This window comes from Gymnodraco acuticeps, unplaced genomic scaffold (genome assembly GCF_902827175.1).
Source record: "Gymnodraco acuticeps unplaced genomic scaffold, fGymAcu1.1, whole genome shotgun sequence".
In the NCBI taxonomy this organism is placed as follows: domain Eukaryota; kingdom Metazoa; phylum Chordata; class Actinopteri; order Perciformes; family Bathydraconidae; genus Gymnodraco; species Gymnodraco acuticeps.
Genome location: NW_022990919.1, coordinates 702,264 through 846,442, shown reverse-complemented (window position 1 = coordinate 846,442; position 144,179 = coordinate 702,264). Strand labels below are relative to the sequence as shown.

Here is a 144,179-nt window from a genome sequence, read left to right as displayed (position 1 = left end):
AAGTGAATGAGGCTGCTTTGTCGTGGTGCACACACGCATTTCTACAACTTCCAGCAGTGAGCTTTTATTCTATAAAACGTTTTTAAAATCTACTTTATAGCTTCTAGTAACTCACGGGAGGCTTCTTTTATTTTATTTGTATTCATAATAAATTGTATTTTTTGTCAGAATGTATTATGGTGCATTAGTTACGGATTTTTGTTCTCAAAAAACAGTGCATTGTGTGTAATACAACTGTGATTTTTATTAAATTAGTTAATAAGGCCAGAGCTTCAGCTGTGTCAAATAGATTGTTCCCTTTAGTTAACGTGTTTTAAAAGAACATGATATTCCGATTTGATCATGTCCCCTTTATTGTATTACGGAGAGCAATGTGAGCGTCCATTCCCATTGGATATCGCAGGATTTTACACCCGGAAGTAAGTATTCTCTTTACTGTTGATTGATTTTACAGTGATATCTGCACTACTCATCAACTCAAAAACACCAGATTATCCTTGTTGATTACACAACATTGATTGGTTTAAATTGTGTACAATGCTTTTGTAATTTTTCCCTTCGATTCGGAGAAACAAATATTTGTTCAGTTTAGGATGGCAGAATCCTCAGCTATCGTTTGGGACTACACCATGTGCTTTGCTTGACAAACCCCGTGATTTGTCCTCAAGTTCTGTGATTGGATGTTGGAGTGGCAGTGCGCGAAGTTTACGCCGAGCATCAAACAGCATTTTGAAATGGAATGAAATGATAGGAATGAAACCCATCGACGGCACACTATTCAAAACAGGAATCGAACGTCTCCTACCCCCCCCCCCCCCCAGTGCAAGTCAATACTTAAACAGAAAAATAGTAAAATAGTATAAAGTGAAATAGTGCAATAAGAGCCTACAAGTGATTGGAATATGATATATTAGATACATCATTTCTAAGTAGCAGCCAGATGAATGTTATGGATGTTGTTTCAAAGTTCAGGTGTTTAAAACCTCTTAAGCCCCACGGAAATCACGTCATTTGCAGGAAACAACTTCTAAGGAACCTTAATATTGAATAAACTATGAATATTTGATATCCATATAACGGGAAAAAACTCATTTAACTGATCTTTTTTATTCTTTTTTTTTATTTTTTTAAAACACACAATGCTAACAGTGAGCCTCTGAATTAGCCCCGAGCGAAAAATTCTAACCTAACCGTTATCAACAAAAACGTACATCAAAACATGTGGCGCTAGGTAGCCTACAACGCTAACGGCCCGTCCACACAGCGGCGTGCGTTGACGCTTGGAGGTGGGCGTATCTGAAGCTTTTTTGCGAGCAACGCGACCAACAACCAATCACATGAATCTCCCGCCCCCGACATACAAAGCAATAGCAATGTTAAAACGAAGTAAACTGGATATAAAATCCCCAAACAGGCGAAAACCTACCAGTTTCATCCACTGTCTCTGCCACCTCCCTCCATGCCTCGCTCCTCCGGTTTGTATCCCGGTAGATGAACAGAGACTGATCATACAGCACCGGGTGATTCACTACCGCTATAATGAATTTTCTCTCAATTTTTTGGAATATGAGGAAATGAACTGCGTAGTCTCTCCCAGCATACACGCGGTTTGATTGGCTAGCGCTTGTACTGGCAGATTTGCATAAACAGGATTTCATTGGCTGACGCCTCCGTCGAGGCGTCAAAAGTTGAACATTGCTCAACTTTTGAAGCCAGCAACGCCAGCAACGCTCCACGTCGCTTCCCAAACTGCAGTTTGGCTAAAAGTGACGTCACCCCATTCAAAGTGAATGGGCAGAAGCGTTGGAAGCTTCAACGCACGCCGCTGTGTGGACGGGCCGTAACATGGCTTACCTTGGTTTTGTCTGGTCAAAACTGGTCTTCAATGGCATTAAAACGATAACAACGATGCTGTAGTTAATCCATAGGTTACGATTTGTCCATAGGTTACGATTTGACGATTTCCCTTCGATTCTATTGGCTCTAACGGTCAGAAAGAGATGTCACATGTCAAAATCGAAGAAGGGGGGCCAGAGATAAGGAAAATCCACCCAAATGGCCCCAGAAGAGGTTTTCTTTGCTAAATCTGTCTAAAAAGGTCAAATACCACTTGTTTTGCATCAATCTTGCAGGGTACTTATTATATGTTGTACTTTGGATTCCTAAAGCTTCTAGCCTACTAACCCATCATCCAAGGTTAGTTTTCACTATAAGTACAAAATATTTTTTGGACGGACACTAAAATGTACATGTTTTTACTATGTTTGTAAAGTCAAACAGAGCCTAAACCCCTGATCCCACCGGAAGCGTCTGCGCTGCGTCTGCGCTGCGTCGTCTGCGCTGCGTCGTCTGCGCTGCGTCGTCTGCGCTGCGGCTGCGCCGCTCTGCGACCTCCTCCTGCGTCATAACCCACCAGGCGCGTTTCGAAACGTTGCGGAAGCGGAGCGTCGTGTGTGCAGCCTCACAGTTGTTGGATGAACGTTCCACTTCCTGCCTGCGCTGCGCTGCGCCGCGTCAAAAATAGGATTCATCCTATATTTTAGAAATTCCTTGCGGCGAGGAGCTTCTGGGACGCTTCGAGCCGCGGCCCAGCGCGGCGCAGCGGGTCTGGTGGAATAGCACCCATTGACTAGAGTGGCCGCGATCGTTAAAAACGCCGCAGCCGCAGCACAACGCAGCGCAGCGCAACGCAGCGCAGCGCAGCGCAGCGCAACGCAGCGCAGCGCAACGCAGCGCAGCGTAACGCAGCTGGTGGGATTAGGGGGTAAAGCTTTAATAAATACAAGAGTAAAAACAGACTACAAGTAGTCAGAAAACAAGTCACCAATTAGTAGGGATAGTCAACAGGTGTAAACGATCGCAGGCAGTCCTGCCTCCTCTAGCAAGCTGGGTGCAATCACCCTAATCAGAGAGCCCCAGCTGCAGTAGGAAGAAGGTATTTAAATAGTTGCTGTGTGCGATCCAGGGAGACGGAAGCATGCAGACGGGAGGCATTTTTCTACTAAGTCAGGACAGGCTGCCGGTAAGAGCAGATCAAAAATGTTGTGTAAGAGCTCCGCAGAGCCGCTGATGTTATGTTCTGTTTGGATTGTTTGCGTGTGTGTCACGTGTAGGGTTGGGAACCGAAACTCGGTTCCAGATGAGAACCGATAAGAAAATGCCGGGTACCGGGTACCCATACAAAATACACAATTTCGGTTCTGCTTAACGGTTCCTAAACGCGGTAGACCCTGTATTCCAGCGGGTCCGTCTGCACCGCGGTGCTGCGGTGACCCGGTGCAATACAGGGCGGACCTGGAGAATCACAGAACGGCCGGTCGTCAGCGGGCCGTTGACGGCTGGCTCGGTACGCTGACGGCCGGCACCGCCCTTCATTTTTTTAAACGGCATCATATAAATTGCGCTGACAGGCGACAGAGGTCCACAGTTGCCCCGCAGCGATGCTCCCCCGCCCTCCCGTAGACATTTCACGAGCTCAGTCACTTCATAACACCAAAGATAGGTCGCGGTAAACACTCTGAAGTGAGGCTCCACTACACTAAAAAAGAAAAAGAAAAGGCAAAGTGTAATGCCTGTTAATAGCTTGCCACAGGCATAGCTCAGTTAAAATAAAGCACAGCTATTGTGCAATACATTTGTATTGCATGTATATTTTTTAGTAACAATTTCAGTTAAAGCTTTTAAGAATAAATATATTTTTGTTATCTAAACGTTTGACCTCTTTATTTTACAATTTTGGAATCGAAACGGGGAATCGATAAGAACCGGAATCGATAAGCAGAACCGGAATCGAAATCGGAATCGATAAATTTCAAACGATACCCATCCCTAGTCACGTGTCTTGTCAAAACTCTGCGCAGCATTGCTCAGAGAGTAGGTGTCAGTGTGGTGCGCTGGTTGTGGGGGACATTCTGTGCTTGGACGCTCTGTTGGTTATCTTCGGAGGGATAGGTGGGAGAGAGGGATTTATATTTGGAAAGTTTAATTTTTGATTGACTTAGAATCCTGTTGTTTTGACCCACTGAAGAGTCCTGCTAAAAAGGGGAGAAAGTTATTCATTCATGTTCATTTTGTTTGTTAGAAGCATTTGATAGTGAGGTTTATTTACATGTTTTGTTTGTTTTGATCACTAAAATGCACCTTTCTTGTTTAAAGGTTTTTCACCTGATTAAAGCTGCTGCATTAAGCTGCATAATCTACTAAATAAAAAGTCTAAAAGAAAAGCTGTGGAGTGGAATCCTGTTAAATTAACGTCCAGTAGATGCCTCGAGTCCCTTTCAAGTGGGGAGTCTGCAAAAAACCAGCGGAACTTGACAATGTTCAATCTGAATTTTCTTTAAAATAAAAAACATCTATATTGATTCTGACTTTTCTACATCCAACTCACAGGTTTATCATTACTTTGAGAAAAAAGATTATTAATTTAACCCTTTTATAAGGGAAGATATGGTCATTTGTTCTGGGAATGTCATTTTCGAGTCTTATGACCTGTGGGCTGAAACTGTCCCTGAGTCTGGTGGTTTTAGTCTGGATGCTGCGATAAGATAAGATGGTACTTTATTGATCCCAATTTGGGAAATTGTTTTTGTTGCAGCAGCATAAAAGACAAGGCATTTTACAATAAAACACAATTACAAATAAACAAGAATAGAGAGAAAAGAAAATAGAAAATATACGTTTTGAAATAGAAAATATACATAGATATTATATATGCAAATATATATATTCAAAAATATATGGAATATTAAATATTGAACAGATTATATATGTGTAAAATGTACAGCGAGGTTTTATTCCAAGAGAAACTATGGAGCAGAGAGTTCTCTTCCAGCCAGAGGTGAATTATTGTTCAGTGTTATTGCAGTGGGCAGGAATGTGTTCCTGTATCGGTCCTTGTGACAGCGGAGCTGCAGCAGTCTGTTGGAGAAGGACCTCCGTTGACTGTCCAGCTGCAGGTGGAGAGGATGGGTGGGGTTATCCATGATGGACAACAGCCTGTTCAGTGTCTTCCCCTCCACCACAGCTTCAAAGGGGTCCAGCTTGATGCCGATGACAGACCCAGCTGTCCTGATCAGTTTATTGATCCTGCTGGTGTCACCGGCTCTGATGCTGCCCCCCCCCCCCCCCCAGCAGACCGCAGCAAAGAAGAGTGAACTAGCCACAACAGACTGGTAGAAGATCTCCAGCATCTTGCTGCACAATTCTTTCGTGTAACGTTAGAGGTCAAACTTGGTGTCGTGTAGCCATGCCCGCATCTCTGGTCCTAGGTCGAAGAGGCTGGCTTCCGAGGCAGTAGCATGGCGTGGGGAAAAGATTAGGGGAAGCCAATAATACGTCCTTTCTTTTGGGTCGGGGGTGTGGTGGTCAATGTAATAACGTAACCAGATGAGTGATTACAGCACCCGGTAATGCTAATCCGTGCATCGGCGAAAACACGTGGGTTTGCTGTCCTGGCTCCAAGATGGTGGAATGAGCTCCCCATTGACCTCAGGACGGCAGATAGCTTGCACATCTTCCGGCGCAAACTGAAAACTCATCTCTTTCGACTCCACTTCGAGCGTTAGAACTATTAACGAAGCACTTTTATACTAATAAAGGACTGGCTTACCTAAAGCCAGTTGAGTAGCACTTGAAATGTTTGGCTCTATGAAACCTGATGTACTTATATGATTCTGTTTTCTTCAAGGTTGTGTCTTCCTGGTCGAATGTACTTATTGTAAGTCGCTTTGGATAAAAGCGTCAGCTAAATGCAATGTAATGTAATAGCAACAGCACAGACATAGGCCTATTATAAAGAGAAAATCTGTTGCACATTTACATGAAAACGTCCCGATGGATCATGTTCATGTCAACAGATTTCCCGAGCATGTATGGGCTACGCAAACTTCAATCAACTTGATAATAAATAATCCACGGACCACCAATGTAACGTTTGACTGTTTAATTAAATCAATTTAAAATGACTCAAAAACAAGCTACATTGTTTCACATGGGCTATAGCCTATTATGGCTGTAACCTGCACAGAGCCGAACACACGCGATAAGAGCAGCCAGCGGCACCAACCATGAACAATATTAATATTAATAATACAGCTATAGCACAACACAACCCTCTCACTGCCTGGAGAGACGCGACGCCACACACACACACAACACAACGATGCACATAGCCCTTCTCTCATAAGTAGCCAGCCGGCGGCCGCGGGACCACCGCAGCGACTTCGCCCCCCCCCCCATCTCGAGCAGCAGGCAGGGAGGAAGAGGAAGAACAGGTGGGGTGGTCATCAGTAGCATCATCATCTTCTTCCACATCTCCTTCGACCTCTACTATGGTAGTTGTAGTCTTCAAGTTAGCTTCTCTTGGCTCGTCTTCTTGTGTCTCTTCAGCCCCCAAGTTAACGTTAGCTGTCAAGTTAGCACTAGCACTGACGTTAGCTCCCTCCTCTCTCGGTTCTGTTGTAGCAGCAGTCACAACGTACGATGTGCTACCACCAGCTACATTCGGTTGGTCTTCTTGATCAGGTTGTTTGGCCGTCTTTTTAAAGAAATTGCCCAAGGTAAGTTGTTTATTTCTTTTCGACATGTCAGCAGCAGCAACAATGCCTGGTAAACATGCAGTGCTAACTAAACGAGCTTGTGAGTAGTGGGTGGAGCTGCGGGCAGTGTGCAAGCAGGCGACACTTTTTTCATGAATCATAAACTCTAAATATAATTTTATTTCACTTATTTTACACCTTTGAAAAAAAAACATGCCCAAAATGGAATTGATTTGGTCATCATATCAGTATTTTAGAGAGCTCCCCCCAAATTTCACAAACCATGTTCCCAGGGGAGCTCATGTCACCACTAGGGGAGCTATAGCTCCCCCTGCTCCCCTCCAGTTCGCACCCTGGAGGGGACGTTTTGTTCAGTCGGATAATATCCACATGTCTAAGACATGTGGATATTATCCGACTGAACAAAACGTGCATTTATCGAACAGGTTCGTTTTCCACTGACCTTATTTCGAGCTATTTCCCAAAATCCTATGGAGAAATCCCATTGCTTTCTGTCGAGGGAATCCGAGCGCAGCTTACTTCCGGGTTTTAGGAGGCGTCACTGCAACACTAAGTTGATGTGATTTGATTGGATTGTGAGGCAAGGGAAGCCAGCCGCCTCTGGCTTCCCTTGGCATGGCCCTGACCAATCACAGGTTGGCAGGGGCATGACGTGAGCCTCATCTGATTGGTCAATCCCTCAATTTTTTTTCACCAAGAGAAGCCAATTTCGGCTGGCCTCCTCTCGCAACAGAAAGTGCAATCTACTGTTTCACCATAACATGTAGAGGGGCGCTGTTTCACTCTTTGTAAAATACTCAATGAGAATGGGGGAGAGACGGGCCGGCAGCAACACACAACAAAGAATTTCCGAAACTAAACGAAGTGTTTTTATTTATTTATTAAAATGATAACTACAATCCAGGAGAAAACACCACTGTTCCGAGGGTGGTCTATATAAGTAGGCTAGTGACAATGGCCCCAACATTTTGAGATACCCCTCCCGGAGTTAGGACAAAACACAACTTACTTTTTCCTCATCTCTAAGGCCTCCCATACATGAAATGGATTGTTGTATACAAATATTTTACTGCAAAAGTTGTGAAATTGATATATAAACTTAGACACCCCACACTAAAAATAAAGGTTGGCCGTCTGGGGGTTGAGGCATAACAACTCATGTAGATTCACAATGGAAGGTCTGATAGGTTTAAAACTTGGCATACCTGAGGTCAGGACATCCCTCTGCATTATAGAAAAGAGTGAATGTCAATATCTTAATGTAAATTGGAGACAGTCATTTGAACACATACCTACAATAGGCGGAAATAGTGCTGCGTACCTGGACTTACATTCAGGTTCAGGTCCGGACTCAAGTCCAGAGGTTCAGGTTCAGGTCCGGACTTATAAGTCCGGACCTGAACCCATGGCTTGTGTGGAGTTGTGTGAAAATTAACTCATAATCAACTCAAATTCAAACTCGTCAGGTGTATTGTGCTCCCTTCCAACTTGTGTCTAGATTTCTCTACAAAGTACAAATGTAAAAAAAACACTTTTTGCCACTTAGTCTACAAATGACTTATGACAGCAACTACAGTGAACTACTACACAGTTCAAACATTTATTTCATTTACCAAACTAAAGTAACCAAACAGTCCCTGAGTCCACTACACTGTAGTGACTGTACAGTCAGAGTGTACTGTACTGTCTGTACACCATGTATTTTCTACAACTCTACATGTGTACATTATACAGTACATACTACATTCATAGTGATATACATACATACTGTTAGAAATTAAAATCAATGTTGATATGGCGTAACTGTGTACAGTAAGGATGGGACGTTGTTGACCTCAACTGATGGAGTGTTAGGGCGTTGGAAGGAACACTTTGAGGAACTCCTGAACCCGACAACTCCGCCCTCTATGTTAGAGGCAGAGCTGGAGTATGACGGGGGATCAACACCAATCTCCCGGGGGGAGGTCACTGAGGTCGTCAAACAACTCCACAGTGGCAAAGCCCCGGGGGTGGATGAGATCCGCCCGGAAATGCTGAAGGCTCTGGGTGTTGAGGGACTGTCATGGTTGACACGTCTCATCAACGTTGCGTGGAAGTCGGAAACGGTACCGAAGGAGTGGCAGACCGGGGTGGTGGTTCCCCTTTTTAAAAAGGGGGATCAGAGGGTGTGTGCCAATTACAGAGGCATCACACTACTCAGCCTCCCCGGGAAAGTTTACTCTAAGGTACTCGAAAGGAGGGTCAGGCCGATTGTCGAACCTCAGATTGAGGAGGAACAATGCGGATTCCGTCCTGGTCGTGGAACGACGGATCAGCTTTTTACTCTCGCAAGGATCCTGGAGGGGGCCTGGGAGTACGCTTATCCAGTCTACATGTGTTTTGTAGACTTGGAGAAGGCGTATGACCGAGTTCCCAGGGAGTTACTGTGGGAGGTGCTGCGGGAGTATGGGGTGAGGGGGTCTCTACTCAGGGCCATCCAATCTCTGTACTCCCAAAGCGAGAGCTGTGTCCGGGTCCTCGGCAGTAAGTCGGACCCATTTCCGGTGAGGGTTGGCCTCCGCCAGGGCTGTGCTTTGTCACCAATCCTGTTTGTAATATACATGGATCGGATTTCGAGGCGTAGTCATGGGGGAGGGGGTCTGCAGTTCGGTGGACTAAGGATTGCACCACTGCTTTTTGCAGATGATGTGGTTCTAATGGCTTCATCGGTCTGCGACCTTCAGCACTCACTGGATCGGTTCGCAACCGAGTGTGAAGCGGCTGGGATGAGGATCAGCACCTCCAAATCTGAGGCCATGGTTCTCAGCAGGAAACCGATGGACTGTCCACTTCAAGTAGGGAATGAGTCCTTACTCCAAGTGAAGGAGTTCAAGTATCTCGGGGTCTTGTTCTCGAGTGAGGGAACAATGGAGCGTGAGATGGGCCGGAGAATCGGAGCAGCGGGAGCGGTACTGCAGTCGCTTTACCGCACCGTTGTGACGAAAAGGGAGCTGAGCCAGAAGGCAAAGCTCTCTGTCTACCGGGCCATTTTCGTTCCTACCCTCACCTATGGTCATGAAGGATGGGTCATGACCGAAAGAACGAGATTGCGGATACAAGCGGCCGAGATGGGTTTTCTCCGCAGGGTGGCTGGTGTCTCCCTTAGGGATAAGGTGAGAAGTTCGGTCATCAGGGAGGGACTCGGAGTTGAGCCGCTCCTCCTTCGCGTTGAAAGGAGCCAGTTGAGGTGGTTCGGGCACCTAGTTAGGATGCCACCTGGGCGCCTCCCTAGGGAGGTGTTCCAGGCACGTCCAGCTGGGAAGAGACCAAGGGGTAGACCTAGGACCAGGTGGAGGGATTATATCTCTTTGCTGGCCTGGGAGCGCCTTGGGATCCCCCAGTCAGAGCTGGTTGATGTCGCCAGGGAAAAGAAAGTTTGGGGCTCTCTGCTGGAACTGCTACCCCCGCGACCCGACCACGGATAAGCGGGAGAAGATGGATGGATGAATATGGCGTAATTTTGAATTAAATACACTATTTAATTTAAATCAAATTTAAGACATACCTCAAATGCTGACCCATAGGCCGCAACCTGTACACACAGGGTTAAACATGACACTGACCTACTCGCCCTGCACGTGCAGGGTTTAAACATAATGCGGACCCACTGGCCGCAACCTGCGCGGCAGGATTCAATACGAGCAAACCTGAAGGTCACGACGATATGAAGTGTTTAAACATGAACACGGTGACACGTACATGTGCTGACTTGCTAAGACCACCACCAGTTGTATGTATAAATACCGTTTAGTGTTCGGACCTTGGATGGCCAGCACGCACGGATGTCCGGGCGAATGTGGGATATGAAGGCGGAGGAGGACCACCGTCCGAGTTGGCAGGGAGGAGGGAGATATGCCTTGAATGGCTGCACCTGTCTGAACGAAAGCCCTGATATGCTATTAGACGCCACCACCAGTTATATGCATATTTACCATAGGTAAACTGAAGAGATCTTGATTGGCGGCACGAGCCGATGTCCGGTGAAGAGGGAGATGTAGACGATATAATGCCCGAGAGCTGTTAGCTTGAGTACGGTGATGCATGAATATCGTAACCTGGTTTACCACGAGCCAAGTGAGCATGAACCCGAGAATATGAATGAAGTGCCGGATGCACGCAGAAAAGACGTACACTTAGTTAAATACTGAGACATGACCCATGATATAGTATATCTTAGTCTAAAATGCGAGTATATACATAGATGGGGGGGGGGGGGGAAGTTGTCCATTGAACGACAGGTTGAGATTTGTACCATTACCGGGGCCAGTTTTGCAATGCTCTCCCCCGAAGGTGCTCTTTAAGAGAGGTTTTGAAGGTAAGTATAGTTTTACTTTCCTTTACAGTTGTGGGAAGAGCGTTCCACCTTGATGTAGCATAATTGCGAAACGTGTATTCCCCCTTTTTTGTGCCAAATCTGGGTTTCACATGATTTGTGGAGCTCCCTCTGGTGTTATGATCATGGTATTCCTTGACCTTTGGGAAGAATTTTGACATGTACCTGGGTACCATAGAGGTGTAGTGGATCTTGTAGACCAGGCCCATTGCAAGTAGCTGTACTCTGTCGTCTACTCTAAGCCATCCTAGGTTGTCAAAGTGGGCAGAGGTGAGGTGGGTTCTAGATGAAAGGTCAAGCAGTAGTCTGACCAGTTTATTTTGCGATGTTTGAAATTTTATTTGTAGCGCCTTGGAGGTGCTATGGTACCATGACGTGCAAGCATAGTCATAGTACCCTTGAATGAGTGCTCCTGCCAGAGTTTTCAGGGTGTTTTTGTTTACCAGAGAGGAGATCCGGTATAGGAATCTAGTTCTTTGATTGACTTTTTTTATTACATTGGATGCCATTTTATCACAGGAGAGGTTTGCCTCAAGAATAGATCCTAGGTATGTAATTTCCTTCTTACTTGTGACAATAATGTCACCCACTGCAACTGAGAAGTCGTCGGATTTGCTGAGATTATGTTTCGAACCGAAGAGAATGGACTCTGTTTTACCCAGGTGTAATGATAATTTATTATCGGCGAGCCAGGTGCAGATTCTGCCGAGCTCGGAGCTGAGGGTTTTTTCAACCTGCAATCTGCTCCTGTCAGAGACCAGCAGGGCTGAGTCGTCCGCGAACAGGAACAAGTTGCAGTCACATGCTGATGCTGATGTCATTTACATAAATTAGGAACAGTAACGGACCTAATATGCTTCCTTGTGGAACACCACAGCTCACTGGGAGGGGGGGGGACAGAGTACCGTTTACCTCCACCATCTGTTCTCTCCCCTCCAGATAGGATTGCATCCAGCTCACCGATAGTTTATCAAAACCAGTTGCTTTTAGCTTGTCAATCAGAATGGGGTGATTGACAGTGTCGAAAGCCTTTTGTAGGTCCAGCATCACCATGCCGCAGTACTTGCCCTCGTCCACCTCTTGTTTGATGTGGTCGCTCAAATAAAGAAGGCATGTGTCAGTGGAGTGGGATGTTCTAAAGCCAGATTGAAATTCATAGATTAGTTTATTTTCCGCGAGGTACTTTTCGACCTGTTCATATACTATTTTTTCCATGACTTTCGAGATGGAGGTAAGTATAGAAACAGGGCGGTAGTTGCCTGGGTCCAATTTGCTGCCCTTTTTGTGCAGGGGGGTTACTCTTGCAATTTTGAAGTCTTTGGGTACTTTTCCCTGTTTTATGGAGAGGTTAATTATGTGAGCTATGACTGGTGAGATGGCGGTTGCTGTGTCTCTGAGGAATTTGGAGGGGATATTGTTGTGGCCAGTGGCCTTGTTAGGTTGGAGGGCGCTCAGTTTAATGAGTACCTCTGCTGTTGTTATCCTTGCTAGACTGAAATCATCTTTGCGTACCCTTAGGTTTTTGTAGTAGGTCATGATGTGATCTACTCCAAAAAGCCCTGAGTGGGAGGGTAATTTATTTACAAGAGTTGTGGCTATGTTTGTGAAAAAAATGTTCAAGTACTTGGCCACATCCAGTTTGTCTGTGATGAGCCTGTTATCTGTCTTTATGTTTAAGTTAGAAAATCTCGTTTTGAGTTTTTTACTGCAGCCAAGCTGGTTATTGAGTAATTTCCAAAGTTCACGGGGTTTATTTTTGTTTTCCTCAGTTTTGACATTGATGAAATTCTTTTTGGCAGTTTTGATCATGGAGCTTACGTCATTTCTTAGTCTGTTTCTTTCCATTTTTAGTTCAGTCACGTGGACCTGGAGTTCACTGCTCGTGCTTTTGGAAGCTACGTTTTCAAACCGTGAATCGAAGGTGAAATGACATGTGATGTTGTACACTGAGCACACTGGGATTAGCACTCATTTATTGACGCTGAATAACGTTTATCAGGGAATGTTTAAATAACCACAGACACCAGAATATACGTAAGTGCTAGTTTTTTTGCGAGTCCAAGTACCGGTTCCCGACGTTCCGGTTTTAACCGGACTTGAACCGAAACTTTTTACAAGTCCAGTACCGGTTCGGCGTACCGGTACGCAGCACTAGGCGGAAATGTATCTATGTAGAATGATCTCTTTACTTTGTAGTGACCCTGGCATGGATTGCCATAGCAACACACACAAGGGCTTGTTGAAAAGGTGTGGTTCTACTGAATCCAGCAATACCAATTGTAAAGGTAGCTTACATACTCATCGAGTTATGTCACTAATCGTTTATGGTGTCTTTATACACTGTTATGCCCAACTGCAGCCAAAATGTGCCAGGGACTAGGTGAGACACAGAGACAAGGAAACAGGTTTTTGGATTAACAAACTTTAGTATTCAAATTAAATGTTCTTATCTAAACTTAAGTAAACCTAAGCTAGTGGGAGCCGGGGGATACATGCATATAAACACATCTCTATCACTCATCCACATTGTCATCAAAAACAACATGGCTCACATTTGGACAGTCAGAGCAAGAGCAAAACTCTGTGCAGGTCAAGCCTACTGAAAGACATTGGCATTTGCTGCTATCATTGCACTTTCCATCCTTACAGTATAGGTGGGTGATGTCTCTGACTTCTTTAGGTGCAGGTTCTTTGACGAACATCACTGGTTCAATCGACCCATCTTCTCTGAGCCTCCACCCTCTACCAACTGGGTTCCAGAGATGAGGCTTGGCCACATGGCTGTGACACCACACTGCGGTCTGGTACATGGCTCTTAATACATGTTGCTAGAAGGCATCTTCTGTTGGGGGTAGATTTGCAGCTGATGAATCTGTTGTAGATGCTAGTGTGTACCTCAGCTCATCCAAGGTGGTGCAAGGACGGACATCCTCCCTTTTCTTTTGGCCATACAGAAGGAGGGCATCATTTCTTGCCACAGGAATAGCCTCCTCCAGACTTCCAGAAAGTCCAAAACTGGCCATCTCATTTGAGTCACTCAGATGGGTCTTAAGTCTTGAAAACACAGTAGCCTTCCCAATTCTGTACAAGCTGCTTGTGGTATCACAACCTGTGAGGGCGTGGCATGCAGGTAGACATGCACAAAATGCTGCACCAAGCTTCTTTGCGATGGGACAGACTGGGACAAACCTCTCCCTTGGGCCATGTCCAGAGTGCATGAACACCGTTGAGGATCCAAACATTCCTTTGCTGGAATAATACACAAGCAAAACCAGTACGTCGGTATCATCACATCTGATGACGACCCGAGAATGAGACTCTGCTAGATGTTTTGCATGTAATACCAATCTGGTGTCAGCCTCCTCCTGGTCACTATACAGATCTGTCAAGTTGTCAACACCTGACTTGCTGAGCCCTGTATTGGCTATGTAGTTGCTTACAAAGCTGAATAAAGCAGCCTTGTTACCACTGACCTTGAGGTATTTCCTGTAGTTAGGAACTTTGGCTTTGCCTGTGATGACATGTGTAGATCTGCTTGCTTGGATGGTGCCTCTTCTTTGCCTTTCCAGGTCTTTGATTGAGTGTGGATGATCATACCTATCAAACACTAGAGCAACACAGTTGTTGTTTTCCTTTTCCATTAGTGTTGTGATCTTCTTCCAGACACACTCACCCAGGTCATTGAATGTCTGAAAGCCTGAGTCAGGGAGATTCTGTAGAAGAGCCATGCCATCGATGATGTATGCAGATGGTTCAGCAACATTAGGCAACTGCTGTGTCTCTTCAACTACTGACTCCAATTTTTTAGCAAGGTCGGCTTTTGTTGTCTTTCTCATGCTTCCATCATCATAAAACAAAGAGGGGGGGGACAGCAGCAAGTTCATGAGACATTACAGTCTCCATGGATACCTCTCTTTGCTTGGATACAGCAAGTAATCTTCGAAAGAGCACATCTGAGTCCATGTGAACCTTTCTAGTACTGACTCCACCTGATGTTTTCATGTCTTTGAAGGTTGCACACTGTTTTCTTTTCTCAGGATCACTGAAGCGCTTAGTTTTTTTGGATTTTGCCAGGCGTTGTTCAATAAAGATGGCATTCTGCTCAGCACCATCTTCTTGCATGAATGTGTATGCTTCTGGTTGTTCATGTTCAAGAGCTTTCATTTCTGCAACGTAGACCGGCATGTACTTGGCATAATTGGTTCTTCCAGCAGCTCTGAACCAAGGAATGACTTCACACATGCTATTATATAAAGGGGCAGATGGTGATTATATGGACAGCGGTCTGCTCAGGGTCACCGCACTCACATGCCGCACTGTCCGCCAAGCCCCACGTCTTCATTGATGTTTTAAAGCGACCGACCCCAGTTCGTAGACGGTTCAGAGTGGTCCACTGCCGACGCGGTAGGTCGTCTCCTCCAATGGCGCCATCTCCTGGGTCCCAGATGTAACGGTGGATTCGGGAGGGCCCGGCTGACTCCCACTCCTGCTTCCAAGCTGCTGCCAACACGTGGAAGGATCTCAGCTTCCTCAGAAAATAGAGTCTGCTCATCCCCTTCTTGTACACAGCGTCAGTGTTGATCTTCCAGTTCAGCCCATTGTCTAAGTGCACTCCCAGGTACTTGTAGTCCTCCACAGCAGCCACATCCTCTCCTAGAATGTGGCTGTTGTGCCAGACGGCAGCAGACAGAACAGTTTGTGGCTGGGGTGATGGGGGTCTTTTATAATCCTGAGGGCTTTCTTTAAGGTTAACCTGGTATTTTTACTCCACTACATTTATTTTAGTTACTTTGCAGATTCTGATTAATGATGTGAAATATAAACAACCCTTAAATCAGACTTTAGTTACACCTGAGTAAAATTCAGGGAAGGTAATTGTCAAGTGCCAACAATCAGGAGAGATATTTGATAGTTGGTGCTTGAGAAGACTAAACATTTATCTGCAATTGACATGAATGGAAACGAGTAATAAAGTATTCATTACTCGTTATTCTCTACTAATAGTTAATTAAAGACTGTATAATGGCTATTTTGCACATCCCTTTCAAGATTTCAAGATGTTCTAAGGTTTATTGACACATCATATACACAACTACGGTGTAGTTATGCAAATAATGAAAAACTTGGGTCACAGGTTCCTCAACAGTGCATTACAAGACATCTATCGATATGTCCACCATTAAACATATTCTGCACATTTCTTATTCTATCTACATACATCTTATAAGAGTATAATTAATATGTATAATATCAGTTAAAATAAGTGCTTCAACATAGTTAACATTGCAGGAAAGTTGATTGTCAAATTCCAAAACAAACCATGCAATATATTAGATGTTAAGTACTTTGTCAGGCTTAATATTTATCTGTAGATAGATACCCCCAAAGCTTTGTTATTTAAAAGAAGACCTTAACCTAAAGTATTCTTTAATGTTTAAATAAAGCCTTATTAGTTTGTCTGTTTTGCACATCCTCCTATCAGGCACTAAACTGTTTTATTGTAGAGATCACTTACGCAGCGACGTGCAGTCAGGGGAGGCAGAGCCTCATCTGTCATACTCCAATGTAACGGAAAAACAACTAAAGGAAAACTAAATAGTAATAATAATAAAATGTCTCCACTGATCTGTGTTGTAAATATGATTTATGTATGATTCCAATTGCTTTTTACAGTCAAAATCAGCATATTTGCCGAGCTCCGCTACAACTACGGGGCGCGATGAGAAGAGAGGCAGGGACGAGCTCTGCCTCTCGTAACTGGCTGGAGCGCGGGCACTAATTTAACGCGGGCACTTCTTTTGTGAGCGCGCTCAAGCCAGTTACTGTGGGGTGAGGTGAGGCACAGATGAGCTCTGCCTCACCTCAGAATGCGTCACCCCACAGAAACTGGCTGGAAAGCGGGCCCTAAGCGCATGCCTGCACCATCTCACTGTATGTCACCAATGTAATGTTTGTAGATCCCTTTATTACATTTATCCTCGCCATCCATAGTCTCTAAATAACTTATTTCACGTATATATGATATTTAGGCTCGCTGGTCTCATCATACAACGGCAATGAAAAAAGCACCAGGGGAGGCAGCCATAACCTCTGCCGCACTGAAGGGGGCCCACGTGAGCCCACATGTTCTTGTTGCTCCTGTTATTCTACGCAGAGACGGTAGACGCAAACAACAAACTAGACTTTTGAAACTAGAGGAAGATGAGGAGGACTTTTACAAAAAAGTAATAGAGATTGTTGTCCAGAAGGATAGCATGGACTTCATCTTCAAGTCAAGGTAAGACCCCAATTGTAATTAAAATGGGATCTTACTAAGAAAGAACAATCCAATATTTAGATTTTGGGTATCCTTTTGTTGAACGGTCTCTTTAAAATTAATCGAAGCATCAGACTAAAAAAGCTTTTGAAAATAACCGAATATTTCGATTAAGGTCAAAATATAATATTTGTAAATCTGACTGAAAGAGTCAGTGCCTCACCAGCCATGAACCTCACCACACATCACTGACTTACAGTATATTCTTGATATTTTCTATTCTATATTTATATCATTGACCTTCTACTTTCCCACTATTTTGTATGTACTCTTAATATTTAAATGTTTTCATCAAATATAACACATTCAAAAGTGCTTTACAAAAATGAAAGACATTAAGAAAAAGGCATTTTAAAACAGTCATTAAAAAGCAACACAATCTACCTGCATTGCAATTACTCTAAACGTGTAATAACGTGCTTTAACCAGTAGGAGGTGCGGGTTAAAAAGCTGTCGAGTTTACAGTGTTAACAAAATAAAATATACTGCTGTTTCTGGTTTAGTTTACGACGGATATATTCTGTTATTGTTTTGATATTTGTAACACAAAAGCGATGGAAAAAACCCACAGCAACACAGAAAAGAAGGTCTTAACATGACCCAGTGGTCTAGTAGTTAATAAAAAACAATAATATCAAAACAAAATATTACTACTAACTTTATTGTGAAATTAAAACAGAACGGTAAAATAATAGTTTTCGGTCTATTCTGAGGCCAGAGCTCTGTAGATAAATAAAGAACTACGACAGATGTGTAATATTTAATGCAGCCAAACCATTTATTACAATGCATTCATGTGATGACTTTCAAAGAGCAAAGCAAGCACTGCTGAATAAAGTATGATTTTATCTTTTACGAAACGTTTATTTCATATGGAATGCAGTTGGAGGTCAACCAATCACAGAGCGTGAGGCAAAGCGGAACAATAGCTGAGGATTCTGGGTAGTGTAGTGTCTTCGGCCATCCTAAACAGAACAAATATTTGTTTCTCAGAATCGAAGGGGGAAATTACAAAAGCATTGTACACTTTAAACCAATCAATGTTGTGTAATTAACAAGGATAATCTGGTGTTTTTGAGTTGATGAGTAGTGCAGATATCACTGTAAAATCAATCGACAGTAAAGAGAATACTTACTTCCGGGTGTAAAATCCTGCGTTATCCAATGGGAATGGACGCTCACATTGCTCTCCGTAATACAATAAAGGGGACATGATCAAATCGGAATATCATTTTCTTTTAAAAAACGTTAACTAAAGGGAACCATCCAACTAATTTAATAAAAATCACAGTTGTATTACACAATGCACTGTTTTTTGAGAACAAAAATTCGTAACTAATAATAATAATACATTCTGACGAAAAATACAAATTATTATGAATACAAATAAAATAAAAGAAGCCTCCCGTGAGCTATAAAGTAGATTTTAAAAACGTTTTATAGAATAAAAGCTCACTGCTGGACATTGTAGAAATGTGTGTGTGCACCACGACAAAGCAGCCTCATTCACTTTACATTGGCGTTGTTTGCGTGATGCAGACACGTAAATATAGCAAAGTTCGTGACTCCACCACGCAATGCAGTGTTAAGGAGTCGTGGTGGAGTCACGCATTCTGGTGAGACCAGGTTGAATGTGTGTGTGTGAGACTGCCGCATAGCCAATACCGGAAGCTGCGATAACTCTGGTGGCTACCATTAGCAGCTAACTTTTACTCTCCGATTTTTACATAAAAATGGAATTATGGATTATAAATAAAAAAATTATTATATTGGATTAACCGATTCAGCCGCGTTTTTTCTCGTTTTAATGCCATTGAACCAGTCTTTTGATCAGATTGACAGCTACGGTGAGACGATCTCCCGTAAAAGCTCCGTAAAGGTACGTGTTGTGATGTCTGTGTTTGCTTCCCCTGTCAATAGTTCGGATCACTCAGTGATGATATATATACCTATATAATCTGTGGAACCTCAGCTTTAATCGGATATCTTGTATGTGCAGCTACGATAAGTAATAAGGGTATCTTTTATCTTGAGTTCTGTGCCAAAATGCTTTAGCATTTTTCGCTCAGGGGTCATTTAGATCGTCAGTTAGCTGAGATTATTCCCGTTAATCTGGTATACCACATTAATAGGTTCTTAAATATTAAGATCCCCTGAGACCAAGCCCGCCTTAACCTGCCATCAGGCCCTGGGGCTTTGTAGGCCCCCTATTTAAACAACAAATCAATGTCATTTATAGCCTCTGCAGGCTCTGTGATCGCACACACACACTACAAATTCAGCACCATAAACAGCAACATATGGCCTCAATGCCAGGTATCAGTAGATGAGAATGATCATTATTTCCGGTGGATTAACACAAACCTAGTTAAGTAAAACGATGCACAAGTGTGATAGTGTGCTCTATCCAAGCTGCGGCCCCGACTTCTCCACGGTCACAACCGGATGAGAGGAAGTTGGGGTGCGGTGGCTGTTAACCAAAGGCCGGTCAGGGGCAGTGTGATGGGTCGATGTTGTTGGACGACAGGGCGTTTATACATCGGGGCTCCACCCACTGTACCATAGAGTCCAGTAGAGGGCGGAGCCTGTGTGATATATAACGGGGGTTATAAGCACAGGCAGAGCCCTTTACCTGGGGGCCCTGTCTTTCCTATGCCGCCCGCTGAAGAGGGTGTAGGATGACAGTCGGGAGGCGTAGCCGCCTTATATACTGTGGGCCTGCGCGCGCATTCAGGTAGGCCCACCCCGATTGGCCGGCTACGTTTATGCAACTCAGTAGGTGAATGCTCGCATAGCATGGTAGAGAGTAGTACCCATAGAGTCCAGTAGAGTGCTCCGTCTGTGCTTATATAACTAGGGTTACAATACGTAACCCCCTGTTTCATGTTATCATATTAAAGATGCCTGTTAGGAAAGCAGAATGCAAACTTCTATCAACAAACTGAATTGCTGTATCATGTTTTCAGTGTTGGCAGTAGGTACCCTGAGCTACAGGGCCTCTACTCAAAAGGGTCAACAGAGGCCTGCAAAATAACAGGTATGCATTAGGTGAGGTATACTGGTCTAAGATAAACTGGCATTAGTTTCCAAATGATCTGTGTATGTCTGGTTTACTGTAGGTTGACTGGAAGTATAGCAGCATCATGTTTTGTTGATATACTATACACCAGGGCTTCTCAAACTCCGGACCGAACTTCAAATCAATCCGGACCGAACCCTGTGCCCCATTATAAAAAATTTTTTTTTAAAACATAAAAAGAAAATGTTTCTGATTCTTATGTAAATTAAAGTGGACCTATTATGCTATATTGGAAAAATATATTGTAGGGCCATACCTATACAAAACATGTCTGTGAAGTTTTTTGCTTAAAATACCAAACAGTTCACCCATTGTAGCCATGTAGCTCATACCCCTTTTTTGCAGCCCTGTTAGAGAAACGCGGATTTTGGGTCCTTAACTTTAATACAAATAAAAAAAAGAGGAGAGGGAGCTAATGCCTGATCAGAATTCTACCGGAGATAAAGTTAAATTCTGCTGTGATAAAACGCCATCCTGTTCTAAACCACATCAAAGATTATCTATGAAACAGTATGGAGCTCAAATGCTTTTTCTCTTGCGGGTTTATCACAAGGTGAGTTCCTTTTTTTATTTCCTGCTTTTTAAACACATGTGCTTACAGTACAGGTTAGCTCTGAGTGTTAGCGAGGCTTGCTAATGTAAACAAAGACGAGATTACGTCCAAAACACGTTAGGCATTGTTTCTGATAGCAATTTTCTGTGGGTCCGCTGCCGATTTGACGTTAGATCGGCAGCAAATCTGTATCCGCTCGTTGTACCCCTGTTTTAAAAAGATTTGGGTACGAAGGAAAAGAGAGAGGGTTTTATTTTCTGATGCTGCGTGAGTTCCCCGACGCACCGGGGACACATATTTATGTATAAAAGACATCACAAAGTGCATTTGGCATGATAGGTCCCCTTCAATATATATTTTCTTGTGTCTGACGCGTTGTGAGAATTAACGTGCATATTTACTTGTGTGCGCGAGCGTGACACGCATTGCAGTTAACCGCAAGTTTACCTTGACTTTCTAATGCTTCTAATGCCATTTTTGCCGAGGTTCAAGGCATTGGCTACAGACAAACAGTGACATTTCTCCCACTAGTTCAAGCCATCATACTGTATGTATGTATGTATGTATTGAATGTGTGTGTGTGTGTGTATACAGGGGCGCCGTTTACCGACAGGCAAGTGCTTGCAGAAGGGGGCCCCCAAATAAGGTAGATTAATCCAATCCAATCCAACTTTATTTATATAGCACTTTAAAACTTCCAGACCAAAGTGCTGTACAGAGAGATACATAAAATATAAAATCACACAGCTCAGCTCACAAAACATTAAATTAATTAATTAATTTTAAATAAAAGATACAAACACAAAACAAACCAGAATAAACGTAACAATTTCAAAAAATAAATAAATAAAAACATTAAAAAAGATTAAGAAGGTCCACAGCAACGACAACATGAAACACCCTTTAATTTACTGCAACGACTAGTCGGGAAACCACCTCAAGGGGGCCCCATGCATAGCGCTCCGCAACTATGGGGGGGGGGGGACGACTTTGCTGGCATTGATCCGGACCATTGACCTTGTATAAAATTCACAAGTGGACCTTTAACAAAAAAGTTTGAGTACCCCTGGAAAACCTGATGTGAGCACTTGCAGAAAAAAAATCTGAGCTTGTGTGCATACATTTACTCTTGTATAAAATATCCATGTATCTGTGAACCAAATTCGAAGTCACATAAGTAGTGTTAATTTCGTCAGCTATTTTTTTATTTAGTTTTAGTCTTAGTCCTGTGTTAAATTTCCTTTTTAGTTTTAGTCATATTTAGTCACCTTCATCCTGTTTTTATTTAGTCAAGTTTTAGTCGACTAAAAGTCTGAGCATTTTAGTCTTATTTTAGTCAAAGAAAACTAATTATTTTAGTCTACTTTTTGTCAATGAAAACTGTTGAGTCTTTTTTAGTCATCAGATTATATAGAACATTTCAGTCAAACTGGTCTAGCCAAAACCAATAATTTGTCATTTTAGTCAAACGTATTTCACAATAAGGTTATATCTTGTCCTTATTTGATGAAAAACACAGGTTGAATGATTAAGAATGCAGCTTTGCAGAGAGTATCTGGTCAGGATTGTGGTGTTTTTACCTGTGTTATGGCCACATTGCTTCCCTTCTGATGAAACAATGCATTCGCTTTTTTTCTCCGCCTCATTGTAGCGAAAATGGGCCCAAATATCACATTGTTTCTTTCTCCCAAGCAGTGGTGGCTTTAGACTTTTTCGTTGTCAGTCATTTTGACGGACAGGATTGTAACATTTCCGTCATAATCCATTATTATCCGTCGAGTACACAATTTATCACTCACTCGCGCTGACGGGGGGGTATTCAGTTAACGCGAGTTCGACCAGTACTCCCAAGCCCTGTTGTTGCCATTTTATTTTCTGTTAAATAAGGTTAGACCATGAGTTAGACCCGAGTCTTCCTGACAGTTCACAGTGCCCGGTGTAATTCAAATGTACCGCCGCGCGCAGCACAGACACACAGCTGCTGCCCTGCCGCAGCACCGGAAATGGAACTGCTGGGAGAAAAACTGACTATCAGAGATGTAACGTTATCTTTGATAATATTTCGTCTCCTCATTTTTCGTCAACGAAAGTAAAGAGAGATTTTGGCATAGTTTTTATTTAGTAAACTACATTTTCATCTTGTCACTTTTCGTCGCGATATTGCATGATGATTTCGTTAGTTATTGTTTACTGCCGTCGGTGCCGTCTCGTCATCGTCTCGTTTTCGTCATGGAAAAAAAGGTCGTTGACGAACATATTTCGTCATAGTTTTAGTCAACGAAATTAACACTAGACATAAGGAAAAAAAAGTTGTGTAGCTTGTAGAATTTTTTTTTTACTTAGTGATGAAATGTTTACTTGCAGAAAAATATATATCTTTTAAATAGATTTTCCATTACAACGGCAACTTGGTTATTACAACCTCTCAAATCAGTCATTACAACTTCACGAATCTGCTCTGTGGCAGTATAAATCGACTAATCTGCGGCCTTGACTTGTGCTACACTTCTTGCGATGAATGTGTCGCAAAAGTAATTTTCACCTGTAGGTGTGGGGGGAGGTTGGAGCGAAGGGGCGGAGCTATCAGAACGACGAGGCTCGGGTAAGTCACACACAGTCACAGCCACAGTCAGGTCGAACCGGATGACTGCGGGGCTAACGGTTCGTGTCGATACCAGTCCGCTGACATGGCGCGTCAATCAATGGTAAGTTTTACCCATTACTTCCCCAGTATTACTTTGAATATTATTATTGTGATTGAGGATTAAATCCGCTATGAAGACCACCGTTTTATATCGTGCAGTTTAGCGGCAAAATAACATCAGTTAGCCAGCTAACGCTAGCTTTGTTGAGTTTAGGCTAGCTAAACAAGTAGTGGTTGCAGTCTTTTCAGCAGTAATTAATATTAGCCTACTGCTTTGGCACTAACGGTTGATAACCGTTTATGAAAATAAAACCAATTGAACTGTACTGAAATAATGACAAGTTTTATAATTGTCTAGGGCTCCTGCTGTTTTTTTAAAGCCTTTGTAAATTATCAATGCTATTTTCTATTTAGAACGAAGCCAGCATAATAACCAGACTGTACCATTACAAGTACCAGTTCTAGATCCTTGACTTTAGACAAACAATTCAAAGACACAATGTATTTAAAGACCAATCTTTATTTGAAGGTGCCTCTTAACCTGAGATATTAGTTATACAGTAATAGTATTGACAATCTAAAAAAACTGAGCAACTGAACGGTTCACTTTTATATTTCTTATTGTCTAAAGCATTTATTATTTTCATTTTTCCCCTCTCATATTCAGTGTGGACGGATTGAGACAGCGTGGTGTCCAGAGAGCTGCAGACTTCAGGGAGAAACCTCTGTGTGATGGATGGATTGAGACAGCGTGGTGTCCAGAGAGCTGCAGAGTCTTCAGGGAGAAACCTCCGTGTGATGTCCCTAGTTTTGCTGCTATAGGCTTAGTTTGTCGGGGGACACCTTACTTCTTCCTTCTCTCTGTCTGTACCTGTGTACTCTCATGTTCCGAATAAACCAGCTTCCCCAAATTTTCTTTTTGGTGTCTATCTACGGCGGGATCCTGAGTTGTGGCTAATCCTGTTGCTGTGGTCCTGAGTCCTGGATCGCAAGCCCTGGATCTTGAGTCGTGGCTGCCTGTTGCTGTGGTCCTGGATCATAAGTCCTGGATGGATATCCTCGTGGATTCATCTTCTTATTACAGACACATGCATTTCCAAACATTCGGTCTACCTACGCTGTAAAATGTATTATCTCTTCGATTTACACACGGCATCTATTGCACGTCTGTCTGTCCTGGGAGAGGGATCCCTCCTCTGTTGCTCTCCCTGAGGTTTCTCCCATGTTCCCCTTTAAACTGTGGGGTTTTCTCTGGAAGTTTTTCCTTTTACGATGTGAGGGTCTAAGGACAGAGGGTGTCGTATTGTCATACTGCTATTCTGTACAAACTGTGAAGTCCACTGAGACAAATGTAACATTTGTGATATTGGGCTATATAAATAAACATTGATTGATTGATATTAACGTTCATGGAGGTTTTAACAAAATTATTAAAAGAAGGAAAGGCTCTGTTCTTCCCAGAGGGTAAATCAAGCAAAGATCACAAATCTGATTTCAATTTGACGTTTGGGACTTCAAGCTAAATCCTTTCCCAGATGATGTTTCTATCGAAATGATATATGACACTGTCAAACTCCCACTTGTACGCTTCTACATAGCAACACAACCAAAATCAGTGCTGCATGAAGAGGCTCATGATGACTGACTGTGATAGTTTTGTGTCCGAGCCTGATTTACTGCCACAATAGAGACAAATAATCAGTTGATGACAGATGAATCTCATGACTACCTTCCAGAGGTGTTCATTATTTCTGAAGAAAGCGTCACAGAAGAAAGCTTCACAGAGTCCTCAGTAAACAGAGAGAACCCTGCAAGTCCATTTGCCAACATTAACAGTGATCCTATCACTTTGTCTGCAGAAACCAACTATACTATTTTAGAAGCAGATACCTCTGACCCTGAAATCACTTTTGGTCCAGCGCAAACAGGGGGTGATGACAGTCTTAGTGACACACTGATATATCAACCTGATGAGCTCCCCCAAAGCCCTCTTCACATTTCGCCAGACAATACTTTGGTTTTACACCATTCAAACAGCTTCAATGAAGTGACAGCAGCATTTTCTGACCCTGACATTATGTACAAAACATTGAAAGTGAAACGTCTACTTCCTGACAACATCCACTACAAACTCCTGGTCCTCACTTACAAAGCCCTTAACCATCTGGCCCCCCCCTACCTCACTGACCTCCTCATCCTCTATCAACCACCCCGGTCCCTCAGATCCACCTCAGCCTGTTTGCTTTCCACCCCCAAGGCCAAACTCTGGAGCTTTGGGGACAGAGCCTTCTCTGTGGCAGCCCCGAAGCTCTGGAACTCCCTCCCCCAAGATCTCTGTGAGTCTGATTCCCTCACCCTGTTCCAGTCCCGCCTCAAGACTCATCTCTTCAACTCTGTATATCCATAAGCCCGCCCCCCCCCTCAATCAACTTCCTCATGACTGCCCTTTCTGTTTATCTTATTTTATTTGTTTTATTATTTTAGTTTGTTTTTGCCTGTCCTTGTTTGTCTACCCTCCCCCCGACTGTAAAGCGTCTTTGAGTTTGAGAAAAGCGCTATATAAATATAATGTATTATTATTATTATTATTAACTCAGTAGAAAAGGGTAGTGGGTCTGGAGTTGTCAGATGTCTACAGTAGCTTCTGGGAAGAGTTTTATGAACGATGCACCCTTGGAACAACTGTAAAAGTGCCTTTCCTCAGGCATGATTTCTCTACTGCTACATGGAAAGCTATTGGGAGAATTTTTATGAAAGGATTTCAAGATTGTCAGTACATGTCAATCAAGCTAGCTCCACCTTTTCTAGAGGAAATGCTGTTTGGGGCAGCGCACAGTAACCTGCAGACAAGATTCCTTGAATTTGTAAGCCGCCAGGAGCAGGATCTCCTCAGGGATGCTTTGGCAGATTTTTCTTCTGTTGATGCTGATGAACTTCTTGACGTGCTTAAGAGCTATGAATGTAGGAAGAGGGTCACTGCTGCTAGTCTCCCAGAAATCTTGGATGAAATATCTCACAAAGAAAAGGTACAAAAACCAATGTTTGTCATCGGCTGCTGGAGGGAGATCACATTGAACTCTTGGGAACTCACCAAAATGTACAGTGACCTCAAACTAACACCAAAGAAGGTGTTAAGTGTATTACACTTTCCTACAGAGATGAAATCAAAGGAAGCCGAGGTCACACTTCACCTGAAGAGGTACATCAGGGAACTTGATGAGGAAAAGCTTGGAAGATTTTTGAGGTTCTGCACTGGCTCTAATTTGTTAACATCTGGTCAAATCGAGGTGGAGTTCATAGCTCAAAGCAGTTTCACAAGAAGGCCAATTGGACGTACATGTGGGATGATATTGCAACTGTCTGACAACTATGATAGTCTTCCTGACTTCCGCAGTGAGTTCAATTCTATTCTAGAGAGCAACATCTGGATTATGGACATTGTGTAGGTAGGAATATTGATATTGAAAGCTGTTGGCCAGACATTCTCATTTTAAGCTTAAGTGTGACAATTATTTGCACAAGCAAACAGATACATTCTTTAAAACATGCTGAAAAATAACATTCACACAAATTCTTGTTGATTACAGAAGAGGGTTCTGAGACACTGTTTAATAGTCTCTTGTTTACAGGAAGAATGACCGTTAGTCCTTGTATATACATGTGCATACTAAAAACGAATTGTACATGTCATATTTTGTTTAGGTCATTTCTTAATGAAAGTATGATGATTTCAAAGGTTTTCAAGGCTCTTTAGGTTTGAAGTAATTGTACTTAATGTACTTGTACTTACTCATTCAGAGGAAAATATTGTTCAACACTCACAAGGTAATTTTTTTCTTATTTGAATACATTTGATGAGTAAAACATTAATGAGATCTTCTTGATACTACATATACAATAATGTCTTTGTTATTTTCAGCACAGGACACATATTATACAATGTATCACTTGCTCTGCAATAAAGAAATATCACTGCTCCAATTAGGTGCATAATGCTTTTGTTTTTCATTGCTCCATCATTTTATGAATTTAAATATGATGTATTTCTTATTATCTCTGCACCTTCCTTAACATAGACTTTCCAAAAGGTCTGTAATGTTAACAAAGTTAGGTTACAATAATAGGTGACAGTGTTTCTGCAAATTTGAAGTGTCTTTTCCGGGGCAATGCAGAAACAAAGTACCCATTATGATGGGCTATTAAAATAGTTTCAAGTATTTCATTTCTTAAGAGTGAATACAGTTCCACTGCACTATATGCATCCACAGGAGAGCTCCAACGATTTACACCCATTAGGAGAACGCACAGTTCAAAAACAGTCTCATCACAGGGGTACTGCCCTTTTGGGGTGCACTCCTCCTTGCACACTGCAACCTCCTCAGGGAGAATAAACTGGAGTCTGTCCTCTGCTGCTCCATAGATGAAACTGATATTGATGAAACTGATTTGCTTGACTGTCTCAAATTGTAATGATTGTATGAATTGCTTGAATTTTACTTAAAGAGCCTGTGACACGAGTTTCCCCCATCATCCAAACCCATCAATTTGAGTAAATATTGTCCCCTTGAAAACCGTTACTGAACTGATTTTGGATATTTGTACTTTGATAACCATTAATTTGTCCTTCAATGTTGACCATTTTCTGGATCTTCTCGGGGTTCTTCAAGTCCCGCCAAATTATGTGACGTCATTGCGGGCACAGCGCTCCAGCTGCACCGTTCAGGATCACAGCATCTGAATGTAAATGCACGATGGCGCACACAGCAGCAAGCTCAGACAGCGATGACAGTTTAATTTTGAACGTGTCTGAGAGCTCATATGAGGCTGAAGGATCGCTTTATGTTGTATCTGTTAGAAGTTTAGGAATTAGGTGCGTCAATATGGGCGATCATACGGTCATGTAGCCAGTGGTGGACTGGGACTAAAAATCATCCCGGGACTCTCGACCGGCCCACTTCGGTACTGCTAGTAAATTGTCAACGGGGGGAGCCTCGCTGCGGGGAAACGGTGGACCTAGTGTCCCGATCGGAGTGGGAATAATAATAATAATCCGTGCATTTTATCCATTAATTTCCCCAACATTGTGGTAAAAAAAACACACGTTTAATCCATGTTGGTGTACTACAACTACAAAAAGCATCGGTTTGTTTTCTCATCAGGAAATGCAGACCGGCTCAAACAAACGATTTTTAAATCATCCTCACGATCATTTAATGTATCATATGTTCGCCGAATTGACATGAAAGCACTAATACATGTAGTTTCATCCACTTGAGTTTACAACTACAAAAATAATCGATTTGTTTTTATATCACATCCGACGGGAGGAAATTCAGCAGCTCTCACTACCGATTTTTAATCCTAATGTAATCATCATCTTCACCACGATCATGTATGTTTATGTTTGCCGAATTGACATGAAAGCACTGACAAATATGAATATACTGTAGTCAACTTCATTAAAACGTTATTAACGAGCCTAAACTCAGTAATTCACAATTTCTACGCATGACAACACACTTTGTCCGTGTTTGGTAGTGCTGTAGCGACGCGTCGACGATGTCGACTTCAAAATATCGTCGACGACATATTTCCGCGTCGACGCGTCGCTACACACACGTGGGTCACCCAAAGCAACAAGCAGTTCGCAATCGCACTTCAAACACAATGGAGACTGAAACGGCTACCACCTCCTCCTCACAGGATTGCGCACGAAGCCCCCAAACGAAAACATCTCGCCCTAGGTCTTCAAAAGCATGGGAATATTTTAAAGTTAGTCCAAAACGCAAAGATATTTATATATTTATATCTCACTGAGACTGCTGCATAGCCTAGCAGAAGCAGCAGCTAGCTGTGGTGGCTACCATTAGCAGCTAGCATTTGCTCTCCGATTTTTTTACATAAAATGGAATTATGGATCATAAATTCAATCATTTTTTTATACATAGACGTTAAGAACCTATGGATTAACCGATTCAGCCGCGTTTTTTCTCATTTTATGGCCATTGAACACGTCTTTTGATCAGATTACGGTGGTGAGACGATCTCCCTAGAAGCTCTGTGAAGGTACGTGTTGTGATGACTGTATTTGCTTCCCCTGTCGCGAGTCCGGATCACTCAGTGATGATACTATATACCTACATAATCTGTGGAGTCTCAGCTTTAATCGGATATATTGTATGTGCAGCTACGATAAGTAATAAGGGTACTTTTATCTTGAGTTCTGTGCCAATGTCCGTTAGCATTTTTCGCTCAGGGGTCATTTAGATGCTTCTTATGAGACTTGTGTTTTGTTTTGGTAAACATGGTTTGTATCGTCAATTAGCTGAGATTATTTCCGTTAATCTGGTATAACACATTAATAGGTTCTTAAATATTAAGATCCCCTGAGACACAGTATCGTGAAAAAAAATTTTTTTACATTACGTTTTTTATGAATTGAACAACAGAAAAATAATCGTTAGATTAGTCGACTAATCGATCAAATAATCGCCCGATTAATCGGTTTTCAAAATAATCGTTTCCCCCCAGCACTAGTGTTTGGCTCTCTCGCCGCACAGTGAAGCGTTCCCGCATTGACGTCACTTCCGGCTTCCCCCAAAACTTCAAAATGAGTCGAAGGAATTTCCCCGCGATGTTCGAAATTATTGATATTTATCGGAACGGTATCGCACCTTCTTTTTTAAACTGACGGTTCGAGATTACTAGTAGCCCAATATTTCATTGCACAACAGTTGTTGGGAGGCTGTCACAGGCTCTTTAACAGACTGTATGTGGTTTGTCTTGTGTGTCATGTTTTGCATTTTGTCTTTTTGTTTATGTATGTCTGTAAGTTGTTGCTATTGTCGGGACCCCCTTGAAAACATGATGGTGCATCTCAAGGGGTTTATCCCAATCAATAAAAATGTCTATATATAGAGCTGTGGCATAGAGAACATGAGAAAGCTTTTTCCATGCCTTCCCAAACCGTTGAGTATTTAACGTCAGGAAATGTTACGTCATGTTAAAGATAACATTAAACAGGATGCTGTCATATTTTGCATTTATATTAAATACATCATTTAGATTTTTAAACATTTGAAAAAAAAGGAAGACATTTAACTGTAAAGTCAAACAGAGCCTAAGGCCCTAATTAATGAATTAAGAGATTAAAATGGACAAATTATAAACATAAATATATATAAAATAAGTATAATAATAATATATTTCTTGGAGAAAACTAAGATTTGAAAATGACTTCAAAGCTACGTAAAACAGTTAGATTGATTGACATTAGAATGTAATACAAATACAGTTCTACTGCTAATAATATTTTTTTTTTAAATAGTCAGAGAAATAAAATACTATTAGTTAATTTTTTTAAATGAAGATAATAAGAATAATTTAACAGTAGAAATTTGGTTATTTCAACATTAACTTCCACTGCCCCCTGGCGGTCAAGATGTATTGAACAATTCATGCACAATTACTTCATACATAAGTTTTACTCGTAGGTAGTCATGACAAGAAATGTGTTGTAATAACATATGGTGTTATACCTTGAAAAATACGAGTGCCAAGTTAAGTCTAAAGAAAATGAAATAAAGCAAAAACACAGCTGGCTTGTCATTAGTTTCTTTAATAATCTTTTTCCAGTACAAGACGCTCTTTCTTTCTTTTTCTTACATTTTATTAGGAATGCGGTAATAAAGATGTGTCCACAGTGAGCGATCGGTGAGTCGGGCTCTTTGTGCTGCCGTCAGGTTTTTTTTGGTCCTTGTGGAGCCCGACGATGCTAAAAACTGGAATGATTTTTAATCCTGCTACAAAAACCAATAAGAGGAATGTCGTATCAGCAGATTATCGTCACTGCGGTGCCTCCTGATCAATACTAGTCAATAAAAAATAACTAAATTATATCATCAGGTTTTTAACAATACAGTAAACTCCCAACGCAGGAAGGAAACACGAGTAAACTGGCAGGAAGTACTCAAACAGGAAGTACTTGTACACACTTGACAAAAGATTGAAATGTACTTTAACTGAACCAGGACCCTGCTTAACAAAAATACAAAATGATTTATAGTCTGCATGTTTCTACAGGGATTTTTCCTGAAAGCATCTTAACTTATCATCTTAAATGTTGACTTTGTAATCATGGACACTGGTGCTGTCGGAGGTAAAACCAGCAGAGGAAATTAGAAAAAGCAACAAAAAAGAAAAAGCCAATATTTCGTTTTTTGTGGTTAAAGTATTTATATAGTCTATTTGCCAGCTCATATAGTTTTATGTTAGAAATGTATAGCATGGGTCTCCAGCACATAGAAACTGTCAGATGCTAACTTTCATATGTTGGGCAATTTGTACAATCGGCATAAGTGCGTTAATTACCATTATAACCTGGGACAATAGTTTAAAAATTGCTTTGCCAATTTGAGACTGGTTTTTGTGGTTACTTGAAGATGCAGAGCCAATTTCTGACATTTTCAGGATCAATATGGCAGTTTTAACCAGAAAATGCCAATACTTGAACTCTCAGTGGACTGATTTTTATAAATTATGGGTCGATCTTTAAGATTAAGGGGACTCTGAATCATTCGGATTGGACAGATTGGCTATTTATGTGAAAAAGAATGTTCCACAGTAGAGATAATAACGTTCATATTGTACTCTATATCCAATGTCCGCAACACTACTCATGGTATTCATAATCAGCCCACTGAGAGTACAAATATGGCCACTTTCTGGTTACAACTGCAATTTCTGATCCTGAAAATATCAGAAAATGGATTTGGTATCCTAAATAACATTTAAAACCACTCCAAAATTGTGCTAACTATTGCCAACAGGTTATAATGCATTTTACAACATATGCAAGTTAGCATCCGGCTGTGGGTCCCGTACTATATATTTCTAACATAAAACGTTGAGTACTCAACATTTCCGGATTCACTAAGCTGCCAACTCGACTAATAATTCATTTAAAAAAAGTGTAAAACTTGCAAAAAAAGGTTTTTATATTTTGGTTGAATGTTTCATTTTCAATACATCATTTATTTTAGTAGGGATGCACGCTATGGATGTTTTTCAGCCAATAGTAACTTTAAAAAAAAGAAGTTGATAACTTGATGAAATATTCAAATAAAGTCAAATGAGCACGTTTTTTTAAATACAATAAAATCAAAAAGATGTTGCACACTGTACGCGTGCTTCTTCTATCGGTTTGAATTAAATATATTTGATTTCCTATAGTAATAATGCTTTATTTGGATTATAATTCATAGTATAGACATCCTTATATTGCATTCGGGATTTTGGGAAACGGTATTTCGATCTCTCTGTCTGTACACACAAACTGAAAGATTGACAATAAAGTTGACTTTGATATTGGGTCCAATAAAAATCGTGCTCCCTACTTTTATTTTATTTAATATGATTTGAGTTTAGTTCCCTATTTACTTTCATAACTATCTACTTTAATTTTGTAAATAAAGAAAAATAAAATGTGATAATTTGATGTGTTTTACTACCCTGTTAGTTGAATTGCCTTCATTATTTAAAGATTAATAAAAAATACAAATGTAGTTCCCATTTATTTTCCTTTCTAGGTTAACGTAAATTAACATTTCATTTTTTTTTTTAAATCTGCAAATGTTCATTTGTACCAGCTGGCGAATAACATTCGTACATTTACGAGCTAAAAAACTTGTAATTTTCTGAGATTTGAATAGTCAATGTAAATGTAATTTTGTGATTTTTTCTCCTTTAATTACGAGAGTCTTTGAAACAAAAAACTACCACTTTAATCTCAGAGAATTTCTCAGGTTTTTTCACTTAAGTCTGTTGATTTATTTCTCGTAATAAAGTATTCTTTCATATATATGTACCACTTTAATGAGTTATTATTTTTTTTTAAATGTAACATCACCTCTCTCCATCATCGTTTGTGTGCAAACAGTAGTGAAGTAAAATTCCTCTGGATTTAATCCAGATAAGAAACATTTTAAATGAGGCTATAAAAGTACAAAACATTTCTGTATTCTGTTACACATTATCATGTACAAGTACTCACTGTGAAGTACTGCGTAAGGAAACACCTGAGCGCTGGTGAAATATAATACTAATATTAATAATACTACTACTAATAATGATAGTATTGAGGATGAGTAAACAGCGTCCTGGTTCAGCTGCTGGTCTCTTTCAGTAAAAAACTAAATTAAGTACTCAAGATTGGTCACTGAAGTATTTGTGCTTGTATCAGAATAAGTAGTGGGACTTCAGTTTAAAGATTATCTACAGTCCCGCCCCACCCACACACAAACACACAGTACATGAACACACACGCAGACACTTGCATAAGAGCAAATCAGTCAGAGCACCCTGCCCACAGATATAATGCAAAAGGTATGAAAATGTAAGAAAAGATTCATAAGGAAAAAACTTTATATATAGTATTTATAAAAAAAGAGGAATAATACTTTGTTTCTCCGAGAGGTTAAAGGGTGTGGAGTTTAGCTGCTGTCGCTGCCCCCGCCACTGCCACTGCTGCTGCCACTGCTGCTGCCGCTGCTGCTGCCGCTGCTGCCGCCGATGCTGCCGCCGTTGGCCGTGTCAGCACGATCCCGCTTGTGGATCTGCTCGTGAGCTTTGAGGTGGCCCGACTGGCTGAAAGTCTTCCCACAGTGGGGGCAGGCGTACGGCCGCTCCCCCGTGTGGATCTGCTGGTGAGCCTTCAGGTGTCCAAGGCGGCCAAAGCTCTTCCCGCACTGCGTGCAGCCGAAAGGCCGCTCGCCCGAATGGATCTTTTCGTGGGTTTTTAGTACGCCCGAGTTGCTGAAAGTCTTGCCGCACTGCGAGCAGGTGTAGGGCTTCTCGCCCGTGTGGATCTGCACGTGGTTGCGGTAGCTGGACTCCTTGGTGAAGCTCTTGCCGCAGTGCTGGCAGCAGTACGGCCGCTCTCCTGTGTGGCTCAGCTGGTGTGCCTTCAGCTCCTTCGACTGGCCGAAGCTCTTCCCGCAGGTGACGCAGATGAACGGCCGCTCGCCTGTGTGCAGCCGCTGGTGCGAGCGCAGGTCGTCGGCCTTGGTGAAGCCTTTGGGGCAGTGTGCGCACACGTAGGGCTTCTGCCCCGTGTGGATCAGCTGGTGGCGCTTCAGGTTCCCCGCCTGGCCGAAGCTCTTGCCGCACTGCGAGCAGGTGTAAGGCCGCTCCCCGGTGTGGATGCGCTGGTGAGTTTTCAGGTTGCCCAACGTGCTGAAGTTCTTCCCGCACTGCGTGCAGGAGAAGGGCTTCTCCCCCTGCATGTTGCGATTTTTTCTCAAGGTGGCGTTCTGGGTTTTGGTCAACCTTCCCTGCCCCGCCGCCTCCCCCGCTGACTTCCCCACCTCTGACGGCTGCAGCTCGTACAACGCCCCCCCTCCGAACTCGGGTTCGAGCTTCATGCCTTCCAAGAGGAGCGCGTCGGGCCGCAGCTTGTTGAGCTCGGTGCGCAGCTCGGCCATGTGGATGGACTCCAGGCCGTTGTGCGGCAGGTGGCCGGACATGTTGTCGGGGTACTCACACTTCAGGCCGCTCAGCTCCGTGGTGTAGTAACACTGCAGGTCCACGTGGTGGTCCGACTTTATGTACTCCAGCGTGTCCGTCACCTGCAGCAGACAGGCAGCAAACCATTAAGTACTCGATAATGACACCAAATCACATCATAAGTTAACAAAGAAAATGTAAATAGAAAATATTGTTTACATTTCGTGATTCGTTTTGTGACCATGTTTCTGGAGATTAAGGCACATTAGATTAAAGACATTTTAAAGCCACTCAGAATACAATTGTCAGTAAATCAACTGTGACATTTTTGCAAGAGGCATTTGGTAAATTATTAAAAAAAAATATGTGCATCATATTTATAAAATCCCACATTTAATCACTGAGAATTTGTAACACTTTTGAAGACATTTTAATACCAATTAAGTTTACTAATTCAATGCCTATAAGACTTAACCAAGTATTACCCTGTGTTAATAAACACGAAGTGATTCCTTCCGTATTTCCTAGTTGTTTGTAATCTTGCGGACCTGCAGAAAATGTTTCTCTGGACACTTTCACACTGCAATAAAAAGATAAACACAGCCAAGTCCTATTTTGGGCTGCATGGAAAATCTAAGTAAAAGTATGTGATTACAAACAGGAAAATGTAGTTTTCAAAGTACTTTATCTATCAAAATTGTTTCTTATATACTTTCTGTCAATTCACCTAATGATTAATTTATAAAGACTAGTTATAAAGCACTCAAATAATAAAAGTTAGGTAAAAGTACAATATCTCCCTGTGAAATGCAGTTAAGTAAAAGTAAAGAGTATCATGAAAAGAAAACATTTAAGTACCTTACATTTGGACTTAAGTAGATATATTAAGTTACATGCCACCACTAAATGTGTATATTGAGAAGTGTGAATAAAATTGATTGAAGTTGAGTAAAACCAGCAGTTATAATCCTGTTAAAGCTAACTGAACAGTAGGGCTGTACCCGAATATTCGGTCGTTGGCCTACTATTTGGTTTTCAATTTCGTTATTCAGATATTCGTTTTTTTTTTGCTTTTTTCCTAAATGTATGCTATCAATAAAGGCGAATTGCCACATTCTTATACTATATTTATACTACTTTAATTGCACTGTTAAAATGCGGGAATATATACAATCTCAGCTTTCAATAGCTAGATCTGATCGATATGGACATAAATGCGAGTGAAGTCAAATCTGACAGGAGAGAGAGATCAGCTGCTGCTGACGAGTCGACACGCAGCTCTGCATAATCACATGCAGCGGTGAGCGGACAAAACACACACTCAGGTTAGAAAATCACACTTAGCTATTTTAATTACCTCTCAAACTACCATACCTAAACTAGTTATAGATACAGGGGTAGACATTAAGGGTAACATTTCAATCATTCACATTGTATTATCAATCGAGATAAGATTTATGATTCGAAAATTATAAAAGGGTTTTAGGACCCGTCACTGCACCAACTCCATCGATCAAGTCTTTGTGGCTGAAACGTTCTCTCCCTCTTATTCTCCTACTCCCTCACTCTCCTTTAACTCCTCCGGTGACTTTCTTTTATTTGAAGATTGTTTTTTGCCCGGCGCTCGGCCGGTTACCGCTGGTATTAAAAACATTTTGGCAAATGGTTAGGTGGCGGGATACTCTGTAGTGAAGGAGCGCGCTCCCGCTCACGGGAGCCTGCTCGTACTGCGATCCGCAGCAAACCGCTGTTTGCTTTTCACCCAACAACGACAACCGCCTCTCGAAACCCTATGTTGTAGCGTTGATAAACGAAACAATTTAACAAAATGGCTTGTCAAAATACCAATACCACAGGACCATTTTTTTTTTATAAAGCAATATTTTTAGTGGCCCCAAGTGGAAAGTACGTTATGCTGACCCGGGGTGTCTAAATAGTGCTTTCGGGCCAGCGGGCCATTTATAATGTCGAGCCCTGAGATATGGTTAGTTTTACTGTCGGGTCACTCATTACTGATCCGCGAGCTGCACGATACTGACGGGCTGTCAGGAGAGGGGGAGAGCGCTCCGTTTATTATAAATTACTGTACACTTTTGAATAATGTAGTTTGTTTAATATTTAAAATCATATACATTTGTTTTAAAGCTCAATAAATAACAAAGAAGACCTTTGACCGGCACTTTTCTTATTTTGTCCGGAAGATTTAAACTTTAACGGACATGTTGACCGGCAAAAACAAAAACTCTGGGCACAACAACTATGAAAAGTCACCTGAATGCTGTAAGTAGTAGCTTAGCTTAGTTGTTGTCCAGTTGCCATGATGAAGGCTTTAACCCGCCGTAAACAGTAACGTTACACATGATAAAAACGTGCACGCGCGCACCGAATATTCGCTGCTGATGACTAACACCAACACCACCAAGATTTTTCTAGTCGACCAATAGTCGTCAATTAAGGCGACTAATCGTCTCACATTTATGATACCTTATGATTATAAATATATATTTTTTTAATTCTTTTTTTTTCTCCCAAAATGGTTTCAGTTTCAAAGGCTGATGAAGAGCGTTATTATAACAGCATGGTACGTTGTGCTTCACATCAAATATAAAATAAAACTAATAATGAACCTTTGAAATATAAATTAAATGTAGAGAGCGCATGAGAGTCACAGCGCACGGACGCAGCGGTATAAACAGCAGAAGCTCCGCTAAGGATTCTTATTGTGTGTGTGAACAAGCAGCGAGGACACACACGGAACATTTAGTTCTAGTTTCTATTATTCATATCTGAATATAACAACCCAATAAATACTACAGAGGAAACGGAAACACTGAAAATATAAGCGTCGGCAAAAATCGCTCATCATGAAATGAAAGCTTTACCGTTTTCTGGGGTCAGAATGATGATATATTATAGGTCTATATTAGGGGTCGACCGATATTCCGCATTTGACCGATTATCGGTATCAGCCTTTTTTTTTTAAATCAAATTGCCGATAAAACTTTGGCTTCCGTTTCTCTGGCTGCAGTCACCACTCTGTGTACACGAGCAATGTCCCGCCCACAGCGCTATCTGATAGGCTATTACTGAAGATGTTCCGGGCGGGAGCCAGCCAGAGAGGCGGGACCTTCTCAGATTACAGGCAGGTGCGAAAGAACGCAGACACAGACTGAAGCAAGCAGCAGCGCTGAGCGGCAGAGCCATACATGTGTTAAACCAAAGTTCAATAAACATCCCTATCCCCTATGCTGAAGTTGCAAAAACACCACGATCTTATGATCCAATTCTATCAGTTTCCCAGTTACACAGGGACGCGGGAAGTCAGTTAGAGTTTGGGGGGGGGGGGGGGGGGGGGGGCTGCGAGTGGAGCCTCGCAGTTTTTCAGGTTGATATGTGAAGCTCATTAGCTAGCCAACATGTATCTAGCAAATGTTTAGCAAAATATTAGAAGTGAAGCAACTAGACTAACTAGGTCTACTGTAATAGCCTCACTTTTAATAGTTTGCAAAACATTAGCTAGCACTAGTGTTTTGCAGTTGCAAGCAGCTTATTGGGATTTTATGCTAGATAGACAGCCATTGTTTTGATATAATAAATTAAGCATTATTGTTAGTTAAGCATGTCAGCCTGCAGCCCCACTTCTTGTCTCTCTCTCTAACTCATTGCAGATGACTGCACTAAAGAAAAGGGCACAGAGAGGAAACCAGTTGTCAGATGTTTAAAAGTTCATTAAACATAATATATGCTTAAATGCATTTCAAAGAAGTTGTGTTGAGTTGTGTTGGAGTTTGTGTTATTCTACATTTTGACACCAAGATTTTCTGATTTTACTGCAAATGTATATCGGTTATCGGTCTCCTTGATTACTAATAATCGGTATCGGCCTTGAAAAAGCCATATCGGTCGATCCCTAGTCTATATATGTTGATACAAAGCTAGGCTACTGCTCCCTGCTGCCGTTTTCCAACACACGTTGAGGATAATTAAGCTCTGTGTTTTGTTATGAAGCCGGCATTCAGGAAGCTGCGCTCTGATGGTGTGGATATGGAGGAGACTTTTTGCCGTCGTAGTTTGCCTTTACTCGCTCAGAAAGTAGATCCACACTTTGGATTTCCTGCCCGACCAAATTCAGTTAATGACCAGGCTCTGCTCTGAATGAAGTCTGAGGGTTTCTGGCTGACGCGTCACATGCAGCGAGTTTTTATTTTATATATATATATTTTTTTTAAACTAATCGACTGATAAAACATTGCCTCGATGATGACTTAATTAGTTGCCTAGTGATTCATCGACTATTTGGGGGAAGCCCTAGAAGACATGAACAAAACATACAAGTATCATAAAAGCTTTTTTTGCCACAGATCTCGTTTTCTACAATAATCAGAGAAAACTCTTGCGAAGCTAACTTCTGGGTTGGTCTTCACATCACTGCACCGCTGTGTATGGCTCCAGTCCCCCTAACCTGCTGTCTGAAGCAATACTTGATGCTGTATTTCTTAGCTTACAATAAAATGTGTCATATAGAGCAGTGCTTCTCAAACTTTTTTCAGTAATGTACCCCCTTTGAAACATTTTCTCAGCCAAGTACCCCCTGACCGACCCTGAACATTTTTGATAGAAAAAGCCTATATAAATAATTACAATATAGTGATGTTCCATCAGTGTGTGATTTATTAACTCCATGCACGAATTACAACAAACTAAGGATATTTTCATCTTTATGCATGAGACATTTTTTAAAAAACAGATTTTTAAGTAATATATGTTTAACAAACCAATTAAAAAAATGATATATTATGCAAAAACTATAAAATACAATACACAAATATTATAATAAAATCCACTGTGGTGCCTGATGTGCAACTATACTAGGGCTGAACGATTAATCGATTTTAAATCGAAATCGCGATTTCAAATGATGCGATTATCAAATGATGCGATTATCAAATCGCAAAGCCTGCGATTTTTTTTAACTTTTTTTTTTTCCAAGTATCGGTACACCGTGCAACACTAATGCATATACAATAAAACAGCATTAAATTAGCAGTCTCTAATGTAGTGACCACAATGCATGAGAGGGTTAAACAAACAACAATGTTGTAACTGAAAAAAATGTGCAATTACAGTGGGGCAAAAAAGTATTTAGTCAGCCACCAATTGTGCAAGTTCTCCCACTTAAAAAGATGAGAGAGGCCTGTAATTTTCATCCTAGGTACACTTCAACTATGAGAGACAGAATGGGGGGAACGAATCCAGGAAATCACATTGTAGGATTTTTTAATGAATGAATTGGTAAATTCCTCGGTAAAATAAGTATTTGGTCACCTTCAAACAAACAAGATTTCTGGCTCTCACAGACCTGTAACTTCTTCTTTAAGAGCCTCCTCTGTCCTCCACTCGTTAACTGTATTAATGGCACCTCTTTGAACTCGTTATCAGTATAAAAGACACCTGTCCACAACCTCAAACAGTCACACTCCAAACTCCACTATGGCCAAGACCAAAGAGCTGTCAAAGGACACCAGAAACAAAATTGTAGACCTGCACCAGGCTGGGAAAACTGAATCTGCAATAGGTAAGCAGTTTGGTGTGAAGAAATCAACTGTGGGAGCAATTATTAGAAAATGGAAGACATACAAGACCACTGATAATCTCCCTCGATCTGGGGCTCCACGCAAGATCTCACCGCAAGAACACCATACCTACTGTGAAACATGGGGGTGGAAACATCATGCTTTGGGGCTGTTTTTCTGCAAAGGGACCAGGACGACTGATCCGTGTAAAGGAAAGAATGAATGGGGCCATGTATCGTGAGATTTTGAGTGACAACCTCCTTCCATCAGCAAGGGCATTGAAGATGAAACGTGGCTGGGTCTTTCAGCATGACAATGATCCCAAACACACCGCCCGGGCAACGAAGGAGTGGCTTCGTAAGAAGCATTTCAAGGTCCTGAAGTGGCCTAGCCAGTCTCCAGATCTCAACCCGATAGAAAATCTTTGGAGGGAGTTGAAAGTCCGTGTTGCCCAGCGACAGCCCCAAAACATCACTGCTCTAGAGGAGATCTGCATGGAGGAATGGGCCAAAATACCAGCAACAGTGTGTGAAAACCTTGTGAAGACTTACAGAAAACGTTTGACCTCTGTCATTGCCAACAAAGGGTATATAACAAAGTATTGAGATGAACTTTTGTTATTGACCAAATACTTATTTTCCACCATCATTTGCAAATAAATTCTTTAAAAATCAGACAGTGATTTTCTAACTCATTTTGTCTCTCATAGTTGAGGTATACCTAGGATGAAAATTACAGGCCTCATCTTTTTAAGTGGGATAACTTGCACAATTGGTGGCTGACTAAATACTTTTTTGCCCCACTGTATAAACAAACTATGTAATAACACTGCAACTTTCCACCGCAGCGGAGCCGGCTCTCAGTACCGAAAGCCGGTTCTTAGCTGGCCCCACTCGGCTGCCCGGCAAGTATCAATACTTCACGCTTACGTCGGAGGAGGGCGAGATTAACCTGAGCAATAACAGTTAATCGCGAGTACGGAAAATACAAGTTGTAACAAGCAGTAGCGCTGAGCAAAGTGACTACACACTTGTAAAAACAGAGAAGAACCAGTTAAGCACTAGAAAAGCACAAGAACGGATGTTGAACCCTTCGTGGAATATTTTATATACAATTGTGTTTTCTATTTAACTTATTGTACTATTATTTTTGTAATCATGCATGGTATTTTTTTAATTAACCTTTTTTTTTTATATCTCACGTACCCCCTGCAGTACCCCAACGTACCCCTAGGGGTCCACATGCCCCCATTTGAGAATCACTGATATAGAGAGTAGCACTTATGAACATTTAACATGCAAGTATCATAATCGTGTTTTTACCACAAATCTAGTTTTCTATAATATTGCAAAATCAGATGGAATAATCCCATTGCTTTTTGTCCAGTGAGCCGTTGTGATGCTTAGTTCAGGCTCGTCCTACAAAAATAAATCATCACTACACCACTAAATTGGATATGGGCAAACAGCATATAATGTGGAAAAAATCTGGCGCCGCCCCTATTTGTATATAGGGAAAACACTGGGGTTGGGTATCGTTTGGATTTGAACGATTCCTGTTCTGCTTTTCGATTCCGGTTATTTTCGGTTCTCGATTCCGGTTCTTTGAGAGGGTAAAAATAAGTCCCATGACAAACTGGGAGAAAAATATATTTATGAAAACATTAAGTCAAATCTGTATTCCTATTTACAAATCACTTCATACTAGGGGTGTAACGGTTCACAAACATTTCGGTTCGGTACGTACCTCGGTTTTTTGGTCACGGTTCGGTTCGGTACGTTTTCGGTACAGCAGAATTTTTTTTCACAAAACAAAACATATATATATATATTTTTATTATTATTATTAAACTGTGAATAATGTATTCACTCAAATAAATACAAAATATAATAAAATAAACATTAAGGTGCAGCATTTCGATGAACTGAAATAATCTGTATTTGAACTTTACTGTACTAGTACTCACAAAACAAACTATTAGTTTTGGGTTTTTAATTATTATTAAACTGTGAATATTCACTCAAATAAATACAAAATATAATAAAATGAACATTAAGGTGCAGCATGTCGATGAACTGAAATAATCTGTATTTGAACTGAACTGTACTAGCACCTAAGCAGCCAGTTTGACATTAGGACTTGCTTGTCATTGTATTTTCATGTTGTTTAAAGAAAGATGAACTTGTCCACATTGCTTGCCGAAAGGGCAGATCTGCTGGCACTAACAATGTCTCCTGCTGTGGAGAACACCCTCTCTAGGGACAGAGGTAGCAGATACAGCCAGGTAGCGCTTTGCTAACATGGCAACATAAGGATATTTGGCGTTTGTAATAGCTTTGGCTCGGTCTGAACTCTCTGCGAGTGGTGGAGGCTTACATGCTAGCGGGAGTTGGGTTTACACTTCAGTCTTTTTTCTTTTGGTACCGGTGATATTCACGTTCGGGTGATGCCTTTTCAAATGAGTGTGCAAGTTTGATGTATTGCCAGCCGCGTAACCAATTTTAGTTGAACAATGCTGACAAACAGCTTTGGTTCGGTCCACCTGTCTTTGTCCGTCATCCTTGTACGTAACTGCGAAACCAAAATGTTCCCAAACCGGAGAATTCAATGATGCTGGAGGATTTTCGAGCTCAACTTTATGTGCGTTCGCCATTTCGACAGTTCCTCAAATTACTGACTACATTTGAACGCATCCCTCTGACCAGCTCTCATAGTATGCCTCTCATCCAATGAAATGACTTGCTCGCTCTATGACGCGTTGAACCCAATGTGAGCAAATTACTCTGAATGCTGAGACGCAGCACCTGAGATTACTTCCAAAAAGTTGTTCACGTTCTCAATTTTTTACGTTTAACGTTATATTCGTTCGGTACACTTCGGTACACACCTGTACCGAACCGAAGGGCCCGTACCGAATAATTTCGGTACGGGTACGTGTACCGTTACACCCCTACTTCATACTGTTGAATTTCTTACGGTTATTGAATACAAATATAAAAATAATCTCTGCATTGTTTAGTTAGTTCTAAGTGGTGCAGTTTGAGAATGTACAATTGGCCCAGTCTCCTGATGTTACACTGCAACCTGCCTGTGAGACAGAGTCCAACCACACATGTCCAACACATAGGCCTAATAATAATAATACATTATATTTATAGCCTATAGGCCTAGCGCTTTTCTACAACTCAAAGATGCTTGCACGCTTACACATGTCCTGCAATACACATGCTGCAGCTGCCCAGCTGCTCACTGTTTGTAAAAGACAATAAATAATATTTTCATTTCAATAATGTACTTTCTATACCCTGCTTCATAAACAATACTGACATCCCTGTGCTCCTCCGAGTCTGGGGGTCCGGGGATGTGAGGACAGCGCGAGGACACAGACAGGGAGGCTGCTTCACTTCATAAAGGAAATGGCGGTCAACATAGGAGCTAAAACACTTAATAACCTTCATTATGTGTTAGAGAAAGAACATAAGAAAGTTTGACAAAGATGAGGCTGTTAAACGGGCAGCGGATCCGCAGTGTGTAGAAAGAGAGAGAGAGACGCTGAGCTGCACCGTGCAGCTGATACGGAGCATAGAGAGAGAGAGCTGCGGTCCGCGGGGCTCCGCCTCCTGTCCTCACAACTCTTATTAATCCCGGGACCGGACAATTGTTATTTGTTCCTACTCGGAAACGAGTTTTGCTTCCCAACCCTGCCACTGTGCTACACGTCCCGCCCCGCCCCCGTCTAACTGTACAGAAAGCAGCGAGATGCATTTCCTTAGGAATCGACAAGCAGAACCGAAACTAACATTTCTAAACTAACAATGGCGGACACGTACAATTTGCGAATGAGTTCTGCCTTTTGTAAACTGAATTTATCAATAATTTGTCAATAAATCGGGGCGAAAAACGTCACTTGTCCGCCGGACAAGTCAATTGAAAGATCTACTTGTCCGATATTGTAAATAACACGTCCTGGACGGTGGGACGTGTACTTTTTCGCACACTGCATTACATTCCTATTTAGAGCCAATACAAGCATGATTTTTGTTTAATACGTCTCACTACGTTTCCTTACATTGCTAACAAAATTAAATAAGAATCATGTTAAGAGATGAATATCCCTTACGTTTTTTTAAATATTATATAATATGGTCACATTACTAAAACAAAAATAACTTGATATTGTCATATTGCACATATTCGCCATGGTAACGGCATAGTGATACTGCTCTCAGTAGACCGCACAGATCTAGACTCACAATTAATCCAATATAAATGTTCTGTGCAATACTGTACGTGTAGTAATTTTATTTTAACTACTCAGTCTACTTTTCTTTAACAACAAAATAAATGTATATTTATAATATTCCTGTACTTTTTACTTATTTATTATATTTTGCTTTTCTGTACTTCTTATCATTGTTGTCCTTTTGCTGCTATGACACTGCACATTTGTATCATTGTGGGACTAATTCAAGATGCCCCTATTATAGTAGGATTATTGGAATTAGAGTAAAAACGTTCTGCCTTTACTGTTACCAGTTACTGTACCTTTAGCTGACTATCATAAAGGCAAAAGTAAACCTACTGTGAGCAGAGGGGTACCTGGGAGATGTAGTCAAACACGGAGCTGGGCTCGTAGTGGGACTTGTAGTCCAGCTCCGTGGCATCGCTGTGGGTGAAGTGGCCCAGGTGCTGGTCCACGTGATGGCCGTGGTGCTCCGACTTGATGTAGTCGAGGCCGCTGATCTCCATCTTGATCTGCTCGTGGCCCAGCTCGGCGGTGGACAGCGGCTGGATCTCTGACAGGTCCACGGTGCAGATGGGCTCCAGGTCTCCGTCCTCCGGCTCACTCTTCACGCACGGTAGCATCACCAGAGGCTCGGCCACCTCCGAGACGTCTAGGGAAGGGGGAGGGGAGCTGCACTCAGGGGGCAGGCCGAGGCTCAAACAATCGGCCTCCAAGTCAGTCATGGTGAGGGGCGGGGCTGATCCTCCTCACCTATCTGTGGTACAACACCTCGGGTAGCGCTTGGGACCAAAACCTTCTCCGCCCTGGTCCTTCCTCCCTCCCCTGTAGAAATGTACCCGTCCTGAGTGGCGGTGGGGGGCGTGTTCCTCAGAGTGTGTCCTCACTGCTGTGGTCACCACCCACACCGGACTGGCACCAGCCTGCAACAACGTGAAAGACACCGTTTAAAGACACTTGTAGATCAATTAAGCAGCCGTAAAGATAGTGCGTTCTATGCACGGTTGTTTTCCTTTTTGGTTTGTTTTGATGCGCGGAAAGTGTGCTCAAATGAGAGTGATGCTGTCGTGTATTTTTCAGGGAGCCCATAGTTTAAAGTATATTAACTTGGAATGCAGCAGTGCGCATTACTTATCATTAGACGAGGATAAACCAATCACAGCCGACAGATATCTTTACTTTCCCTAAGTCTACAGTTTGTACCGACCCCTAAAGACAAATAACTTAATGTAAAACATAATTTAGGCATTTTTTCATACTTATTTAATTGCTTTAGAAGCATGAAGTTATTTTCTATTATACATATATTTTCCACAATTAATTGTATTGTCACTCCTATGTCTCCATAGACTTTGTGGATCAGATTGCAGGTCTTTGTCTTGAGGATGGGAAGGTTATATAGATACAGATAAATCCTAGTTATACTACAGAAAAGTAAAACCAGCAGTTCAAGCTAAAACAAAAGAGCCATGAGAGAGATTTACATATCTTTAGTAATGTTATGCTTGCACTGGATGAGTGTGCTGGAATTTATGTATGTATAACTTGTACTTTCCACACGTTTCCAATGTTCTGACACTGTGTTAAAAACACAGTGTCAGAACATTGCACTACATAGTTTTATATAAAACACTGACAATAAATATTTGTAATGCAAACATATTTGTAACTCTACATACAGTTTACTGAAAAAAATGACTTCACTTTAGGTAGTTCAACTACATTTAACTGTACATAAAAACATTTATGAATTAACTACCTGCACAATCATTTCTTTAACCGTCAGTACTTAATTTACATTTTACTGGTAACTCAATACTTTTACTTACATTTTAAACGCAGGACATGTAGTGCAGTTCTTTTCACAATGCAGTGATAATGCTTTTGCTGAAGAAGAGTTTCAGAACAGTTCTTACTCTTGGTGGCTGCAGAGGCCACCCCGCACACACACACGGTAAAGTTTGCAGGCTGGCATCAGCCGTTAACGTTAAACTCCGACAAGTCTTCACTTTTCTCTAAAAACAGACCGTTACATTCCTGCCGAGCCCCGGCTGCAGCCCCCGGTGTGCCCGCTCAGTCCTCTCTCTTCGGGCTGAATGTGAAGGGGTTACCTGTCTCTGCAAACACTCAGGTAGCCTTTCAACCCGCCACGCAGCCTCTCGCAACAAACACAATCTGGCGGTGATTTACCCCTCAGAGGATGCCTTCACAATAACACCGCTTCCCCTGGTTCATCCGCGGGGAGGTTTAGTTTCGGTGGTTGTTCCAATCGGGGGAGAAAACTCCACATGACAGAGGAGGAACATGTATTTAAACGCGCATTTCTGGCATACAAAGACAGGGCAAGATGCCATGTCTAACAAGCTAGCAGAGCTAACCAGTGGCCATCTTGTTTATCACACAAGCAGTCTGCTAAGCTAACTAGCTGATGTTAGCACGGGGGTGATAAAGTGAGAGTGGAGCGGAGAGGCAGGCGGACGGAGAGGAGTAGCTAGCCTCCGCCGCTGTCCTGGGCACTATCTCTGTTTAGCATGTGGGGTGGGCTCCGCTGGATGCTGCTGACAGCTCAGAAACAAAAGGGTCAATTTATGAAATCTGTGCTGCGACCCGCGAGGATCTGTCAGAGAGCGGTGCAGGCTGTGAGGAGAAGCCGGAAACTGAGCAGAGCGGCGAGGAGAGAAGCAACACACCGGGGCAGAGCTGGAAAGATCGGAGGGGCTTGTGGTACGTTACCTGCGGGTGGTCCGGTGCATTGCTGTCCGCCTCAGTCACTTGTAGCTAACTCCGCCGGACCCGCCACGTCCACCTCGGCATAACAACCCGCCGCCTCGCCTCCTCTCCTCCCCTCTATCGCTGACTAATTCCGCTCCCTCCTTCCTTTCCTCCCTTCCTTGCCTCTCTCCCCCTTCGATCCTTCTTCCTTCCTGCCCAATGGTCGCTCGTGCGCATACCCGTTCTGGCGGGTACACAGGTAACTACGGCAACGGTAGTGGTGAAAGGTGGGCTATTCTCGCGCGCAGTTGCCCGAGCGGGTGCGCGCACGGTAAACATTTGTATTGGTACAGCATCATCTGTGCTCGTGTATTTATGGTATTTATGTTAGCTCCACGCGCCCTGTGTATAATCACAAAGGAATGAATGAGCGTGTAGCACGCGCCCCCGCTGATCCGGGTCAACGCGGACAAGTGGCGGGTGGAGACGTCACTCCGCGGCAATTAACAAGCTCATTAAATAAATGATGTCATATTTAAGAGAGACACGACAGGTGAATAAATATCACATCCGCAGTTGAGTATTTACATTATGTTGTGTATTACAAGTTTTCTGAAATGTTACATTTAATATGCAAAGGACGGAGGCATTCTCTTATTATTTTTAGTAACGACGTGTTCTATTAATTAGGCTCTAAATGATATTTGTAAAACGCTTCAGAATATAGTGAAGAATGAAACTAGAAAGTGTGTATGTAAGTAAAATCAGGTATTGTTAAACTCATACATTTTGTACACACTATAGGTGGAAAAGAGTATACAAATCATATTTTACCATTAGTGTCTCACATAATTGCATGAAATTAACCGGCCCAGGCAATATGATTGGCAGAAAACATTTAGACTAACTTTAGTTTGTTTATTAATACATATATTATCAACTATTTTGTTTATGTTCAATTTAGACTTCAGCTGCAACAACTTTTTTAATTAGCTTTGTCTTTAGTTGTGTTTTGGTATTTTGTTTTTTTCTTGCATTAAAGGTGGTGTAGGTAATTTTGGAGAAACCAGCTCGAGTGCGCTAGAATTTGAAAATACACAACCGGAAAAAATCTGCCACTACCTCACAGAGCCCCTCCTCCAACACACACGAACGCGCACATGACCAATGAGGGCACGAGATATATTTGTGCACAGATGGAAGGCTGACAGGCAGGTAGGCCATCCAGTTATTTTAGCCGGGCCGGCTCAGATGATTGGTCGTGCTTTTTACAGAACTACGGCTTCCACAGATGATATTTTTTTATGGATTTTTTGTCAAAGCACTTAAGATATTCATTGCTATCGGGATGTTAAGAGCATTCCATGGAATATAACAACAAGTGTATCTCGAGCCGGTTTCTCAAACTTACCTACCCCACCTTTAAAATAATCCTTTACCCATAAAATGATCATTTATACAGTTGCTCAACCATGTAACTTTAAATTCGTAGAGATGACATCTTTAAGAGTGTGAAAAAATGAAAGAGAAAAATCCATTTATTAACCATGTGCAGTGGCGACTGGTCATTAGGGGCAGGTGGGGCACAGCCCCACCTAGTGTCAGCAGAAAGTATTAAAAGTAATGATTACAACAAAATGCAAAAAATAAATTAAAAAATATATAAAATATATTTTAAGATCATGTTTAATCATCTGATTCGTCTGTACATTGCTGTTTTAGTCTGTGTTCTTCTAATTAGTGTCTACAGTGTGTGCCTATTGAGCTGTTTTGAGCCATGTGGGACAAAACCCGATCCTGCCCCTCCCTCTCCCTGTTTAAGTCAATGGTGACTGTAAAAACTACACTGCGCATGCTCAGAGTATTGTCCTATTTAATGTGTGTGGCAAAAAAATAATGACCATAGGGGCATAGTGCTGCCATCCCCACCATACGTCATCTCACATAATTCAGAGCTGATTGGCTGTAAGTACGTGTGCCGCGAAAAGTGTGGTGTGTGAAGAGGAGACGAGAGAGTTGCAGTGACGCGTCCTAAAACCCGGAAATAAACTGCGCATGGCTTCCCTCCACAAAAAAGCAATGATATTTCTCCATAGGATTTTAGAAAATAGCTCCAAATAAGATCTGTGGGAAACAAACGTGTTAGATAAATGCACGTTTTGTTCAGCCGGATAATATCCACATGTCCACCCTACTTTTATAATTTTCGAATCATAAATCTATTGATTAGATCAGATTTATTTAGACTTTTGAAACTACAAGAACATAAGGAGGACTTTTACAAAAAAGTAATAGAGATTTTTGTCCAGAAGGATAGGCAAATGGACTTCATCTTCATGTCAAGGTAAGACTGCAATTTTATTGAAAATGGGATCTTACTAAGAGAGAACAATTCAATATTTAAATGATACAATTACATTTTTTGGGTAACCTTTTGTTGAACTGTCTGTTTAAAATTAATTGAAGCATCAGACAAAAAAAGCTTTTGAAAATAATATTATATTTTGATTTAGGTCAAAATATAATATTTGTAAACCTGAAGAGTCAGAGCCTCACCAGCCATGAACCTCACTGCAGAAGCTTATATATAGACATCTAAGTTTTGTGTGCCCCACCACTTTTGTACATATAAAAACGCCACTGACCATGTGACAAATCCCAAATGTTATTTAGTCATGTTGTTTTATACCTCAGTAGCTGTTAAGCAGCGTTGATTCTCTCACAAGAATACAAATGTTTAATAGGAGTCGGATGTGGTTTTCAAAGGAGTTTCTATGGATCTTCTTATCCTCTTAGGAAAAATTCAGCTCATTTTCAGGTTCATAATTGTATTTTACTCTCAATGAATATAAGAAAGCACTGCGTAAAGCGAGAGCAGCCTACTACTCTTCATTAATAGATGAGAATAAGAATAATTCAAGATTTATTTTCAGCACTGTAGCCAGGCTGACAGAGAGCCACAGCTCGATTGAGCCTTCTATTCCCATAGCACTCAGTAGTAATGATTGTATGTGCTTTTTTAACGATAAAATTGTTACTCTTAGAAACAAAATTAATGACCTCTTGCCTTTGACCAGTATAGTGTTATCAACAGCTCCCGGAAACGTAAGTTCTAATATTACACTAGATAGTAAACTAGAATGCTTTTCAGCCATTAACCTTGAACAATTAAATTCAATGATTATCTCTTCTAAACCATCAACGTGCATGTTAGACCCAATTCCAACTAAGCTGTTGAAGGAAGTTTTTCCATTAATTAGCACTTATTTATTAAATATTATGAATATGTCTTTATTATCAGGCTATGTTCCACAATCATTCAAAGTAGCAGTGATAAAACCACTTCTTAAAAAGCACAGACCTATTTCTAATTCTAAAATTCTTGAGAAAGCAGTCGCAAAACAGCTGTGTGATTACTTAAAAAACAATGATTTATTTGAAGATTTTCAGTCTGGCTTTAGAACACATCATAGCACAGAGACAGCTCTGGTTAAAGTCACAAATGATATTCTAATAGCCTCAGACAAGGAACATGTCTCTATTCTTGTTTTGCTCGATCTCAGTGCTGCATTTGATACTATCGACCATAGGCGCATTCACACTGCAGTACTTTTCCCACAAAGGTTCATGAGAACTTAGTTCATGAGAACTCTTTTGTCGCGTTCACACCAAAAAGAGCCGGTACTAAAATTTGTTCATGAGAACCTTTTTACCCCCACGAAAGTCCCTGCTAGAGAGCAGAGAGCTGCTAGAGAGCAGGGACTTTCGAGCGGCTCTCTTGTGAGAAAAGAGCTATATTTCTGATTGGCTGGGCGGATTGCAAACCACGCCCCGTAAAACTCCCAACAAGTTTTGTGAAGCCGCCATTTTATTATCCTCGCATTAGCATTATTGGCATTAGCCCAGCGCAGAAATGCAGAGAGACTAACTTATGGCAACACAAAATAAAACATGGGAGTGGTGGAGATGAGGAGGTGTCGGCGTTCTGGCGATTTACTCGGAAGGCTTCAGTAGAAGCTGCTGGGAGTCCCAGCAGCTTCTACTGAAGCCAGTCCCCAACTCCGGGGACTTCCGGCCGGGGACTTCGGGTGGCAGTATACGCCGTGAAATGGTTTGCGGCCTGCCAGTAAACCCAAAGCAGAAGAAGAAGAAGAAGTGACGCCAGCGGCTTCATTAGCCTAATCCACCCCCAGGGACTTATTCCGGTGTGAACGCGATCTGTACTTAGTTCATGAGAACTAAAGAGTTCTCATGAACTAAGTTCTCATTAACCTTTGTGGGAAAAGTACTGCGGTGTGAATGCGCCTATTGATATCATATTGCAAAGATTAGAGCACTTAGTTGGCATACAGGGAACTGCTTTAGGCTGTTTTAGGTCCTATCTATCTGAACGCTCTCAGTTTGTACGTGTCAACGATGAATCTTCCACGCAAACCAAAGTTAGCCATGGAGTGCCACAGGGCTCAGTGCTCGGACCTATTTTGTTCACATTATATATGCTTCCGTTAGGCAATATTATAAGGAATCATTCTGTACATTTTCATTGTTATGCGGATGATACTCCTACACTATATTTATCAATCAAGCCGGATGAAATTAATCATCTAAATAAAATTCAAGACTGCCTCAAGGACTTAAAAACGTGGATGACCTTAAACTTTTTGATGTTAAACACGACCAAAACTGAAGTTATTGTACTTGGCCCGAAGAATCTACGAAACAAATTATCTAAAGATATACTAACTATGGATGGCATTAATTTGGCCTCCAGTGAGACTGTAAGGAATCTTGGTGTTATATTTGATCAGGATTTATCCTTTAACGCCCACATAAAATCAATTTCAAGGACCGCCTACTTCCATCTACGTAACATTGCAAAAATCAGGCATATCTTGCCTCAAAACGATGCAGAGAAACTAGTCCATGCATTTGTTACTTCAAGGCTGGATTATTGTAACTCCTTATTATCAGGGTGTACCAAGAAGTCAGTCAAGTCGCTTCAGCTGATTCAAAATGCTGCAGCTCGTGTACTAACCAGAGTTAGGAAAAGGGACCACATTACTCTTGTTCTGGCTGCCTTACACTGGCTCCCTATAGAACACAGGATAGAATTTAAAATTCTTCTTCTCGCCTACAAAGCCCTTAATGGGCAGGCGCCATCTTACCTTAAATAACTCATTATACCCTACTGTCCTACGAGGGCATTGCGTTCCAAGAATGCAGGGTTGTTGGTTGTTCCTAGAGTCTCTAAAAGTACAATGGGAGCCAGAGCCTTTTCTTATCAAGCTCCACATTTGTGGAATCAGCTTCCAGTTTGTGTTCGGGCGGCAGACACCCTATCCGTTTTTAAGAGTGCGCTTAAGACCTTCCTTTTTGATAAAGCTTATAGTTAGGGCTGATTAGATTCAGCCCCTAGTTTTGCTGATATAAGCTTAGTTTGTCGGGGGACATCTTACTTCTTCCTTCTCTCTGTCTATACCTGTGTACTCTCATGTTCCGATTAACCCAGCTTCCCCAAAAAAAAATCTTTTTGGTGTCTATATACGCCGGGATCCGGAGTCATGGATGATCCTGCGGTCCTGTGTTCTGGATCGCGAGCCCTGGATCGCGAGTCGTGGCTGTGGTCCTGGATAGATATCCTCGTGGATTCATCTTCCTATTATACACACATGCATTTCCAAACATTTGGACTACCTATGTTGCAAATGTATTATCTTTTCAATTTACACACGGCATCTATTGCACGTCTGTCCGTCCTGGGAGAGGGATCCCTCCTCTGTTGCTCTCCCTGAGATTTCTCAAATGTAACATTTGTGATATTGGGCTATATAAATAAACATTGATTGATTGATATTTTGCACTAGCCAATTGAAGCCCGAGTGTAATGATGTCACTATGTTACAGAAGTAAACAAAGGGTTGCGTTCAAATTGTCAGTTACGCTTAGGAAGGTTCCTAACGGAGTCTATTCCTTGACCTCTGAGTGAAACGTCACAGGGTTAAGGGATAGTGGATAGGAGAATTCAAAGGAGAAGAGACTGCGGTACTTTAGAGAATCCGACTGCACTTTCACTATCCGACGTGTTTATGATGCGCCAGCGAACGTCATGAATGTGCGTCTGCTGCTGTGGGGAAACTATGGAAACTACAGTTTTCTATAGCGGACTACAACATGGATGTATAATAAGAAGGAGGGACCACTGTAAACTCATCTGTAGTCTCTGCATCGTGCTCTGATGCTGTTGCTTTATGAACGTGGACAACAGAGAAACATATTCTTCATGACCAAAGTTGGAATTTAAAGGTCCCATGTCATGGCCATTTCCACTGATCATAATTCCATTGTTGACGTCTACTAGAATAGATTTATACTGTGCAATTTTCCAAACTCACATTGGTTTCGCATACAGCATCTCTGTAAAGTATGTGTATTCAGCAGTATTCACTCTCTCCACTAAAAGGCTCGTTGCAGCTCTTGCCCCCACCCTCCCTGTGAGCCCAGTGTGCTCCGATTGGTCGGGACCAGTTGGGACGTTGTGAATCGCGCTGAGCTCCGTGGAGGTGTGATTTCCTTGTTTAGCGATACACAGCGAAACACAGCCAAACTCATCCTGAGCACACACAAAATCACAGCCGAAGTAAAAACAATAAGTGTGGCTTGATATTGAGTAAGAAAAAGGTTGATAAACGCTGTGAGAATGGGTCTGCAGAGAGAATGGGTCTGCAGAGAGAATGGGTCTGCAGAGAGAATTTCGCCACGATCCCAACTGTCTGTTATCAGCCTGCAGCCAGGGAGGAGAGATCAGCAGAGCTGCCTGCACTGAGTGTGTGAGGAAGTCCGTGGATTGGTCAATTTGGACCAATCAGCGGGGGCTTAACGTAACGGCTCCGCGGACGTAACGTAACGGCTCCACGGATTGGTCCATTTCGTTCCGGGGACGACATGACATCATGATGTACCCGGAAGAATCAAATGGACAGTGACGTATCTCCAACGAGGCGTTTTGGGGAGGTGTTAGAGTTTACTCGCTACATGGTGTACTTTGAGGGTTTTGACTCTGCACACCGTTTACATGCATAAAAACCTTCATAACACACAAGGGGACGGGTAATAACCGGACAAACATGACATGTCACCTTTAAATAAAAAAGGAAGGTGAAACTTATGTTCGTCGTCACCCTCTCCCTCCGGTCCACGTTAATACAAATGATCCCAATACGCATGATTGTATGAACTATGAAAATATCTTAAAATCAATACAAATGTATTTATTATAAACGTAAGTTCTTAACATCTATCACTGTGTAAATCACCATTCACACAGCTCAGTAAACACTGAAATGTTGACTTTATTTGATCATTTCAGTAAAAACTAACGTTCATATTTCTCTTTTTGATTATAATACTGATGAACGTTCAGAACAAAGCACTTTGGCAACTTACCACATACGTTTTAAAATGCTTAATAAGCACCGTAACTTTCATGATATCATTTCTCGGTCATAATCGGTTGTTTCCGTGAACGGCCGACTGTTGTGTGACGGCAAATGCTGCGGCCGCAAGGCATTGTGGGGCAGCATTGTCTCCTCTCCTTTCGGTTAGGGAGGTCCAGTGGTTCCTAAGCTATAGAGGAAGTTTGAAACCTCCTTTCCTATCATCTAGAGAATTCGAACGGCACTTATCATGGCTGCCACTGAGGGACTTCCGGGTCATTTCACTCTGTTAGGAAGGTTCCTTAGCTAAATGGACTATTCGACTTCAGCCTGGACCTTCCTTTACGAAAGGAAAGGAGAAATTGCTGTCCCACAATACCTTGCGGCCGCAACATTTACCGTGACACAACATTCACGGAAACAACCGATCATGACCGAGAAATTACATCATGCAAGTTACTGTGCTTATAGTCCCTGTGCTGTAACCTGCCAAAGTGCTTTGTTTTGACCGTTCAACACCAAAAGGCAAAACATAAACGTTACTTTTTTACTGACATTATCAAATAAAGTCAACATTTCACAGTATTACTGAGCAGTATGGGGTTTCTTAAGGTGTGTGTTGGAGAAAAACTCCCTCTCGAGGGAATTTGGGATTTTAGCCTTTGCAGACCATTTACATGCACAGAAACATAGTACAGAAAACCCCCAAAAAGCATAATTAAAAAGAAAAAGGTTTTTGTTCCCCCATCAGCAGAGAGTAAATCAGACACTTCAGGCCAAGCTGGTCGTTGTGAACATTTATTGGTTTTCCTTGAATTGTAACACTAAAAAGTACCCGGTCTCATCGACTAAAACAGGTAATAGAAATTAAAAAACGCACCATCACCATAGCCTTCATCATAACATTATCATGGCAGACAGTTTGTAATGTGGCGTATTTGACATTCAGACGGTGCTGCTGTGATCAACACGGGCACAAAAACAGCCAAACATACAGAGAATGTACTATAGTCCACTGGTTAATGATGGAGAAAGTTGGCAATAATTAACTCAAAACTGACATAGGTCACAAAAAAGTCAAAGGTCATATCAATTCTGAGTTGATTTTAACATTAAGTTTTCTTTTTCTGACCGAAGCTTCAACTGCCTGCCACTCAACTTCAGCACTTTTTAAATGTCATTTTTAAAATAGGAAACTATTGAAGATTTGGTTTTATTAGACTGGTAAATTACAAAAAAAGGGCACATTTTTTTATCAAAAGTATTGCATCAAATCCAAGAACAATATGAACTTTCTTCGACAGACAAGAGCAAGTCAGTTCATTGAGATTATACAGGGAGTAGAAATAGATATTTAAAAATAAAACTTAAACATTAGTCACATTTGCCTGTGCCAATACAAACACACAGTCTGCTTAAAGTCAAACATTTGAAATTAATAAAACAATCCCTTTCAACCCCTCATTCCCGCGTTGCATCAAATAAAAACAGGACCTTGAATCGTTCCCTGAGGAACCCCGGCATGAAGTTCCATTAACTCCAGCTTTACTTCTACAAACTAACCATGAAGGATATTAAGGAACCCTTTTTATTTACTTTTTTTTAAAGAGAGAGGTGCCCCTCTGCTGAAACGTAACGTTTTTATTCCCTTAGCCCATAGTTTTAACGGAGAGGCTGAAACATCATAATCGCTCCAAATGGAAACCACATAACCACTTTTCAGAAAACTGCCATATAAAATGAAAATCAAAGGAGCCGGGATCTGCTCTGTGATATGAACACATGAAATCCATCTGGTGGAATTTATTATAATCGCAACGACACCCTGAAGAGTTTTTATAAAAGTCTTGAGTATACAACATTAACATTTAATAGTATTCCCTTGTCAATGTTGATTCAGTAATTTACTAAAGGTCTTTGCTGTGACACTGTATGCTGTATAATTCTGGCTTAGTATTACTCATATTAGTATAAGATCCATTTTTAAATAAAATCCAACATACTCACTTTTACAATTTGTGAATGTCAGTTTGAAATACTATATCATTTCCTTTGCATTTGTTTGTAAGCAGGAACAACAGAAACATTAATAGCATGATGTTTTATGAAACGGGTTAGATGATTTAATTTTGCGCAGGTCTGCACTCTTTGAGGTTCCTTTCAGTTTGTTCACAATTTTCCCTTTTACGTATTTTCAACCACAAGCATTTCTCTCTTTTTCTATGGTGTTCTGTAAACAACAACAGGTGAAGCATTGATTGATTAAAAGGTCCCATTGTGTCGGAGAAAAACCTCATATCCTCTCTGCCATTTTCCATGTGTCCAATTTATGTATTATCTTTTCAATGTACACACGGCATCTATTGCACGTCTGTCCGTCCTGGGAGAGGGATCCCTCCTCTGTTGCTCTCCCTGAGGTTTCTCCCATGTTCCCTTTAAACTGTGGGTTTTCTTCGGAAGTTTTTGATTTAAAAAAGAACATCTCAAATAATAGTCTTTTTTACAATATTTAGTTTGGTGCTTTTTCGCACATTTCATATTTGTCATTTGGTTACTTAACTTTATACCATTACAATTTGATGTTCTCATCTCATTGTATCCTACCGTTGTTATTAATTGAATGTTATCCGAAAGTAAATCATTTGTTGTTTTTCCTTTCCATTTTAAGTGCTTCTAAAGCGCTCAAACTTTAAGTGTAACAAATGGAAAGATTCAAAACATAAAAATAAAACTAAAGTCAGACTCCAAGTAAAAAACTATAAGCTATTATGAAATACACCTGATCGTTAAAATGATAGCACAGTAAGTAAACATTTTTATATTTCTAACCATTGTCAAATTGTCCCTGCATTCTTATCCAACATTAGTATTTTTGAAAAAGGCTCTTTAACCATTTATTATAATAAATGGGCTTCCATATTTTGGGGCAAACTCTTATAAACATGTCATAGTTTGTTATTTAAGGCCTTTAAATACGTTTTTTTTAATGATAAAAAACAATCCTTGAAGACTATCTCTTTGCAGTTTTGTGTTTTTCACCCGATTCGTTTTTGAGACAAATAAAAGAAATAATAAACAGAAAAAAAAAATACATATAATACACATAATCGTAGTCAAATGAGGTAATGAGGTCTGTGTGGTGAGGAACATTTAAAACACTTCAGATGTTTTACAAAATAAAATGAGGTATGTGCATAGCCACGGGAAGTCATTTTACTTAGGGGGTGCGGCCAAAAGTGGGGAGAGATTTCAACAGTAACATGAACATAATAGTAACCGGCAAAAAAGCCCTACAATATATACAATGACTATTATATTCTACTGTATACAGTACGGCAAATTTTAGTACTATTTTATGTAGTTTAATCGTTTTTATTTAGGTGGTCGCTCAGCTTTTCAAATGTACACCATTGGCCAACAGGGGGTGCTGCAGCACCTCCAGCACCCCTACTTCCCTCGGCTATGAATATGTGTGAACATGTGGAGGCTGAAAGTACAACAAATTAAAAAAGATAGACGCTTGGCGTTTGGAGAAATGCGGTGCGGTCATTCAGATGTTAGCAGAGCAGATAATTAGCTTTTGTTATTAAAGTAGAGGCAGTTCAATTAATCAGTTATTATTAGGCATCATTAGCATATATCAAATTACAATTATTATATCGGAGAGCACCCGTGGTCATGTTGCAGCAAAATCAAATCACATGTTTTTCGAAAACAGTGATATATTTTTGCGCATCATGACCACTTTCAGCTCTCTCCGACAGTAAATCAAACTCCAGCCGCTCGGCAGAGTTTTGGCTTCATATTGCTTACATGTTTTTATTTTCAAGACAAGTAAAAACAGAATCACCTTGAGGCTAGAAAAACGTTCAGTTTGCACATTTACAAAGCTTAAAGATGATGGATACGTCTCGATTGTTCGTGCTGAAGCATCGCGGAGCAGAAACATGAAAATCATGAGATTTATCACTGATATTTGTTTTTATATCCGTCATCTAATCCTTCTAGTCACCAACATCCCTCCATCTCTTCCTGACGTATGCATGCTACAAGAGATAACGTCACAAACAGATGGAAAGGTAGGAATGATTAAAAAAACAACACAAGTTGTGGCATTTTAGATTAGTTGTTCAGTTTAATTGAGATCTTTTAGTGAAATTAAAGGAACAAATGATTTTATCCACTTAATCTGTTTATTTATTTTTGATAGATTTCACATAGTTGAAAACGTATTATTTCTGTATATGTTTTTCTTCCCCTGGCACCAATGGGCTACCACATTTTAAATGCCCATTAAGTGAAGGAAATAATACATATTTGAAGCCAGTTTGTAGAAAACAGCCATCAAAGAAAACATTTCTGGCAGAAAACATTTCTTTATTTTGTTTTTCTGAGATTTATATTTTATAAATTCAATTCATTTTAGTTTTCTTGGACAGCATTACTATACTAAATATAGATTTACATTTCTGACTCATAGTACATTTTTTTCAAATCCCTAGAAAACGCAAAAACTGATAAAAAGCTTAATAAAGTAAATTGTGGAATTGGCGTTTCATAAGCGTTTTTGAATTTACTTTTTTTTTTAAAATTGATCTGAAATGTCTCAATCTTTATAGGTTTGTATAGTATTGTTTTAATACAACTCAACATTTTGAGGCATCTTAAGTTATCGACTCCTATTTTTTTTTTCTATCATTTATTTTGTCAATTTCCTGGCAGTTAAGGGCTTCCATACAGATTTGATTAATATAAGTAAAGAAAATGTAATAATAATCAGATGACAATATTTGTAGAAGCAAAAAACATGTTCTGTAATAAACTATGTGTGGCCAAGTTGATTTTGTTTGTCATTTATATTGGAAGTTTCTTACTTGTTTTGCCAGGAAAAAAATTCAATGGGTTAGAAAAAAAACATACTGTTAATTAAAATGTAAATTATTTGCCTGGCACAAATGGGAATCAATGCAGATCAGATCCATTAAAGCACATGATTAATTAGTTGAAGCCAGAAAAAAAACAAATAACAACAAAGGTAAACGATCAGAAATCGTATATAAAAAAGATGGTTGTGTTTTTTTCAGGAGGTATCCGTGTGTTAACATGAGGTCGCTTAACTGAAGAATGAGGGATGAAGGAAGGAAGGATGTAAGCAAGGAGAGAAAGATGCAGAGGAGGAAACCGTTGCAGATTTTAAAAACCTTCCTCTATTCTCTTGTTTGACCTGTATGTAAAGTAAAAACTGTGCAACAAAAGATTCACATTCATTGAGTCCAAAACAATCGATGCCACTGACAAAGTTTCTCTTCCTTTTGCTCGCAAAAACTTGACAAAAATGCACCTGACGATAACCAAAAATAAGTCTGTTAAGAGAAACAATAAAAGGGCACTTTGAAACAAAAACGGATAGAAAAATCAATCTTCCTGCAAATTCACGTTTTACAGATCCAACACGAGAAGGAGAAAAACAACGATCATCAACAGGAAGCTCCGACCGTCCGACTGCTGAGGCCACGAGTTTATTGCAACAACAAAAATAAAAAATAAAAAGTCCTGCTGGGACTCAAACTCACCTCATGAGGTGGGGCCCCGTATCGTGTCCAAGAGGGTATTTTACAGGATTTAAAAAGAAGAGGAGTTTGAAACATTACGTTTTTCATCTCCGCTTACTCAGCAATTATTCCCCGTTCAGGTTCTTTATTTCCCGTTTGAAATCCAGAGTTGGGATTAATAAGTGTTTTGTGGAGTTCAGATGTCTACAAATCTTTTTTTATCAAATCTATTCAGCTTTCAACATTTGTTAAGAGTTAAAATAATTTTTAAAAAGCCACTTACATTTGTTTTCTACCTAACATACTTTTCAAATGATTAAATGAAAGTTAAATGAGGGGAAAAACCTTTTTAAAACTATTATTTTCAAATAGTTTAATCTAAAACACTCTTTAATTGCAGCCTGGAGGAAATAAGCAAACTATTTTCCAAATAAAAGCCCCCGTATAACATTAGTTCAACGGGGGAATTAGAAATAGGAACATTTCCCTGTAGTTGCAGAGAATGGGAACAATCTCTACATGTTCTATCTTTTTAAAATAAGAAAGCATGTTTTCTTTAAACCTATTCACTTCAATTTTAACTTCCCCTTTTTTGATAGTAGTACAGTTTTTATCTTTTATAGCAATGCATTTCAATGGTGAAATAAAATAAATATTTTCCCTCTTTGGCAGAGTTGTTTGTTTACTTGTCGGACCCCATCGCTAAAAAACTGAATCCGATGGGGGAGTCGAGTCTATGGGCTTTTTTAGTGTTTTGTCGGCTTGAAAATGTACATTCAAAATGATCAACGTGGAAAGAAGCTGAATATTTTGATACTCAAAAAAAGAAATGGAGCTTGAGTAAGCGATTTGTCAGCACCTGAACTTGATAAATCTGTGTTTGTAATGTCTACCTGGAGCCGGATCCAAGGCAGAACCGAGATTGGACCTGGATTCCTTCTGGTCCTGGGTGATCATCGATCATGTGACTTTCTTCCATACGCTCTAAAATGGTTGTCGGGTACCAAGGACAAGGGATAGACAGATTTTAGACTAGAGTTCTTTTCAATCTTTATCTGTGGTGATTTTTAATCTTTTTAAAAGAATCATTTACGTTTTGAGGGTCTTAATATTAAATATTATTGCGCAACTTTGTTTTAAACCCTCTTTTAGGAAAAAAATCAAAAGAAAGTTTATGTTTTCTCATTATGTTAGTACTGCTACTTGAACAATTTGTAAAATAGTAATACAAAAATAACTTTTGTTTCAGTTGATAGCATCTTCACTTTAGCTTTTTGTAATTTCATACAGTAACTATAACTATACAGGAAATATAAATAAATAGTGGAATAAATAATTTAGTTGCAGCTCTAATAATAAAGTGCTCTACAGAAGGCCTGGAGTTGGCTTCCATATTTCAGAATAGAAGTACTTTAGAGTGTAAAACCGGTCTATCCCTTTGGTCATGTTTGTTTTATTCAAAGCGTTCTGGAGTGGGATCCTGATGAGTTTCCCTTCATGGTTCTGGTTCTGCTCTGTGGATACTGCTGTGGTGTTTGTTTAGCTTCTTGTTGGACTCTGTTGGAGGTCAGGTCCGGGTCCCGGGGTGCTGGGCCCGGATGTGGCTGTGGAGGCGGGTGGCGGAGGAAAACCTCTTACCGCAGGTGGAGCAGTGGAGCGCTGATGCGTTGCTTGTGGGCACGGGGGACACCGTGTCGACAGCGGCCGTGTTTTCCGCTGCGTGCGTCTGCCGGTGAGCCTTGAGGAGAGACATCCGGCTGAACCTCCGGCCGCACTCCTCACACTCCGACCAAACCCGCCGCCGCTTCTTCTGCTCACACAGGACACAGCAACAAATATTATATTATAGATACATGAAAAAGTCAGCTGTTATATTGATCCTTTCTCCAATAACAACTTATAATAACAACTTAAAATTAATAATGACAGAGATAACAAATTGATTAAGACACCAAACATAAAATCCAGTATAGGAGGACATTTTGTTATAATGAACCTACAATAAGCGTATCTTTTATTTGAAAACTAAAAACAAACCTCTTTCCTGGCACACATATCAGTAAGAAAGGGGACGTTTTATCTGTTTTTAGGAGGTTCCTCCTTCCTGCGTCCATGCTTAGTGCATTCATTAATAAAAACACATTTTTAAAACAATATCTGCAGTTGAAAAAAATAAAACTAGTTTAAAACTGCAAGCTTTCATTTCAAAAAGGTGCCGGATTATTTACACAACACTATCATGATTTTATTTTTAATATTAAAAGTTTGTATACTCAAAAACATAACTTACAAAACATATAATCATTATTTCACTTACAATTGATAAAACAAGCAACATTTGATATATTTGAAATACTGAAAGATGCTTGTTTCCTCACTCACCTTCCTCCCTTTGTCCTCCTCCTCCTCCTCCTCCTCTTCTTCCTCCTCCTCCTCCTCTTCGTCCTCCTCTCTGTTGGGTGGGGGCAACAGGCGGTGCTGTTCGATGGCTTCTCGGAGGTCGTGGACTCCCTCGATGGTGAGAGCGACCAGCGTGTCGTTGGCGGCGTCCTCCTCCTCGTCCAGCAGCTGAGACGGCAGCGTGAGGAGGCGATGAAGCATCGAGGCTGAGGAGCGCCGGCCGGAAGAGCCTGCAGAGAAACATTAAGAAGGGAGGAAGGTCATCAGCAGAGGTGGAAGAAGTACTCAGATATTGTACTTGAGTCAAAGTAGAAGACTTTAGTCAAAAGTAAAAGTACTCATGATCATAAGTCTGATTTAAGTGTTGTTTATATTTCACATTAATCAAAATCTGTAAAGTAACTAAATGTATAAATAAATGCAGTGGAGTAAAAGCATACAATGTACCTCTGAATTGTATTGGGGTAGAAGTAGCATAACATTAAAATACTCAAGTAAAGTACAAGTATCTCAAAGTTGTACTTAAGATAAGATGGACCTTTATTAATCCCCGTGGGGGAATTCAGGGCTTTAAAGCGGCAACAGAGTGAGAGTGAAAAACAGGACAGTACAGACGAGGTAAAAAAATATATAATACTAAAATTAAAAAGGCACATTAAGTACAGTACTTAAATGTACTTAGTTACTTCCCACCTTTGGTAATCAGATTACTGCTGAGAGAGTACTATATGCACACTGGGAAAATACTCCAGTACTGGTTAAAATCCTGCTTGTATTGTAGTACAAACTGTGCAGTAAGATTTCCCCGTCAGTGTTTTAATGTTATAAATCATTGTAATATAACTGTCCAGTGGAGGGCAGTACTGAGAGACACCCACACGCGTCAGTAATAGATTTTAGATTTAAAATATACTTAAAGTACCAAAAGTAAAAGTACTTATTTTGCAGTATTATAAATATATTATTTAATTTTGTTATAATGTTGGATCCATTAATGTGTTCATCACTTTCATTTTGCAGTTGGTAATAAAGGAGCTCATGTTAAATACTTTATATAAAGATAAGGTAGTTTAGTCTGTAATATTCATTTATTATATTTCATATTAGTAATCTGAAACGGCAAAGTAACTTAGGTACTCAATAAAAAGTATAATATTTCCTTCTGAGATGGAGTGGAGTAGGAGTAGCAAAACAAAAACAAGAAAGTACTGTGGTTGATTAAATGAGAAAGATTAAATAAAACACCAAGTTTAACAAAGTGTGAGTATTTCTTTCTATCCTGTATTCACATTATTGCAGGAAAATATAAAACACTAATGATGTGCTTTTACCCCAATGAATATCACTGCCCATATTCAGAATGATCTGACTTTTAAAACAATTGCGGTAAGCAAGGTTACTTTAATTAATAACAATGCCCCACAACATAAGTACACGACGCTGACATGTCGCACTTATCATTCATTTCACATCATTTCACATCATAAATTCACTGTGTAGGGTTGGGTACCGAGAACCGGTTCCGGTTCGGAACCGGTTCCAACATTTGGATTCCAACGGCATCATTTAGAAATGTGAATTTCGGTTCCGCTTTTCGATTCCTGAGGAAATGTTTCTCGCCGCTCTCCGTAGCCGACTGTATGACTGCGGCGGGGCGGGAAATGTAGTTTTGTACCTACACTTCCTACAGCGTAACCTGAGACCAGGGTCGCCCCGTCGCACTGGCGTTATAGATGCGCTGACAGCTCTGGGAGAAAAAAACAATGTTTTGACCGTTGGCGCTCATCCTAATTTTCGGCCTTGATGCAACAACATTCATAATTAAGTAAATGTAACACCCTTTTCATCCCGGTTACACGTTTCATTTGCCCTGTACGATGGGCGCTGTAAGTGATGAAAGTGGGGGATGTTGGTTTATCTGGCGCCCGCAGCTCACTTTAGTCTAAGTTATCTCAGTGGGTCTCAAACGTTTTGATCACAATTTATGTAAAAACATATTTCCAAGGCACTCCTTTATAATGATTGGGATAAAACAGGTTTGAAATAATTCCAATGTATACTATAGGACAGTAAACCAGACATATCGTTTTAAACTGGAGAGATAAAAACATATGCATAAATAAAAAAGTAAAATAAGATATGAATGAACAACAAAAATAAAATACGTTACATGTATTTGTTATTGGCTATGGGTTACTGGTTATGTTCACATACTTATTTAATTATTCAAATGTAAACCGATCTTTTTCATATGGGTGTTTAGAGTTGTACCCCCTAGATCTAGTCTCTAGTAATTTTGCTTAAAGTGCATCAGATTGAAGCATTTTACTTCAAAATGTTCAAACATTTCTTCCCGGTATGCCTGAGAGGCAGATGCTTGTTTTTCTCAACAAGAACTGTTTTTAAATGGGGGGGGGGTTCCTTTAAAAGTTGGACTGTTGCACTGTTGTAGCTTCAGTGGTTCTCAGGTTACAGTTACATAGCAGTGAATATATATATTATGACTGATTAATGTGAATATTACTGTAAACTAACCTGTGTAAAAGTTTCTCGATTAAATGTAATTTTTTTGGTGGAAGAAGCATGTATCATTTTTTTACCTTGCCCCTCAAAGAATCGGAATTGAGAACCGTTAAGAACCGGAATCGAAAAGTAGAATCGGAATCAGAATCGTGGAAATTCAAACGATACCCAACCCTACTTATGTGTGTGTCAGCTCCTGAGCTGTATGTGGCTGTGTCTCACAGTGCTGCACACTGGATAATGCAAGTGTTATCTTGCTAAATTAAAATACTTCCATGTGTGATGGAGCAGTGATATTTGGCCAAAAAACAGTTAGTTTAGTCATTCACACAGTCAGAGTTTTTTCTTTTTGACTTTCTTCCTGAACTTTGCAGCTGAAACTATGTTGCTTTTCATCCTGGTTAAGTTTAACTTGTTCAAAATTGTTTAAGATTATAGTTTACTTTTCATTACGCAGCACCCTGGCCTCTGTTTTCTGCTCTCTCAGGTGTGTGATGTTTCCGTTTATGTGTTTGTGTGCAGAGGGTGGGTTTCCTGTCACACAGCCGAAGGAGTTCGGGCTCACCTGTGGGGCTGTGGGGGTGTCCATGTCGGGGGCCCGAGGTGTCCCTCTGACTGCCTGCAGCCTCCTCATCTGGAGAAAACACCTCCATGTCCTCCAGAGGGGTCCAACGGGGGTCCTGCTGGGGGGAGGAGGGGGAGGGCTCCAGGGTCACAGAGCGGTTGGAGAGGGGGGCCGCGTGCTCAACCCGGCCCTCACCCAGACCCCGTCCTGTACCGGCCCCCGCCTCTCCATCCATCTCCTTTATCTGCCACACGTCGCTGCACCACTTCTGACCAAAGACCTTGTCCAGGATGGGAACCCAGTCCTGAGCGACGGAGAGGACAGGGGGGCGCCCCAAGTCTGAGGGGGAAGATAAAAGAGGAAGGAGGAGGAAAAGAGGAGAGAAGGCGGGGAAGGATGAAACTCTGTACTCTCATCATGTAAAAAGAGAGGGCCCATTTGGCGCTTTCACACCAAGTAATTTTCCCAGGAATAGTTCCCGGAACTTTTATTTCCTGGCTGGAACTATCTAGTAAATCACGTTCACACCGGAATAAGTCCCTGAAGGAGCCGCTGACGTCACTTCTTCTTCTTCTTCTGCTTTGGGTTTACTGGCAGGCCGCAAACAACTTCACGGCGTATACGGCCACCCGAAGTCCCCGGAGTTGGGGACTAGATCAGTCAGGCCCTGGTAGTCTGTCTGTGTCAAGGCGCAGCAAACTTCTCAAGGTCTGCTTGGAAAGGCTCGGGTGAATGTGGCAAAGCTCTCCATAGGTCTAGCCCAGTGGTTCTCAAATGGGGGTACGCGGACCCCTAGGGGTACGTTGGAGTACTGCAGGGGGTACGTGAGATTTATTTTATGTTCATGAAAAAAACAACATAAGTAATGCATTTAAACAAACTGCTAATAGTAGATGAACTACTTTATTGAAAGGTTTACAGAAACTCTGGATAATAACATGGGAAAAATAAACGGGGTGCTCTCTTTTCCTCTCCCTCTCCTGACAGCCCATCAGTCTCGTGCAGCTCGCTGAACCTGTAATAAGTGACCCGACAGTAAAGAATAAATATATTTATAACTAGTTTAGCTAGTTCCAGAGTAGATAAACAAGCTAAGTGTGTTAGGTCTAACTCTTAGTGTATTTTGCTCCACTCAACGGTCCGTCACAGTGGCGGAGCTGTGATCATGCAGAGCTGCGTGTTCTCCGTCAGCAGCAGCTGATCTGATCTCTGATCTCTCTCTCGCGTCCGGTTAGACTTCACTCGCGTTTATGTCTAAATCTATCAGATCTAGCTAGTTCTAGCTAATGATATGACTGCCTGCTTATCAAAGGACCTAAACAATAGGCAACAGGGTGTGGCCGCAAAGTATAGCGCAGCATTATGCATATGTTTATATGAGGGGTCAAAATCCCGTCTGGCGGTTATAGGTATAAATGCTCATATTTTTTTTTCTCTACATTCCCCACGCCCCAAAATTAATAAATAAATATACCAATTTTAGGAAAAGTAACGAAGTTTGAGCAGTGTGGGTTTTATATGAACAGTTACACATATTTCAAAACACGAAAGTGTAATAACTGCAGTGGCCTCCCTGTCAGAATGACAAAGATCCTCAGTGAAGCACAAGCCCATGTTTCACTATACATTGTAAGGACAACTTATTAAAAAGATCAGTTCAATGCAACTAATGTCGTCCTATTGTTATTGCATGATGTTAAAATTGGTTTGCCATGAATTTAGTGATGGATTGTAAACATTTTAAATGTAGCATTTAAGTGTTTCTCAGTTACAAGGTTGTTGTTTTAATAAATCAGACACTGATGGTGCAGCGCTGTACTGTACCTCTTTATATAGGCGTTTCTTCCTTAACAAAATGTTTTTACGCTGATCAGGGGGTAATGGCTGAATCTTTTTTTCAAAGGGGGTACATTATTGAACAAAGTTTGAGAACCACTGGGCTAGCCTCCTCATTTTGCTCTTAATGTGAACGAGATTGATGCATTTCCTTCCACGGAACCTGCCTGGAGCACGCGTGTCAAACTAAAGTTCTGAGGCGTGCAATGGAGGTGGACAACAAACCTATATAACACACTATAGGAAAGGGAAAACCCCAAAAAGCATAATGGGGCCTCTTGTTTTTTTGTTTTTTTTACTTTTTATTATTGTTATTAAAGTCCCAAACAGAGTTTCCGTTAATTACCGGACTTTGACCGGTAAAATATGCTGAAGACCGGCAAATCCAAATCTCTCCGGTCAAAATAATTTCCCCTTGGCACAATACCGCATCAGTTGCAACAGACAAGAAGAGTATGTGACAGACAAGAATAGTCAATTCTAATGTCTAACACTTAATGTGGAGAAAGAGATGTCCTGTATGGGTTGATTGTGCGTTGATCTGTTGGTAATGCCTCGGGGTTCCGGTGGGCATGTAAACAAATGCATAATGCTGCGCTATACTTTGTGGCCTCACCCGGTTGCATAGCGACACTTATTGTTTAGGTGTCTTTTAATAAGCAGGTAGTCATATCATTAGCTAGAACTAGCTGGATCTGATCGATATGGACATAAACGCGAGTGAAGTCTAATCTGACGGGAGAGAGAGATCAGCTGCTGCTGACGAGTCGTTAGAATATATGTTTCCTATGTTTACATATCCAATTTCCATTTTCAAGTGTGGCCCTCAGTTAAATTGAATGGGGGGGCTCACCATCTGCCTGTGGCGTCTCCTTGGACACGGGGGCCTCGGCCAGCTCCTCCTGGGTGTCATCAGACCCACTGGGGGACACCGAGTCGTTCTCAGATCCCCTCCTCCGACCCCCAGCTCCTCCTCTCCCCTTGTCCATCCTCTCCTCCAGCAGCTGCTGCTCGCTCTCCATCTTGGTGATCTCCAGCAGCAGGTCGTCAAACGAAGCCTCCACGATCTTCGTCAGCTCGTGCAGCGCGAAGTCCAACACCTGTTCCATCACAGACTTCAGCTGATCTGCAGGGGGGGGGGGGCAAGGGACACCATCATCATCTATAATTTATCATATATTAGAACAGCCTTTATTCTACCAGACAATATTTGATTTTACATTCCGTTTTAAATATATTATTTCTTAATCCTGCATTCAAATTGAATGTATTTTGCCTTATTTTATGCTTTTGCCCTTTTTATTTTAAATGTATTGTATATTGAAGGATTAACGGTTTTATATGCAAACAAGCTGTAATTGTTTTGCATTTTACAAAATAGCCTTGAGTCATAATCAGTAGCCAGGTTTATTGTTCAACAATAAAACACAAAGGTTTACTGAGAAAGTCTTTGTTGAATAAAAAAAAAAATCTTTGCTGTCCTTAGGGGAAAAATGTCCACATAGTAAAACTGCTATGAAGATATTGCATATTAAAAAGACAAAACTTTAGTCCTGGTCATAACTGAAAAAACAACCAATTATCCAAATTATAACCATTTCAATTACATTTTCTCTATACTCAACGCTAGGGGCACTTATTTTACAAATCAGATTAAACATCTCGGAACACTTCTGTTTATTTTTCCTCACTTTCTTTAAAAACGTTTGTTTCATGCACATATTGAAATTATCTTGTAAATCTACTGTAATTTTGTCGATCTTTAAAAAGGAGTAAATCGGGTGTTATATCAGGAGTATGTTAAGTCACAATTAATAGTTGTATTAAATAAAACTATAGAAATCTGTTCATATGTGAAGCAGGGTTTCCGCTAGGATTTTTTCTTGCCGGTCAAATGTTCGGACAGAATTTATTTTACTGGACAAATTTGAAACGTATCGGTCCTGTTTCGAAGAAGAAGAAGAAGAAGAAGAAGAAGAAGAAGAAGAAGAAGAAGAAGAAGAAGAAGAAGAAGAAGAAGAAGAAGAAGAAGAAGAAGAAGAAGAAGAAGAAGAAGAAGAAGAAGAGAAGAAGAAGAAAGAAGAAGATAATAAGAAGAAGAAAGAGAATACAGAATAAGAAGACGATAAGACTAATCAATCCTCCTCCGCAGCCCTCCTCCTCAGCCTCCGACTCCCCTCCTCCTACTCATCCTCCTCTCCTCATCCTAATCCCTCCTCCCTCCTCCTCCTCCTCCTCATCCTCCTCTCCTCCTCCTCTCCGTCCTCCTCCTCCTCATCCTCCTCCTCCTCCTCCTCCTCCTCATCCCCTCCTCCTCCTCCTCCTCCTCCGCCTCATCAGCTGCAGCCGCATCCTCCGCCTCCTCCTCCTCTCCTCCTCCCTCCTCCTCCTCCTCCTCCTACGCATCCTCCTCCTCCTCATCCTCCTCCTCCTCCTCCTCCTCCTCCTTCCTCCTCCTCCTCCTCCTCCTCCTCCTCTCTCCCCTCCTCCTCCTCCTCCTCCTCCTCCTCCTCTCACTCCTCATCCTCCTCTCTCCTCCTCCTCCCTCCTCCCTCAGCCGAGAATGTAATAAATAATAAGTACCTACATATTATTGCTTCAGTTTATAATCGTAACAGGTCGAAAAGTTCAAATTCATTTTTCAATAAATGATGATGCTTCCAAACACTTTGGGCTGCTACAACTGGAGTTTCCCCTTTCTGATTAATAAAGGTTCATTGATATTTACATTAAGGGGGATTACATGCAGTGTTCATATTAAAGAACTTCTGTTTGTTCCAGAAATGATATTTTCTCAGGCTTATAAGTGCGTGAGCTGCGAGCACCGGAGCCTCGCAGCGGCGAAACTGAGGCTCCGTGGTAAACTGTGAATGAACAGCCGTTTAGGAGCCGAAAGAGCCGGCTCTTCTTAGTGAGCAGAGCCAAATGATCCGGCTCACGTAAAGAGATACTAGGCTTGTTTGAGACAAGCGAGACCTGCGCAGTTGCGATCAACGTCTTGCTAGTGCGTTGCATGATGATTAGTCATTTTGTCCGACTTGTTCTGGAGGCCCGCCCACATGAGACGTTGAAATCTCGCGGGACAAAGACGCCCGCAGCCTTGAGAGCTAGGCGCGGCGAGGCGGCGCAGTTCCTCTCCACGGGCTGCGGAAGCGAAATGCTTGATGGGAAACGACTCGCTGGTATCTCGAGCTGAGCGCTCATTGGTGGTTTTTACCACGTGCTGCTGATGAAACTCTCCAATTGGCTCGGCAAAAGTTTGTTGTTGTTTTGTGTCAGTTTTACGTCGCCACATCCATTCCCATTTTTCATAATTGTTCCACAATGTTTATCATCATGAAATTAATATCTTTATATTTTATACTATAGGCTACTTGCACTGCTTACCGTTTTCATACGTTATATATCTTAGCACATTCATACACACTGTTCATACTGCTCACAGGCTGATATCTAGTGTATTCATACCCCTCACTGTTTATTCATCATTTAATTCATTCTATATTTTATTCTGTAGATTGTGTACATTACTTTTCACTTTACTGCTTGTTGCACCTGGTTAGAAGCTAAACTGCATTTCGTTGTCTCAGTACCTGTAATATGTGCAATAACAATAAAGTAGAATCTAATCTTGAGCAGGAACAAATGTATTTACTTAGTAGCCTACATATCTGACATTAACGATTAAACACATGTGTGCATTCTTTATAAATGCAAACCGAGTCAAGCCGACTCCGGAGGTGGCGGTATGCACCTTCAAGTGGTTTGCAATCCGCCAAAAAACGGAGAGAAGAAGAAGAAGAAGACGAAGCCGACTCCGAGCTGTCCGACTTCAGGTGAGCTTTTTGAGACCTCCCCCGGCTGCGATCGGCTATTCTCGTCTACTTTCGAGGCGAGCCGCAACGCGTCTCAAACAAGCCTACTATCTATGAAGGGACAGCTCAATTCAAGTCACACACAACGTGTGTCACAACGTGACGTCACACCCCCTGCTCTCGGGGTGGACGCCCTCTGAGCCCTGGTCTGACGGAAACACTGTGTCTGGGTTTCCCCTCGACCGGAGACGATGAGATGATGTTCTGCATTTTTTGCTTTGTGTGTCTCGGTCATGTCTAATAACGCAGAACAATGGTGTCTTTTGTCCTCCATATTTAAATAAAAATGCCATCATTAAAAATAAATCACAATAGCAAATTCACATGGACAGATAAGGAGATAATGGGACACTGGGCATAGACTTGTTGGAGCCTCCCCCCCCCCCCCCCCCCCCTTCCTAAACAGGCACAAGAAACGTGCCTTTGTGATCTATGTATAGTAGTTTTGCCTGTTTTTGTAGCGGTTTTGCATAAAAAAAATTGTTATATATATTTGAAGTAACTTTGTCATTGTGATAATCTTAATGTCTATTTCAGTAATTGTGTATCTCCCTTTAATTATTTAGTGATTGCTTTGCATTTTTTTCTGGTTTTGCATTTACTTCATCTTTTTTGGGACCTTTTGACCCAATTGTTATTTGTCTCCGTGTAGGCATTGTACATCAAATAGTGGTTGTTAGTCTATTCGTAGCCTTTTTGCATCATTTGTATTGCTTTGCGTCTTCTTTTAGTCTTTGAGGTGATTTTTGCTGTATTTTGGGTTTTTCTCTAGCAACTCAATGCCATTTATAAGCAATATTTGTAGGTTTTGTGACATTTAAAATCGCTTTCCTTGTTTTGTGTCCGTTTCTTTTTTATTTGTGATGTCTTCTGTTTCTTGATTGTTTTGCATGTCTATTTTTTTCCCATTTACATTTTGTAGGTCAGGCCCTCTGACACTCATTTTCTTAAGAGTGCTGTACTTAAAACATCTGCATACATCAGTGAGGCATCTGGAAAACTGGAATTTATATTTTTACTCAATTCATTCAAAAAGCCCCAATGGTTAATCTAGAAATAATTAAACAGTAATCCTGACCTCCAGCTTTAAACTAACACTTCAGGAGCATTTAATGTCAGTTTTCAGCAGCTGAAGATCTCTGCAGGGTTCATTTGATAACTTACACTAACACTCACTTTGTGTGTCCTCAGTGAGCACACATCTCAGTGAAAGTTTCAGACATGTAGACCAGCTCCCTAACAATAAAGCAGCGTGACCTTTGACCCGAGCGTGTCGGGCTGTGGTCTCATTATCTCGCTGTCTCCATTAATCTCAATCTGCAGACGACACTCTGCTGCTGCGCTCAGTTAAAGTATCACTTTCATTAAACATTGAATTACTTGTTCTGCATCACGTGAGCACAAACCGTTAGAGACTGTTTTATCATGGTGAAAATCACAATTATCATGGCTAATATTAAAATCAGTATTTATATTTATATTAATATTTAAAGGTGGGGTAGGTAAGTTTGAGAAACCGGCTCGAGATACACTTTTTGTTATATTCCATGGAATGCTCTTAACATCCCGATAGCAATGAATATCTGAAGTGCTTTGACAAAAAATCCATAAAAAAATGTCATCTGTGGAAGCTGTAATACTGTAAAAAGTCCAATCCGTTCAGCCGGGCCGGCTAAACGGATTGGATTGCCGCCTTGTCTGTCAGCCTTCCATCTCGTGCACGCACAAATGTATCCCGTGCCCTCATTGGGCGTGCCCTCATTGGGCGTGCAGTCATTGGGCGTGCATTGCAGCAGTACTTCAATGACTCGCCAGCAACAGGCGGCCACTCTCACCAGTCTGCTGACGTCATGTGCGCGTTCATGTGTGTTGGAGGAGGTGCTCTGTAAGGAAGTCTGAAGGAAGGGGCGGATTCTTTTCGGCTGTGTACTTTCAAATGTTAGTGCACTCGAGCCGGTTTCTGAAACTTACCTACCCCACCTTTAAGTATTTAACATGACATTGGAAATATGAGTACAGTTAATTATTTTGAACAATTTATCCTTTTAAATTGTCATCATGATTTTTTATGGTTTTTATTCAGATCAAAAATAATTAGATCAAAAATAAATCATGTATATATATTAGGGCTGTCAGTCGATTAAAATATTTAATCGCATGATTGTCCATAGTTAATCGCGATTAATCGCGAATTAAATGTACCTTAGAGGAATATTTTTCAAGTTTTTAATACTCTTATCAACATATGAGTGGACAAATATGCTTTATGCTAATGTTTATTATCATTTGAACAATGACAAATATTCTCATGAATATTAAACACAACAACCTCTGAACATTACAAATATTCGCCTCAATTCAACCTGGAACCTCTCATTCAATAATACAATACAGTGTGTGTGTGTGTGTGTGTGTGTGTGTGTGTGTGTGTGTGTGTGTGTGTGTGTGTGTGTGTGTGTGTGTGTGTGTGTGTGTGTGTGTGTGTGTGTGTGTGTGTGTGTGTGTGTGTGTGTGTGTGTGTGTGTGTGTGTGTGTGTGTGATGGATCGTTGGAGCTATGTGCAACTCAAGGCATATGCTCGAACGGGAGCTGCCTGGACGCTGCAATCATGTTGCGCACTATCCGTGCTGAGTGTGCTGACCTTTCGTACAATGTCCCACTGTCTGGCTTCCTGCATAAAGTCAAGTGCTCGTCGCAGTTGTCGGCGAAATGTCGCTCCTCTGTTTTCATTTAAACAGCTCCTTATATCCGTTAGCGCAGCTAGCTAGCACCAGATGCTAACAACAACAATACACGTAAGGTCTCTCGCTCGCTCGGGCCACACATACACACACCCTCCCGGACCCTGTCCTCCCGATGGCCAGTCGGTGCCTGCCGGTGAGCGTGGAAGTGTGGTCTGCCGCAAGCAGGCAGCAGGAGCGGGGCTGTCAGCATCAGCTTGTAGATGGTATTTTAAACTCGATGCGCTCTGAAACTACGGGGCGGCCGAGGAAAAAAATACACATGCGTTAATCCCATTAAAATAATTAGTGACGTTAAAAAAAATGTGCGTTAACTTGACAGCCCTAATATATATATTAGAGATGTCCCGATCCGATCACGTGATCGGGGATCGGAGCTGATCACGTGATTTTTAAAAGATCGGAATCGGGAGAAAAAGATCGGGGATCGGGAACCCTTAAAAAAAATATTTTATTTAATGTTACAAAACAAAAATGACCATGTTCACGTCTTAAAGTCATCCTGAGGCCTTAGTTTTGGTTTCAAATTACACAACATCATGTATGTGTTGCTTTCTTTGGGTTTGTTTTCAGACCTGGTTGCTTATTTCTCTCAAATCTGGCAACAGAGTGGGCGCAGTGTCTAATAGTAGCAGTAAGCTAACGAGAGGCTACGTTCAGCTGGTGACTCGGGAGTCGGACAGAGCAAATGTCAGGAGTTTGGAAGTATTATAAAATTGAAAGCGAAGGCAGTGTAACAGCCAGATGCAATGTTTGCAAGAAGGAGGTTCCGCGTGGTGGAAAGAACAGAGCTACGTTCAACACGACCAATCTAATACGATTGTTTCTTTTTTCATTTTTTTCCCCCGTTTTTTTTTCAAATTGAATTTATTGAAATCTCCAATATCAACGTAAGAGCTTGTGCCTCTTCGGGGGGTGCTAACACTTAACCATAAACGTTATCGTTTACTTTCTCCATCTTTATATGTAGATATTACTTTTCTCCGTTAATCTCCGTCACGTTGTTTCCAAAGCAACAACAACTTCCTGTCAACCGCGCTACCTCTCCTTCAAAATAAAAGCATGTCCACAAATAGGAAGCCAAGACAAATTACACTTAAGACATACAACTGCAACGAAAGTAACCAACACAATGCGATATCCTTTTCAATTTCAAAGAACACAAATTGGGTTACATTAACAAATAACTATAAAACAACAATACTGTAGAATAACAAAAAGAAGTGGTTCACTGCTGATTACTATTGAATTGTGTTACTCCAGTAAGATGGAAATATAATACTTTGTTTATTCATGTTATGTTAAGCTGCTGTTGTTCATTGCATTAATACTAGACTAGTTAGTCTTAAGGCTAGAATTCTGCACTAAGCCACATTTTTATTTTATTATTTGTGACTGAATGTGAACTTGTGAAGCTAGTCAAGCTACCTCTTTCCAGTAGAGTTATTTTTGTTTTGTTACTGCACTATCTGCACTCAATTTGTTTACATGGTTATTTTGTGGTGGACCACTGATAAGCTTTATTTTGTTTTGATCCAATGCTGCACAACTGAACTGATCCAATGCTGCTGTGAAAAGAAAAGAAGCTATATCCATGTTGGATAGAATGGATAGTTGGGTACTGTCATTTAAATAAAAAAAATAACCTTAAGGGACAACTTGAATGCTTTTTTTTCTCATAATGCATTGCATAAAGATCGGATCGGGAAAAATCGGTATCGGCAGATTGTCAAAATCAAATGATCGGGAGCAAAAAAAGGTGATCGGGACATCCCTAATATATATGTCATAGTATACTTCCACAACCTGCTGAAATATTCCTGCACATCTATTCCAAAATATTTCAATCAGTCCAGTCCAACGGGTGCACTGGATTTATCACACAAGACAAAGCAAGTGCATCATTGTGGAAATCATTTGAAGATGCATAGTTTTCACAAGACAGAGATGTATCACCTGCTTCAAAAACTTGTTTTATCCACCATTTTATCCCCATTTTTGTAAGTCTTGTGTCATTTTGTCATCTTGTGCCTTTTATGGCTAGTTTTTGAAAGGTGTTAAATATTAATAATCTCGCCATATTGTGGACGTCTGTATGTGTATGAGGATGAATAAACTCCAGCTGAGGTCCGGCAGTGATTGGCCGTCACTTCTTCGTGCCGATGATGGCGTGTGAGGTCCGTGGTCTAGTTTTAAAGACGCGGGGGGGTCAGAGGGGGACTTTGCATATCAGCCGTGTTGTTGCGTTCGAGTGCGCAGATGTGTGCATGCATGCGTGAGAGTGAAGCGACCTTGTCAGAGGATGTTTCTGCCTCATGTCTTTCCATGTTTATATGTGTGTGTGCGCGCGCGCGCGTGCGCGTGCGCGCGTGTGTGTGCGTGCGTGCGTGCGTGCGTGTGTGTGCTCGAGCTTAAGGAAGTCCCGCCGTCCCGGGGCCAAAAAAAATAGTGTCGGGGAGGATCAAAAATAATTTTGGGACGAATTTGGGACGAGAGTTAAAATAAGAAATACCCTGCTAACTCTACTACAAACGGCGATGAAAATGAAACCGACTGCACGTTTTGTGTAGTAGCACACAGTTATTAACCTGTTAAGCCCTGAGCCTGTTTTTCAGGTCTCAGGCTCGAAAATGACATTCCCAGAACAAATGACCATATCTTCCCTTCTAAAAGGGTTAAATTAATAATCTTTTTTCTCAAAGTAATGATAAACCTGTGAGTTGGATGTAGAAAAGTCAGAATCAATATAGATGTTTTCTATTTTAAAGAAAATTCAGATTGAACATGGTAAAACACTGTAAATGATAGTGTTGTACTTATAGTGAAAACTAACCTTGGATGATGGGTTAGTAGACTAAAAGCTTTAGGAATCCAAAGTACAACATATAATAAGTACCCTGTATCAAGATTGATGCAAAACAAGTGATATTTGACCTTTTTAGACAGATTTAGCAAAAAGCAGTTTTGCTCCAGAGCGAAGCTGTCTCTAGGTTTGACCTCTCAAAACCGAAAAGCATGTTTATATCTCATGGATTATCAGAAATCATTCAAAGTGACACAGACACATTGGATTAACCTATGGATTAACTTCAGCATCGTTTTTATCGTGTTAATGCCATTGAAGACCACTTTTGACCAGACTACCACACAGGTGAGCCATTTTGCCGTTTTTGGCTAACTAGCTCAATATGTTTTGATATGTGTTCTTGTTATTATCTCCGAGAGTTCGTATCATTGAGTGATAATGAGTACCCATCGATTCTGTGTCTCCTCACGATGTGAAACGATGGGTTGGATGTGCAGCAAAGATAAATAATAAGGTTTTGTGAGTGAATTTCGGTGCAGTCATCTGTTAGCATTTTTCGCTCGTTGCTAATTCAGAGGCTCAGCGTTAGCATTGTGGGGTTTTTTTTGAAAAAAAATTAAAATGATCAGTTAGATGAGTTTCTTCCTATTACATGGATATAAAACATTCATAGTTTATTAAATGAACATGCGCTCAGACACTGTTTGTGGAACCGGGGTCTCTCGGGTTTAACAGATTAAACGTCCTTGAAGTTGTCAACATAAACACACACGCACAAAACATTTAGCAACCCGCGAAATACGCACACACACACACACACAACGTGTCTGTCAGCCAGCCGCACAGCTGGCTGTACCCGCAAATTCCTGGCCCGCAAATTTGCGGGTCTAGCTAGGCTACTGAGTGTGTGTATTTCGCGGGTTGAGTGATGTACAATGACAATGGCATCCCGTGGAGGAATTCTGAAATGTTTTACCGTTACATCACAAAAACGCACACCAGAACCAGACCCTGGAGCGCCGGCCTCTTTATTTACTTACTCCTCTTCATCCCCTATGGGTAATAAGGCTGAGATGAGAACTCTCCATCGTATTTAGTCCTTAGCAATATGCTGCGCCTCTCCATGTAGGGATGGGAACCGAGCCCCGGGCCGGAATTATTAAAGACAGTGGTAACGTTAAGCTCCGACGTTATCGGACTTTTTATCAGTACTGGAGACATCTAAAAAATATATGTCATGTATTATTGCTACATACACATTATATCGCAGTTTTAGTTTCGCCAACTCCGTTTCTAATATGCAATAAGACTAAAACATGCGTCTATTCTTTCACACACACATACGGGTATTGGGCCGAGCGCGACACCGTACTTCCGGTCTGCGTCGTTTTACGCGAGGTGCAAGCAGCCGTACACCGTCTAGGTGTTGCTAAGCTTCCTGTACAGAATATCATAGTCTATTGCCTTAATCAATATCTAGTCAACTCTAAAATACCACATATATGCAATGGCATGATAATATTATTGTGACAAGTGGGGTATTCACCTGGTGTTTCCAGAAATTAGACGTAGATGCAGCCAAAATCGACGAAGGCCACTGTCGTTTTTCCATACATCTGCAGGCAGTCTGTAACAACCCACACAGCTCTAGTTTACGCTGGTAACGACCTAGAGCACACCCCTCAAGTCCAGAGATGTAATCCGAAGACATGCAGCGATTTCTTCGGTCGTTAATTCAGAAAAAAAACCTACTGCGCTCTGCCTGGATAGTTAGCTAGCTGTTTATATGTGCACTTCCAGGATATTAGCACCTCCAGGAAAATGGCGCATTTATATATATTTATATGGCACGTGTTGCATTGTGGGTAGCTCGTGACGTCACTGTGTGAAAGAATGATGTATTTTCGAGTTTTCCAATCCAGACGAGATCTCTCTCTCCCGTCTGTGTGTGAGGGGGCGGGGCAGTTTGTAAAGGTCTCCTGACTGACAGACTGTCATCCTGGTTAGTGGTTACTCTGGGTTCTGTCTTCAGGACAGTGTTGGATTTTTTTGTTAATTGGATGGGACTTGATTGGATTCAAAATTAGAGTAATTTTCTCGTTTGTGTGTTTGTTTAAATATATTTGGCCTTTGTTTATGTGATTTACTCAAATAAAAAGGTTGATGAATTATCATCTAATGATTTGTATGATGTTTTATTTATGTTAAAGGTCACTTTGAATGATTTTAACTAATGATAATGTAGAAAAACTAACATTTTAAATTCAGGACGGTTCCACATTAATTTCAGGACGGCTTAGATTGTATTTCGGGACGGTTCTGGGAGGATGGTGAAAAAAAAAGTTAGTCGAGAGCCCTGGTGTGTGTGTGTGTGTGTGTGTGTGTGTGTGTGTGTGTGTGTGTGTGTGTGTGTGTGTGTGTGTGTGTGTGTGTGTGTGTGTGTGTGTGTGTGTGTGTGTGTGTGTTGCAGACTGAAACACACCCAAACAAACACCAACACGTCTGAATGTGACTGAGATTATTTCGAGGGATGTCACGCTACCAGAGGTTTAGCAGTCGATACCAATTACAGTGAAAATCTAAGATCTTTGAAACAGCAGTAAAATCCAAAACACATGTCATTGTAATCTAAATCCCTCTGTTTTGATTGCACAATATATGCAGAATGCAGAATGTATGCATATGGTGTTGTTTTCTTTGTTATTATTTGTTTTAAAAGAGGCCCTATTTATCTTTTAAAGGTTTTCCATTCCGTCTAGTGTGTTATTTAGTGGGAATGCTGACACAGCATTCCCACTATCTGTTATGCTACGCACAAAATTCTTTATTATTCCGCCGGGTTATTTTGCGCTGCTTCTTCTCCCACATTGAACATCGCAGAAACTCCGTTCAAACATCAAAATGTTCAGCTCGGTCGGGAATCAATGGTTATTACTTTTATCATTCCAGAGATACATCCCATAATACTTCCCATTTTTAACATGGAAGTCAATGGAGAACTCTTCAGACTTTAACAATCTTCATGCAACTTCAACTGATAACTGCTCCTTCTTCAACTGCTAGCTGCTCCTTCATACTTTCACTCAGAAACCTCATTCCAACTTTAAAATGTTACACATCTTTCTGACATTATTCGTCTAACACAACTTTTAAATCTGATTCATACTTTTAAAGATATTAAACATTGTTCAGACCTTGTTAAAGAGGCCTTCTTCAGATTTTAGAGTGTGTGATGTCACAGCTAGTGGAGGACAGATTTAATTTTGCCTTCATATTTTCTTTCAAACCTGCCATAATTCCCAAACCCTACATTCCTGAGACATAATTTTTCATGAGAAACGTAGGAAAACATCTCGTAGCTTGAAAGATAAAAATAAATTAAGCAAAAATAATTAAACAAAATGCCTCTTGAGGGCATGAAGTGACAAAAACGTTCAACATGTCTCCATTAAAACCCATTGTAAATTCAGTCTCAACTTTCCCCACCACAGCAGCCACACACCTTTAGTTAATCTGCCAAAAAGGCCACATTATTAACCCGAAAGTACACAAAAAGTACACTTCAGATGCTCAAGTTCCTTGACATGCTTCACGCTTTGAAATTTCACCGATATCTGTTACGGTTCTTCAACATAACGTTCACATGTAACAGGTTTATCTCTCATTCAGAACAATGAAAATGCTCTCCTCTCACTGATCACCATGGAAACCTTTGATCTCTGGACACATCGTTAGGTCCTGTGTCATGGAACACGATGATGTCATCACTCCAATTGACATAATTAGAGCAGCAGACTAATGACGTGGTCACTGGAGTTTAACAGACTGTCTCAGCCTATTATTTTCCGTCTGATGGAGACTTCATACTGACTTCAACATGTTCCACATATTTTAGACATTATTGGTGATGTACGCCTTTAGTTCTAAAGTTTTCAGTTCAAATATTCTGCTGCTTTTTCATGCATTTAGACTTTTATTTTCTTGTTCTTATTTCACATTCAAGTCCCCTCTATTCATGACCCTTTAAAGTACTCAGCCACACCACTGATACCACGTGCGACTGTTGCTATGTGAGTTAATCTTTCAAATACAAGGTTGCTTGTTTGATTCAAGCTCTTGTAGTCAATATGTCAAGGTATTCATCCCTAACATTTGATCAGCTAACTAATGACACACACTCAGAGGATCTTTATAAACATTTTAAGTATTGCACATCTTTAAACATGACTCTTATAAATCACTTTTAAAACCAGCAATGCACTACAGTGTCAGCTTATCTAAATGATTGTACTTTTCAATGACCTACAAATAATCCTAATAATAATCCCATGTTCAATCTTCCAACTGTTCATATTTTTTGGTCAAAAAACAAACCTGTTACAAATGTGTTGTTCAACAAATTTGAGCCTTTGCCACATTTATTTGATCACCATGGAAACCTTTGATCTCTGGACACGTCGTTAGCTCAAATATAAACACCTGCGTCATGGAACACGATGATGTCATAACTCCAACTGACATGCTCAGAGCAGCAGACTTCAGATAATGGTTAATGGTCCTGCCCTCAACAGCTCTACGTCAATTATGGGGTGTCATCATATGCCGTTTCCCTCGCCATAAAACACGATGTCGCTCTAACTCCAATGGACACGGTCCGATCGCCCCCCAAACTTCGCTTGTATATCACCGGTCCAGCCCTCAACAGCTCTACGTCAATTATATCATCATATGCCGTTTCCATGGAAACGCATCCCTCGCTATAACTCCTATGAAAATGTTCAAAAAGTGCTCAAACTTCACATGTGTGCCAACAGTCTAGCCGTGAAGACATCTACGGGACAGTTTTGAGATTTATTCAAATGCCGTTGCCATGGCAACACAATGCTCACCATGAAACACGGTTTTCTCATAACTTCAGTGAAAATGCTCCAAATGGCCCAAAACTTCACAGGTTTGGTAACGATGCAGCCATCAACGCATCTAAGCATATTATGGGATGTCATCAAATGCCGTTGGCATGGCGACAGATTATTCACCATCAAGTTAGTTCAAAAGTTTGCAGTTCAAATATTCTGCTGCTTTTCCAAGCCTTTTTACTTTCTTTTCTTCTCTCATCATACATTCAAGTCCCTAGTGTTCATGTGTCATTTCAATGTAAATTCTTCACTTTCTTCTTACACATTACATTTCAGCATAAAGCATTCCCACTAGCAATTTCTTCAGGAATTGTATTCTCTAGTTTAGGTTATTGTGCATGTAAATGGTATGCAAAGGCTAAAATCCCTATATTCCCTCCAGAGGGACACACGTGTGACACGCATTGTAAGGTCATGTATAAAAATGAGGGCTGTCAACTAGGGATGGGAACGATTAATTGAATATTCGAAATTATTCAGGTTTTCAAATAATTATTCAGGTATTCGAATATGAGTTATGAATATTTTTATTAATTTTTATTTTTTGGGAGGGATGCCTAAGTTACCCATCTGTTATGGAAAAATAAAGTATTCCAAAAGTATTCTAAAAGTAATCTGAATACTTTTTTAAGACATGTAACTGTAACTGTATTCTGATATACTTTCAGAGCATGTATTCTGTAATCAGTAACTGATTACATTTACAAAGTAACCCTGCCCCCCCGGTCAACAACTTCAAAATTCTGGGCTATATAAAATCGCTGGCCCGCGATAGTGTCTATTGGATACATTTTGGCCGTTGGGCAAATGTAGTTGGTGATCCCTGCTGTAGGCCTATAGCTGTCAAACTGTGATCACCAGTTCAATACGCTTGACAAATTCGACTTGGTTTCTATACTTATTTGAACATGTATTTATTTATTTCCAAAAGTTATTGAAACAGAAGATTTCGAGAAAAAAATGTTACAATTTTTTTTTTTACCCAATTTCTTTTTTTATAGGATACGTGTACATTTCGGTTAACCGTTTTTTGGGGGGTCGAATATTCGAATATACATTTGCTTTCAAATTCCCATCCCTACTGTCAACGTTATTTCTCGCGATCCGTAACGCGTTAAAAAACTAAAATGACGAATATTAATCACAAAGTTGACCCCAACCTCCTCGTGTAATTCCAGAACAGTGAAAAGGCAAAAAGCGAACAGTAGGCACCATCACTACCTCGCTGGTGAAAACAGAGGAAAGACATTTTGTTGAACAATGATCTAGCTAGCTTTTTGAAGTTGCAGATTCCATCCTACATCCATAGGATATGGACATGGTTAAACTGTACACCCCAGCACGTGCACTGCATCGGCCAAACAGCTCGCTGCACCAGCACTGCAAGAGGGACCCAAGTTCCCATCAGCAAAAACACGTGGGTTTGCTATCCTGCAGTGTGCGAAAAAGTACACGTCCCACCGTCCAGGACGTGTTATTTACAATATCGGACAAGTAGATCTTTCAATTGACTTGTCCGGAGGACAAGTGACGTTTTTCGCCCCGATTTATTGACAAATTATTGATAAATTCAGTTTACAAAAGGCAGAACTCATTCGCAAATTGTCCGTGTCCGCCATTGTTCGTTTAGAAATGTTAGTTTCGGTTCTGCTTGTCGATTCCTAAGGAAATGCATCTCGCCGCTTTCTGTACAGTTAGACGGGGGCGGGGCGGGACGTGTAGCACAGTGGCAGGGTTTAATAAGAGTTGTGAGGACAGGAGGTGAGGCCGAGCCCCGCAGCTCTCTCTCTCTCTCTGCACGGTGCAGCTCAGCGTCTCTCTCTCTCTCTTTCTACACACAGCAGATCCGCTGCCCGTTTAACAGCCTTGTCAAACTTTCTTATGTTCTTTCTCTAACACGTAATGAAGGTTATTAAGCGTTTTAGCTCCTATGTTGACCGCCATTTCCTTTATGAAGCAGCCTCCCTGTCTGTGTCCTCGCGCTGTCCTCACATCCCCGGACCCCCAGACTCGGAGGAACACAGGGATGTCAGTATTGTTTATGAAGCAGGGTATAGAAAGTACATTATTGAAATGAAAATATTATTTATTGTCTTTTACAAACAGTGAGCAGCTGGGCAGCTGCAGCATGTGTATTGCAGGACATGTGTAAGCGTGCAAGCATCTTTGAGTTGTAGAAAAGCACTAGGCCTATAGGCTATAAATATAATAATAATAATAATAATAATGATAATAATAACTTTATTTGTATAGCACCTTTCATACAGGGGATTGCAGTTCAAAGTGCTTTACATCAGTAAAAAATAAGACATAAAATCAGTGTAAAACAAGCAGCAAGAGCAAAGCATAAAGTGGGATAAAATAATTAAAAATAAACACATGGGGAATAAAACAGAGAAATAGTGCAATGTCAATCACAGAGAATAGTGCAGTATAATAGTGTAAAATCAGTCAAATGCTTTGGTAAAGGGATAGGTTTTAAGCTGCCTTTTAAAAATGCCTAATGTATTGGCTTCCCTAATATTGTTGGGTAACGTGTTCCACAGTTTTGGGGCGTAGTTTACAAAGGCTGCATCACCGATCTTCTTATGACTCTTTCTGGTGACCTCTAATAGACCTGCATCTGATGATCGCAGTGTTCTGGCAGGTGTGTAGTTCATTAGAGAGTCAGCAATGTAGCTGGGTCCTTGTCCATTTAGAGCTTTGTATATGAGGAGAAGCACCGTAAAATAAATTCTAAAAGTTACAGGAAGCCAGTGTAGAGTAGCTAAGACAGGACTAACGTGTTCCCTCCTTTTGGTATTCGTTAGTAGTCTAGCTGCAGAGTTTTGAATGAGCTGGAGTCTTCCAATAGCTTTCTTGGGGAGACCAGTGAATAGTGCATTGCAGTAGTCTAGTCGGCTAGATATAAAAGCATGAATTAGCTTCTCTGCATCATTGTGATTTATGAATGGTCTTACCTTCGCTATGTTTCTGAGATGAAAGAAAGCGATTTTGGTGACTTTGTTTAAATGGGCGTTGAAGTTCAAATCTGAGTCCAGGATGACACCGAGACTTGTCACCTCCGGTTTAATCCAAGTGGTTAAACTTCCTAGATTATTTGTCTTTTTGAGATAATAATAATGTATTATTATTATTATTATTAGGCCTATGTGTTGGACATGTGTGGTTGGACTCTGTCTCACAGGCAGGTTGCAGTGTAACATCAGGAGACTGGGCCAATTGTACATTCTCAAACTGCACCACTTAGAACTAACTAAACAATGCAGAGATTATTTTTATATAATTTTATTTAATAACCGTAAGAAATTCAACAGTATGAAGTGATTTGTAAATAGGAATACAGATTTGACTTAATGTTTTCATAAATATATTTTTCTCCCAGTTTGTCATGGGACTTATTTTTACCCTCTCAAAGAACCGGAATCAAGAACCGAAAATAACCGGAATCGAAAAGCAGAACCGGAATCGTTCAAATCCAAACGATACCCAACCATATGTGTGATGCAGTAAAATCTTACCGCTCACTTACGTTAGCGGTGTTGTAAAAACCGTGGGAAAGTGTAAAATACGATGACGAAGAAGAAGATTCCAGTGGCCCCAATTTTTGTCCATTCTGGACAAGTGAAAAATGTATTCGGACAAGTAAATTGCCAAACTCACTTGTCCATGGACAAGTACTCTCTAAAAACTTTTTCTCACACTGTCCTGGCTCCAAAATGGTGGAATGAGCTCCCCATTGAAAATCAGGACAGCAGATAGCTTGCACATCTTCTGGCGCGGACTGAAAACACATCTCTTTCGACTCCACTTCGAGCAATAGAATTACTAACAAAGAATTGCTAACAAAGCACTTATATACTAATAAAGGACTGGCTTATCTAAAGCCAGTTGAGTAAAACTTGAAATGTTTTGGCTCTATGAAACGTTGGGTTACGTATTGTAACCCTTGTTATATTAGCACAGGCGGAGCCCTCTACTGGACTCTATGGGTACTACCTTACCCTGCGAGCATTCTCCCACTGAGACTTCTATAGACGTAGCCGGCCTTGGGCGGGCCTACCTGAATTCGCGCGCATCACACCGTAAAAAAGGAGGCCTCGCCTCCTGACAATCATCCTACACCTCTCTTCAGCGAGCAGAATAGGACAGACAGTGCCCTGAGTAGAGGGCTCCGCCTGTGCTAATATAACAAGGGTTACAATACGTAACCCAACGTTATATCTCTCATAGGCTCCGCCCTCTACTGGACTCTATGGGTACAGTGGGTGGAGCCGCGATGTGTACGCGCACTGTCGTCCAACAACATTCCACCCTACTGCCCCTGACCGGCTTTTATGGTCAGCAGCTGCTGCCCCACATTCTCCCTTAACCCGGTTGTAGCAGAGGAGAAATCTGGGCTGTGGCTGACCGAGCAAACCCTGCTGCGCTTACCTCGCAGAAAGTGTGCTCAAAAAACAGCTCGGGTGCACCGACAGAGCAGTTAACTCGGACACTCTTTTGGCTGACGTTAAGGAGAGAAGCAAAGCTGTCTTCCACAACAGTGCTTTTAGGGAGGAGAGCTCCAGAGGCTCAAATGGTTCTAAGACCAGAGCTCCGAGCACTAGGGGCAGGTCCCACTGCGGGGTGGAGGCGTGCACTACTGGGCGCAGCCACCTGACCCCCTGTAAAAACCGCAACATCAGTGGTTGACTAAAGGCTGACCTGCCGCCAAATCCCTCATGGCAGGACGAGATGGCTGCTGCATACACTTTCACTGTTGAATGCGCAAGCCCTCTGTCCACCAGTAACTGTAAGAAGGAAAAAACAGAGCCTAACTCACAAGATAGGGGCTCTATTCTCCTCTCCTCACACCATTGCTGGAATCCTAGCCACCTTGGCCTGTAACAGGCTGTGGTGGATCCAGCTCTAGCTGCCTGGATAGACTGAATAACACTGTCAGACAATCCACCCTGTCTCAGCCTGTCCCTCTCAGGAGCTAAGCCTGGAGAGGTTGGCCGAGAGTGGGTAACGCCCCGATTGCACCTGCCTCTTGAGACATCGCCCCCCAGAACTGGGGAACCGCCCAGGGCTGGCCCACCTTCATCTGTGTCATCTCTGAGTACCACGGCACCCCGACGCGGTCCGGAGCCACTAGGATGACTGACAGACGTTCTCGCCTCAGTCTCCCCAGGAGAGGGAGAATGAGACGCAGCGGTGGAAAGGCGTATAGCAGCTTCCTTGGCCATGGCACGTGTGCAAACGCGTCCACCCCCAAGGGCGGGTCGTCGCCCAGGGCCATGGAGAACCACAGCGCACAGTGGTTGTTGCGCCGGCTGGCAAACAGATCCACTTCCGCTCTCCCGAACTGGGCCCAGATCTGCTTCACCACCTCCGGGTGAAGCGTCCATTCGCCTGGCAGGGGGCCGCCCCTCGACGTGAGGTGGGCCCCCCTGTTCTCCAGTCCCGGGATATGGAGGGCTCTCAGGGCTAACACCACCTCTGAAGCCCATAACCACAGCCTCTCCGCTGTGGCGGCGGAGCGGACTCCGCCCTGCCTGTTGATATAAGCCACTGTGGTGCTGTTGTCGCTCCTGACCAATACATGTCTCCCTTGAATTAGGGGCATGAAATGCTGGAGGACTAACACTACCGCCCGTAGCTCTAGGAGGTTGCTGTGTCGAAACTCTGTTAGAGCCCAGCGCCCACCTATAGCCCTCTTCAGGCAGGTCCCTCCCCATCCTGTTCTGGATGCGTCCGTGAACACTGTGATGTAGGAGGTCACCCGTCCCAGTGGAGACCCCCTCCGGAGGTGATCCGGGGACCCCCAAAACCGGAGGTTGCCCTCCACTGAGGGGGGGGATGGTCACCAGCTGCCGTTTGTGCCTCTTGGGATCCAAACGCAGGCTGGAGAACCACCTCTGCAGGCGGCGCATATGCAGTAACCCCAGCGGGACCACAATGTGAGTAGCCGCCACGAGACTCAAAGTCTGCATGACAGTTAAAGCTGTCACTGTCGCCCCCTGTCGCAGCCTGTGAACCGCCCGGAGAAAGGACGCACTTCTGCTCTCCGACAGGGTGGCGCGTAGTGCGCCTGCATCGAGCACCACTCCCAACTACAACGCCTGTTGGTGAGGTATGGGGGTGCTCTTTTTTCAATTGATCGCAAAGCCTAATTTGGTTAGGTGTGTGATCAATTGTGCTGTGCAAAACATTGCCTGTTCCCGGGACCCAGCCATGACTATGAGGTCCTCTAGTAAAATAAAACTCTCATGCCGTGGGCGCGCAGCGGTTGAAGCGCTGTGGCCACACATTTACTGAACGTGCGTGGGGATAGGGAATAGCCGAACGGCAGCCTGTTGTACTCGTAGGAAGGCAAAACGCAGACACTTTCTGTACTCTGGAGCAATTTCTACATGAAAGTACGCGTTTTTCAGGTCGATGGTGGTGAACCAATCGCCTGGCTGCACAAGCCCCAGTAACTGTTTCATAGTTAACATGCGGAATTTCCTGCAGGAAATGTGGCGATTCAGGCCGCGGAGATCTAGAATAGGTCTGAATTCCCCTGTCCTCCTGAGAACCAGGAAGTACATGGAATAAATACCCTTTTCTCTGTGCTGAGGGTGCACAACAGACACAGCCTGTTTCTGCACCAGAGCCTGAATCTCTGCTGAGAGGAAACACATCTCCTCCATGGGAGGACAGATTTACCTCTTGCATGCCCATAAAAGAGGTGGGTGTGGGACACCCACAAGACAGTGGTCCATGTGATACACTGGTACAGTGTATAGACATGTGGTACAGTGGGACGCTGCAAAACTGGAGTGAATAGCCCCGTTTCAGCGTCCTCCTGTCCCTCCACCTTGTTTGCACACAGCTGAGTTTCCATTCCCCAGAACATTGTGTTAATGGACAGGCCCTCAGCTGTGGGGCAGCAGCTATGAAGCTGTGATACTCTCTGGTGACCCGTTCCGCCGCAAAACTCCCCGCGAAGGGAAGATTTGCCCATGGAGGGTTGACACAGAAAGGGCCGATTATTTACTGAGGACCCTGAACGCACCGCCGCGCGCTCTTGTGTGAGCGCGCGCTCCACCCTAATGCTGTTCTCACCACTACGGTAAACAACATTCATCGGAGTCTTTATAGGCGTAGTGTGTTTTACTAAGATCCCTGAACGCACCGCCACGCGCTCTTGTGTGAGTGCGGGCTCCGCCATAATGCAGCCTTTACCACTACGGGAAAACGGCATTGGAGTCTTTGCTCTATAGGCGTAGTGTGTTCCCTGACAGCAATACGCCGGCCATAATGTCCCTGTACCCGCATAGCGCTCTCCTTTAGATAGCACTCCCTGCGGTTCATCCCTCTCTGCGCATGCCCACTAGCCACCTCCTTTACAGGAGCTACAGCTGGGGCAGCGAATGGGGAATTTGTACGGTTAACATTGTGTGTAGGCCTAAGTGTAGCCTTTGTGAAAACAAAATACACTTAGATTTGGATACAGATCAACCTCATTCTTATTAGAAAACGTAGTGATCTGTGCATTATACAGGGAGGAGGCGGGATTCGCCCCCTCGTCCCGGGCGGAGAGATTTTCTCCCTCCACCAGCCAGATCCGTAAAGACGGAAAGCCCGTCCCCGTGAGTGCCGGCACGCCGGTTCCACGGGGTGGGCCGAAGAGGTGGAGAGCGCCGCGGGCACGGGATCTCCGTGCCGGCACCTCTCCCTTCGTCTCACCTCTCTACTGAGGTCTTTGAACGCATCGTGGCCCGAGGGGGGCTGCGCGCGCCGTCACAATGCCGTCTCTTTGAAACGGACATTATGGGGAAAAGTGGAATTGTGGAGAGAAATTACTCTTACTCTGGGATTAATGCAATAGTCTTTACTGAATGCATTTTTCCCACACACACACCTCACTCCAGAACTAGAGTTTACAAACGTAAACCACCGTTCTCCTGCGGGGGTCCCTGAACGCACCGCGGCCACTCACGAGGGCCGCGCGCCCACGTATTAACTAGGGGTCGACCGATAATCGGCCGATATTTCGCATTTGACCGATTATCGGTATCGGCCTTTTTTTATCAAATTGCCGATAAAACTTTGGCTCTGATGCGGCCGTTTCTCTGGCTGCAGTCACCACTCTGTGTACACGAGCAATGTCCCGCCCACAGCGCTATCTGATAGGCTATTACTAAAGATTTTCCGGGCGGGAGCCAGCCAGAGAGGCGGGACCTTCTCAGATTACAGGCAGGTGCGAAAGAACGCAGACACAGACTGAAGCAAGCAGCAGCGCTGAGCGGCAGAGCCATACATGTGTTAAACCGAAGTTCAATAAACATCCCAATCCCCTATGCTGAAGTTGCAAAAACACCACGATCTTATGATCCAATTCTATCAGTTTCCCAGTTACACAGGGACGCGGGAAGTCAGTTAGAGTTGGGGGTGCGTGCAGCGTCTCGCAGCGGAGTAACTGTGGTGCGGAGGGGGGGGGGGGGGGGGGGGAGGGGCTGCGAGTGGAGCCTCACAGTTTTTCAGGTTGATATGTGAAGCTCATTAGCTAGCCAACATGTATCTAGCAAATGTTCAGCAACATATTAGAAGTGAGGCTACTAGACTAACTAGGTCTACTGTAATAGCCTCACTTTTAATAGTTTGCAAAACATTAGCTAGCACTAGTGTTTTGCAGTTGCTAGCAGCTTATTGGGATTTTATGCTAGATAGACAGATATAATAAATTAAGCATTATTGTTAGTTAAGCATGTCAGCCTGCAGCCCCACTTCTTGTCTCTCTCTCTAACTCATTGCAGATGACTGCACTAAAGAAAAGGGCACAGAGAGGAAACCAGTTGTAAGATGTTTAAAAGTTCATTAAACATAATATATGCTTAAATGCATTTCAAAGAAGTTGTGTTGAGTTGTGTTGGAGTTTGTGTTATTCTACATTTTAACACCAAGATTTTCTGATTTTACTGCAAATGTATATCGGTTCCAAATATCGGTTATCGGTCTCCTTGATTACTAATAATCGGTATCGGCCTTGAAAAAGCCATATCGGTCGATCCCTAGTATTAACGCTGTATTTCCCATTGCAACGGTGAAATGCATTAATCGGAGCTATTATACCAGGCAAGGTGTGTTTTCTGACAACAGCACGCCGGCAATAGCGTCTCTTGAACCCGCACAGTGCTTTGACAGCACTCGGTGTATTCCACTCACGTGCACACTCCCACCTGCTGGCTCCCTATACTGGGGTTTACAGCAGGGGCGGGGTGTGTAGGACAGTGTTTCTTCCTCTGGGAATGGGCAAGAAGCAGCCACGCTGCGACTACTCCTCATCCCGTGAGCAAGGAGATCGATCCAAAGAGCCCTTCCGTAAACACGGGGGCTCCCAGGAGATCAACACGATCCTCTTTGGAAAGTGCCACGCGGCGTGATATCCCAGGGACATCACATGGCGGGCAGCGGCGGCGGCCTGTGATGAAGTAGGGTCGACCCTATATCACGTGAAGTAGGGCTGAACGATATACCGTGTCATGGCGATAACCGCGGTATGCGGATGCGCGGTATTCACACCGCAGGGACGTGCGGTTTTATTCTTCTTTTTTTTTAAAATGCTAACGCACTTTAGCACAGAATTCAAAATAAAGATACCCTTATTACTTATCGAAACTGCACATACAATATATCCGATTAAAGCGGAGACTCCACAGATTATTTAAGTATAGTATCTAAGCGATCCGATCTCGCAACAGGGGAAGCAAACACAGACATCACAACACGTACCTTTTACGGAGCTTTTACGGGAGATCGTCTCACCGTAGCTGTCAATCTGATCAAAAGACGTGTTCAATGGCATTAAAACGAGAAAGAAAAAACGCGGCTGAATCGGTTGATCCATAGGTTGATAATGTATCTGTGGCTTTGAAGCAATTGTTTATAATCCATAATTCCATTTTTATGTAAAAATCTGAGCACAACAGTTAGCTGCTAATGGTATCCACCAGAGTGTATGCAGCTTCCGGTTTTGGCTACGCGTCGTCACTCTCACTCCTTATTTGGTAATGTGTGTGTGTGTTAGACTGCGCTGGACTGCCGCATAGCCAAGACCGGAAACAGCAGCCACTCTGGTGGCTACCATTAGTAGCTAACTTTTGCTCTGCGATATTTACATAAAAATGGAATTAATGATTATAAATTAAATCATTTTTTTTATACAGAGACGTTAAAAACCTATGGATTAACCGATTCAGCCGCGTTTTTTCTTTCTCGTTTTAATGCCATTGAACACGTCTTTTGATCAGATTGACAGCTATGGTGAGACATCTCCCTAGAAGCTACGTAAAGGTACGTGTTGTGATGTCTGTGTTTGCTTCCCCTGTCCGAGTTCAGATCACTCAGTGATGATACTATATACCTAAATAATCTGTGGAACCTCAGCTTTAATCGGATATCTTGTAAGTGCAGCTACGATAAGTAATAAGGGTACTTTTATCTTGAGTTCTGTGCCAAAGTGCGTTAGCATTTTTCGCTCAGGGGTCATTTAGATGCTTCTTATGAGACTTGTGTTTTGTTTTGGTAAAGATTGTTTGTATCGTCAGTTAGCTGAGATGTTTTCCGTTAATCTGGTATAACACATTAATAGGTTCTTAAATATTACGATCCCCTGAGACACTGTCGTGAAAAAAAAAGTAAAGTACCCGCCGGGACTTTGGGGTTTAACAGGTTACAAAAAACGCAATATATACCGCAGGGGGGGAAAAAAATCGCGATGTCAGTTTTTTTCAATACCGTGCAGCCCTAATGTGAAGCCACCGAGCACCGGTCCCCGGGGGAACCGGGCCTGGGGCAAGGCCCGTGGACCAAGCTACTTATTCGGCCTTGCGGCCCAATAATCGCTCTGACCTGGTGAGGCGGGGGCATCTCTAACAATGAGTGAGTAGCCCACACACCCGCCGCCCTGATCATCATCCAGGGAGAGTACAGCCCTGGGCGGTGGACTTCCATGGACTCCAGACCCGGAAGGAATGGCGAACGTGAATGGCACCGCCTCGGCCATATCCTGGTCCCCCAAACACTCGAAGCAAAAGGTGGTGGGGATCGGCGCCCGCTATTTCAGCCAGGGCACGAAGGACAGGCCCGGGTCTCTAGCAGTGGCAACTCCCTGGAGGTATGATAACTCTTCTTTCAAACGTCTCTCAGTCTCTCGTGGAATCACTTCCGCTGCTGAAGAGAAAAGGATGATAGTCAGGAGGCGAGGCCTCCTTTTATACGGTGTGATGCGCGCGCATTCAGGTAGGCCCGCCCAAGGCCGGCTACGTCTATAGAAGTCTCAGTGGGAGAATGCTCGCAGGGTAAGGTAGTACCCATAGAGTCCAGTAGAGGGCGGAGCCTGTGAGAGATATAACCTGATGTACTTTTATGATTCTGTTTTCCTCAAGTTTGTATCTTGTTGGTCGAATGCACTTATTGTAAGTCGCTTTGGATAAAAGCGTCAGCTAAAGGCAATTTAATGTAATGTAAAATAGCGGACGGACACGGTCCCCATTGTAGGAACAGAAAGTGCTAGCAACAATAATAAAACCATACGAGTATACTCTATGTCTTTGTAGTGCAAAAGAGGGCAATCACAGTGACTTCTCCAGTTGGAAAATGTTCAGACTTCATGCAAATAATTATCTTGTTATAAGAAAAGTCTCAAAAGTATCATCATTTTCTAAATCAAGGCGACACATTTTATGCATCTAAAGGTTGTTAGTTACAATTTCAAATCTACAATGTTAATATATGGATTAGCAAATCAAGGAAAAAGTAAATTGTCAACCATTTTAAATAATGAAATAATAATTCCAAGACATTTATCAAAGAAAAGGAGAAACAGCTTGCAAAAATTCATTTAAAATCACGTATTGATATGAAGCTATTTGCAAAAATCTGAAAAAAATATACTCTTAATATAGGGGTGCAACGGTACACGTACCGAAATTATTTGGTACGGGCCCTTCGGTTCGGTACACGTGTGTACCGAACGAATATAATGTTAAACGTAAAAAATTGAGAACGTGAACAACTTTTTGGAAGTATTCTCAGGTGCTGCGTCGCAGCATTCAGTGTCATTTGGTCACATTGGGTTCAACGCGTCATAGAGCGAGCAAGTCATTTCATTGGACGAGAGGCATACCATGAGAGCTGGTCACAGGGATGCGTTCAAATTCAGTCAGTAATTTGAGAAACTGTCCAAATGGCGAACGCAGATAAAGTTGAGCTCGAAAATCCTCCAGCATCATTGAAGTCTCCGGTTTGGGAACATTTTGGTTTCGCAGTTACGTACAAGGATGAAGGACAAAGACAGGTGGACCGAACCAAAGCTGTTTGTCGGCATTGTTCAACTAACATTGGTTACGCGGCTGGCAATACATCAAACTTGCACACTCATTTGAAAAGGCATCACCCGAACGTGAATATCACCAGTACCAAAAGAAAAAAGACTGAAGTGCAAACCCATCTCCCGCTAGCATTTAAGCCTCCACCACTCGCAGAGAGTTCAGACCGAGCCAAAGCTATTACAAACGCCAAATATCCTTATGTTGCCATGTTAGCAAAGCCCTACCTGGCTGTGCTACCTCTGTCCCTAGCGAGAGGGTGTTCTCCACATCAGGAGACATTGTTAGTGCCAGCAGATCTGCCCTTTCGGCAAGCAATGTGGACAAGTTAATTTTTTCTTTAAAAAAACATGAAAATACAATGACAAGCAAGTCATAATGTCAAGCTGGCTGCTTAGGTGCTAGTACAGTACAGTTCAAATACAGATGATTTCAGTTCATCGAAAAGCTGCACCTTAATGTTTATTTTATATTTATTTGAGTGAATATTCATAGTTTAATAATAATTAAAAACCCAAAACTAATAGTTTATGTTTTGTGAGTACTAGTACAGTAAAGTTCAAATACAGATTATTTCAGTTCATCGAAATGCTGCACCTTAATGTTTATTTTATTTTGTATTTATTTGAGTGAATACATTATTCACAGTTTAATAATAATTAAAAAATATATATATATTTTATCTTTTGTGATCATTTTTCTGCTGTACCGAAAACATACCGAACCGAACCGTGACCTAAAAACCGAGGTACGTACCGAACTGAAATATTTGTGAACCGTTACACCCCTATCTTAATAGTGTAAATGATATAGTATATGGTGTGTTTTTTTGTTCAACATTTTTTTCTTAGAAAAAAGATATTCAAAAATGTTGATTTTTAGTTTGTTATTTAATGGTGGGGTAGGTAAGTTTGAGAGACCGGCTCGAGATACACTCTTAACATCCCGATAGCAATGAATATCTTAAGTGCTTTGACAAAAAATCCATACAAAAATGTCATCTGTGGAAGCCGTAGTGCTGTAAAAAGCACGACTAATCATTTTGGCCGGCCCGGCTAAAATGATTGGATGGCCAGCCTGCCTTTCAGCCTTCCATCAGTGCACAAACTTATCTCGTGCTCTCATTGGTCATGGGCGCGTTCGTGTCTGTTGGAGGAGGGGCTCTGTAAGGAAGTGGCACATTTTGTACGGCTTGGCTCATATCCTGACAGGAAGAGTCTTTCTGAAACAGAGCTCACTAATATACCCCCCTTGTGCAGAGTACACAGTCCATTCATTCTTTTAACAAGATTTTATATTATTAAACTCTGTTTTTCAGTATTTACAAATGTTGAGATTATAAGGAGTCAAATATTTGACTTTTTATGTTGGCCAATTTCAGACTTTTATTCCTTGAGTGCAAATTACCTCATTTGAATTTAGCATCAACCTAAACATTATATTTTGGTTTTAAAACAAAATAAGAGAACCGTTTAGTTTCAATTTTAGACAACCGTGGCCTGTATTGACCCAATTAGTAGGGCTGCGGTATATATTAATAATATGTTTACATTCTGATATAAGACTAGACATTGTCTTAGCTGTTGGAGATCGTAATATGTGTCTTCTCTTTCGTTGTAAAAGCTGCATTAGAGCAAAGTGATGCATTTTTATAAATGTTTTCTCATTGTGTGAACATTTTATGAAAGCACTAATAGTCCACCCTACAATATTGTCACAATATCATTATAAAGATATTTGGTAACAAATATTCTGATATACTCCATATCGGCCAGTGCTAGAACAATTGTTATTATTAGGTTGTTTTGTGTAATTTAGTAGTAACTAGCATCAGAAGTTTTCTATCATACCCGATCATGATCATGAATATATCACCGTCTGTGCCACATCTATGTTTTCCTCCTTTTTCCCGCCTCGGTTAATTTCTTCCCCAAAACGCTGATTCAACCTCTGTGATGTGGTCACAGACCCATCCAGCACCAGTCTGAGGATTATTTGTCCCTTTAGGGGCAATTTGTCAAATTATTATTTTGATTTCCTTTTTTGTATGTTGATATTTCTGTGCAATATATCATCACTTAAATAGAATACTTATTAAGTTTTATACTAGTTTTTTAAAAATGGTCCTTTAAGTGCTCCTATAGTAGGCCTACAACTTGTGTTTATGTGTGCACCATTTTACACACAAGCAAATTCCTTGTGTAACCATATTGGCAATAAACCAGATTCTGATTATAGTCCAATTAAACCAGCATGTTATTCACAGAAATGAGTCCTGGTTTGCTATTATAACCACTCTCTTTTCTATTATACTCCAATAAAAACCCCAATTATAAAGTTAAGATCCATTTTAAGCTTCCCTGAACCATATTTCTCCCCGTCTGGAGCCTCTTTGTCCGGCTGCACATGTAGGAGCAGCCCATGCGTGGATCTTTGTTGAGCACCTGCAGGCCTCACTTTCTCTCTGAACTCATAAACCTTAAATCGGCCTGAAGAGTTACGCAACGTGTGCGTGCTGGGACACACAGGGAGGAGTGCCCCCGCGAAACTGTTTGTTTGCGTGACTATGTGTGAATGTGCGTGTTGTGTAACGGCTGCCTACCAACGACTCGTCCCCGCTGCTCCAGGCGGCGTGTGTCGGTGTGGAGGTAGGTCTCGGTGCCGTGCCCGGCGGGGGAGTATAGCTGCGGTTGCTCGGGCTTTGTCCTGCCGCTGTCCGCCCTCTCGTCGCCCGCCGCCCTGCCAGTCTTGTTCCTACCCGCCACCGGGGACCCTCCGTTGTTTTTGCTGCTGTTGCGCTGGTTCGACTCCCACGTCTGTACCTGGAGCCGGAGCCTGCGGTTTTCCTGCTCCTTCACGGCGGTTTCCAGCAGCAGCGTATTGAGGCTCGAGCCCACCGTCTTGCTTATTTCCTGGACGGCTAGCTGAACGACCTGCTCCAGCACGGACTCCAGCTGGCCCTGGAAAAACGAAATGTACACGGCCCCGTTCATGTTTTCGCCCCCTCCGGTTAGAGGGCTCTCTCATAATTCTGTACCCGAGCCCCCAGGCTTCCCACCTGCCCTGTGTCTCCGGGAAACTTTGTAAAAACTGAAGCCCTGGTCGCTCGTGGTGACAGCGGATGCTCGGCTGGGCTCCTCCGTTTGTTGCCCTCTCTGTCTCCGCGCACCGCGCGGCTTCTGCTCCTTTGCAGGATCTGCCGGAAAGTCCCGAGTAGAGGCGCAGCAGATTTTTACCGCCCACATGTCTAGGCCGTGCACGCTCTCGCTCTTGCAGAAAGCCACCTCGCCATTTTGGCTTTCAGAGAATAACACTCCCAAATGTCAGGAGTGGACCGTGTTATTACTGCAAAATACCCACAAAGTACACACTGAGGCTGCACCACTGCAATAATTATGCACTTCGGACTAAGAACTGTAGCTTTAAATTATAATTTAAACAACATTAGTAGGCTAATTAAAACAATATTGTGATATTATTGGAGTTACTGACATTGACTTGTCATAAATGATGCCTCTTTATGTTTTGCATAGAAAGCACTTTTGTAAAATTGTTAGTTGATACTAAATGTTGTCATTTATTTTTGGTTTCATTGTAGTCATTGTGTGTCTCTCGGAGTTGTTTTGTGTGTCTTTGTAGTAATTTTGTCTTTTTATGTTATTTTCTGTCTTTTGCTAGTGTTTGTGTCTCATTTGTGTGTGCCTCTTTTAATCTTTTCATGTCTCAGTGATTGTTTGTGTCTGTCTGTAGTGTTTTTGTGTCTCATTTGTCGTTAATTTATGAATCTTTGTAATAATGTTATGTCTAAGACATTTTGTGTTTCCGTAATGATTTTGTTTCTCTTTGTGGTTATTTTTTGTCTCTATGAAGTAACAGTGTGACTCTATGCAGTCAGTTTTTGTCTATATGTTGTGTGTGACATGGTCATTTTGTGTCTTTGTATAGGCATGTTGTGTCTCTTGTAGAGGTTTAGTGGCAAATCCACTTTCTGTCAGCACTTAATTCATTATCCCCCCCACACACACCCCAGGACCCATGTGTTTCCTCTCTGGGTAATTTATCATCTCGATGCAGCCTAAAAACAAGCGTTCCTAAGGAATGACTGGTTTCCAAGGAGGACACAATAAAAAGTCTGTAGGAGCAGCCTATAGGATTAGCCACATATACAGGCCTATACGGGCACCTCGTAAAACCACCAGGCCTCCCTGCTCCACGTCAGCCAAAAAAACCTCCAATCAGCCTCAGCTCTGTTTGTTTCTCTAAGGAAGGCAAAGCCCTGGTGATCCAAGTGTAAGAGTGTGGAGAGAAAGAAATGTAACATATGTAAGCTTAAAGAAAAGTAGCCAAAGTAATTTGAACATACAGAAAACATCATTAGTGTAGTAGAGGATTAGAAAGCTAGATTTGTAATTTATGGAAACCCTTTACTGCCCGGAATAACACAGAACAAGATATAAACAATAAGATTTAAAAAAAAGGTAAAATAAGTAAAGAGTAAATAAAAATAAAATAAGCTATGAAAAGATGAAAAGAGAATAAAATAAAAATAAGATTAAACGTTATTATTACACAAAGAAGTCCTTTATTCGGGATTTGTCCCATAGTAGTACTACATAAAAACTGCAAAGAAATACAAATAATACAATAACAATAAAAGACGCATTTGGTAAAATCAGTAAACTGTAAAAAATAAATAAAAATGCAAATAATATTGAGGTTACTGTTGTAAAATAAGGTTTAAAAAAAGGAATTACAAATACATAAAAAATAAAAGTAGACAGTTCAAAGGTAAGGTTTAAAAACGTTTCATATATTGTCAAAATGTCAATTAAATAATAGTCACTTGATTCTTCATAATGAGACATTTATATAGCATATTATGTAAAATACTATTTACTAGTGATGATTGAAAGGATTTAAACAGCTAACATTTAAAAGAGCAGCTCTTAAAGGTCATAATAAGGCACAATATTGTGCACAGTAATGCCTCATAAGCAAATGTTAAAGGGTGTGCGTGTGTGTGCAGTTAAAGTGATGACTAAACATTTTAAAAGGACTCTTTGATGCGTGTACACTGAAATAAATCAGGAAATGATCTGAACTTCCCCTCTGGTTTGTGTCTGCATGAGCATGTACAGAAAACACACTGATGACATAACACAGCGTTGCATTCACATGTTGCATTCACACCACAGGCCATGGATGTATAATAAGAATTGGATACAGCGTGGGAGGCGGAATCTTGTTCTTTCCTATGAGAGCTGCTCATTGGCGCATGAGGACAAAATGGCCCAACTTTTGAGAGAGCGAAACGTCACAGATTACCCATCATGCCTGGCTGTGCCCTCACAGAGCATGCGCCCCTTAAGCCCCGCCCCCCGAGCTCCCACTCTCGGCTCACTAGAATGAGTGAAGAGAGAAAATAAATCTAGATTCGGGTTTTAGTGCAGTTTACAACTTTAAGGACCTAATGATTATAATAATAAAATAGTTCATACTGGGTAATTTATTTAGTTTAAAAAAATGTATCCGCTGATTTACAGAAGTCTCTTTCCCAATGTTAGTCAATGGGAAAAAGTATTTCTGGGCCCAGGGACGCCACGGACTGATACGAAAATTGTAGTACCGCCGTTTGGACACAACGAATATTTTCCTCTGAGTCCGGCGCACTTCCTGGGGGCTTGCCACAGGCCTGCACACGGAAACTTAAAAACAAGGCTGCAGACTTCCACGCAGTCAGCGGTCGCCGCTGCAGCGTCAAGCCGCCTCATGGTTCCACAAAGGCAGCCGTAGAGCGAGAGGAGGTCACGGAGAGAGGGGCATGTGTGCGGGCCAGGTATATTTGTGGCTCCTGCAGATCCTCACAACAAATAGATGGAGCTCAGCGACCATAATGCCGACCCCGCCCCCCTTTCATGCTACAGGCCCGCGCTCGTCACAGTTACCGTAACGCATGGCCAAAACGCGCAGGTCTTTTAAGGGGGAGTGTCCCTCTTCTGCGGCATGGCTCAATGAGAGAGCAGGCTCTGCGGACACAAAGCAGAGCTCCCCCCCCCCCCCCCCCTTCTGCTGCTGACACGCTGTGGTGTTGTCAGTGATGTAATGCTGAATTAAAGGGCGGTGAGACAGGAAAACTAAACCCTTAAAACCTCTGCAGGTAACACATGGGCAGAGCCTCCAGTGTTATTATGTGTTAGAAAAGACAATCAAATACAAAGACACAATGCTATCACAAAGAGACCGAAAAACACAGCAACTCGAAGCATGTACAAACATACATAAAACAACTGCAAAGAGACAAAAATAAAACAACACGTACGATTACCAAGTGATGCAACATGACCAGCAGAGACACAAAACTACTGTAAAGAGTTACAAAATGACTATAAAGAGACACAAAAAGACTGAGACACAAAATGACTGTAAAGGGACACAAAATGACTACAAAGAGACACAACATGACTGTTTAGAGACATAAAATGACTATTGAGGGACACAAAAAGACTGTAGAGATACAAGATTACTGTAAAGAGACACAAAAGGACTACAAAAAAATAAGAATGGACCATTGGGACATCTATAAAAAACTGTGAGAACAGAACTTTCAATAAAACAACATTCAGTAAAGCTGCTGTTTGTAGCATGTAAACTGTAGGAAGTGTTTTAAGATAAACTGGTTGGCGAGAAGAGATAACAACAGAAACGTCATCCTCCACAGCCTCAAGCCTTTATACTTTAACTGAAACTCTGCAGACTGGAGTCTATGCACTTTTATTTTCCTACAATAAATCCCATACAAGTATTGTGTGCAGAGAGGGGAAGAACTAATCAGATTTTATACTTTGTTAAAAGTAAAAGTCTATACTAACATACTGGAGGCCTGTGGTGCAGTGGGTTGTGCGTTGATGTTCCGATCAGGGGGTCACAGGTTCAAACCCCACTGCAGCCCTGTTAGATCATCCAAACAGATCATGCATTTTAGACATCCCTCATACCGTATAAGGGATGTCTAAAATGCATGATCTGTTTGGATTTTGAGCAAAACACATCATAGACATGTTTTTATATATTTTTATATATCTGAGACCCATAATATATGCCTTAAAATAGCATGATAAGTGCACTTTAATGCATAATAATAAATCATTATTAATTAATTAATTAATTAATTATTTTTGCACTTTCTTCATTAGATTTTCAAGAAACATAAAGGATACATTATTTTATCAACGTACAAACATACTCGGAAAAATGTAAATACATAATTACAAAATAGTGCTAATAAAATATACAAATGTTTAAAATAAATCTCCTACAGCTATGTCCCTGTAAACATGTTTTTTGTATCATAAATCGGTTGCAGTGAAAATAAAAGTAGCAGAAAACCGTCAAGTTAAACTACTCTAACATCGTATTTAATGCAGTAAATGTCCTTTCACTTGTGTTTTTATGTCCTCAGTCTTTTCATGGAGACAGATGAGGAGATTTTCTGGACTTTAGTGAGGGGAAGAGGAGATTTAAATAACTGAATAAATGAATAATGATGACGCCCTTCACATATTTGGATAATAAAAACCTGCTGAGTGTTCTGTTATATAATATATTATTAAATAAAATAACAATCTACTCAGCACTTTTATAACTGGCACAAGATCACTGTGAGATTTTAGGAGGCAGTGTCTAGTGCACATAAAGAAACACTATGCATTATATGACGAAAACAATACGATTTTCTTTTTTAAAGGAGCCCTATTATGCTCATTTTCAGGGTCATATTTGTTTTTAGTGTCTCTACTGTGACTTGTCTCCATGCTTTAATGTTCAAAAAGCTCTTTCTTTCTCTCATACTGCCTGTGCTGCATCACCTCTTTTCACCCTCTGTCTGAAACCAGAGCCCAGTCTGCTCTGATTGGTTAGCTGGCCGGCTCTGTTGTGATTGGTCAACTGCTTAGAGATGGCCCGCCCCTTAGCCTATCAGGTACAACGTTAGAAAGCTAGCCAATAGAAGCGCCAGTGTTTAATAGTGATGTCACTATTTCACGGAAGGGCCAAAATATCAGCCAGAGGCGTTTTCAAAAAACATGGCTTAGCAAACAAAACAAAAAAATCGTATTCATCTGAAGACATCATCTTTTTATCAATTTCTTCTCTTTAGAATAAGTTCTTCAGTGCAATATGTAACCTTTGCCAAAACATGTATACTGAATACTGAGAAGTGGAGACACATTTAATATTTTCATCAGTGTGCAAATTGTGTTCAGTGTTTTACATCGAGCACAGCTGTCGGAATATTAACTGTCGAATCTTTAGAGCTAGGTACGTTTTTGCATACAAGAAATTTGCTTTAGTATATCACGGTGAATACATGAGGAACTAAGTTGTAAACTAAGATCAAATATGGAACTATTGTAACGAATAGTGTAAAATAATCAGGTCCTGTGAGCTGTATTGTGAAACCTTGTTTCTGTTGAGTTCCGTTCCAGGGATAGCTTGGTCAACAATTGGGTGCGAACCAGTTTGCTTTTCTATTGAACAAAGCCCAGGAGGAGCCACTTAATGACGTCACTGTTTAGAATAATGTAATGCCACATGGTCAATAAAGTCAATGTTTCAGTGTTTTTCAGTGCAGGGGAATATCCTTCAAAACAAGAACAATGGTGGCAATCGTTCAGCCTGTCCTCCTCCAAAAAACGACCAAATAGGTTAATTGTTCAAGCAGCTTACGACCTATAATCACGTTTTAAAGTTTTCGACCCCTAGTGGTATTGTAAGAAACAACAATTTGCGGCATATGGGCTGATGCTCCCGTTGATTGCAAACACTTCGGTGGGTCGTATACATAGGCGGCGCGTGAGGCTCAGGTTTGGGAAGGCTAAATAACTTTTTTTACCTGACGCTGCCTGCCTCCGGCGTCAATAGATAAGAGATCAACTCAGTGAAAGCACCGCCTGCTGACCAATCAGAGCTCAGTGTGCGGAGTTTAAATCTATCAAGTCATATTACAGGATAAAGGGAATACAGTTTAAACTGCCGTATGCAGAGAAGACGCCAACGTGTCGCACTTATTCATATCACGTCATCAATCAGATCATCGATCATATAATATCATAATATATCATATTTCCTTATCTGAGTCAGCTTCTCGAGCCGTATCTGGCCGTGCAACACTTAACTATGCAGAAGTATTATTTTAAGCAACACATTAGGTTGACGAAACAATCAACTCAAATGTAATTAAAGTCAGATCCACTCGTGTCTTAGATGGGGCAGTGATATCATAAAACTGTTACGCTTTCAAACACTCGGTAGTTTATTTATTTTTTAACCAGTTGTTCTATATTCTCCTTGTGGCTTGTATCCTGGATTATATGTTTAAGTCATGGATGTTTAAAGTTCATATTTGTCTAATATTAGTTTACTTTTCATTAATGAAGTATGACGCTGCGCTGTCAGTACACTTGTCCCTGTTTGTGATTGGTCAAATGTTGCTAACCCCGCCCCTTTCACGTGAACGCGCTCTCAGCTGGAGAGAGAAACCCTGGCCCTTTCTCATTTCATCAAATCCCCCTCCTCGACTCCTCGGTCCTCCGGTAGTGACCCGGAAATGAATTTCAGCGCGCCATGTTGAAGGACATCTCATTTCTCTAAATGCACTTCGAGGACCGAGGATCGAGCGTCGAGGAGGCTCTCTGGAGGAGCTATAACCGAGGATACACTGATGGGTCCTCCATGGCTCCTCCACGGCTCCTTCGTGGATGCATTTCCGGGAACAGAGATGTTTCAAAAAGTCGTGACGCACGGCGGACTTATCTCAGCCATTGACAGCTCTGCATGCATCCCCTGGGCCCAGGAGTTCAAAACTTTTAATCTCAATCAGATCTGATCAGATTTTGAAATCCCATTTTTTGTGATCCAGGATCAGACAAGTTGGCCAAATGTTGTCCCTGGAGTTCAAAGCAATTCAGGATAGGATCACCCTGATCCAGATTACGATTTTTCAAGATGACTAGATCCTGAATATCAGTGCTTTAATCCTACCGATCGCCATCTAGTGGATATGAAAAATAATACAAGGAAGACAAGAGACCACATTGCAGAGACATCTATTGTCCGCATTAGGCTACATGCACAGTCACTTCCGCATTCTACTCATAGCGGCCGATTCATTTCCTGTTTGAAAATGACGACCTTCTACACCCGCTGCCTACAAGAGCTTCCGAAATTAAAAATGTCAGATGTTCATCGGATTTGCCGGACGACTAAAGCCCCAGCCAGCAAACTCGATAAAGGCTTCAAATTATATGCTGCGTCATATATACACAACTATGAAGGTAAGAAAGTAACCGGTACTAACCAGCTAGCTTATGCTCCGGGTTACGCTAACATTAGCTGTCAAAAGCTAGGTAACGCCAGAGCCCTATAGTATAACTACTATTATTATTATTATTATTATTATTATACTACTACTATAGTAGACTACTATAGGGCTCTGGGTAACGCTATGTACTGTTTCTGGTGTTAATTCTTTAAAACATTAGCCATTTTGCTAACAAATACTATCGTTTAATAGCCTTATAGCCTAGCCAAGGTTGTCTTGTTGTTAGCCACACTGCATAATGGTATCAGCTTTTGTAAAGCAATGTTGCCATAGATGTGTTGACGTGAGTATAGATCTAACGCTGTTGCTCTGTTTTTCTTCATTCAGTGTCCAATAAAGACAGGCTGACAGGACAGGTCAGCGTGAGAGCCTTGTGCTACAGGTCAATGCGGAAGAGCGAGACAGCACACAGTTTGAGTGTAGGCAGGCAGCATTGACACTGTTCCCCCCTGTTTATTGAGTTTCAGTTCAGTTAAACATTAGTTTACCTTAAGGGAATCTCAACAGTGTCCTACTTCTCCCTGCTTTATCACAGCTGATTGGTCAGATATTATTACATTGATTATGGATGTGTAAGTTTGGGGGTTCAAATATATAGTCAAAACTGCTTTAATACAATTTTCAAGGCATCTTAGTTTCCAAAGAAAGTTCATTGTGGTATTGTAGGGTAAGAGGGTAACACTAAGCATTCAGGAATACATGCTTCTTCTAGGATAATGGGTCAGTAAAAATAACCAATAATTCTACTCATAATAACCTCCTGGCTCATAGTAACAAGTGAGGTTACTAATCACTAGTATTTCTTCTCTCTTTTTTAGATAACGCTTCGTGATTCATCACCAGTGGTGCTCACGCACAACCAGTGCTCCTGTGTTGCAGGAACTGTTTTGTGCAATCACACAGTAGCATTGCTGTTCCAAACAGCACACTACACTGAACTGAACATGCCAGTTGTGCCACCTGTGCATAGCTGTACTGAATCGGAACAGCAATGGCACAAGCCGCGAACAATGGTAATTTCAATGAGGTTCAAATACTTGTAATCTTTCACAGAGTTTTTGTTTTAAAGTGACTCAACGAACAGTAATGGTATTTTCCTTAAGGGTGTGAAGCCAGGGCCCATCAACTCCATGGTCTTCACCAAGCCTGTACCAAATAGGATGGTGCAGACTGGAGTAAGGTAATTTTAGCTGGAAAATTGTGTTTCCTGTATTTTTAAAATTCATAATTCTGGTGCTGTATTCCTAACCTTTATTGTCACATTAATGTGCTATATTGTCTTTGCCATTCTTTGTAGGAGTGGATTCTACAGAGGCATGGTGGGGCCATTACCAGATCCCTGCCTGTTCAGAGTTACGGAGGCATACTCAGCATTCAGCATTGAAGACAGGCCGCTTGTGACCACAATGAACATGAGACCTGACAAGCCCCTTGTGGAAAGTGCCTTCGGGATTGTGCAGGAGGGCAGTGTTCTGTCCTATCAGATGCCTGCTTTGACGTCTCGGTACACCACACTTCACACTGACACACCACCAACACCCCACTTGCCCATAGAGGGGTATGTGATCTTGCCATGTGATTTACCGCTGGTGTGCTCAGAAGAGGAGCAACTACATATGAACAGCTTATCTGTTGATTTGGAAATGTCTCACAAAATTGAGGAGGCTACCCGTGAGCAAAGCTCTAGCTCAGAGTGGCATCTGCTCCGCAAACCCAGGGTTACTGCCTCTAGGTTTAGAGAGATTTGTCACGTCAGAGGTGAGAGCTCTGCTAACTGTCTTGCAGAGCGAATACTCAAATGTACAAGGCAGACTGCAGAAATGAGGAGAGGTGCCGAGATGGAGCCCACAGTAGCAGCTGAATACAGTAGACTGGCAAACGTGAACTACTCCCCTTGTGGCCTTGTCATTCACCCCTCTACGCCCTGGCTTGGTGCCTCCCCTGAAGGAGTTGTTTTTGACCCAACAGAATATCCCCAATTTGGCCTTGTTCAATTCAAATGTCCCAATGTCCCAAATTATGTCGACTGCAAATATGTGCAGATGGAATGTGGCTCCCCTAAGCTCAAGAAAAGCCATGCCTATTACTGGCAAGTACAGGGTCAACTTCTTGAATCTGGGATGCAGTGGTGTGATTTTGTAGTGTGTGCACAAGAGGACTACCTGGTGCAAAGAATATACACAGATCCAGAAGTGCAAAGAGCAATCAGAGAAAAAGTAGACTTCCTTTTTTTTTTTACACATACATGCCGAAGTACCTGTCATTAAAAAAGTAGTGGGCACTGTAGCCATTGTTAACTCTGTAAGCAGTTAGCTGCTAGACCCTGGCTCAGCCGTCATTGTTTTAGGAGGCAATCCCTCAATCATGTGTTCTGAATGACAACAAAATGTGATTTCAATATTTTGTTTTTGATATATATTGTTTGTCACATTTCATATATGTAAATAAATATACAATTGTATTTAAAAAGACAATAAAGTGAAGTGATTTGTGTAATGAATAGTAAATCATTGCATTTGTAAGAAATCATCAACGCATTGTAATTTGCTATTTACCATTTATTCAAACAAAACACTAGCGTGTGTCAGGCAACACGGGATTACGGTGTGCTCACCCAGCTTAATCACAGCTACCTGCACAGGTGTCATCATCTTGTCTTATTTCACCCATTTCTTGACCAGTGCTTTGTTCTGATAGTTTGACAGCATACATGCTACTGCAAACAGTTGGTTGATGTTGTAGGCATGGGACAGGAGGATGACACCATCAAAAAGTTTGTTCTCTTTTATCCTCCTGATGACACGCTCCACATGAACCCTCAGTCTGGCAATGGCCTGTGTCTCCCTCACCTGATAGGCTGGCATTTGCTTCTGCTTTGACAGAAAAGGTGGGCAGTACACCTTGCATTTGCAGCAATCGCTGATCAGGAAGCCCTTATCTACCATCACTGCCATGTTTTCAGTCAACAACGCAGCTATTCCAGATTGTTTGAAAATCTCCTTGTCGCTGACAGAACCACCATACAGACTGGAAACAAATGTCACTGCGCCATGTGGGGCTATGCCAACCAGGGCTTTCATGGTGCAGTGAGATTTGTATGTAGAATACATTTCACTTTGGAGGAGGAGTGAGGATGGTGTTTGACACCTCAGCCCTGTGCAATCCAGGATCACCTGTGTGTCTGGGAAATCTTTGAATGCCTCTGGGAGGTGGGCTTGAACTTCTGCAGGTGTAAGCCAGATGCACTGTGACCCCAATAAAGTTGTAAGAAAACTCGTCCATGTTGCAATGATGCGGCTCACAGTGGACTGGTGTACGTTGAAGCGGTTTGCAAGGTCCCTCTCTTTCAAACCCACCGACAGGAAGCAGAGAAAAAGGAAGAACTCGTCAATTGGCTGAAGCAGCTGTCTCTGGAAGATAAACAAAAAAAGGGTACTATATTAATGTCATGAGTGTAGCACACCATGGGAAAAACATTAAGTTGTTTTAGTTCTCTGATGTATTCAAAAAGGATTGAGTACTATAGCCTTTTAGCCTACACGAAAGCAATGAAATGTTGGAGAAACATTTTCCCTTCAGTTTGTGTTTAGATTGTGTGTTAAAAGAAACGTAGCCTACCGTTGATGGACGTGCGTGTGTAACCACTTCTTCATTCCTCTTGGCAGCTGATATCGCTCTTGTAACACGAACCATTTTATAAATGGAAGGCTCAATCAAAAACCAGAAGGCCATCAGGTGGTTATAGCTCGGGAATCTGTACACAAAAGACATGTCAGTCATTAATTGACTCGTTAACTGTAACACATGGGCTAATGCTTTCCTCTTGTTTGCTATAATACATTACAATTCAAATCGACTGATTAAGAAGGCACTTGGTGCAGGTATAGTAATATACAGCAGTAACATGTAACAACTACATTAAAGCAGCAGTAATAATAATCTAAAACATACAGGGAACATTTTACACAGAATGACTACTTTTACTCTTCATTCTTAAGTGTGCAACTGGGAGAAACGCAGTGGATATTGATATGTACTTTTACTTTGGTAAGGTTTTGAAGATTTCCACTTGTAGTAAAGTATTATCAGTATGTTGTTAGTATTAGTATGTTTTATTCCACCACATTTAGTTAACCTTCATAGTTTCTAGTTACTTATGAAAACACATGATTTATGATTCTACATGTTCAGTTCAGGAGTATTTTCAAACCATAGTATTTGTACCAATACTTCAGTTAAGTTGAGTAGCCTACTTATTCCAACACTGCATGCAAATAGTCAGCAGTCAAACGGCAGGTAAACAGGATTCTTTATAAGCTAACCCATCTCAAAAACTTGGATAGAATTTAGCCAAAACATTACCTGGTATAGAATCGGATGTTGTCGTCGGAGCCAGCAAACCGCTGTAAGCAAAACTCTCGCTGGACTCTTAACTCCTGCAGTTGCTTCTGCAGATCCTCCACTGTTTTGGAGTTGTCTTCTGTAGCTTGAGAGGACATGTCCAGTGAAGCTGGTTCAGGGGTTGAGCAGTAGTCATGGTCACGGACATCGATGTGCTCTTCCTGCTCCTCCCGAGAGACTGGTTCAGTGGGCCGCTCCCTTCTCTCCCAAACACTAGCCCGCGGTGTTTGAGCAGTGAAGTGATTCCACTCAAACAGAGTTGGGACAGCACCTTTCACAAGCCTCCTACGGCCATCAAGGGTTTTTGGCTCTATTAGTTGATCCGTAGCGAAGTGACGACTGCAGACCTTGGAGTGAGAGGAGATTGTAAAGTTATCGCGTCGTATTTTAACCAGCCACTGTCTTCGCAGCTCGAGTTCGATCGGAAAGCCATGGAAACTTAGGACGCCGTTGAATTTAGCTGACGCCGTACAAAGTGGGACACAGCAGTGCTCGGAGTAGTTCTTTACTTGTCTTTGCAAATGCTCCGTTTTGAAAATCTTCCGTCGACTCATATTTAAACCACAGATTTAAACAGTAAAACATTTGTGGACGCTCAGCTACGCAGACCAGAAGCAACCCGGAAGCGTCCGAGCAGTATAACGGCTAAGGCGGAAGTACGTCTCAGACCCTAGTGCATGTAGCCTATTACTTTTGAAAGGTGATGACAGATGATGGACTTTTTTTTTGTTGAAGATATTTTTTAATTTAATCTAAATTACATTTGTGATTGACAATCTTTGTTGTGATACTTTTATGAGCATAAACATTTATGTCATCAACATTTGGTTGAAAACAAAATAGGCCACCACAAACGTGACCAAAAATGGAAAAAATTAAATGTATTTCCCATGAAGGCTAAAAATTGTGTATTATTTCAGTTAACAAACTTTGCCATCTAATTTAAATTGAAACATATTTTTAAATAAATTTTACAGTACATGTTGCTCTGGTAATCCACTGGAAATCCACCCCTCTGGTGGGATCAGGATAATCCAATTTTCTGGGATCAAACTGATCCCAATCCTGTGTTGTCGGTTTGAACTACCCGTTTTGAAGATTTGATCCAGATTAAAGATTGGATTGGATTTCCTGATCTGATATCAAAGCGATCCTAATCCTGTTTTTTGGTTTTGAACTCCCCAAAATCCAAATCTGATCTGATCAGATAGGGATTAAAAGTTCTGAACTCCTGGGCCCTGGATATTACTTTAGTAACTGCTTTCATCGCGATGCGATGTTTACAGTGAGAACAGCTGTGAGGTCCGTGCAGAAAGCAGAGCAGTATGTATAATATATATCACTCAGTATAACAGGCCTACATTACTCTCTTTATTTTCTTTAGTTTAGTAGATAACTACAAACAAAGAGTCGATATTTTTAAAACCATTTAGTGCTTCACATAATAAAATACACAACGGCTGTAGCCTGATTATATGCTTTAGGAGCTGTAGGTGTGTGTGGTACACTGTGTAGGTGTGTGTGTTGTACAGTGTGTAGGTGTGTGTGATGTACAGTGTGTAGATGCAGCGGACAGACAGGTCTCAGTTGGTTTGGTGTCCTATGCTTACTTTTAATACTTGTAAATAAAACTTTTGGCCCGTAATTGATTTCCCTCATTGTAGCGACCAGAGAGGGGGGGGGGGATATATCCAGTCTCTGATAGTGTTACGTTATTATGAGAGTGCTCTGTTTGATTCTGAAATGGTATATATTTATATAAATATATATATGTGTGTGTGTGTCCGCATCTGTAGCCTGTTATTGTCTCATTATACCGCACTGTGAATGAATCAAAGTAAATATATAAGTGGTCATGAGCACATCTGTCCATCAGACAGAGGGCTGCTGTGCCTCCTGTCATCATTAATGGACGTCTCTTTAAAATGACCGCTCAAAGGAGAGGAGTTCTCATTTCTCTAACCGCCTGCTGCTTCCCCTCCTCTCTCCTCGGTTCCCCTCCTGAGTCCTCCGCTCGCATCTCCTGTGGGCGGTACTAAGTCTCGAGGATAGGAGTCGAGGAGGGGAGTCGAGGAGGGGAGTTAGAGAAATGAGAAAGGGCCCCTGGCTTGATTTACCGAGTTGATAACCAGCGTCGTAGGACCGCATAGCGAGATATAGTTTGTTTGTTTGTTGTTGTTAGTTAGTTTGTTACTCAAACATATCCAGGCAGGTCTGTTGAACTGGCTTCATAGTACAGGGCACAGATGGCTGCATAGCAGCGCCAAAGACACAAACATATGTTTTTATTTTACCAGGATGCAGTGACAAAAATATTTGGGAAGGCTTAGCCTTGCCTACAGTACCCCGCCGCCCCTGGTCGTATATATATTCACAAATAACCCTCTCTGGAAAATCCTAAATTGAAGGATAGTTTGGCCATTAAAATGCTTTTTGATTAGATTTCTAGCGAGAAGTGTATATTGTACTTTTAGAATTTACGTCCAGTGGATGTAGGGTTTATAGTTTGATAGATATTACGAAGATTATTTGAGGTCTCGCTAGGAGAACGTGAATATACTACGTATTTCCCCCTATTAATTTCTATTGACCAGCGTCCATGCAAAGTTAGCGTCAACCCTCACGGGGTGAAAACAGTATTTCCGGTCTCAAAGTTTTCATAGTAAAACCGGAAGTATTCCCCTCACTGTCAAATTATTTTACAGTGATATCTGCCGTACTCATCAACTAAAAACATCAGATTATCCTACACTACCCATAATCCTCAACTATCCTCAGCTATCATTTGGGACTTCACCAGTCCGTATTGCTTGACACAGAGATGTTCACAAGTCTTTGGTCACAAGTCCAAGTCAAGTCTCAAGTCTTTGTGGGGTGAGACTTGATCAAGTCTCAAGTCTTTGGTCACGAGTCCAAGTCAAGTCTCAAGTCTCTAAAAAATAAAAGTCTCATGTCTCTTCTGGTTGTAATAAGCCTTCTATTGTCTGCTGCTATCCAGTCTGTTAAAGGAATGCTCCACTCATTAGATAATTAATCAAAACTTCAGTATTTAGTGAAACATTATGTTTAAACCATACCCTGAAGAAATCAGCGATATTCCCCGGTAAATAATGATTTTATAGCTCTTTTTTATCAAAACCTGTATATTCCGTCAGGCCGCTGCCATTTTGCCCATTTTCAGAAGTCACGTGATGGTCGTGACGTCATCCATGCGTTCACTTTGTAAACACACGAAAACATGGCGAAGTTTTGAGCAATATGAAGAGATTGGAAGGGGGAATTCAGCCATACAGGTTCGAGCCTACTTAGTACTACTTAGTAGATACAATGATTTTGATTACTAGATATGTATGCATGTAGTACCACCCTTGCTAGCGATTCCCTCTCTAGTTTAGCATACTCAGCCTCGTTGTCCCTGGCCCTAGAACAACGATTTTATGGGGCCGGAAAAACTGGGGGGAAATACCCACTAGCCGGTACTACGCTATATGGAAAGGCCACCAAAAACTGGCCTGGCCTGGACGATAAAGGACGTTTAAACGGGGCTACCCGCTGCAATGAAAATGCGCCATAACATACCTTATTCTTACTCCGAGCACTACTTCTGGTCCTCCGTCGCTTCACACTTGCAGAGGGCGATTTCTCAACTGGCCGAACTGGTGTCCTGGTCGGTGATGACACCAGAAAGACCGATGGTACTGCATCTCCATTAAGTAATGGTTGTTCAATAAATCCCATTTTATGTTTCATCATACTCTCAGAGTAGTCGTCCGGAAACTTGAAATGTTCGCTGCATACATGCGCCTGTGGATCTTTCGGTTCGGGCCGGCCACATTTCGCTAGCCACTGCCTCCGAACGTACTTTCTATGCTTACCTTTTGGCAACAGATAGAACCGAGCATTCCGTGGATTGTTCCTATCAGAATTGTGGCAATGTTTCGCGATACAATGAGGCATATTTGAAGAGAGTAACTACAGTAAATAACATGAACATCAACGTGTCCTCGAAACCAAACGCATGGTTTACGTCACGTTCGGTAAAATGGCGCCGCCCACAGTGTTGATGTTATTTCGGTAATTTATCAGTTTAAAATCACTGATAATGTCATCGGATTAAAAAAAAAAAAGAGAGAGACTGGCAGAGACTGGTCTGTTTTATCAGATGATAATTATTTAAAAATGAGTGTCATGAGCATACCATTCCTTTAAGAATACTGTACAGCTATATCTAAGACATTCAAAGCATTTACTGTATTATTATCACTCCTATATCTATTAGCATACAGTATCAGTACTGATTAGTTGTTTGTTATATGATCACTTTAAACAGGCTATTGCAATGCAATATGAGGAAAAACATCACACTTTAGCTAAATGCAAACAACTTATAAGCAAAACACTTCAGAATCAGAAATCAGTATCACAAATACTTTATTAATCCCCCGCAGGGAAACTGTGTTAAAAGTACTTAAAAGTAAACAATTGTTCTGTGCCATTTGCAACTAAAAAACTATTGCTGCAATATTATCTGAAATATACTGAACTGGTGATATTAAAACATGACCTGTTCCAAAAGAGATATCTACCATTAACACCATTTACCAGCCAAATGCTGGTAAATCATGCAAGTGGCTGGTACTGTATGTTGCACGCACCAGCCACAAATAACAATGGCAATCTATTGAGTGGCTGGTAACATTTCAACATTCCTAGCCATTTGGCCAGTGGGCAAAAATGTTAAAAGTTGACCTCTGCAACCGTATTGTTTAATTACACTGGGTCTCTAATTACATCTTTTAAGTCTACTATAAATAAACATATTCCTCTATCCTCTCACTCAAACCCAGTGTAATGGTAACCTGATAAACCTGTAACATTAACGTTACGTGGTCAACAATAAACCTGTAACCTGCCTATAAACCGACAGATGTATTTATGTATGTAACTATGTATTTTTCTACGTTTAACGTTAGCCAGTAGATGGTGGCAGCGGAACGTAATGATTAACGTTACCGACCTTTTTTATGTCATGTCAAGAGTTAGATGTCAACGCCACTCAACGCAAACAAGTGTGACAAGCAAACATTCACTCATCTTTTCAAATATTCAGTTACAACGCTAGTAGCAAGCTAAGTTAACATTACATAGCTGATGCTGAGCTAAACATGTTTGCTAACCGTCCATATGCGTTAATGTGACTGACCTCTCCGGGTGAGTTTTCAATTGCCTGATGAAATTTGACGTTGTTGCACCAGCATCCTTGATTTTAATATTGCAGACTTTGCAGTGTGCGCTCCTTTTGTTGGTGCCGCCGGCGTTTTGTTCGAAGTTTTTATAGTTGAACCTAATTACAAGCGGTACAGCTGCAGGTGTGCCGCCGGTCGCCATGGTGTTACCATGTGATGGCGTTTTGTGCGAGACCAGAGACCTGTAGTTCACTGAGCGGTTTCACACAAAAAAATGTGTAACTTCACAGTTTTACGACACATTTTTATTTTTTTGACTTGTAAAATGTTCTTTTAAATTGACAAACATCATATGTGTCATTTGTGGCACAATTCAAACGGGATCAAAAGATAACCTTTCTCTCTCCATTGACTTCAATGTATAATTTTCCGCTTCCGGGGTCCCATGGAGGCTCCCGGAAGGGGAGGGACTTCGCCTCTCTATTCCTTGACCTCTGAGTGAAACGTCACGGGGTTAAGGGATAGTGGATAGGAGAATTCAAAAGGATTTAGGAGAAGAGACTGCGGTACTTTAGAGAATCCGACTGCACTTTCACTATCCGACGTGTTTATGATGCGCCAGCGGACGTCATAAATGTGCGTCTGCTGCTGTGGGGAAACCATGGAAACTACAGTTGTCTATACAGCGGACTACAACATGGATGTTCAATAAGAACGAGGGACTACTGTAAACTCATCTAGAGACTCTGCACCGTGCTCTGATGCTGTTGTTTTATGCTTTATGAACGGGGACAACAGAGAAACATATTCTTCATGACCAAAGTAGCTCTGTAGCCCCATCCACGAGTAACGTTTCCACGTCAGGTGTTATGTATGCTAGCAGCAACACACGGAGTTAACTCAATGATACAAACATGGGTTAATGATTAGAGGTAACTGAGTTATTTAGTTTGTTAAAGTTTCAGCTATTCTGTTTACAGTTCTGTCATCAGATTATTTAATACGATTTGTTAAAACATTGTTGTTTCTTTTGATGTGAAATATTATTGATTTAATTTAAATAAAAAGCAATGTTAATTTTGTTCACATTTAATTTAATAATATATGTATTTTTGAATCAAGTATTAATCTTGATTGTCTTCATTGTTAGTTTCCACATGCCGAAAACAACCTCAAGCTAAATCTAAAAGTTGATGGCTAAATAAGAGCGCTTGAGAAATTGTGCAAGGCATACAGTAATAGTCCGAATAGTCGATTAATCGTTTCATTAATCGATTATGAAATTCGTTTGTTGCAGCCTTATTGTAGTTATCCCATGTATAAATAAAACGTGTTATTCAGCAACCCTTGCAATTTGGGATTTTATTTTTGGTTGGTAGACCTCGGTGAGCTGGTCATTTCAAAAGTAGCTCACCAGCCAAAAAAGTGTGGGCACCCCTGATTTAGGCTAAATATCTTTCCCTGATATACCTGGTTTAAATGTAAGCCTGTTGGCTCACAGTAGGCCTATCGCCATGTTAATTCAAAGATTAACTAAATATAAAGATAAATGCATTAAGAAGGATAAAGATGGGTTTATTATTATATATATTATATAGAAAATAATTATATGAAATCTTGTTTTTTGCCTTAATCTATGGTCTGTGTCCTTTCGTTCATCCATTTACACCTATAGGGCCCATTCTATTTGTCAGTTTGAAGACCTTGCTGCACTAGCAACCTGTTAGGGGCTGGTGACAGAAGAGGTTACCAGCCCCTAATAGTCAAATAACCAACTTTTATCATAAGATAACACTCTTTGTTACATATAAATAAGGTTTTTTGGGGATTGGTCTCCTAACTTTAATAATGACAGAAAAGTATAAACATACCTTTTGGATTTTTCCTTTCAAATTTCATTTCCGCCTAAATTGTATCAGTGTTTGATTGTATATTTTACAAAGATGGACAAAGGTATTGGTACAAAATGTGCTTTAGTGTATGCTTTGCCTCACCCTGAACATATAAACCAAAGTTGGTGACATTCTGATCCTTATTTCCAGATATACACGTGATAAGGTTGACATGGCCCCCTTCAGAGGAGCCTACATTTTCACTATTTTCGGTTATGGGAAGGTTCCATATATCAACAAAATTTTTTTATTTTGCAGTAAAATATTTTTATACAACAATCCGTTTCATATATTACAGATATTAAAGTAATGAAAAAACATGGTTGTGCTTTGTTCTACCTCGGGTAGGGGTATCTCGATAACTCAAGCCTTTTTGGGGGGTTTGTTCCTCTACTATTATATGGTGTTGTATATGCACTCTAGGGGTTCCTAGGCGTTATTTTGGAACGCGTATGGTCCCGGGTTTGGGTGAATTGATGACCGGTAGCTGATCTGTTCTATTAAATATTCGCTGAAGCATAGGTAGTGGTCCCGCCTGTGTATATAATAGGAGTGTTTCCCCTGGTAGGTTCAAGAGGCGTTTCCCCTTTGGGTTTCGTCTGGGGAGGCTTTGATAGTGTTGAGGTACAGCGGTTAGAGCTTCACTTTCCCTTTTCCCTAAACTTGCTCGGGAGCACTTCCGTGGTTCAGGGGGGTTGCCGGTTACCTGGTCGCCTCTCTCGGTCCAGCGGGATTTAAGTGCATAAATACCCACCGCTACGCCTCATGAAGACTAGGGGGGGGGAGTTACCTAGTAAATTTGTGATCAGGAAGTCAGCTAGCGGGGCTGCTCATTCCTACTGTGTGCACAGGTGGGCTAAGAAATTGCATTTCCTCTGTAAAGATAGCTATTGTTGCATACTGAGGATATTGTGGGGGCGTTTGTGGCTGCAGCTTCTGAAGGATTCTTGGATCAGTGCACCAAGGATCAATTGGTGAACATAGCTCAGTATTATGGTTTTGAAATTGGCGATAAGAGAGTTAAAGAGTCGGTGAAAGCGAATTTGAGGGCTTGTTTGTTAAAGAGCAGTGGTGTAGTGGGCGTTGGACGTTATTTGGAGCAGGATCTTTTTTTTTTTAATAGTCTAATAAATATAAAATCATTGCCAGTGTTATCAGTTGCAAGTGTGTATTTGTTGTAATAATGACAAACATAATACATTTCACAGTAATTATAATAAAAACGATTTCCTTAAAAAATTATGATTCGTCATCACGCTCGTGACCCCGCAAGCTGGGTGTGTGTCAGTGACACACACCCACGGCGAGCTAACGAAAAAGCTCTATAATGGCAGGATAACATGTTTTACTCGACTTCTTTTCTAAAAAGAATATAATTCACAAGAAGAAAGAGGCTAGCAGCACCGAAGCTACAAGTGAAGCTGCTACTAGTACTACATCATCAGAAGAGCCGCCTAAAGACGTGGATAATGCTAGCATTAACGTTAACTGCGCTAGCAACGTTCCCCTAGCTATCTCAAGCTCACCTTTCCCAGATGCATGGAATGGACGGAGGAGATGTGGCGGAGGAAACAAGGCTGCAAAGTTTGTTCATCCATTTCGGATTTACAGTCTTCAAAACCCAAGGTAGGTAGGTGTGTGTGTGTGTGTGTGTGTGTGTGTGTGTGTGTGTGTGTGTGTGTGTGTGTGTGTGTGTGTGTGTGTCAGCAGTGATGCATGAGGGCAGCTGCTGTGATTTTAAAATGGAGTTTTAATGGTGACGATGAACTCTGAGCGTGGTTGGCTGGACGCCCGGGGGAAACTCCTGGAATTCCTCTTCCTCGTCTTCATTCTCAGTGTCCTCTTTTATTACTCCTTTTACTGCTTCAGGTGCACACTTTTCCAACAGCTCCACTCTGCAGTATTCTGTGCAATACTACATATATCACTTAGGACTATTCCTTTACACTGTACATGTTGTTGTTTTTAGCATTAAATGTTTTTAACAATTATACATTACTGTATGTTTTGTAATTTAGACATTTTTATTATAGAGAGGCGAAGTCCCGCCCATCTATACTTCCGACCCATAGGACCTTATTTCGGAAAAATTATGTATTGAAGCAGAACAGTTAACAAATACACGAGGCAAAACAGGGTCAACTCTTCTGTACATAATGCACTTCCTCCCTTAAACCACTGGGTGCTGTCAGTTTACAGCCGGACTGTGTGTGTGTGTGTGTGTGTGTGTGTGTGTTGTAGAGGAAACTTCTGTGTAGCATGCAGTGGAGTCACCGACTCAGGAAGGAGACACGGGAAGAGTCGGAGCTTTGATGTCAAACCACTGTGATTTATTTGGAGTTGGTACCAGAGTATTCACATCACAAATCCAAGAGTCAGAGGTTCTGACTCCACGGTAGAGTTGCCACGTCAATTCTGGAGAGCCTCTCTCTTGCCAGCCCATCTAACTGGTTTCGCAGAGAGTAAACAACATATTTGAGGAGATAGCCTAAACAGTGTGGGAACACAGAGCTACTTGCCTCGGACACTTATGACCTCGAAGATTTTACCTTGGAGTCCACAAATACAGAGAAGGAAGTGTCCCAGTGTACCCACAACACAGACCATCTGTATCCCAGTATTGACCGGTCACAGAATGGGAACAATAACATTATTGGCTAAGCCGCCTGTGTCCTTAAAGAAGGTAAACAGACATCGAGGTTTGTCCTGTATGTTACTAATTGGCGTCTTATGATAATTATTTCCACAACATGTGTGTGTGTGTGTGTGTGTGTGTGTGTGTGTGTGTGGTGTGTGTGTGTGTGTGTGTGTGTGTGTGTGTGTGTGTGTGTGTGTGTGTGTGAGAAAAGCAGCGCTGTCTGCTTATTTGCAATGTAGGATAGGCCTAATCAGAATAATTTGAAGTCCAGATTCAATGTTGTTTGCATAAGGCTATATTTTTCGTTTTGTTTATTTGTTATGAGTTTTAAATAGATTTTGAAAGTGGAGATAGAGAGAGAGAGAAAAGCAGCATTTTGCAGTACAGTAACTAAAGTAGGACTAAGCATACCGGTAGTTTCTGTGGACCTGTCTGCCCGTTTTGTGAGTGCACTGCGCGAGCGTGCGCACTTGTGTGGCATTGTTTGGGATGACCTAATTAAAATAGCGTCCCCCCCAGTAAAAACATCCCCACTACACCACTGTTAAAGAGCAAGGTGTTTGATACTCCTGTCCCCGGGCGCACAATAGAAATGGCGGGTCAAAGTGCTGTTTTGAGTTTCGACCAACAGAAGGAGTTACTCAGATTATGCTTAGAGTTGGAGACGGAAAAGGAGTTGACCGTGGAGAAGATGCGACAGGGCATTGAGCTAGAAAGAGCGTTGTCTTTGGAGAAGTTGAGGCAGGAAACTGAGCAGGCTAAATTGGAGCTGCAGAGGGAGAAACTGGAATTAATTATGGCACGTTTCCACTGCAGCGGGTAGCTCGCTTTAAGCGTGCCGAGCCGTGCAGGGCCCGTTTTTGGTTGCGTTTCCACTTGGCCTAGTTTTGGCCCGGGGCTACTTTTTCACCTTTTTTCTGGCCCGACTAAATCGTGGTTCTAGGGCCAGGAACAACCAGGCTGAGATGGGCTGAGTATGCTAAACTAGAGAGAGAATCGCTGGCAAGGGGGCTACAACTACAAGATGAACATATTTGACCGTGATTTAATTGTAATACACGTTTCAAAATTATGCCGAAGTAACAACATACTGATACCAGTTAGTAAAAACCATGAATTAATGCTTTGACAAGTCTGCAGGCGAAAAACCCTTTTAAAATGCGCGTTTTCGAAATGGAGCTTGGCTAAGCTAACGTTATATATGCTCCGACCGTCCACACTCAAAACAACGGCCTATACAGACATAAATAAACCAGCGACTGTATTCGCCATGACACAGGCAGTCTGTGGTTTGTACTTGTTTAACTTTTGTCTAGTTTCTGAACAGATATGAAGAGCTGTGAGCTCTGAGTGCTAAGAGCTAACGGCTGTGTTGTTTTTTGGGGCGCTCATTGAAGATGACGTCACGGCTCCGCCTACACTGCGTTACTATGGTAACTACCCCAGTTCCTAAACTGTAATGGAAACGCAGCATTAAAGTGAGCCGGGCCTAATAAGGCCTAACCAAACCGAGCGAGACCGAGCGAGGCCTGCAGTGGAAACGCGCCATTAGAGAGGGCAAAGTAGCGGCTGATGTCCTGTTTCCTGATAATCCAGCTAGTCAAAGCGGGACGCCAGGGAGGTCAATGGATTCATTAAATGATTTGAGGCTGGTGCCCAGGTTTAATGAAAAGGATCCAGAATGTTTTCAATGTTTGAGCGTCTCGCTGTTGTAAGGGGGTGGTCTGAGGCCACGTGCGTGTTATTATTACAGTGTGTGTTAACCGGGAGGGCTCAGGAGGCTTATTCGTCTTTAAGTGGCAGTGACTATTTGTGTTACGATTTGGTTAAATCTGCCATTCTCAAGGCTTACGAGCTGGTGCCTGAAGCTTATCGTCAGAGGTTTAGGAATTGGAAGAGAGGTGATAAATCTCACCTCGAGTTTGCTCGGGATATTTCCATCCATTCCGATCGCTGGTGTGCGGCAACTGACGTTGATTCTCACGGGGCGTTGCGGGATCTCGTCATTCTGGAGCAATTCAAAAATGCTGTACCGGGCACATTGCGGTGTATATCAGTGAGCACGCAGTCAGGACAGCTGCTGAAGCTAATGCATTAGCAGATGACTATGTTTTGACACACGTTGGGGGAGGTGCTGCCGTACACGGCAGTCACAGTGGAAATTCCTCGGGTATGGGAGCGTGCTCTGGTCGTCCAGTGAGACCTGCTGGGCAAGAGAGTGGGTATGTACGTGGTGCACGTGAGCCTGACAATGTGTGTCATTACTGTCATGAGTGAGGGCACTGGAGAAAAGACTGCTATGCATTTAGGGCTAAAGCTGAGCAGGAAGGGACTAGTGGTAGTCCCAGGCTAGCAATGTTCGTGGTACCTGTCGCTGAGCAGGTGACTGGGCGTTTAGATGGTGAGTTGAAACCACAGGGGTCTAGCTCAGAACTGCAGTCTTATTTGCCTTTCATGACTGAGGGTTTTGTTTCTCTGGTGGGGAGCGATGAGAAAGTGCGGGTGAAGATATTACGTGACACCGAATCATTTGATTCGTTCATTTTAGCATCTGCCTTGCCGTTTTCAGAGGACACATACATGGGGTTGTTCATTCCGATGCTTGGAATGGGATTAAATGTTCTTCAGGTACCTCTCCATAAAATGATGCTGTTTTCGGATCTGTTTCAGGGCGAAGTAGCGGTTGGCGTGCGGCCAGCTCTGCCCATAAATGGGGTCACGATGATCCTGGGTAATGACATTGCGGGTAGTCGGTGTGGGCTGATGTGGCACCTCCTGCTATCGTGCTGCCAGTGCCCCTGGTTAGTATTTCAAACCGGAGAGACGTGATGTATGGAATATAGGGATGCACGATAATTAATCGGCCCGATAATTATCGGTCCGATATTAGGAATTATGACGTCATCCCGATAAACCCGATACCAGTATTAATAGCCCCGATAATATACAATATATTTTTTGGGTAAAAAAAAAGAAAAAAAATACTGCGGTGTGGGTGGATTGGGATGAGGGGCGCTTGTTTTTCACTCGGCTCCTCCCGTTTTGCCAGTACTGTGAGATTAGTGGTTTAGGAAGAGGGGAGTTTTTCACAAATCCAGCGCTCCCTAACTCGTGAAGCCATGACAGTAAACAAACATGTCGTCGGTGGTATGGGCGTTGGAGCTATGTGCAACTCAAGGCATATGCTCGAACCGGAGCTGCCTGGACGCTGCAATCATGTTGCGCACTATCCGTGCTGAGTGTGCTGACTTTTCGTACAATGTCCCACTGTCTGGCTTCCTGCATAAAGTCAAGTGCTCGGCGCAGTTGTGGCGAAATGTCGCTCCTCTGTTTTCATTTAAACAGCTCCGTATATTCGTTGCAGCTAGCTAGCACCAGATGCTAACAACAACAATGCATGTACGGTCTCTCTCTCGCTCGCTCGGGCCACACATACACACACCCTCCCGGTCCTCCAGATGGCCAGTCGGTGCCTGCCGGTGAGCGTGGAAGTGTGGTCTGCCACAAGCGGGCGATAGGAGCGGGGCTGTCAGCATCAGCTTGTAGATGGTATTTTAAACTCGATGCGCTCTGAAACTACGGGGCGGCCGAGGAAAAAAAATACACATGCGTTAATCGCGTTAAAATAATTAGTGGCGTACATTTTTTTTTATTATCGGTTATCGGTATTGGTCTTGAGAAGCAGGAAGTTATCGGTATCGGTTTCAAAAAACCAATATCGTGCATCCCTAATGGAATACATATTTATTGTTACACGTCATATAAATGAAATGATTGCCATGATAATACAACAGGAGAATGGAATGGTGTTTGGCGATTAGGCCCCGGTTTGCAGGATAATCATTCAGGAGGGAAAGAACCGCTCCGATGAAATCCCCAAAAGCAGTGAAGTATAGAATACTGAGATGAACTGAGTTTCTTACCTTGTAGGGTGACTGATGATCTGGGGATGAAATAATAGATTAACGTATGTATGCGGCAGGAGGCCGGAATCACTGCCGGAGCTAATGGGTCATGCTGAGACTCTGACGGCCGAAATCAGTGCCGGTCTTATCTGAAAATGACCTGAGGGTCGCCTGCCTGGCTAGCAGGGCTTGACTACGCCGCCACGAAGGTTGAACGTCCTGCCGAAGCAGGGATCTTATTTTTTAACAGAGACCGAAGTCTACGGGGACCCACAGTCCACAAGACCGAAGTCTACGGGGACACACAGTCCACAACCTGACGTCGCAGGGTATACATTTTACACAGACACATTTGAGCACGGGCCTGGGATTAGATACATGCGTACAGGAGAATGTAGCCCGTGACATGTCGATGCAACGTGAGACGAGACATTATTCCCTGTGGGCGGGGGCCCGCGGACTAGGACAGGAATGCAGTTTGAAATCCGATACCATAATGAGACATGTATACGTGTAAACGTGTTATGAACCACCACCAGTTATATGCATAGATACTATAGTTAGGGTCTGAGAGATCTTTGGGAAGCTGATGTCCGGGCGAATGTAGGTTGTGAAGGCGGAGGAGGACCACCGTCCTAGTTGTTGTAGGGATGAGGTAGAGAGACCTTGATTAGCAGCAGAGGTGGCTGCACCTATCCTGAAGGAATGTCCCGAGTATGATATAGGTGATAGGCCGGATTTAATGAGAACTTGCTTGAGGTAGAAATTGAACAGGCGCTGCGTTAAGGGAGCATTTCCTGTAATAAGAAAAAGTGGTGAGGACGGATTGATGGGGGGTCTGCAGCGCAGGAATTTAATCATAGAATTAAAAGGGCAGAACGGGGAATCGGTACGAGCTGCGATAACGGAGCAGGCTCCTCCCGCATTTGGAGTGTTTGAGGCTGAGACTAAAGTGGTTGGCGTTGAAAACTAGGTCGGAGAGGCAGACATCTTGACTGGGATCGAACGTGAGGGAAGCTGTCGGAGGAACGCATAGAAGGCTAATAAAAATACGGCATCGAGCAGCGCGTCGATATAGGGGGAGAATAATCCTTTCCTAAGTGTGGACAGCATGAGGCGCAGGACGGGGAGCGTGATAGGGAGCCTAGGGTCTGCAGCGGGGGGAAACGTCTTGTACAATCCTTTTAGAATAAGTTTAACTGTTGAGTTTGAAAATAGGCTGGGAAAGCTAGGATCGGAGCAGCGAATATTAAATTGAATGCCTGCTAAGAGGCTCTGGATATACTGAGGTTTGAGGTGTCGGTCAGTGGTGCAGTAGCACATGAAGGCGCACACGGTGGAGATGAGGACAGGTTTGAGTGAGACACCTACTGAGCAGCAGAAAAAGGCAAACGTTCTCCATGCGAAATCATAGGATTTGAGGGTGGAAGCGGCTAAGCCCTTTCTCATGAAGAATCTAGCAGACTCGAGGTGCCGAGCTAGGGGACTCTCGTTTAGTGCAGAGAGAGGAGATGAAGTGGAGGGATTCCTACTGGTTGCGAGCTGGCTTCCGGAACGTCTGGAAATGAAAGCGAGAGAGGGAGTCAGCAACAACATTGAGGTGACCGGGAATGTGGCGAGCTGTGATTATGAAGTTATGGATTATTGAGGACCGCGTGATGCTTCTCATGAATGGCATAATGTCACTGCACTGGGAGCGCGCCTTGTTAATGATTCCGACCACTGATTGGTTGTCGCACAGCACCTTGATGCGTTTACGGAACCACAGGTGACCCCATGCGTGGCATGCAACGGCGATCGGAAAGATCTTGTGCAGAGCGGAGGATGAAGCATGATTAGGGAATGACGGGGGCCATGACCCTGCGAACCACTCTCCCTAGAAGAAACCCCCAAAACCCACGGATGGGGCGGCATCCGTGAAAAACCTCATTGAGTCAGAGGAACACACGAGGTCATCGTAAAAGAAAGTAACTCGGTTCCAGTGGGCGAGCAGGAGGGACCAGAAACGTAGGTCTGAGCGGCAGCCTTCGTCTAAGAAAACGCAGTCATGGAGGTTGTCGACCGCCGATGCTGCGTCCAGGAGGCGGGAGATGAAGGAGCGCCCCTGGGGGATGACGTGCATGGCGAAGTTGAGGTGTACGAGAAGTGAGAGCAACTGTTGTTTTGTGATAGCTTGTTGCTCGCAGTATGACTTGGTGATGTCCCGGATGCGCTGCAATTTGTCGGAGGGGAGAGACGCCTACATGTCTATGGAGTCGAGGATGATGCCTAAGAACTCTAAGCATGTGTCGGGACCTAACGTTTTCTCTTTAGAGAGAGGGACACCTAACTCCTGAAAGCAATGTTTAAGCTTGGCCAGTGAGATCCCTGAGCTGTCCTGTGGCGGATCTATGAGGAGGAAGTCGTCCAGTAGGTGAAGGACGGAGGGGATTCTGACAATGTTCAGCAGGATCCAGCAGAGCGCTTCCGAGAAGGAATTGAAAATGCAGGGGCTGCTTCTGCACCCGAAGGTCAGGCGAACGGCGAAATAGAGTTTGGACTCCCACTTAATACCGAACAAATTCCACTGAGACGGATGAATGGGGATGATTTTGAAGGCATCGGTAATGTCCACTTTGGAGAGCCAAGCTCCGTGCCCTGTGAACTTGATCATCTTTATTGCATTATCCACTGAGGCATAGTGAAGGGAAAACTGATCTGAGGGATGATACTATTGATGCTGCAGAATGGGCTGGAGCGGGGAGCGGACAGATCGAAAATCAGCCTTTTTTTCTCAGAGTATTTGCGTGTGGCTATTCCGATGGGATTTGAACGGAACACTGAGAAGGGGGAGGAGCTAAAAGGACCAATTATATATCCTTTGAGAAGTTCTTTGTCGATGAGCTGGGAAACTATGCTGGTTTCTTTAGCGGCTGACTGTAAGTTTGTTGCTACTAAAGTCACTGTAGGAGACGAGAGGACCCCTACCCTGAAGCCTTGGGAGAGCCCTGACAGGAGATAGTCAACAAACACGGAATCTGGGTGAGTAGATAGCGCAGCTGAGGGATGTTAATGGGAGTGGAGGGGTGATATTTCAAAATGTTTTTCCACCACGAGGTTTCTGGCGCAGAGCTACTGTGAGGCTGCGCCTGGGAACAACGTGCAAACATTTTCGTTAAAACTAGTACAAATCCTATCTTCGTGTCTAATCTGCACCTGACGGCTTGGTCTATCGTTCCCAGCATACTGCATGTGGGAGGCTCTGGGCGCGGAGAAAGGCACTGAGGGGCAGAGGGGAGCGATATGGCCCTGCGCTCCGCAGCTGTTGCATGAGATAGCAGATTGGCCGCCGGTGGCCATCACGAGCAGCTCAATGTCCATCACTGACCAATCCAGGCGGATATTGCTATGCGCTAGGTGGAGCACTGCTTTGCTTGAAAAGCTTTTGTGGTACTGATAGAAGACAGATTTCCCGTATCTAATGTTAATGTCGCCGATAATGGCCATGTACGCATCTAATTCTACTCTTCTCTCAGGGTAGACGGAGCAGAGAACATCACGGAAGATGCCGAAAGCGACCATAAATTGCCCTAAGCTGATATCTCTGATAAGCCTGGGGTCTGCGGCCTTAAAGACGGCGGTGATATTTCCTCCTGTGGCGATGGCTTTATCGCACTCCGGGGAGGGCAGAATAAGGCTAAGCAGATTAACATCCTTCCCTTCAAGAATGTTCGACCTAAGCCGTGAGGAGATGTTGGCGGCTTGGGAAATAAAAGGCCTACCTGAAGGGGGGGCTGGGAGGGCCGAAGCCAGAGAATAAGGAGGAGCTACTGCTGGAATGCGTGAAACACCCTGACCCGGCAACCCCGGCGGGACTGAGGCAGAAAGCGCTGCTCTAAGTGCAACGGAAGTTGAAGCTCCTGTGACGGAGTCTTCCAGGGCCTGGAGGCGAGCATCGATAGCTATCATGGAGCTAGCCAGGGATTGCAGGGAGCCGGCCACACTACTCTCCATAAGGGGCGTGTTAGTGACACTCCCGGCCTGGCGAGCCTGGGAAGGGGTGGATTTTGGAGGCGGACGGGATCCTGGAGGGCTCGACTTCCTGCCCTTTTTACCTCCGCGGCTGCGGCCGCGTCCTCGCCCTGATCTCTCTGGGGAGCTGACTGGAGCTGCTGCCCCGGACTGGGGAGCTACGCTGGAGACCTGGTCCGAGAGCTCTCGGAGCTGAGAGAGAGTGAGGCCTGGGGTTGTGGGAATGCCCTGCTGCAGGAACCGGGATTGAAGACTTCCAGAGGAGGTTCGTGTTCCGAATTGTCCGAGTTGGACATCTTGAGCTAATTGTTTTTTACGGTTTTTTCTCACGAGGAGGAGTATTGTAGTACTACCACGGCGTGTGGTCACCTGAAATGACAACTGACAGGAAGGAAGAGCAGGCATTTAACATGTGCAGCAATTGGCTGCTGAGGGGTGACGCCCACGCATTTAATGAGGGGGGAGAGAGCAATAGAGTGACGTGTAAGTGACTCATTGTTAGGTCTTCCTTATTGAACTTGCGCTAAAGCTTTCATTAAGCCGGAAAAGAGCGAAACGGAGTACCCTGACGGGTGGTGCTAGTGGATCAACGGAGCTGTTAGATTAACATTAACGTGCTTATTGTAGTTCTGAGTGCAATGCCTTGCGGCCTGTAGCACCATCCTCTTGATGGAGCATATGTGTGGGCTGGACCAGGAAAGGAGTGAACAGAGGGTCGAGTTGTCCATTCTTGTTCTGTGACTATCTAGTTGCGCACGCTATACGCGCTACCATGGAAACCAAACAATGATGTAGCTGTAATAACGTCAGAGTGGAAACAGTCGTGTGTAAATCTGATTTTGTCAGAAATCGGGAGAAATGCGGGAGAAATATGACCCCGGGAGGAAACCGGGAGAGGGCTATGAAATCGGGAGGGTTGGCAAGTATGGGTCCCAGAGCCTGTGCAGGTGTGTTGCAGGTCCTGCGGTGGGGTGGAGCTGAAGAGGCCAATCAGCGTGATCGGGGACACCTGGCCAGAGCCGAGGTGCTATTTAAGCGGAGGCGGTCCTGACTCTCTCCAAGCCGGCTGCAGAAGGACTCTCGCTCTGATCCTTTCCCCTCGTCCGTCCTCTCCTGTTCTTGGTGTTGCTCTGGAATGTTAATCAATAAAGTGCCATGGTTTTTGGAACCTTTGAACATCTCCCTTTGTTTTCCTGTTGTGGCCAACGGGCCGGTCATAACGGGTGGATTACTGGTGTCGTTTCAGGGGCATAGATACGTATTTTCTGTGTTAGAGTTTTACTCGCAACGGTGTACTTTGAGGGTTTGTGACTTTGCAGACCGTTTACATGCAGAACAAGCTACAAAACACACAAGGGGACGGGTAATAACCAGAAAAGCATATGATGGGACCTGTAATGGCAATTTCCTTTTCCTATGTCCTATATATTTTTGCCGTTACTTTCACAGAAGGGTTGAAAAGTGATCCAGACGCAGACACAAACAGATGATTTTCCGGTCCTTAGTTGTGGTTTATGATGATGTTTATTCGTCTTTACATACCAGGGTTAATTTAGCGTTCTCGTGATTCTATGAGCATCTGCCGGGCTGGTGGAATCGGTATGCTCTTCTCCTACTGTGTCCCCCCCCATCTCCTGTCACCTATGACCTCCTTATATACACCCGGTGCAGCTAAACCCCGCCACCCAGTGTTCATAAATAATATTGCACTATACATATAACTTAAATAAACTGACACACCAACATCACCCACAAAATGGCTCCTACACACCGGCCCCTAATTGGCTTTAGTATGGGAAAAAAGACAATTACCAATAAATAATAAAGGAGCTATACAAAAGGTGTGTATGTGTTAGCATGTAATTCTTAAAGAATTTGTAGTTTATTTTCTTCTCTTCTTCTCCCTTGAATCAGCTTCAAGAGTGTCGTGGCTGCTTTCACTAGCATCAGAAAAGTGGTGCAGTTGTGCATGTCTGACATGACCAAAGCTTGTTGGCTTCATGCACCGGTCCACTTGAAACTCTGCCATCTTATTGATGTCTGCTAGCCATCCTGACCATTACTGAACTAAAGCTTGTGGTATGTTTTCATCCCATCCAAGTTTCTTCCTACAAAGCTCCTGCATGATCAGTTTGGCTGGTAGGGTGAATGGTGCCAGAAATCCCAAGGGGTCGTATATAGAGCCGACAACAGACAAGATGCCACGTCTTGTATATGGTCGTTCTTGTGCAGCAATTTTGAACTTGAACACATCCGTTTCAACACACCAGTGCAATCCCAGTGCTCTTTCCATTGGTAGCTTGTCCCTATCCAAGTCCAAGGTCTCTTTGGTTCTGCTTTGTTGTGGAATGGATGCTAATACTGCACGGCTGTTGCTGATCCACTTTGACAGCATAAATCCTCCCTTTCGACAGAGAGCAATCAGGTCTCCTACCATTTTTTACTGCTTCTGACTCAGAGGGCATGGATTTTAGGCAATCGTCCACGTAGAAGTTATTTTTAACTGTGTCTACCACATCTGCTGTAAAGTTATCTTTGTTGTCCTCAGCAGTCTTTCTCAATGTGAAGTTTGCACAACTGGGTGATGATACTGCTCCAAAAAGATGTACCTTCATCCGGTATTCAGCAAGATCCCGTTGCACATCACCGTTGGGCCACCACAGGAATCGCAGATAGTCAATATGCCCCTTTGACACCTTAACCTGATGAAACATTGCTTTGATGTCAGCCATTAAGGCAACTGGTTCTTGTCTAAATCTGATAAGGACTCCAATGAGTGAGTTTGTTAGATGTGGACCCTGAAGCAGTTGGCAGTTAAGTGATGTTCCTTTGAAGACAGCACCACAGTCAAAGACCACCCTTAATGTTCCTTTCTTCGAGTGATATACCCCATGGTGAGGTATATACCAACGCTTGTTATCACTTGGCTTTAGCTGGTTTACTGGTACCATTTCAGCATAATCGTTGTTGATCATTTCCGTCAGAAAGGAAGTGTATTCATCGTGAAATTTCTCATTTTTTCCAAACTTGCGTTTCAGGCCTTGGATACGCTGCTCAGCGACGCATCGGTTATTTGGCATGCTAGGATTTTCTTGTCTAAATGGTAAGTCTAGGCAGTAGTGTCCATCTGTGGTTTTTGCAGAGTGATTCATAATGTTCAGGAATTGTTTGTCTTCTCTGGACATTTCCTCTGTTTCCTTACTTGTATTTTCATTGAAGTCATGATTGTATTGTTTGACCAATAGCTCCTCTAGGTGTACAATGGATATCCGATTGACAGTAGCAACAGGGTGGCCATTAGCATCTCTGCTGTCGTTGCTTCCTTTTAGGGGACCATAGAAGACCCACCCCAGTAGGGTCTTTACAGCGTACGGTCCTTCTCCTTGGCTATTGATCAGCTCCCAAGGTTCCAATACCTTAGGAGAATTTGTCCCAATGAGTAGGTCAATGCCAGAAGCAATTTCATTAATTTTGATGTCCTTTAAGTAAGGCCATTTTTCCAGATCTTCTTGTAGAGGAATATTGTGCTTGGAAACAGGCATGGTTTTATGTAAACACATCGGATAGTTGAAGGAAATTGTTTTCGTCCAGACTCGATATTTCCAAACCTGAGATATGATGACTAGACACAATCTTTCTCTGATTCATTGTCTTTAGGAGAATGTTAGTCCTTTGTCCTGTAAGGTTTAGCCTCCTCATTAAACTTTCTGTGCAAAAGGTGGATGAACTTCCATGGTCCAGAAATGCATAAGTTTGTAACACTTTGTCCCCTTTGTGGCTCTTTACTTGTACTGGTACAATGGAGAAGATGGAGTTTTCATCACCGGCCCCAATGTGACCACATGTATGAGGTGAGATGACACTATTACTTTCCATTGGCTTCCCATTCTGTTTTGTGTGTTCTGCTTCCTCTCTTTTGCCTTTTTGTTCAATGTGGAGTATTTCAGGATGACTTTGATTGCACACATAACATGTCAAACGACTGTGGCAATGTTTGCTCATGTGTCCTATTTTTAGGCATCCAAAACACACCCCTTTTCCTTTCAAAAAGTCAATTTTTTCTCTGTGTGTTTTCTTCAGGATGTGTGGACACTGCTCCAATGAGTGACCACTTCTTCTGCAGAACAAACACAAATGTAGGGAGTTGTGGCTTGATGGAGGTATTTTCATTCCATTCGTTGTTACATGTTCTAGCACTGCTGTTCTTGGGCAGGTAATAATTGTTGCAAAACTACTTCCCATTAGGCTTGGTTTTCCCTTTGAAAAGGTAGAGATAACAGTTTTGATAGCTGCAGTTGGTTTATCATCCTGGATGCTTCCAAACAGAGGATCTGACAGTATCTTCACTTGCCTCTCTATGAAGCTAACAAGGTCAGGAAATGTAGCTCGATGCCCACGCTCTTCCTGTAGCTGACATGCTCTATTCCTCCACTTGTCTCTGAATTTGTAGGGTAGTTTCTGAAGTATGTGTTTCATGTTTGAAACAACATTCATTTAATCCATATAGGTGAGATGTTCCATTGCAACAACCTCTTAGGAACAAAGAGAAGGCTTGCAGTGCTTTCACATCTTCGGCTTTGATCATTGTCCAGGTAAATGCTTTGTTCATGTATGCAGTGGCGATCTTATGTTCATTACCAAAGTGCTCTTTAAGCAGCTGTTTTGCCCTTTGATAACCTTGAGCTGGAGGCAGATGTTGGCAGCTGCGCACTAGGTCCTGTGGTTGTCCTCTAGTATTGCTCTAGGTAATGCAGGCAGTCACTTTCATCATTAGTTTTCCGCTCTACTCCTCTTTCAAATGCACGGATGAAAGCTTCAAACTGCAATGGGTCACCGTCATAAACAGGAATGTCTCTTGGAGGTAAAGTAGAAGTGAGATGTTGTTGAGCCAGCATAGCAGTGGTCATTTTGCCTCTGGATTAGGTTATAGATGTCACCTTGATTACCATTGCTAATTACAGGTGGTGTGATGTCAACATGTGTCTGTATACTTTGTCTGGGAATAGAGGTTTGGGCTTGATGAGGCAAGAATTCAGTGGCCTGTACGTTAAATCTTGCTGTAGGGTTTCTGTAGTAAGAGCTCATCCCATCTGATGCTCTAGAGGTGTGTCTTGATCCCATGCTGAGCACGTTTAGCCTGGCATTGGCCAGCTTAGTTTGTATATCCAGTTGTTCCTTTTTCCGTTTCACCTGTTCTTCCAACTGTTGTTTCTGTTGTTCCAACTGTTGTTTCTGGTGTTTTAATTGTTCCCCTTCTACATCAAGCTCATGTTGACTGTTCAGTGCTGCCGCCCTTTCGATTAAAGCCGCCCTGTCTGCCTGGGCTTTAATTCGAGCAGAAGAGGTAGATGATGCGTGTGATGAACCAGGTTTGTATTTTGACTGAGGGTGTGATGCCTTTGAAATGCTGTCATCAGGTCCGATGTCATCTGAGCTGACACTTTGTTCTATTGCACTTCCCACAATAGAGTGTGTGATTGCCTGTCCACTCTCAGATAACCACACATTTGCATCTTGTATAAATCCATCAAATATATGCATCTTTTCTTGCAGCCACTGCCTTTGCTTTCCCATTTCTTCTTCAGGCAGTTGAAGGTCAGTTAATGATTTGTGATTTTCTTTTAGTTCATCACACAACTTCTTAAATTCAACCAGTTTCAACTGTATTTCCTTTGCATTGTCTTCTGAGCTCATAAGCTCTTTCAGTACTTCCATTAACTTCTTTACTTGTTTGTAACTGAAGTTTCTTGCTTTTTGGCAGTTTGCAATAAACAATTCCAATCCTTTGGCAGTGTGAGTGATAATCCTTTTTTCTCACAGATTGCAGTCCAACAGCGCCATCTTGTGACGTGACGTCAGATTTCCCAGACATGATTAATGTTCACTGTCCCTTTAAGTTTCGTTCTCAGGAATTGTCCGTTAGCTGACAGCGCGCTGTTTCAAACAGCTGACAATGTTGCACAGTGGCGGCGCCAGAGATTTTCTCTAGGGGGTGCTGTGGGGTAGCTTGACGTTTCATAGAGGGTGCTTAAACATTTAGGGTTTCCCATTAATGCACCAGCGCTACAGTTGAATTGTCTACTGCAACACTCCCCACGCACACACACACAGTGCACCTGCGACTGTTACAATGAAGGCTCGATAATCAGCTCACGGCATATAGGCAGGGGTAAAGTGCTATTTTTACAAGTGGGGAGCGGACCTCACCTCCTCTAGGAGGGTCCTCACCTCCTCTAGGGGGGTCCGGGGCTAGCTCCCCCGGGAAGATTTTTTGTTAAATATTGAAGTTAAAAGCATCAATCTGGTGCACTTTGAGAGCAACATTAAGAGATCTATGGATACATCTCTCATCACCCATATGAAACAGAACTGTAAACAGATTTTCTATTTCTTTATAGACATTTTACAAATCACTCTCCTTTTAAAACAAACCGTTTGAGACCCACTGAGATAACTAGACTAAAGTTAACTATCTAAACACTGAGAGTCCTTTACTTCACCTGAGTTGAGGTTACCTGAGACTCTCCGTCTGACAGGAGAGAGTTCTCTCTCCACCTTGTTGTTGAAAAAGCTCCTTATATCCATTAGCTTGGCTAGCTAGCACCAGATGCTAACCACAACGATCTCCGGTAGATACCCACTGGTGCGCGAGGCGAGCTCGCTCGCGCACGCACGCACACAAAATGGCTCGTGCCACACACACACACACACACAGAGCAGCGCTTGAATGAAACACAGAGACCCAGAAGTAAGCTACTTGTACTCACGAGGCCTATTATGTGCAGAATCCCTTTCGCTTTCAGTTGGTTTTGATTGAGTGTCCACACGTGGACGTTTAAGGACTAACAAACGATCAATAAATTTTTCACTTTGCTGTTAGCAAATCATTTGGCGCTCTAGCTAACAGGAAGTCACTCAAGTGTCACAAAGTAATTTAGCCTATGGGTAGGTCAAAAATCGAATGGGTGCTGGCCATTGGCCTAATCATATCACCTGTGTTGGCTTTATGTTTTTGGTCAAAAATGTGTTTGTTTCACACATATGCATTGATGTAATCAATAATATTTCTAATTTAATTTAATAAAAATAATAATAAAAAAAACAAAAAAACAACACATATTTCTTGGGGGTGCTTAGGGGGTGCTTTGGTAATCCTGGGGGGTGCTTCAGCACCCCCTAGCTCCCCCCTGGCGCCGCCCCTGATGTTGCAGCACCACATCCATTTACTAAGCCATTGTCCAATACAGCTTAATATCTCCAAAACAATCTACTTATCATGCTGCACGGTGCACATACCCGGCCGCTTTCCCAGTCCTCTCTCAGCCTCTTCGGTCCTCGCAGGTGGGAACAATCTCCAGCTGATTGTGGCGTGTGCAGCTGATCCGTGATGAGAAGTCGATGGTGCAATAATCCAATTATTTGTTTTCCCCGAAAACGATCCTTAATCCAATTTGAAGTGAATCCAATTGTCCAGTTTCACTCAAAAGTACGATTCCACTTAATGTAATGGCAATTTCCTTTTCCTATGTCCTATATATTTGTGCCGTTACTTTCACAGAAGGGTTGAAAAGTGATCCAGACGCAGACACAAACAGATGATTTTCCGGTCCTTAGTTGTGGTTTATGATGATGTTTATTCGTCTTTACATACCAGGGTTAATTTAGCGTTCTCGTGATTCTATGAGCATCTGCCGGGCTGGTGGAATCGGTATGCTCTTCTCCTAATGTGTCCCCCCATCTCCTGTCACCTATGACCTCCTTATATACACCCGGTGCAGCTAAACCCCGCCACCCAGTGTTCATAAATAATATTGCACCATACATATAACTTAAATAAACTGACACACCAACATCACCCACAAAATGGCTCCTACAGGACCTTTAAACTGTGTACACCCCTGGAGGTGTAGGGAATGGGAAACACATTAGTGTTATCACATTTAAAACATATAATTAATAAATGGGCATTAGTCATCGATCATCTTAAGATAAGATATACTTTACTGATCCCAAGTTGGGAAATGTTTTTGTTACAGCAGCATGTAAAACATGTTTATTGTTAGTTTGTAATTCTACTCCACTACAATTCAGAGGTTAACCTGGTATTTGTACTCCTCTACATTTCAGTGGCGAGCCGTCAGGGCCCTCTCTGAGGGCCTAAGATATTCTAAAAAAATAATATTTGAAAACATTAAAATAATATTGTTATATTTTTCATTAGTTTTACCAAAATAACTTGATTTAATTGTATTTAAAATAACATTTCCAAAGAAATAAATCCTTCAAATCTGCCTGTTTAGTTTCTGTTGGAATGTGAAGGGTTAAATGAAAGAAGCTCCTTTGGCCCTCTCTGCGAGACAGGAGCTGATTGGTGGTCCTGCTGTAAATTCACTGAGGGCCCAGCTATAGTAACTCAATGAGAGAGTAATGTCAAACGACACAGTTGACCAATCATATATTCCCTCTAAATGGGTGGGCTTTATTTTCGCTGACTTTTTGACAAGTTCCGCCCGCTGTGAAGTTGATGCATGTGTGTTATAGAATGGTGCAGTGACGCGTCCTCACACCCGGAAGTAAGCTGCGCATGGGTTCGCTCGACAAAAAAGCAATGGGATTTCTCCATAGGATTTTAGAAAATAGCTCAAAATCAGGTGGAAAACAAACCTGTTAGATAAATGCACGTTTTGTTCAGACGGATAATATCCACATGTCTACCCTACTTTTCTAATCATAAATCTAATCGATAGATTCATGATCGATAGATTTATGATTAGCATAAGTTCGTTCATGATGGCTCATGTCAGTGATAGTGATGACATGATTATTAAACCTGTTAGGCCCCAAGCCTGTTTTTCAGGTCTCAGGCTCGAAAATGACATTTCCAGAACAAATGACCATATCTTCACTTCTAAAAGGGGTAAATTAATAATCTTTTTTCTCAAAGTAATGATAAACCTGTGAGTTGGATGTAGAAAAGTCAGAATCAATATAGATGTTTTTATTTTAAAGAAAATTCAGATTGAACATAGTAAAAAACTGTAAATTATAGTGTCCGTCCAAAAAATATGTTTTACTTATAGTGAAAACCACCCTTGGATGATGGGTTAGTAGACTAAAAGCTTTAGGAATCCACAGTACAACATATAATAAGTACCCTGTATCAAGATTGATGCAAAACAAGTGACATTTTACCTTTTTAGAGAGGTTTAGCAAAAATAAACTCCATCTCTGGGGTCATTTGGGTGGAAATGGGTGTATTTGCCGTTTCTCTGGAACCCATTGGTCGATTTTGATGATGGACATCTCTTTTGAACCGTTAGAGCCAATAGAATCGAAGGGGAATTTCCACATACACATGTTACCATTGAGAAATGAGAGCTATGCGCCAGAGATGGGGACTCGAGTCTGTGGCTGCTTCTCAGGTCGACTATTTTCATTTCCTCGCTCCTCGGTCCTCGGTCTCACCGGAAGTTGATTTGCCTGCGCCATCTTGAGTACCGTCCCATGGCTCTTATTTCTGCCGGAGGACCGAGGATCGAGGAGCGATCATGGAGGAGCGATAACCGAGGAACCACCAGACCATCCTCCGATGAAATCCTCAGATACTCACCCCGCCCCCTTACTGTGTATCGCTCACTGATTGGACGAGGCAGTGCATGCACTGACCTGCTTAGCTTTTAATTCAGCTGCCAAACCGCAGTCATTAAGTCCTATTTAAAATGTTAATTTGCTCCACACAAACAAACAAAGTGTGCAGTCCAATGAATGTTAATCTAACTGGGTTTTGATAGATAACATCTGTTTTTGTTCTCTGAATAATTGTATTCCTATTGTGCACTCTAATCAATATTAATCAAACTATTGTTCGTTTAAATACATTTTAAGAATGGCGTTTATCTTTTTTGAGAATGACTTCTTATTTTATTTCATGTATTTGGATCTACAACAGATGATACTAATGTTTATGTCAGTAAATGTGCACTAACAGAGGCGGGGGTGTTTGTGGAAATAACGGGTACAGAGCTGGCTGCTGCCAGACGAACAGCTGTGCAGCGTCATCACAAACGGACGTCGCTTCACGTGACGCTCCGGAGGAAAGGACGTCCCATTGCTCTTAAAACTAATTTCCCTGCTTCTCGTGGTTTCCTTGCGTCCCTCCATGCTTCCCTGGTGGGAGGGACTAAACGCAGGGAAACGACGCAAGTGAGGGAAGCAAGGATTTCATTTAATCGACCTGAGAAGCAGCCTGTGACTCGGACTCGAGTCGCATTTAAGTCGCACACACAGAGACTTCAGACTTGACTTGGACTCCTGCTCAAAAGACTTCAGACTCGACTTGGACCAGTGCTTGAATTGGAATGAAAAAGGTGCCAGTACTCTAAAATCAGCAACTTTTTCAAGTCAATTTTATATATACAGCCCACAAACAAGAATTTGGCTACTATAATGCTGGTGGGTTTGTCTCTTTACTACTGTATATTTTAGAAAGGTTCACTGTACTTAACATTTTTTATGATAGGCAGCGGATATGGCTAAAGCTCAGTAAGGTCAATATTAACTGAAAATATAGCAATCAAAGTCTAGATCTTCTGCTGAAGACACATGAAGCAGAGACCTTTCAGGTGAGAGCCCCTCTGGTGTTCAACATTAATGACAAGGAAACAAAGCTCTGGTCAGAAGCATTTTTTATAAAAAGCTTTAACAAAATTAAGTATTTCTGTACATTTTGAATGCAATCTAACTTTCCAACTCAGAAAACGAAAAACGAAAAAGTGCCAAAAGTCTTCTCACATGGCTGAGCTGCTTTGCAATATACTTCACCACTGAAGAATACAAATATGTATAAAGTAAACTATGATGCAATCTAACTTTCCAACTCAGAAAAATGATAAAGAGCATGAACAAAGAACATGTAAAAACAAATGCAAAATTTGCACAATCTAAAATGAGAAACTGTAACTGCAAGTAACAAAGTCTGAGCCATGGTAAAGAGTTACATTGAACACCAAGCTGATCAGATAACTCCCTGGTTGGTCTGAAGTCCTTCTATCTCCAGGATCTGTACAAATCGGCACATTATGCCAAAAGTCTTCTCACTGGGTGAGCTGCTTTGCAATATACTTCACATTGTTAGAAAAGGCTCCAGAAGGCCTTGGGGACATCAGTATCAGGGGCTGGAGCTGGACAGGCTCTTTCATCAGCACTTCTCCTTCCCTTTGCCAGCCAGGACCTCACATACTGTTCCGGATTGAACTGTCCTAGTGATGGTCCATTACATTTAATGAAAACCAGGCTGGACAGTCGGCTGACAGAGAGAGCATTCCTTTTTGCAGTAAGGATATCGTTCATGCAGCTGAATGCCCGCTCACACTCACTAGTGGAGACAGCGATGGTTCGGACTGCTTTCAGTAGAGGCTCCATGGCAGCAGGTGTACGGGATGCCCTGGTTTCCTTGTATTCGCGAAAGCCCTGAACAGTCTCTCTCCTGTCCACTTTCAGCACTTCGCACAAACGTAGCACCTCTACGTCCCCATACTGTACGTCTAACTCCTCTTCAGGCCAACTTCCAGGATGGATAACTTTCATGTCCTGGATTAGCTGATTGTCCCGGGCCTCCCGGCCATGTAATGGGATTTCTCTTGTGCTGACATGAGAGGAGGTTGTGGAAGTCATTCTGTGTCTCAGATTCTCTACCATACTGCGGAAAAACTGACCTGCATGAATCTGTACAAGCCTGCCATTCTCACGCAGGGCAACACCCTTGAAGGACTTCTCAGCTAGAGCTGTATGAACTGTAGTCATGTGTGGGCCAGGAATGGTGACCATGGATTCAAAAACTCGTATTTCTCGAGTTAAGAGCCTATCTGCTGTAGGCAGTGTCATCTCTCTTTTTTGGAGTTGCCGAGAGAGGTCGCTGAGCTCTGTGAGCGCATCGTACATCAGTCCCAGATTGCTGACAAACATTGCAGATGTGAGCACATCATCCAGGCCCTTGTACTTTGCTCTGTCTCTGGAATCCCTGCTCGTGTCGTTTGCAGCATTTGTGAAGTGATCATGAAGCACTCGGTAGTTTTCCCAGACTGCTCTGACGCTCCTTTCACTTGAAGCCACCCAGCGGATGGACAAAACACGCCCTATCACCAGGAGACGCTGTCCGACTGCTTGCGCACACTGCGCTAACTGCCTCTGATTTTTGGGGGAGGCATGGAACAAGGAATAGAGTTTGTCAAAAAAGATCTGGAAATGATTGAGCCCTGAGACCTCCTTGACCACATCCCCAACTGCCAGCTCTAGACGATGATTGGAGCAGTGCCACACAAACAGGCTTGGGAATTTACTACACAACTGGGTAGCAACGCCTGTTCTCTTCCCTAGCATGACTGAAGCCCCATCACATGCAAAAGAAACGAAACACTGACCTAAAAAGTCCTCGTTAAAATCTCTTCCAAGACACTCCATTAACGCCTTTGTGATGTCATCAGCCGTTGTTCCATCCAACTCGATCAGCTCCCAAAAAAACGTTTCGGGCTCAGCATCAGCTAATGCTGAGCGTAGACACACAACAAGCACTGTTTTACCACTAATAGTGGTAGATTCATCGACCAAAACACAGAGTTTTCTTTGGTTTTCTGTAATGTCTTTTGCCATTTTTTTCTTCAGCTCATGAGCTATGTGGTCGATGATTTCGCCACAGGTTTTATTGGAGTGCAAAACCCTGCCCACGTTCAGCCCATTCAGTTTCTGTACATTCAAATCAATTGGCATGTCTGTGAATGGCCGGCTATGTTTGCCAATTTTATATGCCGTTCGAAAAACTCTGATAGTGGTGTCTAATTCAGATGTATGCATAGACTGCACTTGATGTTGAATAGTTTCACGTGAAGCAGATGTAAGGATGTCAGCAGCTTTTACATGGGCTTGTGATTCTTTATGTTCTTTGATTTTTTTTCTCAGGCTAGCTTGTTGTTTGCCCTTGTCAACACCGAAATGAGACACTGCACACTCACCCCATTCAGTTGACAGTTTCAGTCCTTGTCCAGTGTGTATTCCCAAAGATTTGACATCTCTGCATATCCGACATCCTAGCTTCTTATCTTTAAGAAGGAGCCATGCATTGGTCTTGCAAAAATATTGCACCTGGTCCGTTGTCCAGCAGTCAGGTGCATCGCTTTGCCCGGTGTTGGTGGTGGCAGTTGAGCCAGCAGCAGCTAACGTTAGAGGCTCTGGAGGAGGCGGCGGAGCTAGTGCTAATGCTAATGCACTAGAACTTGGAGCAGGAGGATCAACCAAAGAAAGCTCCCCATCAGACACAATTTCCAACACAGGCACAGCATTCTCTGTATTTGAAGTTTCTTCCGGCGACAACCGCTGTCTTTTTGCACTTGTATTAATCCACGCTAACATTTTAGAAATGCTAATTTGTGACGTGACTTGCTTTCCTTCTCTCGGGGGCGTGCCTGCTCTGTTCTATCACTCTACATAGCCACCCACTGGGTGGGAGTTGCACTGCATAAACACAACACACGTGCATCTAGGTATGTAAATTGTAAAGCATTAAAACATGGTTTTACTAACAGTTTTCAGTATGTTGTTACTTCGGCATTATTATTATTATTATTTTGAAACGTGTATTACTATTAAATCACGGTCAAATAGGTTAATTTTGACATAGTCGTTTCCACCACAGTATTTACATGGAGAAGATAAGCCCCGCCCCCTCTCCAGCACGTTCTGTTTGAATGACAGGAGTAAACAGCTGACAGCCGCTGTGAAACTCCAGCGGTTAGAGCGATGAGAATGTCCGTTCGGCACCTCATGACGCATCTACTGAGTACCCGGGCGGCTGTATATATATATATGGATGTATAATAAGAACGGCGGGAGAGTGTTGAGTACTGGCACGGTGCATGAGTACCGGAGTACCGCCAGCATGCCGGTACTGAGCAAGAAGTGCCGGTACTCCATGGGTCAGAACCAGAAGTGCCGGTACTGCGTACCGGTGAGTACCGGCCCAATTCCAGCACTGACTTGGACTCGTGTTTTGGGACTCGTGAACAATCATTGTGTTTTCTATTTTTGGCGTATTAAAGGTGGGGTAGGTAAGTGTGAGAAACCAGCTCGAGATCGCTAGAATTTGAAAATACACAACCGGAGAAAATCTGCCACTTCCTTACAGAGCCCCTCCTCCAACACACCGAACGCGCACATGACCAATGAGGGCACGAGATAAGTTTGTGCCCCGATGGAAGGCTGACAGGCAGGTAGGCTATCCAGTTATTTTAGCCGGGCCGGCTATCGGGATGTTAAGAGCATTCCATGGAATATAACAAAAAGTGTATCTCGAACCGGTTTCTCAAACTTACCTACCCCACCTTTAACATTAACATCATGGTAACACCATGGCGACCGGCGGCACACCTGCAGCTGTACCGCTTGTAATTAGGTTCAACTATAAAAACTTCGAACAAAAACGCCGGCGGCACCAACAAAAGGAGCGCACACTGCAAAGTCTGCAATATTAAAATCAAGGATGCTGGTGTAACAACGTCAAATTTCATCAGGCACTTGAAAACTCACCCGGAGAGGTCAGTCACATTAACGCATATGGACGGTTAGCAAACATGTTTAGCTCAGCATCAGCTATGTAATGTTAACTTAGCTTGCTACTAGCTTTGTAACTGAATATTTGAAAAGATGAGTGAATGTTTGCTTGTCACACTTGTTTGCGTTGAGTGGCGTTGACATCCAACTCTTGACATGACATAAAAAAGGTCGGTAACGTTAATCATTACGTTCCGCTGCCACCATCTACTGGCTAACGTTAAACGTAGAAAATACATAGTTACATACATACATCTGTCGGTTTATAGGCAGGTTACAGGTTTATTGTTGACCACGTAACGTTAATGTTACAGGTTTATCAGGTTACCATTACACTGGGTTTGAGTGAGAGGATAGAGGAATATGTTTATTTATAGTAGACTTAAAAGATGTAATTAGAGACCCAGTGTAATTCAACAATACGGTTGCAGAGGTCAAATTTTAACATTTTTGTCCACTGGCCAAATGGCTAGCCTAGTGAATGTTGAAATGTTACCAGCCACTCAATAGATTGCCATTGTTATTTGTGGCTGGTGCGTGCAACATACAGTACCAGCCACTTGCATGATTTACCAGCATTTGGCTGGTAAATGGTGTTAATGGTAGATATCTCTTTTGGAACAGGTCATGTTTTAATATCACCAGTTCAGTATATTTCAGATAATATTGCAGCAATAGTTTTTTAGTTGCAAATGGCACAGAACAAATGTTTACTTTTAAGTACTTTTAAGTACTTTTAACACAGTTTCCCTGCAGGGGATTAATAAAGTATTTGTGATTCTGATTCTGAAGTGTTTTGCTTATAAGTTGTTTGCATTTAGCTAAAGTGTGATGTTTTTCCTCATATTGCTAATCAGTACTGATACTGTATGCTAATAGATATAGGAGTGATAAATAATAATACAGTAAATGCTTTGAATTTCTTAGATATAGCTGTGCAGTATTCTTAACAGACTGGATAGCAGCAGACAATAGAAGGCTTATTACAACCAGAAGAGACATGAGACTTTTATTTTTTAGAGACTTGAGACTTGACTTGGACTTGTGACCAAAGACTTGAGACTTGATCAAGTCTCACCCCACAAAGACTTGAGACTTGACTTGGACTCGTGACCAAAGACTTGAGACTTGACTTGGACTTGCAAAAAAAGACTTGTGAACATCTCTGCTATGCGCACACAGTTTGCCCAAAGCAAAACCTATTTTACGCTCTGAAATCTGAAAACTTAAAACTAGGTTTATTGCTGATGGATTATCAGAAATCATTTCAAAGGGACACAGACACATTGGATTAACCCAGTGGTTCTCAAAGTGGGGGGCGCGCCCCCCCTGGGGGGCGCAGAGGCATGCCAGGGGGGGCGCGAGAGACCAGGAGGAAAAATGGTTATAAAAAAAAAAAAGGATTACATTTTTATTTTTTAAAATCATAATTTGAACAATTATTGATTCAAAAATAATATGATGCAGTACAGTACTATTACATCTGGGTCTCTGTGTTTCATTCAAGCTCGACTGTGTGTGTGTGTGTGTGTGGAACGAGCCATTTTATGTGCGCGAGCGAGAGAGAGAGAGAGAGCGCACCGGTACTGGAGATCGTTGTTATTAGCTTCTGGTGCTAGCGAGCTACGCTAACAGATATAAGGAGTTTTTTCAACAACAAAGTGGAGGAGTGTCCTCTCCTGTCAGACTGAGAGGCTCAGGAAAGGACTAAAGGACTCTCTCAGTGTTATCTCAGTGGGTCTCAAATGTTTTGGTTACCATTAATGTAAACAATTATTTCCGAGGCACACGTTTATATGATCATTATAGTTATAAAAAAATAAGAGAATAAATGAAAAACAGGTATGAAATACTATATGACAGTAAAAAAAGAATAAAGTTTAAAAGGGTGATTTGTAAAATATCCATAAAGAAAAAGTAAATCTGTTAACAGTTCTGTTTCATATGGGTGTTGAGAGATGTATCCATAGATCTCTTCATTATGCTCTCAAAGTGCACCAGATTGATGCTTTTAACTTCAATATTTAAAAATAAATCTTCCCGGGGGAACTTTCCCCCGGACCCCCCTATGTGAGGTCCACACACCACCTGTAAAAATAGCACTTTAACTACAGTATATGCCGTGAGCTGATTATCGAGCCTTCATTGTGACAGTCGCGGGTAGGCCTACACTGTGTATATGCGTGGGGAGTGTTGCAGTAGAAAATTCCACTGTAGCGTCCGGTACATTAATGGGAAACCCTAAATGTTTGAGCACCCTCTATGAAACGTCAAGCTACCCCACAGCACCCCCAAAAGAAATCTCTGGCGCCGCCACTGAACCTGACTATTTGTGTTGGGGGGGCCGGACTTTGTTTTTTCTCCAAAGGGGGGGCCTGACAGAAAACCACTGGATTAACCTTCAGCAGCGTTTTTATCGTTTTAATGCCATTGAAAACTACTTTTGATCAGAATAACAGCTAAGGTAAGACATGTGCCATTTTTGCTACCTAATGCGTGTTGTGATGTCTGTTTTTTTTGTTTTTTTTTCTATATTGCGAATAATTTTTGATCATGGAGTGATGATACTGATACCATATCGAATCTGTGTAATCTCACAATGCTAATCGATAG

At 42.2% G+C, this 144,179-nt stretch overlaps 4 protein-coding genes and 1 long non-coding RNA gene across 8 annotated transcripts; 2 read left to right on the top strand and 3 right to left on the bottom strand.

Annotated features, from left to right (window-relative positions):
- Positions 1–31,121: 31,121 nt before the first annotated feature.
- Positions 31,122–61,550, bottom strand: si:dkeyp-113d7.1 (uncharacterized protein LOC407709 homolog). Of its 3 annotated transcripts, none has more exons than XM_034234003.1 (3): positions 61,430–61,550; positions 45,196–45,762; positions 31,122–35,145 (listed from the first exon to the last, which is right to left on the bottom strand). In XM_034234003.1, exons 2-3 carry the CDS (start codon positions 45,562–45,564, stop codon positions 34,012–34,014), a joined length of 1,503 nt encoding a protein of 500 aa, XP_034089894.1. In that variant the 5' UTR covers positions 45,565–45,762; positions 61,430–61,550; the 3' UTR covers positions 31,122–34,011. The 3 variants fall into 3 exon arrangements, with proteins under 3 accessions (XP_034089894.1, XP_034089892.1, XP_034089893.1); XM_034234001.1 differs by lacking the exon at positions 61,430–61,550 and adding an exon at positions 47,573–47,772; XM_034234002.1 differs by lacking the exon at positions 61,430–61,550 and adding an exon at positions 46,669–47,053.
- On the top strand, positions 47,448–60,381 carry LOC117558044. The gene is made up of 3 exons (XR_004570790.1): positions 47,448–47,563; positions 58,993–59,063; positions 60,069–60,381. It is a non-coding gene; the product is annotated as an uncharacterized LOC117558044 (long non-coding RNA).
- On the bottom strand, positions 55,767–97,746 carry si:dkeyp-113d7.10. Its single transcript, XM_034234004.1, has 5 exons — positions 97,157–97,746; positions 68,714–68,986; positions 66,025–66,363; positions 62,919–63,166; positions 55,767–62,346 (listed from the first exon to the last, which is right to left on the bottom strand). Exons 1-5 carry the CDS (start codon positions 97,545–97,547, stop codon positions 62,104–62,106), a joined length of 1,494 nt encoding a protein of 497 aa, XP_034089895.1. The 5' UTR covers positions 97,548–97,746; the 3' UTR covers positions 55,767–62,103.
- Positions 97,747–104,519: 6,773 nt separating this feature from the next.
- LOC117558020 lies at positions 104,520–107,401 on the top strand. 2 transcript variants are annotated; one of them, XM_034233981.1, is made up of 4 exons: positions 104,520–104,885; positions 105,751–105,945; positions 106,036–106,107; positions 106,230–107,401. In XM_034233981.1, exons 1-4 carry the CDS (start codon positions 104,790–104,792, stop codon positions 106,314–106,316), a joined length of 450 nt encoding a protein of 149 aa, XP_034089872.1. In that variant the 5' UTR covers positions 104,520–104,789; the 3' UTR covers positions 106,317–107,401. The 2 variants fall into 2 exon arrangements, with proteins under 2 accessions (XP_034089872.1, XP_034089871.1); XM_034233980.1 differs by having other exon boundaries at positions 104,536–104,885; positions 106,036–106,112.
- Positions 107,402–107,472: 71 nt separating this feature from the next.
- LOC117558021 lies at positions 107,473–112,968 on the bottom strand. The gene is made up of 4 exons (XM_034233982.1): positions 112,913–112,968; positions 109,295–109,680; positions 108,551–108,686; positions 107,473–108,342 (listed from the first exon to the last, which is right to left on the bottom strand). Exons 2-4 carry the CDS (start codon positions 109,429–109,431, stop codon positions 107,590–107,592), a joined length of 1,026 nt encoding a protein of 341 aa, XP_034089873.1. The 5' UTR covers positions 109,432–109,680; positions 112,913–112,968; the 3' UTR covers positions 107,473–107,589.
- Positions 112,969–144,179: the final 31,211 nt, after the last annotated feature.

Coding starts and splice junctions, on each gene's coding strand:
- LOC117558021 (XM_034233982.1), bottom strand. CDS start 109,431: ATGTCCTCTCAAGCTACAGAAGACAACTCCAAAACAGTGGAGGATCTG. Junction 108,687..109,294: donor AACATCCGATTCTATACCAG/GTAATGTTTTGG, acceptor TTTTGTGTACAG/ATTCCCGAGCTATAACCACC. Junction 108,343..108,550: donor CACACGCACGTCCATCAACG/GTAGGCTACGTT, acceptor TTTATCTTCCAG/AGACAGCTGCTTCAGCCAAT.
- LOC117558020 (XM_034233980.1), top strand. CDS start 104,790: ATGTTCATCGGATTTGCCGGACGACTAAAGCCCCAGCCAGCAAACTCG. Junction 104,886..105,750: donor ATATATACACAACTATGAAG/GTAAGAAAGTAA, acceptor TCTCTTTTTTAG/ATAACGCTTCGTGATTCATC. Junction 105,946..106,035: donor GGCACAAGCCGCGAACAATG/GTAATTTCAATG, acceptor ATTTTCCTTAAG/GGTGTGAAGCCAGGGCCCAT.
- si:dkeyp-113d7.10 (XM_034234004.1), bottom strand. CDS start 97,547: ATGAACGGGGCCGTGTACATTTCGTTTTTCCAGGGCCAGCTGGAGTCC. Junction 66,364..68,713: donor GGAGACGCCACAGGCAGATG/GTGAGCCCCCCC, acceptor CTTCCCCCTCAG/ACTTGGGGCGCCCCCCTGTC. Junction 63,167..66,024: donor ACACCCCCACAGCCCCACAG/GTGAGCCCGAAC, acceptor GTTTCTCTGCAG/GCTCTTCCGGCCGGCGCTCC.
- si:dkeyp-113d7.1 (XM_034234003.1), bottom strand. CDS start 45,564: ATGACTGACTTGGAGGCCGATTGTTTGAGCCTCGGCCTGCCCCCTGAG. Junction 35,146..45,195: donor TGTTTGACTACATCTCCCAG/GTACCCCTCTGC, acceptor TGTCTGCTGCAG/GTGACGGACACGCTGGAGTA.